Consider the following 144179-nt stretch of genomic DNA (forward strand, 5'->3'; position numbering starts at 1 on the left):
TTCTTTATGCAATTATGAACTGTATCAGTCTTGAAATAAAGATATAATAAGGCTAAAACAAAAGGAAACATTTGTAGGTGCGTGTCTAGAACTCTTTCTAGGAAAGAATGTGTTTTTTTAACGCCTCAGTGAATTTGTAAGTCAACCGTTGTGTCTTCTAATTGAAACTTGTTAATTATACAGAAAATTGCAAAATAAAACTCATATTCTGAAATGGCTACTTTATAAATGTGATTCATCATATAGGATATTAAAGAACTAGCTTTTGTCCGCGACTTCGTCCGCGTGGAATAGTTCACAAATAATGCTTTTTTTTAGAACAAATTTGGTTAGCATAAAAAACTTTATAGTGAGCCAACCTTAACATTTAGACATATGCTGTCGCGGACTTTTTTTTTAGATCTTTTAAAAGGGAACAATTCTGTCATACATTATTTTAGCGAAACTTCAATCGTTTCTGCAGCGCACGCAGCGGAAGTTCTCAAAAGGGAAAAAAACCCTGATTTTGAAACATTCTTCATTAGTGCTCCGCTTGTATTGGTCTTAGCGTGAAACATCACGCTAAGACCAATTCTCGATTCTCTCCATTTATCGAGGAAGGCTATAGGCTATATAACAATATAGCCTATAGCCTTCCTCGATAAATGTGCTATCTAACACTGAAATCATTTTTCAAATCAGACCAGTAGTTCCTGAGATTAGTGGGTTCAAACAAACAAATTCTTCAGCTTTAGTATAGGTTTGAAAAAATTGATGTTCGTTATTTTGGGCATATTAACTACTTTCTCACCTACTTCGGATACTTGCAGTTGCATGAATTGTCTGATGTTCATCAAAATCAAACAAATTAATACCAAAATTATTAACATAATACATTTAAACTCCACACAAATTACATCGTGCTATTATTTTGGATATCCAAACAATTAGAAAACAAATTGGCCAATTCTAATCATCCTATTCTAAAAATAGCTAAACTAGAGCAAACCAAAGTATTCTTTAAATGTATCCCACTAAAGATCAGACTAGGTTGCGAAGTGACACTTTAAAAAGGCACTTCGGAAAACGACACCGTTTGCGTATCATAACATTAATTTTAACGATTAAACCTACAACATTCTTCGTCGTTCGTTTTAGGGGAATACAAAAAAAAACCATTCAAATTTGGTCGCAGTAAAAATGCACGAAAAATTTCACTTTCAAGCAATAAAGGGAAGTGCGAGTGTGATACAACGTTATGCATACATTCGTAAAAGAAATCTTAGGGCCCCAGAACAAGAGAGGTTACGGGAGTTTTGTCATTAGTAAAATTATGAAGAGGTAATAAAAAACAATGCCTGGAAGAAGGTAAAGTAAGAAGAAGTAATAAAGATACTTATATCTAAACAACTATCTCCAATGTAGAGCAGTGAGTGAACTAAACAATGAATTACTATAATTTTGTTAAAATAATTACAAATCTTATGTATCATCGAATCCATCGATTGTTATTTCAATTCATTTAAATCATAATTTGCGGTAGGCAGCGGCTTGGCTCTGCCCCTGGCATTGCTGAAGTCAATGGGCGATGGTAACCACTCACCATCAGGTGGGCCGCATGCTCGTCTGCCTACAAAGGCAATAAAAAAAAATCTGCCCTAATCAACCAGACCAAATTTCGGTGACAAAAGTGAAAAGTAATTTGTAATTCGGTTTTTTCAACTTAAAAGACGAGCGGTTTTTGTTTGCAAGTTAAATAATATAACGGTATTCACGGATGTTGTAAGGTTCATATAATAATCATTAATTTAAGAAACATTGTACTTCTTTAGTTAATCGTTATAAAAAATTACTTTCCCTGAATTAATCATTAAAAATTGAATAAGTAAGGTATACAAATTATATTTGCATTCGAATTTTGTGCGATATTCAAAATCGCCCATTGTAAGGCCCAAATCCAAAGTGTAATTTTGTTTGTACAATTTGACATTAAGTGGTTTTACAAGAAATTACATCCTCCAATATGCTTCCGTTAAGATGCTTGTTGTTAAATTTATATTTTCAATTACCCCTTGCATACATTTTTTTTGATAGTATATCGTAATTGCTGTTTTTTTTATTACACCTGCTGAAGTTGTAATAATTGTTACATTTACAGGTTCACACCTTTTCTGCTATTCTTTAGTTTGGCAGTTTTTAGTATATATTTTGGTTATTTTTTGGAAACACTTGTCATATAATTTATTGAACATATCTTCAGGGAAGGATTGAAAGGTTATTCAGTTAACAAGCAAGCTATGATTTAAGTAATTTTTTTTAGATTCGGTTATTTAGAGAAAATTTTACATAAGGCATGAAAAAAACAAACTAATTGCTGTAGTTAATACAAGTGGTGGTAGGAACTGTTGTGAGTCCGCGCGGATAGGTACCACCACCCTGCCTATTTCGCTTCACGTTTCGGTTTGAAGGGTGGGGCAGCCGTTGTAACTATATTTGAGGCCTTAGAACTTATGTCTCAAGATGGGTGGCGCACTTACGTTGTAGATGTCTGTGGGCTCCAGTAACCACTTTACACCAGGTGAGCTGTGAGCTCGTCCATCACCTACCCAATAAAAAAAAAAGTGATGCAACAAAATCATTGCCGATCGCTATTCTGAATCCTTGTTTGAAAAAGGAATAATAATACAGCATCTTTATATTGCCTTTGTACGAGCACGCTGACCACTTGATAGTAAGCAATCGACGTCGCTGTTGGATATAAGCAATGTGAGGGGTACAGTAAAGCCGCTCCATACATTTGAGGTCTCTCCTCAAACTTCACATACAATATAATTATAATAACCAGGTATAAGTCACGCACCATCATTTGGCCCTAAGCTTTGAGTACTATGGGAACCAGAGATTGATATACACTAAGTACGCTTAATAAGCTCTGCCAATGTCAGTCCAAAGCCTGGATGAGAAAAGAGGAGGGCTGAGTTTGGAGTTCGACCTTTCCACCGTAAAACAGTCAACGCCAAATGTCTTGCGGTGGCTAATTATCCGAACCCAAATAAGGCTTCAATAGCCTCGAAGAACTGAATCAATTCCAAAAGCACTGCAGTGGAACGACGCGGGACCCCACCAAGTGTATTTTCCCAAGAAATCCTCATGAGGCCACGACCCTCAGCATTAAGCATGCATTTATCGACCACCATTTATCGACGCATGTACGATTAAATGTATTTTTTTTTATAGCTTAGATAGGTGGCCGAGCTCACAGCCCACCTGGTGTTAAGTGGTTACTGGAGCCCATGGACAATGTAAATGCGCCACCCACCTTGAGACATAAGTTCTAAGATCTCAGTATAGTTACAACGGCTGCCCCACCCTTCAAACAGAAAGGCATCACTGCTTCACAGCAGAAATAGGCAGGGTGGTGGTACCTACCCGCGCGGACTCACAAGCGGTCCTACCACCAGTAAAATGTATACTTAAATATAGAGATATTTATTTATAATAACACCCAGAAGAAGAAGCTGAAGCTGAGAAGTGCGCGTTTCGTTTGGAATGGTATGGACATGTGATGAGACGAAATGAAAATGAGGTTGGTAAGAGAATGTTAAAGTGGAAGGATATAGAGGAAGAGGTAGACCTAAGAAGAAATGGATGGATTGCGTGAAAGACGATATGGGTAAGAAGGGAGTGAGCGAAGAAATGGCATATAATAGAAGAGCATGGAGGAGAAAACATGTTGCGCCGACCCCAGGTGACTGGGAGAAGGGAGGATAATGGTGAAAACTCAGAAGAAGAATCAATAAATTTGTTCATCGCACAAAAATCGAGTCAGTCCACACTATCCACAGATAATATTTGAAAAATATAAACCACGAAATGCATGCTTAAAATGTTAACCCTCAAATGGCCAGGTTATTTATACCCCGATCTCCCTTCAAATCCGAGTGTACAGCTCCAAATGACCGAGTATAATGACGTAACTATTGTCCTCGCCCCGATGTTTGCGAAGCCTCATTTATTTTTATAACTCTACGGGATTTTTAACTGAAACGAATAAAAAAAGCGAACGACGACCTCAGCGACAAGTTACACCGTCGATGCGGTTGTTAAAAGTATTTCTGTTAAAAGCAATTGAAGACCGAGAATTTGAATGAACAAGCGCTGACATCAGTACATATTTCAAAAGAAATAATTAAAATCATTTAACGTTTATAAATTTATCGTGTTTGTAAAAAGGTAGAGAGGGAAGAGGTCGAACAAAGAAGATATTGATGGAGTGTGTGAATGAGGATATGAGAGAGAGAGGAGTGAGTGTTGAGATGACGGCTGATAGAAGAGAATGGAACAGAAGAATTCGCTGTGCCTACTCCATCTAGTGAGATAAGGTGTTAAAACCGCCTGGAAGCATCAAAGGCAAATCTATATATTAAAATATAAAGGAAAAACTTGGTATCCCTTTTTACGAAAATTGCGCGGACGGAAGATTATGAAATTATCTACACTTATAGGAGAAGGAGTGCAGAATGTTAATATCTTTTTAAATCATGCCTAAAAAATACATTAAATCAATAAAAAAAACATTACACACACTACATACCATGTATTTGACGCACACACGCATGCATACTATTTATTTATTGTCAAACTTTTGTTCTTGACGTCTGTTGTCAAATTGAGAATAGATTAAATATTGTTTGTCTTTATTAATATTTTTCTATAGTGTAGTCTTGGCGAAATTTGTGATTATAGAAGTATAATAGTATTTGAAAATAGAATTATAATAGTGTACAAACTTATAATTTCAATTAATTATAGTCGAATTTCGACTACCAGGCGACCACTAGTACGTATAATCACAGATTACTGAATGGTATAATTTTGTGTTGAATTTTGGCTTCTGAATTCTAAAAGGTCCTATAACTTTATTCATACTTTGACATTTTTTATAACACGTTTATTTTGTGTACGGTGTGTTAGACCGACGAACGTTGGTCGGAATTGATGTCTCGTGACGCGGTTCACGATACGAATGCGTCTCGGTCATTTTTTGTCGATGCGCTATGACTGACCCTGTCGGAATGGAAAGTGTTATTTACTTTTTTACGTACTCTTTGAGGGTGAATCTTGTGTCGTTCCGATTTCATATGCTCATGCTAAATGATTTGTAATTTATCTCGTAATTGAATTAAGTTATTTGATTCAGTAAAATAAATCAGTGGGCGGTTAAGGATCTATTGTATAACGGCTATTCTAACTTACCATGTCGGAAAGTTCCTTCACGGAAGAAATAGGTAAACTGGCGATAGCTCTCCGTGCGGACCGACTCTACACTTTACGCCTATACGATATAAATTTAGAGTCTTAGATTACTTCGAACCAATTTAGAAATCGACAATCGGTAAATATGATTGCACTCTCAACAACCTCATGACAAACATATAACAAATCTTACCTAATAAGAATTATCTGAAAGTAAAGGACAAAAGTGGGCCAACTTTATGTCAAAACTATTTGTACTTGAAAAACTATGCCTTATTTTTTCACGTTGTTTAGTTTATGTATCAGCATTTCTTTCACCCTGGCATTGTTTTACAAAAAAAATAATTACTTATTTGATAACATCCCAAAACTGAGTGTTATAGTTTTTAAATTCGCCAATAGGCAAAGGGCTTAGCCCGTACAGCCTTATAGTAAACCTATATGCTGCCAAACGAAAGAGTTGTCTGTGACTTGAAAACAAAATAATAAAAAATAGCCAATGGTTATAATTCACAGACTTTTTAGTTTATTTTTGTTCAATTCAATATTTATATATTGTAATAATAATTATTACTTAAAACCATGAATTATTTATTATTTTTAGATATTAATGTTTCAATTAGTAAAAATCTCAATGGCCTACCATTACTCTATTCTATATATATGATCAGAGAGTTTTGGCAGCAACCCGAGTGAAGCGTCACTTGAAGTTTTATTTTAATGTTTTTTTAATAGTTTATTGTAATGTATAACATATAAATTGGGTGTTGTTTTGTGTATTAAACGTCAATAACCGTTGTTCACGATTATTGAGGCATTGGAATAAAACTGGCTAACATAGCAGTGACTGTTTTTTTTTTTTCTCAAGATAAAAGGTTTGCGGAAATTCATGCTCACTCAATGTGCTATTCATCGAGTTGACGTCAAAATTCCCAAAAATCAATATAAAGAGATACACCGGCTTTTTATTGACATAAAAAAATATAACTACGACAGGCTAGGCTGTATAGGCTACGCTCTTTGCCTGCTTATTGGCGAATTTAAAAACAACAACAACAATATCGTTGCCAGCTTCCGGATTTTCATTTCATTTTATTATTATTATGAGGATATAATAATAATAAAATGTACGTAAGGGCTTATTTCTCGAAACATTAACCACAATTAACTTATTTAATACTGTAAATAATGATGAGAGCGATTATTGATTTCGAAGAAAACAATTAACAACTTAATTTTAGCTGCAGAAAAAAACAGATTTCTCTTAAACCTGGGTGAGAATATAAAAATCGTTTTCTGATTAAGAAACGATATTTTTTGTCTATCAAATTAAATTAAAAGCATCATCACTTTATCTTTATTTTTATCTTTATTTAAACTTTATCTTTATATTCGAGCGAGATGAGGACTGCTGGCATGACTTGGAGTGATGTCAAGGAGCAAGTGCAAGACAGGGTCAAGTGGAGACAACTTGTGACCTAAGACTACAACAACAACGTGTCCGACGTTTCGATACTCCACAGTATTCGTGGTCACGGACGGACCAGTCGACCGTACAAGAAGTTATGATTATACATTTGTATAAACGACTTGTTGATAACAAAACATTTTGGTGTATAATAAAGTATGATCTTTATTCCTTTTTTTTTTAATATTTTATTTCATCTAGCCCTAAATTAAGATTACGTCTATTATGGGAACCAGAGTGTGATAAACATGGAAAAATACGACAATGATGTATTATTATTATTAAAGCATGACTATAACAAGATTTACTGGTGGTAGGATCTCTTGTGAGTCCGCGCGGGTAGGTACCACCGCACTGCCTATTTCTGCCGTGAAGCAGTAATGCGTTTCGGTCTGAAGGGTAGGGCAGCCGTTGTAACTATACTGAAATCTTAGAACTTATATGTCAAGGTGGGTGGCGCATTTACGTTGTAGATGTTTATGGGCTCCAGTAACCACTTAACACCGGGTGGGCTGTGAGCTTGTCCATCCATCTAAGTAATCAATAAAAAAAGATCGAATTTAGGATCACAGGTTTATAACAACAGAGTGCAATATCATCATAAATTATAAATACAAATTTTGTACATACATACCTTAAATTTTTCCAAAGTCTAGCCAGAACAAGCTTGTTGAAAATCTTTATTAAATTTAAACCTGTTTAGCTAGACTGAGTGCCCTCTGCGAGCAGCCCAATTATGCTCTGAATGTTTGCTCTGATCTTCATACAGCTGCACCAGACGTGGACGGTCTCTGCTGCTCTGGATTACCAATTAGTTTTGTGCTAAATATAAACAAAACCTTTAAAATACAAATAGTTGTGCTTTCATTTTTTTATTTAAATACAGATTTATGTCTTTGTTTAATATGCTATCACTAAGGTATTATTCAGTCGAAAAAACAGTACAGTTTATTCTTTGTCAATCTTTTAATTTTCCCAATTTTGTCATTCTACCAAAAAAGATGTGTGGTATCGTGGAACACCGGATAGGAACGAAGTTCCTTATTATAAAAATATTAATTTTAAGTTCTATTCGAGGTATAAAGAAAATAATTTTCGGGTATACATTTTTTATTATGATTTTTTTATTGATAAAAAAAAAACTACTTTACAAAGTTATCAACTTGATTTTATTCAAAATAATTCATAAAAAATATATAATAATAATATACAAAGTAACAGCTATTTATATGAATAATAATAATAACCGTCATCACGTAAACTATATATTAGACACTGTATAGCCATCATAATAAGACTATACATAAATAATAAAAATCTTACGTTACGGACGTTTTTTCCCTGTTAGGGTGCCCCTCCGCATCGTTCCATAAGGAACTTCGTTCCAAAACTTCGTTCCAAAGAAAACCCCGATACAGGTTGTTTGTTTTTTAATTATTAGAAATAATATAATAATTGATCTTAAGGACTTACCCTACTTGTTTAATAGTCCGTTTTAAATTAATCTCTCATCATCAACACAGAAACGCCAGTGGCACATTGTTTGCATATGCAAAAGGGAGCTTCGAGTGTTTTTCCTATTGATTAACAGTCGAGCAACGGTACAGGCGTGATGGAAAAGGAAAGAAAATTTTATTTTATTATAAAATTTTCATTTTATTTCCCACAAATATTGAAATATCATTTGGTCGAAGTGCATCCTAGTTTTTATGTGTTTACGCCTAGCTAATGTTATGTAGGTGCGAGAAACCATAAAATACGTTCACTGTAACACATAATTAGATCGACATCACAGTACAAAGTATGCTTTTTTAAATTTATTTTTAGATACACATTGGCACGTAATCTTATATAAAGGCCTGGGCTTAAAAGGGCTCGCAATACGATTTACATATACGCTGATAGCTCAATTTTTCAATTTCGCTTATGTCATTAATTCATCGTGGAATTTCTTTGTAACCAAATCATTAAAAAAGCTTAAACGCTGACATAAGTGCATGATACAAGCATGCCATGTCTAATACCTATTATTTTTATTGTCCTTGTAGACAGACGAGCATACGGCCCACCTGATAGTGAGTGGTTACCGTCGCCCATGGACGTCAGCAATACCAGGGGCAGAACCAAGCTGCTGCTTACAAAATGATGCCTATTAGATCACAGACGCTTCAATTTTGTGACAATATCGGGAGCCAGCTTTACATAAGGACTGCTACAAGATTTTCAGTCACCTGGCAATATATTATTTATCAACGATACTATATCAATTGTGCTGATATTATTTTAAATGTTTCTTTTGTCTATCACTTCTATACCCGACTGTCCACAGATCAAAAGCGTAACAATATTTAGTTTAACCCTGTGTTTATTCAAATCCGCCGAAACTATTGGACAATAACAGCTTCGGTCTGTCAATTAGCCGCTTCGCCCTCAGGGGTCGACACACAGATATTTTGAGAGTAAACTTTGACAAGTTCTTAGATCGTTTTTTGAGTAAACACTGAACGTTTAGAAGGGACAGTCTCAGTACAAACAGTTTTATGTTTGTGCCGGGTGTAAGGGGAAGGTTTTCTAATACGGAGACCGGTGGTAGAGCTGCTGTTGGCTACCGTGATATCGAAAAATCTTAATCGAAATATGAAATCGTTTCGATGCTCTTAGAGTGTACGAAATGTATTAGAAACAAAAGCATTGATAGTGTACGGGGTCAATGACTACGATGTGGATTACGTATTGCAAATTGCTTAATGATGTTGAATCATCATCATCATCATCAACCTATAGCAGTGCACTGCTGTTGCCTCTCCAATTGTTCACGACTGAGCATGATCCTAGGCTTCTCTCATCCTACCAGCCACCCTGCACTGATCATGATTCCTAAGCCTGAGGGAGTCCTGCACTGCGTTTGCCAATTCAATATTTTTTTTATTTTTTATTGCTTAGATGGGTGGACGAGCTCACAGCCCACCTGGTGTTAAGTGGTTACTGGAGCCCATAGACATCCACAACGTAAATGCGCCACCCACCTTGAGATACAAGTTCTAAGGTCTCAAGTATAGTTACAACGGCTGCCCCACCCTTCAAACCGAAACGCATTACTGCTTCACGGCAGAAATAGGCAGGGTGGTGGTACCCACCCGCGCGGACTCACAAGAGGTCCTACCACCAGTAACGCTATGAGTAATATGCTCACGGTATATTAAGTATTAAGTGATTATATGACGCAAAACGTCGCCTTCGACTTTCATATCAGTGCTGTTTGGTGGACACGCAATGTAACTCAACAATTATGCGAAGATACTGTTAATACCGAGTATCTTTTTTTTTTATTGCTTAGATGGGTGCATGAGCTCACAGCCCACCTGGTGTTAAGTGGTTACTGGAGCCCATAGACATCTACAACGTAAATGCGCCACCCACCTTATCCGTACACCACACCACCGTATCTGAGTACAACTGGTAGTAGGACGTATTGTAAGCTCGCTTCGTTCTCTTGTCTCTAGGTCAGGGGCAACTTTCACGTTTTAGTGATTACGGGCACTGGTAACTATTCAATATCGGACGAACCGTGAGATAGTCCACTTCTTTACAGACTAAATTCAAAGATATTCAAGACGAGAATGCTAGAAAGATCTAAAGTACTAATTCAGAACCACCAAAGTTTGTACTGAAAGTTTTTCAATATTCCATCGCGCCGTCTATAGTTCATTACGATAAAAATAACATGCACTAAATCTCTGAGCCAATTTATTCTGACGCGCAATTAATATACAAAATCTATTATCATCTTAAGTAAGTATTATTTATAATTTATAGCGACCGTTAATGGCAATCAACAAGTTACCTACTATGTAATTTAATAAAACGCATAAAACTGACTAACGGAGAATATTTTCATTCTTACTTAATAAATTTTGTAAGTAATCCTTTACGTACGGTACAAGGTGTAGGAATAAAGCGATTATTTAAAATATAAACGAAATTAAAAATTTTATTCTTTCTATTTTTTTGTTAAATGGGAAGTGCATCAGAAACGTCATTCAAAAACAGCTTGAAAGTGAGCGATGGTTGATGCTAATGAACATAAGACAATGTTGACGCCGTAAAGCTAACATAAGGGCGTCAAACATAATACGATTCGAATAGCAGAATGTGCTCGAATGACTTCAATTATCGATTCGGCTGTTAATCAGAAAAAAAGTTTGCGACTTGGTTCATCTACGTAGCTTTTTTTCCGTATCGTGCCGCTTTCTCGAAATGGCGCTCTGATGCCAACTGTAGATACTTACTGTAAACTTGAGGTCCAGTTCGTCGTGGAGATTCACGTTCCTTACGCACCACGGTGCTCCGACGGCTATCCTGCAAAAACGGGATTGTATGACTTGAAGGGGTGTCAAGTTAGTGCGGGCTGCGTGAGCGAACACTACACTTGCATAGGTCATGACTGAACGTATGCAAGTTTTATAGAGTCACCTTATTACGATAGAACTATGTAGCAGTACGTCCAATCAGTAACAGTCAGTAACTTCCTCTAATTGACTTCATAATTCTTAAGCCGCATTTTATGTCGCGATTATTGTCCTGCCTATCTAATAAGATAGGTAAGACCAGTCATGTTGTGGTCGTTGGGGTCTGATAATCCGTTAAAATCATATGTTCTTCATCTTAGCGTATTTAGTTCTAAAGCTTAAACAATATTCTTGCTTGTGACTTAAGCCATATAACCCAAAACCAACTGCCGCCATGTTAATGAGCGTTCGCTTGTTGTTTCTGGATTTGATTGAAGTTCGAACACTGGACGGTACTGACAAAACAAAAAAGCACCTGTTCCTGACGAATAAGACTTTAATAAACTTTGTATGCTTCACTTTAATACTTTAACTTGCTCCTTGGTACTTATTTCGTACTGATTTTTTTGTGTTTAATCGTTGAGATTATAGTTTAATAATATTGTAAGTCGGTAAGTCAATATACTAAACGATCTGAATTGATGAAAATATATCCTACTTAATAATATATATATTCAAAACAAATTTGACTAATTACTCAAATTTATTTAAAATATACCACTATCTACATCTATCACTACATCTATGGTAAACCTAATATCTCTAGATCAGCAGCTACGCCGTGGCCTCGAAATGCTTAGCGGTAGGATGCGGCTTAGCTATGCCCCAGGCATTGCTGAAGTCCATGGGCGACGGTAACCACTTACCATCAGGTGGGCCGTACGCTCGTCTGCTTACAAGGGCAATAAATAAAATGCTCCGGTGAGTACTTAAGCATTTTTTAGGAGGAAGTGATCACTGACGGTTCGGCGGCTTTACCAGTTTCACTAGGACATCGGGGCGAGCTCGATCTCAGCCAGGATTTGGTAACCACTGTCCAAGTACTTCAAGGAGACCTAACAGCTCAAGGGCAGCTACCGAATGCATCAACTATCGGAACCGCAACCTGCTGAGAAAATCTCGCGAGAACTTCAGCTTGCTGACGTGTGGATTACGTTGAATATTACTAAACAACAGGCTGGTCAGAAGCTTATCCAGTCCTCGGGTGCTATGAAAATAAAACAAAGTGACTTAAATAAATAAAACAAGCTACTTTTGCTTGAGTCTTATTGAAGCCAAAGACCAATCGCTATGGAGAAATACCGCTGACTACTCTAACTACTGTTACTCTTCCACTAATTGGAGCCATACAATATTTTTGGAACGAAGTTCCTTATCGCGCGTTGTGAAAGGAGGCTAGACGGAAAAAATTCTTACGAAAAGTTGTCACGACACTTTTTAGATCCGTCATTCTGACCAATCAACGTATAGGCGCTTATCGCGTGACATTGCTCGTACCCGATTGGTCCGCGTAATGAGTACAGTTTCTCGAGATAGCGTTTCAACATTAGTAATTTAGTTCATAGTATTGTTTTTTCTTCTTCATAATGCCGTAATTTATTATTATAACTTTAAAAAAAAATTACAATTCCTTCACTAATTAATCGAAAGGAACTTCGTTCCATCCGGGTGTCCCTTGACACCTCTGAAGTTTTTTATTGCTTACATGGGTAGACGAGCTCACAGTCCACCTGGTGTTAAGCGGTTACTGGAGCCCATAGACATCTACAACGTAAATGCCCCACCTACCTTGAGATATATGTTCCAAGGTCTCAAGCATAGTTACAACGGCTTTCCCACCCTTCAAACCGAAATGCATTACTGCTTCACGGCAGAAATAGACAGGGTGGTGGTACCCACCCGCGCGGACTCACAAGAGATCCTACCAGTAATTACGCAAATTTGATTTTTATTACATTATGTTATTCCTTCACCGTGGAAGGAATCGTGAACATTTGTTGAGTACGTACTTCATTAGAAAAATTGGTACCCGCCTGGGATTCGAACAACGGTGCATCGCGCTTAACACGAATGCACCGGACGTCTTATCCTTTAGGCCACGACGACTTCAAAAAATAATTTAATAATTATTGCTTGATTTACTTTTTATGTCCATCAAAGACTATTATTTGTAAAAGTAAAGTGGAAGTGGCTTTTTCGTTTCTCACATTATTAAAATATAAGTTAATAGAAGCTTTCTAAAGCTCGGAGTTAAAATTCAAAGTGAACGATCGTTCATATTAAAGACTTTTGTAATTTCCTTCTTCGCTTATTATGTTCTCACGATGTGAGCCTCGTTAATATCAATTTCGAGACTTTTATCACTAATTGACAGATGGATATTGATCGCGAGGTTCCAAAGTATTAATTGTTTGGATACGTTGTTTGAATTTCAGTGGAGTTTTTGCTATCGGCTAAAACACTTCTAATATAGATTTTGAAGTTAGCTTTACAATTATTATTTTTTTATCCTCAGTTTCTTAGCTTTTGGAAATCATAAGCTTCAGATAGCATTCGTTTAAAACATCAACACTGTCACTACCTATTTATTACTATCATCAATATAAATTGATGGGAACATTATGTCACAGCCACTCCTGATTAATCACGCTACACTACCAATTTTATTAAAAATTTCTAATGACGCAATTATTAAGATATCTTATTATAATTCAACCTTAATATCAGATAACGCAAAATTATTATTATGATTAACTTTTTATATTTTTACCGAAAACGAACAGAATATGAAAAACTGACAAAATACAAATTTCAGTTGAAATGAGCAATGATATATTATGACGTGAAGCAAAAACTTTGTATCCCTTTTTACAAAAATTGCGCGGACGGAGGAGTATGAAATTTTCCACACTTATAGAGATTATAGAGAAGAAGTGCACAATGCTCATATTTTTTTTTTAAATAAGGCATAAAAGATACATTAAATCAATAAACAAAACATTACACACACTACATACCATGTATTTGACGCACACACGCATGCATACTATTTAATATTTATTGTCAAACTTTTGTTCTTGACGTCTGTGGTCAAATTGAGAATAGATTAAATATTGTTTGTCTTTAATAATATTTTTTTATAGAGTAGCCTTGGCGAAATTTGTGATTATAGAAGTATAAAATACAATCTTAATAGTGTACAAACTTACGATTCCAATTAATTATTATCGTATTTCGACTACTGCGGGACATCTAGTATAATATTATTATTTAATTGTGGTTAGAATTTTGAATTGCGAAACTTCCAATATTAATTAAAATATCATGATCGACTTTGTCTAAATAAGCTTGATCGAATTCAATTATGATATACGAGTATAACACTGACGTACAACATTAACAATCGATTCCAATGAGTTGCTCGCTCCGGGCATTTCAATATTGTAATAATTGTTATGTTATAATACTCATTGTAAAAATGAATATTTAAAAAAAATCTAATATTAAAAAAAATATCTTAAAAAAAAAAGAGGTGCCCGCTGAGTTTCTTGCCAATTCTTCTCAGGACGGAGGCTAGTTCTTGTGAATTGGCGGTAGTTCTTTTGACGTTCAACAAGTATGTACTTTCATTTATGTTGAATATTTTTTTTTTTATTTGGTTTGATTTGAATGTTCTTTGATATTGAGACGCTTTCATTCATCATCTGAAAGAATCTTTGATACATTCATGCTAACCGAAATTCAATACGTTCTTCAACACGTTCAAAAGTTCATCAATTAATTAACACGTATTAAGGACTGATAAAAATACAATCATATTTTTTTGGATCGACTTCCTGAGCTCTATGACAGGGGTAAAAAGACATGATTATTGTAATAATATAATTATTCGGTTATCTGTCAAAAATTCAAATTAATAATTTGACGCTTGAAAGGCAAACGTGACTAAGCGACAATAACTGCTTTGTACATAAATGATAGGCAATAACGATATTCGATGCGCAAAAAAAAATAATTTCTAGGTCTATTAAAATCATTTCAATCCTACAGCTACTAGCTAGATTATACTACAGCTAGATTCGTTAAAATAATATTTTTTTTCAGGTATATCAACTTTAAATTAGTCTACTGTAAAGTTCACGCATTGTCGCTTAGTCACGTTTGCCTTTCAAGCGTCTATATATTATTTTTTTTAAACTAGACTGACCACTTCAATTTGAATAGATACCAAAGTAATTTGTTATGGATAATATAGATATATGTTTAGTAGTACAATACTGACACAGTGCAAGTTTAATATAACGAACCTGAATCAAAGTTCTCGATTTAACAAGTTATCCCCTTGAATTGTCTATAACAGTCAATGTAAAATATACCTTTAAATTGCAAAGATATCTTGCGAACAACCTCTATACAACAAATTTTCAACCGTCAAAAAAAAATTGTAAGTACCTCTAATTAACGAATTTTGTCAACCTAAAATTTTTATATAACGCTCCCCCCAATATGACCCTTAATCCCATAGTATGTGAATCAGTCTCGACAGGTTTGAAAAAAATGATTACCGACCTGACTCTTTTTAAATAGAATAAAATTAATTAATAGGAAAATTAACAGAATTAATAGAAAATATATACAGAGTAATTTGATTAAAATGAAATGAAATGATTAAAATAAAAAATGGGCTCCAGTAACCACTTAACACCAGGTGGGCTGTGAGCTCATCCACCCATCTAAGCAATAAAAAAAATAAAAAAATGTGTTTTTATTAGCAGAAGCTGTTCGCTATAACAAGATGAGTACGTAATGTTGAGGTGAATAAAACTATTTTTTTTACCTCGTTATAACAATTTGTAGACTATAACCTAACCTTAATATAACAAATCTCAGCTTACTGAATTAGGTAATTGATATAATGATAATAATAATAAAGCCTTTTGATTTCCAGTAAATTTACATAACTTTAAATCTATGTATGTGCTAGTTTTTTTTTTTTAATTACTTTATTTTAATATAATCTCTTTATATAAAAATGAATTGCTGTTCGTTAGTCTCGCTAAAACTCGAGAACGGCTGGACCGATTTGGCTAATTTTGGTCTTGAATTATTTGTGGAAGTTCAGAGAAGGTTTAAGAGATGAATAAATATGAAAATGCTCGGAATTATATAAAAACAAACAATTTTGTTTTTCCTTTGATGTGTCCCCTGTCGGGCGTATTCCTTTTGTTTGTTTTAAGTTTATTTTATACAAAAGCTTAGTCTATTATTTATCGATTGAGGCACTACGAAGGATGCCGGGTCAGCTAGTTTTTAATATAGTTTTTATCACTTACTTATTATAATTAGTAATGCTTACTTAATATTATGTTTAATCAACCGGAATCCCAGATGGGGTGAAGGCCTCCGCCAGATTACTTGATATACGAATATTTACTGGTTCCCTTCCGATTTATTATATCGAGGTTGCACTGTATTAGATATATTTATATGACAAATCTATGTTGAGATAATTACGGTACGGTTTACAGTGTACGCTGCACGTACGCCTTACTACCTAATACACATCGTGAGATGATTGCATAGGGCGCGTTCATACCGGTCACTTTATTTTATTCTTGATTTACTTTAACAGTAATCATACACTTACTGGTACCTTTTTTTTACCATAGCGGGTAGATAACGGTATATGAGTACGACAAGTATTACTCAAAATAAACAAAACAAAACAAAATAGTTAAAAAGCTGTAGATTAATTGGTGAGAAAAAGTCATGAAGTTAAATGTGCAAAAGCAAATAAGATACGTGAATTTTCAAAGCAAATTTCCAAATGTTATTTGACCTGTTATGGTATATATAGTGATAAATAATAGAAGGTACGGTAGGAACCGAACGGAAGGAAGGTAGGTTAAATAATAGGTATATAAGCGAATGAGATGAATATAATATAGTTTGGACCAAGTCGTCAAATAGCTCTGGATACGTGAACCATGAAATCAGTGGAGGAGAAAAATAATGAAGAAAATCTTTTTTTCAGTATAATTTTGATTTAATTATTACCATATTTCATTTTGTAGAAACCAATACTATAGGCACGGATAAGACTGAACTCAGCATTGCGATGTTGAGTGATAAAACGAAGTAAAACCGTGCGAATAACATCTAGACAGTATTCTTCAAGACTCTTTAATCTCTTATGGATCTATATATATAAAAAAGAATTGCTGTTTGTTAGTCTCGCTAAAACTCGAGAAAGGCTGGACCGAATTGGCTAATTTTGATCTTAAATTATTTGTCGAAGTCCAGTGAAGGTTTAAAAGGTAAAGAAATTATAAAATATGAAAATGTTCGGAATTAAATAGAAATAACAGTTTCGTTTTTCCTTAGATGTGTCCCCCGTCGGACGGGTTCCTTTTGTTTGTTTTAAGTTTATTTTATACAAATACATCGATTGAGGCAGTACGAAGTCTGCCGGGTCAGCTAGTCAGGTATAAAAAACACCTATAACTCACAATAATTATGACCGTTAGTTTGAAATTAAAACTCAGTCTCCATTATTCAATCAAGTTCTGAATATTAATGTAACTCACTAAAATATATACAGGGTGTCCCAGAAATAATGGATAATCCTGAAACACCTTATAGTAGAGCTATTGGGGACACACAAAAAAAATATTCTCAGTTAGTACCCAAATTACGTATTTAAAAAAAAAAGTTGATATTTTCCATACTGCTGTGAGTTTCTGGAATATACAACAGTTACAAATAAATGAAATTCAGAGTCTTTTTGGTGTACATTTTAATCATGACATTTGGTATTTTTTCTTTATTTTTAATTTGGGTACTACCTAAGAATTTTTTTATTTTTATTTTGAGTGCCCATTGAGTCCCCTCTACTATGAAGTGTTTCAGGATTATCCATTCCTTCTGGGACACCCTTTATACACGAATATTCGTTGCACTACCAACTTAAATACCAGACATGTTCTCATTAAACATTCAGTACAAAATGCATGTGTAATAAAGGTAAAGTTGATTCACGTTTACATAGAAAATTACAATTCAAAGAATTTGAATCAATCATTACACTGAAAATTCGATTTAAATACTGAGAATTTAACCACCTTCTTGAAACTTTTATGTTATGAGATTTTTTTGTTGTTTGCTGTTTAATTCAATGTTAACGAAGCCTTCTTCTTCTACGTGGCTTCGCTCTTAACAAAGTGGTTGTATCACTGTGTAATATTTCCGGGAGCAGATTAGATACATCTTACGATGTTCCGTCATCTCTAGAAGGGAAGAGATATACTAACTCGGCTTGCATCCGTGTTGATAGATTTAGGAGTCGCCTGTAGCATTAAAAACCTCCTCCAAACTATTTAGGTGGATCTATCTTCTGCAAGTCTAGGCCAAAAGTTTAACATAGATCCTAAAATAATCTGGCCTCCTATACATCAGTGAATACGGTCCGCTTTTAACTACTACATATCTTTAATTACAGTATTTTACTCATCGTAATAATAGTACCTTCTCAATTACTTTCGTTATTTCCAACTCCTTCTTACATATACTTTGTGAATTTACATGTGAAGGATTGGAACCACGTTCATACCTGTGAGACACTACGGTATTATTGAGACTGGATGAGGGCATCGCAGAAGCGATCATAACGATGATGATGACACGTTCTTCATGGTTCACTTGGTGTAAAGTTGAGATAGATCCATAGACGCGTCCGAAGCGTAATGGATAAGGGACACAGTTTCAAATCAAATCAAATAATTTTTTATTCAACATAAATGAAAGTACTTACTTGCTGAAAGTCAAAAAGAACTACCACCAATTCACAAAAACAGCCTCCGTCCTGAGAAGAACTGGCAAGAAACTCAGCGGGCATGTCTTTTTTTTTAAATATTAGATTTTTTTTAATATTCATTTTTACAATGAGTATTATAACGTAACAATTATTGCAATATTGAAATGCCCGGAGCGAGCAACTCATTCCCACTTTGTGCAATCTTCTAGATAATAATTGTCTTTATAGTATGCTTTATTGCACAGAATATGTTCTTTAATGGTTTTCTTAGACCTATGTATATGTAGATTCTGAACATCTTGTGGGATTTTGTTGTACAGGCGCACAGACAAACACCCGAATGAATTTCGTATCTTATGTAACCTACTCATCGGCACAACAAGCTTGTGTTTGTTCCTAGTATTTCTATTATGTAAGTCAGACTTTTTAGGAAACTCCTCAATATGTTTACGAACATACATCAACTGGGATGGCATATGAGAACTTTAATTTCTTTAAATTTTCCCCTCTGGGATTCCCTTGAGTGCATGTTATAAAATATAGAACGTATAGCTTTTTTCTGCAGAGTAAATATCATTTCTACATCGGCCGCAGCCGCATAGTTTTCTTAAACCTATGTATATGTAGGTTTTGAACATCTTGTGGGATTTTGTTCACTTTATTCACGCTACGCAACATATTACTTTAATAACAACAAGTAACGTGTTGTATTGTTTTTTATTGTATTGTAAACTTGCCTTTATGGACTCGAGCGCAGCTGCACGATGCGCAGTGGCTACCGGTTTCCCCTCCCCTCCCCCCCGCAGCGCCCGAGCGAAACGGAATATTTTGTACGCCCTTTTTTATTAGACTGGAGTCTTGTATAAATTATATGGATATATAAAACAAAGTTTAAGGAAGGTTAAAAATATACAAGCTTAATGCTACTGTCAACGGGTTTAAGGTGTGATTTTCTCGCATATAAGTTGGTTATGGGAACACAAATAAACTAGATATACATAATATCTTTGCCAAAGGCTCTAATTCAGATAGATAATATGAACCCGCACCCAGTGGTCCGGTCGTCACCAACGAAGCAATTCAGATTGGAGGCGATAGTAGGAAGTGTAAAAAGGTTTTATTTCTAGTAATTTCATGTTTTAGATTCAAACTTTTTGAATGAATTTGGGCCACCTAGATCTACAACTGCCATTGCCACTGCGTTTTTTTTTTTTTCATTATGATTCGCTAGCGGCCATGTGTTACTCGACCTTTTAGCCAAACTTAGTTCTTTGACAAGCTGACTTTAACTTCACTATACTTTTCTAAGTACGCGAAAAACATATTAAGCGGATTTTCTAAGATCAATCCTACGAGTTTGTTTGATCTTATTAAAAGTTTCAATTTAAGAAAACTTTAGTGATTCTATATACAGTGCAAACGTGTCGAAACTTTAAATAAAAAGTAATTCTTGCTATATCAAATTACAATGTATTTAGCCACCATTGGCTGACTATACCCGACCTGAAAACACTAATTACGTAAACATATTTTTTTAAATGTGCAGTATATTTAATGATAAAACAATAATCTGTAAGGCGTTGCATGACATGTGTGTTTTGTATGTTTTAATAATAACTAGAGGTCCCGCAGTAGTCGAAATTCGACTATAATTAATTGGAATTGTAAGTTTGTACACTATTATGATTGTATTTTATTCTTCTATAAACACAATTTTTGCCAAGACTACACTATAAAAATATTAACAAAGACAAACAATATTTAATCTAATCTCAATTTGACAACAGACGTCAAGAACAAAAGTTTGACAATAAATAGTATGCATGCGTGTGTGCGTCAAATACATGGTATGTAGTGTGTGTAATGTTTTCTTTATTGATTTAATGTATCTTTTATGCATTATTTAAAAAAATATTAGCTTTGTGCACTTCTTCTCTATATTCTCGATAAGTGTTGAAATTTTCATAGTCCTCCGTTCGCGCAATTTTCGTAAAAAGGGATACAAAGTTTTTGCTTCACGTATTAATATATAGATAATATTATTTTCATATTTTCCTTAAACAAACTACCATAGCTCTCTATACACTACCTTTAATTGAGTGGTAAAGAATGCTTCAGAATGCCTCCTGTACTCACTGTGTATAAGGATAAATAAACTATTCAAATATAACCCAAAGCTGTAGATGGATGTAAAATACAAAATTACATTTATTTTATTTTCAAAACATACTAACTATAAGCTCTAATAATGAATAACAATGAAATTTACCGAACTAAACTCGAGCTATGTCGCCACGTGATATTTTCCATCCGATTATCTAATAAAACTACTCCCACAGAACTTACGATTTGATTTGAATAATGCACGACCCGCATAATATGGGTTTGTATCGCGAATCGTCATATTATAGCCGGTGCTAATTTTAAATGTAGGTGCGAGCGAGATGGCTAATGTGATCGGCTCTTCTCGAATCTAGATGGGATACAACACTCAGATTTCTGATAAACTAAAGCCGAATTCATTTCTCTAGTATCCATCGACATGTAATCTATACTAATATTATAAAGCTGAAGAGTTTGTTTGTTTGAACGCGCTAATCTCAGGAACTACTGGTCCGATTTGAAATTGAATTTGAATTCTTTCAGTCTCAGATAGCCTATTTATCGAGGAAGGCTATAGGCTATATAACATCACGCTAAGACCAATACAAGCGGAGCACTGATAAATAATGTTTCAAAATCGGGGTTTTTTCCCTTTTGAGAGCTTCCGCTGCGTGCGCTGCAGAAACGGTAAAAGTTTCGCTAAAATAATGTATGACAGAATTGTTCCCCTTTAAAAGATCTAAAAAAAGTCCGCGACAGCATATATCTATATGTTAAGGTTGGCTCACTATAACGTTTTTTATGCTAACCAAATTGGTTCTAAAATAAAGCTTTACTTGTGAACTATTCCACGCGGACGAAGTCGCCGGCAAAAGCTAGTTTTTAATAATTCTAGAGAGCACTAGTCTAATATTAAATTGTAATGTTTAGTTATAAATGAAGTAATGTCCCATCCAGTCTCTAATCGCTCGCTGATCTCGAACTCGTCCCGCGTCTCCCAACCCCCCTCTCCTTCCCGCCTCTCACTACACTCCGGTGCGTAAACGTGACCCCGCCGAATGAACTCTAACTGCGCAGAGTTTTGTTTTACATTTCATCTCGGTCAGCGTGTAATTATTCTGTTTTGGAATCATTAGCGTTTATTTTTAGGGACGAAATTGTGTACCGATTTAATATAAACGCGGTTTCGTGTGTGTTGTTAATAAATTCGCACTGTTTTGATATTCGTGGGAGTGAAGTGTGCGAGTTATATTTGTATTGGCGAAACAAGAATTAGATAAATTCTCATTAATGTCGAAGCGTATCTATGCTCTTTACAAAATAGCTTTGTTACTTTTGGTACATGAATCATATATTATGCACTTCAGTGTTGAGCTGTTGCAATTTGCGAACTTGAGCAACTACATAGGTACATATTTTGTGCTTTTAATATGAACCACTTAAAGCACGATCGAAATATGGCTTTAGAAAAAACGTTTTTTTTTTAACACTGCTAGTTGTGAAGATACAATACGGTAGGCTTTACTTTACGTTATCCTGTGAAACAATTACGTGATAGATACTCGCAAGAGTTCATAGCTTGCAAGCTTAGTACAGCATGATACAATAGCTTCGAATGAAGATTATTACGTTGGTCTATGATTTGTCATCAGTTCCATAAATTACAAGAGATTCAAATAAAAACTTTACATAGCCTCGGATGCGCTAACGTCACATATGTCAAAAGTAAAATATGTCAACAAATGATGTAGCCGGCAAGATTTTTGTAAACAATGTATCAACAGTACACATACATAAAAAACATAAAAACACATGAAACATATTAGAATGCGAATCAGAAAAATATTTATCAGTATATTTTCTTAAAAAAAATTTCAAAACCAAAATTCAGGGACTGCTAATTAATAAGTTTATTCAGCTTAAAGACAAGAAAATTATTTGCAACTATTTATAAAAATATATGAATGGTGACTCAAACATAAATTGACCTTATTTATCATAGTCAACATGGAACAAATTTTTATGATTGAAGTGTATGTGAAAAAAATTATATTAAAAGTTGAACCACCTGAAAAAGATGAATATGAACTAAAAATGGAGGAAGAGCAACGTAGAAAAGAAGCAGAAGCCTTAGCAGCTGCAGAGGCCGCTAAAAAAGGCAAAAAGGGTGGCAAGACAGCTGGTAAGAAAGGTAAAAAAGGAAAGAAAGGCAAAAAAGGTAAGGAACCACCCATGCCTTCAGAAGAAGAAATGAAGTTTATGCAAACCTGTACATTACAAATGAACTGTCTACCAGTGTTTGACTTTTACGTTGCTCACGATAATTTTATAGCACCAGAACCTCCAGGCCCTCCTCCCAAAAAAGGTAAAAAACCACCGAAGCCAAAAAAGCCGAAAAAGGGTAAGGGTAAAGTTGTTCCAAAAAAGATTGTCCTACCTTCTGAACCATTACCTCAACCTCCATTTTTCGGAGTAGGAAATTCAGTCATGTTCCTTTCGAGACCTTCTAAATTAGAAGAAGTGTTAAGAAAAACTCCAATTTACATCACTGTTTGGAACAGGGATCAGGAAATGAACTGCGTTGGTTTTTGCGTAGTTGAATGGCATGAATCCTATTTTGAAGCTCTTCAAAAAGCTGGTGAACTGAATCCTGTGAACATGGACCAAGCCGAATACCGTGACACGACAAAACAGTTGATGGTCACTAATACGGTTGAAATGAAAAAACCTCTGCAATGCGAAGAAGATTTGAAAGCGTCAGGTGAAATCGAATTTTACATAAGGCTAACATGCCTTGGCAATAGAGTGGTCAGTTATTTCGTATCTTTGCCAGAAATGGAACGACTGCCTGGTCGAAAATATTTGAACGATGATTTGAAACTAAAAGATCTAGAAGTTGTCCGTCATTGGGCAGGAACTACAATAGATGCTGTGCCACCTGTTGCATACTTTTTCGGAGCTCCTGACATAACAAGAGAACCAATAAGACCGGTAGAAGAACCAAAAATATATGAAGATTTCGTAGCTCCATTCACTGCAAGTGAATTGGCTATATTAGCTATGGGATTTCCTAAAGGACCTTGCGGTGGAACCAATTGTCCAAAACGGATGGATTTTAGAGGTAGTCAGCACCAGTTCATCCCTGGAGAAACTTTAAAGGGCAAGTATACACATGGACAATTTGTCAATAAGCGAGATGTTCATGGACCATGTGGAAGATTGGATTGTCCTTTAGCGAAGAAAGTCAGAGCTTTTCTATGTTCCGAAGGAAGTTACAAGCCTTGCAAGAAGCCGTGTTGTAAAGATTACTATTAAAACTACTAGAACTACAACAGAACATTACCGATTTCATTGTTGTCAATTAAAAAAAAACTCATTATAGTATAATCTAAATATATATACATGTCCAAATTAATATCCCTTGGGAAGAGTATATAGTCTTATTACCTGTTATTTCAATGTTCATATAGCCTTAGACAATAGTGTATGTACACGTTTTGTTACCATTCGCAGGCTTTGTTCATACTTTTAAAATTCAGAAGGTCACCTGGTGCATTTTTATTAGCATACATATATACATATAGCTGCCTCTAGTATCCCATACACTACCTCATTAAAAAATGTTATATCTTCCTAATAAAACCAGTTCTTTTGCATGTCCTTAAAAATTAAAATGTTCATTTCAAACAACATAAAACGCGTTAGTTTTAATTATTTATTTGTTGCCTTGAAAATATCTTACTCTAAATTTTGCACAAAGAAATGAGTCATTCCTGGAGCTTTCTCTTTTAGCTTCACACCTACAACTTACAGGGTCAAATGTTTTGAAACAATTAAAGGTATGGTGATATCATCTTTAGTAATTTAACGTGTACATTTTTACGATATGCGATTACTTGAAAAAGAATAATTTGATACAATTACACAATGAGGTTACAATTCCCAAAAACACATTTTTTTAAAATCCAATTTACTGTGATTTAGGTAAGTGGTCGCATTCACGTTATCTTAACGGTAACGACAACATACCAGATATATACATCGTGAACCCAGCTATGTAATAAAACAAATAGCCACAGCACCATGGGCTCTTAAGTTTCATTCCTGGTTAAAGTCAGTATCTTCAGTATCAGTATCGTCAGTATTTATAGTATTTTTAAAGATATTTGCTAGTCAGCATCTGTATTTAATTTTTCTCGTACGTATATATCTGCTACTGATCCCGAGATCCCGAGAAGTTACATCCAGCGGCTTTGTTTTATTTTCCCACATTCATGTACTTTCACAGATACTAAACAGAATCGCGACAAACAGAAGAAACACTAAATAGACAAAATCACAGATACTAAACAGAATCACGACAAACAGAAGAAACACTAAATAGGCAAAATAAAACAAATCAACTTCACTCCTCGCGTTCCCGCCAAAAAGTCCTTATCATAAAGATTCTAAATTATTCGATAAAATATTAAACTATAGATAAAGTATAAAATAGTAAACCTAATTTTATTATTAAAAAACGTTGTTTCTCGTCCACTGAGTTCTTTGACCTGTTTATTCGTTAAAGAAACAGAAATAAACTTCTACAATATTTATGTTACGGTCGTCAAGCATTATCTAGCCTTACATCTTCTTGTTTAAAATGAATTAAATATGCAAATCTCGGATATGTGATTTAATATTTCAAAATTATAATTACTTTACACAGTAAGCAGATGCTTAATCGCGGTTTTGTGATCAAACTCGTGTTTAATTTTATTAATTTTAACATGCGACTGCAAATTATGTTCTAGTCTTTTTTTTTGGAGAAAAGCCTATGTCATTGGCGGGCTTCGAAACTATTGGCCTGTTAAAAAATTGGCGTGGAAGAAGGCAATAGATATATACATTTGGACTATTTTTATTCGTGTGACAGTTTTAGGTTTTGGCTTCAATGTTTTTTGCGAATACGCTTTTGCATATGGGATTAGTAGGAAGGCTACGTTAAAAATTAGATTCATATTCACGGTCGTCGACCAAACAGTATCAGATAAGGGTTGAGGTACCACTTTCCTCTGATTAATATCCGATTTTTTTTTTATTGCTTAGATGGGTGGACGAGCTCATAGCCTGGTGTTAAGTGGTTACTGGAGCCCAAACGTAAATACGCCACCCACCTGAGATATAAGTTCTAAAGTCTCAGTATAGTTACAACGACTGCCTCACCCTTCAAACCGAAACGCATTACTGCTTCACGGCAGAAATAGGCAGGGCGGTGGTACCTATCCGTGCGGACTCTCAAGAAGACCTACCACCAGTAAGAAATTAAGATCCTCTTCAAATGATCTTCAATTATACAATTCGAAAGTGGATGCAATAAACAAAATATTCATACGAACAATAAAAGTTGCTGGGATACATGAAATCCTAAATTCCAAGTAAAGATAATCTCTTTGTGACGTTCAATTAAAAATCTTACCAGTTTACGTGCGCATGTAAAACTTGAACTTGTGTAGCTGTGTTACCTTACCGTTGGTCAAATAAGGGTGCTTTTGCCTTGACTGTGAATTGTGAACTGTACCACTAATACATTTTGACATTTGCAATTTAGCGTCACGGTTTTTGAACATGAATAAAAATCGCAATTAGGTCGCGGAATGTATTTAATGTGTTTTTGTAAAGCCATTGTTAAGCTTGAGGTTACAGCCGAGCGGTAACATTGTGGAATACGATATTAATAAAAGTTACAGTGGAGTTGTGGTTTAAATTTGAACTTTAAATTGACAATCATTTGGTTGTTCGTTATGATACTTACATCATTTGAGTTAAATTCTCTCGTCAATTTTTCGAAGAATTTTCTTTTGTTTTTACTTAGCACTCAGTTTTTTTTTTGTCGAAAACAATTATTAATATTTAAACATAAAACAAATCTAAGCTTTTCGGTGACAGTGATTATGGTCGAATTTCGATCGATGGACAAACAATGTTTATGAAAACGGAAAGCATGCAAATATTAAGATTAAGCGACGCGTATTTTGGTATTTATTTTTCGAATCATATACCTATTTTTACAAAACGAATGTTTCTTTTTGTATTAAAAAGAAAATAACGAGAATCGGTAGTAATTGATACTGGGCATACACTGAAATATCTAGATGGAGAGAGCTATGTTAGGTATTTCTCTAAGGGACAAAATCCGGAACGAAGAAATTCGACGGACAACCAAAGTCGACGACATAGCTCTCAAAGCTAGCAGGCTGAAGTGGCAATGGGCCGGTCACATCTGTCGAGCCAGCGACGCCAGGTGGGGGAGGAAAGTCCTCGAATGGAGGCCACGGATGGGTACAAGGAGCGTGGGGCGTCCTCCAACCAGGTGGACTGACGACTTAGTGCGCACGGCGGGAAGTCGTTGGATGCGGAAGGCGGAGGACCGCATTATGTGGAAAGCATTGGGGAAGGCCTATGTCCAGCTGTGGGCAGATAAAGGCTGATGATGATGATGATGATGATGATGATGATGATGATGATGATGATACACTGAAATATCGGCCGCTCGTATTTATTTATTCTAATTTACAAATATACTTCATCTGTGTTGTCCTTAACATATTATCATTAATTTAACATACTCAAAGATTTTTCGCATGGACGCCAACGATGAATACATATGCCCATTCTGGGCTGAGCCATTGCTCGCCCACCTATCCTGGTGAAACTGGAAAGACCTCAGGGACACCAGTAAAACCTCATTCACAAAAAAGAAGCGGGTAGCCATTATAAAACACAGCATATTTGACACATGTCATATTTGATCCCCTCATCTCCTTTTTATCATCGCACCTCCCGCCATCGGAGCAGAGTTCATCGACAGTGCGTTTGCAAAGATCTTTTTTGCCACGTACCATCCGGCTTTGGAATGAACTCCCCTCCACGGTGTTTTCCGAGCGCTGTGACATGTCCTTCTTCAAACGAGGCTTGCGGAGAGTACTATAAGGTAGGCAGCGGCTTGGCTCTGCTCCCGGCATTGCTGACGTCCATGAGCGACGGTGACCACTTACCATCAGGTGGGCCGTATGCTCGTCTGCCCACAAAGGCAATAAAAAATTTACTCATATGTCATATATTGTAACTAGTATACTTAAAACCTTAGAGCTTATATCTCAAGGTGGGTGGAGCATTTACGTTGTAGATGTCTATAGGCTCCAGTAACCACTTAACACCAGGTGGGCTGTGAGCTCGTCCATCCATCTTAGCAGTAAAAAAAAACATGCTTGAATGTTGCTAACGACAATTTCATGATAAATTAGTATAATATATACAAGTTCCGAAAAACAACATTCGGGCCGTCGGTCTATCTATTTCACCAGCTCTGTGGAAGATTTTTCTTTTGTCATTACCAGCAGGCGAATCTTATCTCCATAACTACTCACAATCACTAGCTTTAGTGTTTATTGGCCTAGCTATATCGGTCCTGAGTTGAATTCCTAGTAAACAAGAATTGATTCCACGAAAAACTTTAAGCTTATTCTTAAAAGCTCGAAACGCCTTGAGGATAACACAAAGCAATCTACTGTTCGAAGCCTTCGTCTGAAGAAAAGCTTTCAATGTCGGTAAATACTAAGAAACATTTAAACTTAGGCATTATTTTATAAGACAATTATATTACATGATTTTTACATTCAGCGTTGCTGTAATTTTTAGACCTGCAAGATCGCCCGTGTGCGGTTGGTCATGGGTTCAATTTCCACTTCAGAGAAGTATGTTGCAGCAATGCATGCGATGAGCAAAGTTTTTCCCACAATTTTTTATTTATTTGTTTCTACTGTAATGAAGTGAGAAACAGTAATATGTATCTATGAAGTAATTTTATGATCTTGATTTCAGGGAAAATATTATAAATATAATGAAATACGTACTCAATAAATGTTCACGATTGACTTCCACGGTGAAGGAATAGCATCTATACTTAATATTATAAAGAGGAAAGATTTGTTTGTTTGTTTGTTTCGAATAGGCTCCGAAACTACTGGACCGATTTGATAAATTCTTTTTCCATTAGAAGCCGACATTGTCCCTGATGAACATAGGCTACTTTTTTTTAATTTTTTTTATTAAATTTTTTTGGTTTCATGTGTGTTTTAATGTTTCCGAAGCGAAGCGAGGGCGGGTCGCTAGTTGTGTAATAAAAATCAAACCAGCAAAATTATAATTTGCGTAATTACTGGTGGTAGGGCCTCTTGTGAGTCCGCAGTGGTAGGTACCACCACCCCGCCTATTTCTGCCGTGAAGCAGTAATGCGTTTCGGTTTGAAGGGTGGGGCAGCCGTTGTAACTATACTTGAGACTCTAAAACTTATATCTCAAGGTAGGTGGCGCATTTACATCGTAGATGTCTATAGGCTCCAGTAACCACTTAACACCAGGTGGGCTGTGAGCTCGTCCACTCATCTTAGCAAAAAAAAAAAAACTCACAAGAGGTCCAACCACCAGTAATTACGCAAATTATAATTTTTGCTGGTTTATTTTTTATTACACGTTGTTATTCCTTCACTGTTGAAATCAATCAAGAACATTTGTCAAGTACGTATTTCATTAGAAAAATTGGTACTTGCCAGCGGGATTCGAGCACCGGTGCATCGCTGGATACGAATGCACTGGACGTCTTATCCTTTAGCCCACGACAAAATCACGTATCTCAGTCATCCAGTGAAATATCTATTTTTTACGTATTATAATTGATTAAAGACTCAGGTTATGAAATACATAGAGACTCCTAAAATATACAACAATAACAAAAATCTACTTATTTCGTCTCCACGTTTTTATGTTCATAAGGTCTGAAGCGGCCAGTCGAACTATCCACATCACTTGTTTCTCAAACTCAATAAGCTACAACTCCCCAATCAAACTGTCTGTCCGATGATGTGATTTCACAAAACCGTAGCTTGTACGTAATTTATACGTCCAATGGAGACTCTGAGTCATCACCGGCTACAATGGAGCGGTCACGCTACAGCTCTGATCGGGTGTGAGGTGCGATTAGTAACATCATGATTCATCATCGTTGAGAATTATCGATTGATAATGCTATGATAATGAGGAACTTACTGTTCACGGATACCTGTTTTATTTCTTTACTAGCGACCCGCCCTTGCTTCGCTTCGGAAACATTAAATTTTATTATTGATAGCTGAGTCCTGCGATGTTACTCGCAGTTATTGTCGTACCACGGGTGACGCCGCGGGGCAAAGCCAGTCTAAAAAAAGTAGCCTAAGTTACTCTTTAGATCATCAGCTATCTATCACTGAAAGCCTCGTTGAAATCGGTCTAGCCGTTCCAGAGATTAGCAGGAACAAACAGACAGAGAGACAAAAAAAAAAAAAATGTTGTATGTACCGTATATATAAGTATATTCATATGCATGTAGTAAAAGACGGTTATTTCAATGTTACAAACAGACACTCCAATTTTATTTATATGTATAGATTAGCAAACTAGCATTCGGACCACCTACTTGTAATCAGGCACCGTGGCTCGTGGAGATCAGTGATTAAACCAAGATGTTAAGTAGTTACTGCAGTCCACATACTCACAAATGTGAAGTGTGTTCTAATAGCACCTACCCTACTTACCTTCGGAACTTTCATCTTCTTAATGCCCTTATTCTATGTTTTGTAAAAACGGCGCAGCATGTCTTCATGCTGGGATTCAGCTTGAGTTTTACGATCTGTGGCCTGGCTGACATCAAACCTCATTGTTATATCTCCAGAAGTAAATCCATCGCAACGTGCCATAGGGAGAGATATTTTCTGTTTCTTTCACTTCATTTATTTTCTTCTTGTTCGGTTATTGGTTCCTATTGTTTGTAGATTATTATTATAAACATTTATAATAAAATTTGATTTGATTGAATTGCAAGTGTGATTCCTAATCAATAGTCATCTTAAACAAATCATGCTGGTATTTTCTTCACTTTTCGTGAAATGCTTGCGACTTTGACTTCGTGCCTCAAGGTGAGTGATGACATTCACGTTGTGAAGTTCATGGACTCCAGTGACCGCTTGATGACAAAAACCAGGGAGCCTAATCTAAACGTATTTCTGCCTTCGTTTTCGGAACATACACAGTCTTCAAACTTTTGACTACTTGTGACAAGTGATGATTCATAAATTTGAACTTTATTCCCAGTGCATTAAACAAACAAACAAACATTCCATTTGTACTCGAGGCATCTGTTCAAAACTTGTCTAAATACTTTCTAATGTGACCGCCCGACATTATATATTTGATTTGTAACTCAAACATTTTAGGAGGCTATTTAATTAGTGCACATGTTACACTGTAGGTATAATTAGCCATTGTTAGTTTATACTATACGTCGGCACTGTAGCTTTACTGGTGGTAGGACCTCTTGTGAGTCCGCACGGTTAGGTACCACCACCCTGCCTATTTATGCGGTGAAGCAGTAATGCGTTTCGGTTTGAAGGGCGGGGCAGCCGTTGTAACTATACTTGAGACCTTAAAACTTTATATCTCAAGGTGGCTGGCGCATTTACGTCGAAGAAGTCTATGGGCTCTAGTAACCACTGAACACCAGGGCTGTGAGCTCGTCCATCCATCTGTGTCTATCAACGATTCCTCCAATGCGTGCGAAACGTATCTGGCATATTGTGACCATCAGTACGCTATGTTGTTACCACCCGCCCAATTCTATGCATGAGTCATTGTTTACATTCTCTTATTTTTGCATCAGTCGCGTGTTACAGCATCCAGTCAACAACATGTTTGGAAAGTGTGTCGATGCGTCACCAACGACCTGACAAACTTGAACTAGACTCGCTTCGGAAATCGGTCACGATTCCGAAATATTCATGGGGCGTGGTCAACCTGCGATGCTCCGTTGTTGTCATGCAAAAATTGCAGAATTTTTAATACGCTTTTATTAGCTTCAGACGTGTGTATGTTAGTATGTAACGGAATCTTTGAACATGATTTTGACCCCCTTCAAAACGTCGGATTGACTCGAAATTCGGCATACACTTATTAAGGACTGATGACGATTAAATATTTAAAAAAAAAGTAAAAAAATTAAATTCAACAAAAAATGAAAAATAGATAATAGTTTTAAAAAAATACGCTTTTATAGAAAATCCAACTAAAAAATCGAAAATAAATTTTAATAAATTGGAATTAAAAATAGTGTAAGAAAACATGATTTTATCGTAAAAAAGCGTGAGGTGCTTTTCAGGATATTATCAAAATAGCCCTTCTACTCATATCTGTTCATAAAATATTTATAACTACTGATACCATGCACCCCACGCTTTTTTTACAATAAAATCATTTTTTCTTACACTATTTTTAATTCAAATATTTTAGTTGGATTTTCTATGAAAGCGTTTTTTTTTGTTTTTATATATGTACTATGTATTATTTATTTTTAAAGAGATTAACTTTCCGAGAATCGTCATCCAACATTATAATTTCTAAAATTACGTAGTTTGTATTAATTCTCGATTATATCTTTCGTTTTAGTGTTGAAAATCTTATCATGTAACAATTGATTTTTGTTCGAGAGGACATAATTACATGCTTAATATAATTTAAAATGTAAAGACAATGACCTCCTCACCAGTTTTTTCTTTATTTTTTTTATTGCTTAGATATATGGACGAGCTCACAGCCCACCTGGTGTTAAGTGGTTACTGGTGCCCATAGACATCTGCAACGTAAATGCGCCATCCACCTCGAGATATAAATTCTAAGGTCTCAGTATAGTTACAACGGCTATCCCACTCTTCGAACCGAAACGCATTACTGCTTCATGGTGGAAATAGGCGGACCTACCCATGCGGACTCCCAAGAGGTGCTACTACCAGTGATTACGCAAATTATAATTTTGCGGGTTTGATTTTTATTACAAGATTTTATTCCTTCACCGTGGAAGTCAGTCGTGAACATTTGTTGAGTACGTATTTCATTAGAAAAATCGGTACCCGCCTGCGGGATTCGAGCACTGGTGCATCGCTACATACGAATGCACCGGATGTCTTATCCTTTAAGCCACGACGACTTCAGTAGTAGTCTCTCTTCTTATCTTCTGTAAATCTTATTCCAAATCACGTCTGTAATGCTTAGGCTGGTACGGCTATCCTGCTTTCATCTGCCGGAAGGGTTTGAAGTGAGAATATTAAGGAGAGTTTGGATAAAAACCTATGTCGCGCTTACGACATTTTTAAGATAAGCTTGCTCATACAAGTTCCGATTAACAACATTCAGACTGTAGGTCTACCGACGATAAATGTCCGCTCTGTGGAAGATCTATTCTTTGTCAATCCCCAAGTCTTTAAACTCTAATATCGATTTAATATACCTCCCTAGCCAGAAATAATGAAAAGAAGAACTAAAGTTTGTTATACGTGCCTAGAATAAGTACTAGTGACGTCAAACTCCTATAGTATCCAATAATATTTTATGTGATTGTTAGTAAATATTTATTTATTATAAAAAAAAAAAACAATATGACAGTACAGAAACTCCTCTCAAACAAAACATTACAAAGCAACATAATGAAAACATACTTCAATTAAGGAAGGATTAAAACAAAAGCACGAAATTTATTAAAAGTCGAATATAATTTTACAATTTATGTCAATTAATTACGAAGATCGGGGGGTACGTGTAAAAACCGCAATGACGTACATACATACAGGAGCAAAGTTAAATTTTGTATACATTAAAAGGTTTCATTTTGAGTTAATTGTACGAAATATTCCCAATTTAATTATAGAATGTCCGGAGTGACCCTTTGTAATGAAACTTATGTAATATTAATTTCGTGTTATTTGTATGGAAAATGTAAATTATTATTTGGACTGATGAAAATGGCTTTGATTTGTTGCTATGAGTGTGTCGCATTTTTATTATTACTAGAGGTCCCACAGTAGTCGAAATTCGACTATAATTAATTGGAATTGTAAGTTTGTACACTATTATGATTGTATTTTCAACGCCAAGACTACACTATAGAAAAATATTAATAATGACAAACAATATTTAATCTATTCTCAATTTGACCACAGACGTCAAGAACTAAAGTTTGACAATAAATAGTATGCATGAGTGTGTGCATCAAATACATGGTATGTAGTGTGTGTAATGTTTTCATTATTGATTTATTGTATCTTTTATGCATTATTTTAAAAAAAAATTGCATTGTGTACTGCTTCTCTATGTTCTTTATAAGTGTGGAAAATTTCATACTCTTCCGTTAGCGCAATTTTCGTAAAAAGGGATACAAAGTTTTTGCTTCACGTATTAATATATAGATTTGAGATGGGCAGTTTTACTCGAGGAGCTTTTTTTATGTTTGCGAGATTACTGGTGGCCCGCAGGCTTTTAAAGTTTTATCAGGGCAGGTGGGCGAGCAAGGGATCAGCCAGGAAACTCGAGGACCGCTTTGTGTTAAGTCCTGAATATAAATAAAGCAACTACGAGAATGGAGAAATTGGTGGGCTTTTTGGTCACCAGGCTTTACTCATATAGGTGGCACACAAAAAAAAACAGAGTTCATCTTTCAGATACTCGTATACATGAGTCGAAATAATCGTTCAATAATCAGAAGATCCTATCATCCGAGTTAACCTTTTATTAAGAACTCATACAAGGCTTCAGAAAAGTCTACAGAAGTAAGCAGCGACTTGGCTGTGCAAAGCGATCACTAACAAACATTTTTGCACGATAATTTCTTTAAGGCAGTTTAATCAAAATAATTTGGGATACAAATCACAGTACGGCGAACATAACGTGAATTTTGGTAGGCACTGGTTTGGCTTTGCTCCTGGCATTGCTGACGTTAATCACTCATAATCAGGTGGGACGTATACTCTTCTGCTCACAAAGGCAATAAAAAAAATATTGGCATATGAAAAGATCGAGTTTGTCAGTATAGAAAATGTTAATAACATTTTCCAGAAGAATTTCCAAGAAAAATGTTTTAATACTATTTATTATTCCTAGAGGTCCCGCAGTAGTCGAAATTCGACTATAATTAATTGGAATTGTATAATAAATTGGTACACTATTATGATTGTATTTTATACTTCTATAATCACAAATTTCGCTAAGGCTATACTATAAAAAAATATTAATAAAGACAAACAATATTTAATCTATTCTCAATTTCACCACAGACTTCAAGAACTACAAAAGTTTGACAATAAATAGTATGCATGCGTGTGTGCGTCAAATACATGGTATGTAGTGTGTGTAATATTTTCTTTATTGATTTAATGTATCTTTTACGGATTATTTAAAAAATATATTAGCATTGTGCACTTCTTCTCTATATTCTCTATAAGTGTGGAAAATTTCATACTCCTCCGTCCGCGCAATTTTCGTAAAAAGGGATACAAAGTTTTTGCTTCACGTATTAATATTATTATTATTATACTACTGATAATAGTTTTTCCATACATTCATCTTCAAACGAACTATTTGGGTTTACTATTAAAATGAGATATTAAACGCGTAACCGTTTCATCTCTTTGAAACATTTCAATTCATTGCCGGCAAATAAAATACATTGTATTTTATTAAAAATCTCGTAAAAATATGACCCAATAGATCATTCTATTTAAAACCGAAACTATTAACGGCTGTTATAACTCAAAAACATATAAAAGAATACAAACATTAAGTTCTAAGGTATAAAGAATATTTTTCTGTGCATCACTTTAGTTCTTTTTTCTTATAGATACATAAATAGTTATAACGAAAGCAACAGTTGTATTATTGTCATATTTAAAATTTTTAAGTCATCGAACAATAGTGTTGCTAGTTTATGACAAGTAAATCAAACGTATCGTAAATTTAGTTTGACTCTCTCAGTATTCATATTTTATGGTACTGTTTATGACCGGGGTTTTTTGTTGGTATGAGTTGCGAATTTCTTTTTTTTAATACCAAATCCATGATTAGAGACAGAATAGAATAGTTCTAGTCTAATCTTATTGAGTGAACACTCTCTGTGGCAGAGAGAGGAATGGTGGTGCTATCTATCCGTGGGGGCTCTGAAAACGGCCTACCACCAGTATTTTTTTACTGGTGGTAGGACCTCTTGTGAGTCCGCGCAGGTAGGTACCCCCACCCTGCCTATTTCTGCCGTGAAGCAGTAATGCGTTTCGGCTTGAAGGGTGGGGCAGCCGTTGTCACTATACTTGAGACCTTAGAACTTATATCTCAAGGTGGGCTCCAGTAACCGCTTCACATCAAGTGGGCTGTGAAGCTCGTCCACCCATCTAAGCAATAAAAAATAAAATAAAACCTTAAATGTTATAAGCAATCCACTAGCACTATACAATTCATTTGGTACTTTTATGAAAATTATTAACACGTTAAACGCTTTTTAACCCATTTTTTTTTCTACCTATGCTGATAGCCTCTAGAGTCTATTTTAGCTTCTCCTTGATGTTTAGGTGAGCTCACGGGGCTCAAACCGGGAGTGTTGCTAACACTGACACTAGCAAGAGCAGTGCTTCGCAGAATCTACCACCGGATCGGAAACGCGACCCACTGAGAAGATCCGGCGAGAAACTCAGTGGGATGTGTCTATGGGTTAATTTACTCGTCGGGTCCTTTGTCGCAAGTGACGGGTTCGCCGAGGACGGTGACAGGTGCTTGAGTTACCTAGAAGCACCGTTAATGGATCTGGAGAATCTGTGATGACGTATTTAGGGACGATCCACCGGTGGCGCTACCGTACTATACCAATCGGGCGAAGCAAAAATCAGGGAATCAGTAATTTTTATCAACTTGAGATTTTCATTCTAAAATTTATTAAATCCGATAATTTGCACAGAAGATAAATATTAACGACTTTTACCGTCTAATTTTTAAGGTTGATAACAAAAAAATTAAGTGCTCCGTAATAAATTTTAAATATGCTGATTAATAATTTAAAAATACATAATGTGCTCAAAGTTAAGTTAAGTAAGGAATTAATAAATTTGAAAACTGTTTTATAAAAGAATTTAATATACATATTAAGAAAGAAATATAAAATGTATTATTCAAATCAAATCTAAAATTGGTTGTTATGTATTTTTTTTATTGCTTAGTTGTGTGGACGAGCTCACAGCCCACCTGATGTTAAGTGGTTACTGGAGCCCATAACCATCTAAAACGTAAATGCGCCACACACCTTGAGATATAAGTGATATTGAAGTTGATAAAACACATAATCTCATCGTTTACATTAACGTACGATATTGTAATGAAATGTTTTTTGAATTCTATTCCTTTGTCGTGAGAGAGTGTTTGACGATCGGGATGTGAGTCATCTGCGCTGGCGCATGCTATATACAGGGTGTTCGAAAAAAATTTGAAATTCGATAAGTATCCTAATCAGCACACACTCCTATGCTATGACTTTAATCTTTCATTATAGCGTGTGTCGTGAGATCTTCTGTCTGTCTATACTGATTGATTAAAAAAAACACATCTGGCACTCGGGGACTGCCACGGTAGAGCTATTGCATAGCATTATTTATCAACTTATGCAATTATAATTAGACAATAATAATTTAACATTAAAACAATAATAAAATAAGACTACTCTATATTTATAAACATTAACAAAAGCAAAACATTGACTGTCCCTTTCACACTCATAAGCTAGACCGCGCGAGAAAGAGATGGGCAGACTTTTCATGATGCGCATGCAGTGCGACGTCACGCCGCGCGCTTATTCACAAGCAAGCGCAACGTGTGAATGTGTTGAATGCGAGCTACATGGTAGGCGGAGTAGGGGGTGTGAGGTTTTATTTTCGTTACGGAATTTCTTGATTCGGACGCCGCACTCAGCTTAAAAAAAGTAAGCAGATAGATATCCGGGAAGAACCCGTTTAACTGGACACAAGAGCGAATGAAAGTTTTATTGCAAATTCACGTTTGTTGTGACAACCGATTTAATCAGAGATGTGTGCTTAGTCTAGACTGTGAATGTCTCTGTCAATGCATCGGTGAATTAGTTTGAGAGGAGGTCGTAAAGTCCTGTGATTGAATTCGACTCGCTTATTAAAGGTTTTTTTTTGTAAGAGATAAACAAAATGATGCACTAACAATACCGGATAGGTTGTTTATGTATTTTTGTAAACATTTTAGGTTGTGTGAGTTAATTTGTTGTGTATGTGTTTATGTGTTGTGTATGTATTACCAAGGCTTAGGTTTTATAACGCATTAAAAAATCTAAGTAATAATTAATTGTATGAAATTTACTGGTGGTAGGACCTCTTATGAGTCCGCACGGGTAGGTATCACCACCCTGCCTATTTCTGCCGTGAAGCAGCAATGTTTTTCGGTTTGAAGGATAGGGCAGCCCTTGTAACCATACTGAGACCTAAGAAATTATATGTCAAGGTGGGTGGCGCATTTACGATGTATATGTCTATGGGCTACGGTAACCACTTACCGCCAGGTGGGCCGTGAGCTCGTCCATCCATCTAAGCAATAAAATAAAAAGCTTCAATTGGTGGTCTAGCTCACGACCCACCTGATGTTAACTGGTAATATCATTAAATTCGATAGATCTTTAAATTACACATAGCGGATCGTACTTATGAGTTTGTTTTTGTTTTGTTAGCGTACTATTACAGGTATATAGAATAACGTGCTCAATTGAAAAAAAATGTTGCTATTGTACTTGAAAAGAAAAAGGCAAAATCAATACTTTACTTCTCAATTATCTTGTTCATTTATCAATTAGATTATTTATCTTAATCGATAATGTTTCATAGCAATGAAACCGGTGTGTTGAAATTTAATTTTGGTCATTTGGTCTAATTTCGGTGGCTGAATTTGCTCATGAACATTAACAGATAAACATATCAGCCCCTAAGTACCTACCAAGAACGAAGAAATATAAACCGTTTATAAGAAAGCCCGCTCGTTCGAATTTAGGTGCTTACTCTCCCTTAAACAGAATCCTTTGGGACTACAATAATGTCCACGGTAGCGTGGTCTCCGTCAATGTTCCTTCGGAGTTGTCCGATTGCGCTGAACTTATTTTAAGTGAAATAGATGTGTTTTCTGATTGTCTCACTACTTACAGGAAAAATCTGTCGCGGATCATCTCCCAATTAAATTAATCTTAAGCAATGAATGAAATGTATTCAAATCTTAGCTGTATATTTTTTTTATTTTTGATGTTAATGCACTGTCGATTGCACCTATAATTGAGGTGACATCTGCCATGAACTTTTGTCAATTTGTCAATGTTTTGTATTGATGATCACTTTGTTGGTGCAACTGAATAAATAAATAAATAAATAAATAAATAAAATAAATAAACAGTGCCAATGCATTGGAGAGCTCCTGTGAAATTTTTATGGAGCGTCTTTCGTGTCACATAGAAAGTTTCCGAAAAAAATTTATCTATTATCAACATTTATTTTATTTTGAAAGATGAACACATGAAAATTCTTCATATTGTAATATAAATATGTATACATTTTTATACAATTTAACTTACACTGTCAACACTGTCAAATTATTAAATATCAGAAAAAAATATAAAAAAAAAACTCATTCAGAAATAAAGAGGTTAAATTAAGGAGCGTACAAAACGCAACAGCCCGTATATTATCTGATGCAACAGATAAAGTGCGTACACACTAGAGGTATTTTTTTTCGAATGGTGCCTACCCGTACCACCGTTCTACTTCGGCATGACTCACCGCCGGTGAGATGGAACAGGAAACAGTGGCGTTGCTCTTAGAATTACAAATGTTGTATTCAAATTTGATATTCGATTGGACAGTGAAAACAATAAGTATAATAGGTCTTATGATTCTATGTCAATATTATTTGCCACGTACCATCCGGCCATGGAATGAGCTCCCCTCCACGGTATTTTCCGAGCGCTATGACACGTCCTTCTTCAAACGAGGCTTGTGGAGAGTATTAAGCGGTAGGCAGCGGCTTGGCTCTGCCTCTGGCATTACTGAAGTCCATGGGCGACGCTAAGCACTCACCATCAGGTTGGCCGTATGCTAGTCTGCCTACAAAGGCAATAAAAAAAAGTAACTATATTTAACTTTTAATTTTTTTTAATAAATTTACAACAAGCTTACAACATTTTTGGTGAATGCGTTTTCTGTAATATGACGTCATAATCTATTAGGATGATATATTGACATTTTTCGGGACGGGAATGAGTATTGGCAAATAAATTTATGACGAAGAATTTATTGCTCTATTTTGATCATAATCGAGCAAGTCTTTTGTGAACACTCATACATTGTTTTATACTACAAATGTTTACCCAAAACTACATACTGTATCTGTATTGTAACTATACTGAGACCTTAGAATTTATATCTCAAGGTAGGTGGCGGCATTTACGTTCTAGATATTTCTGGGCACCGATAACCACTTAACACCAGGTGGGTCGTGAGCTCGTAAATCCACATAAGCATAAATAAATAAAAACTATTTTTAAACGCAACTCAGCGTTTCCCACTAATATGTATAGTAGATTCAAAAAATTAAAATTATTCACACCACTCCACAGTTTTTCCTCTCGATCTGTTGACCGAACCCTAGACGACGTCTTCAAACAGTTTTGGTTTTTTGTCTATTTAACACCGAAATATTTAACTACTAAACGTTTTTAAAAAAAATAACGACAATTAGTAGCTTATGAACTTTGATCGCCGACAGAATTAATTGTACTACTACTAATACTACTACTACTGCGTTGGTGCTGTGACCCTGAAGTGGCTCTTGGCCTCCGACAATAAGCTTTGCCATTCATTCCGGCGCTGCGCAATACCTTGCCAGTCCGAAACTTGGAGCTCACGTAAATTTCCTACCATAGCGTCAGACCAGCGGTACTTGGCCTCCCTACATGGCGGCGTCCGTCCGGTACACCCGCGTACACCCGTTTCACAGCCCTATCCTGCTCCATAAGCACTACATACCCGATCCATCCGAGCCTCTCTGCCTTCATCTCCCCCAGAATATTTGGCTCACCAAAAAGCCTCTCCACATCCTTGTTTTTCCGGACGTGCCAAGCAAGAACCATCATCTTTCTGAACTGGTCCTAGTAAATTTTTTTCCCCAAAACTTCTCGTGACGGAGCGAAAGGTGCTGAGAAAAATAATAGGAATTAATTGTACCGTTAATAAAATTGTCAACAGATTCATAGTTATAAACATTGTTGTTCTACACATTCTCACTACGATTTTAAGATTTTATGAGTGTGCCCGTGGCGTTATTGCTAATGCCTTAACCACACGAGTGGACTGTACCGGTAAGTCGAAATCTGAAAAAGATCGGATCAGATATATAGGAATAATATTTGTGGCGCGAATAGTAGTTTCTTCGTGAAATTAGTTTGGGTGAATCTACCAATGGAACATCGTTTCAAGAGACCGTAAAAAAGATCAAGATTATCTTTCAATATTTGTATACATAATAAGCTACATAAAATCTAACATTATTTAAACTAGATGATGACCGAGTTTTCCTGGTTTTTTTTCTTGATAACGCCATCTTGTTGTGTCTTTTAAGCGGTTAGTTGCCCTCAATTAAGAAAAATAGTATTATTATTCGCCAATAGATGTCGGGAAGAGTTGATTATTGAAAACACGAATAAAACAAAATTTTCTGAAAATAAATCGTAGCTAGATCAATTTATCGCCCCCGAAATCCCCTGTATACTAAATTTTATGAAAATCGTTGGAGCCGTTTCCGAGACTCAGATTGTATTCTATCTATATATTAATACGTAAAGCAAAAACTTGGTATCCCTTTTTACGAAAATTGCGCGCACGGAGGAGTATGAAATTTTCCACACTTATAGAGAAAATAGAGAAGAAGTGCACACGGCTAATATTTTTTTTAAATAATGCATAAAAGATACATTAAATCAATAAAGAAAACATTACACACACTACATACCATCTATTTAACGCACACACGTATGCATACTATTTATTGTCAAACTTTTGTTCTTGACGTCTGTTGTCAAATTGAGAATAGATTAAATATTGTTTGTAGTCTTGACGAAATTTGTGATTATAGAAGTATAAAATACAATCATAATAGTGTACAAACTTATTATACAATTCCAATTAATTATAGTCGAATTTCTTATAGTCGACTACTGCGGGACCTCTAGTATATATTAATATACAAGAATTGCTAGTATATTAATATATACTATATCGTATAAGATAAAGTGGTTTTTTTTTTAATTATTTGCCCTTATAGGCAGATGGGCATACGGACCGCCTGATGGTGAGTGGTTACCGTCGCCCATGGACGTCAGCAATGCCAAAAGCAGAGCCAGCCTGCTGCCTACCGTAAGGTATTCTCCACATACCTATTATGTACGTTCCATAGTGTCTTGAGAAACTGCTTAAGGTAGTCTCGTGTGAAGTGCATTTTATCTCGTATAGCTCATCGACAATGGTAGGTGGCGTATTTAAGTCTATGGGCTCCAGTAACCACTGAACACCAGGTGGGCTCTGAGCTTACACCAAGATACGGACGAGTGATTTATTTTCAACATTATTGAAATTTAAACATTTACGAATAAAAAATTAATAGTTCGTGATGGCATCTGTGTAGTTTTCTAAATGTCTGAATTACACGAAAATAACATAGATGTGGTTAAAGCTAGTCTTAATTAATTTTGTAGAGGAATATTAACAGGATTTTACGCTTATACAAGCATCCACTTTTTTCGTTACCCAACGCCAGGTCAAGAATTTAAATCCATTTTTCCGAAGCATTGCAATCTAGAATGTTCTGAAGACAATTTTCTAACCGTTCCATGCTCGGGTCAAAACTCATTTACGGACACAAAACCGATACTAACCCGTCGAATGGTAAATTCAATCAGCCAAGTTAAACTACACAGTTCAGAGTCAGGCATTCAGTTGATTAGTTCTGGTATAGTTTAAATGTTCTCTGTCTGTGCACATTGGAATCGAAGTGATGACCTCTATTTTCAACGGATAGATGAGCTCACGAAGCATCAGGGGATGAAATCTTGAGTCTGAAGTGAGTTGGATGGTCGCATTTAAACGGGCATTTACCACTTATAATTTGGGATAAAGTTCTAAGCAATACCAGCAATAATTTTCGTAGAAGATATAGTCATGGAGTATTAAATTATCGTCGTTGGTACACCAAAATATTAAGCAAAACTGTGCAATTGGATTTCGTAAAAGCGTCTGTAAAATGTTTTACATTCCAGACTTTAAACAAGCGTTTTCTTGTTTTCAATTTGAGCTCTTATAGACTACATCGCAAAGAAAACCACTAGACCGATTATGAAGAAGCCAATTGTGAAAATAAAAGTATTTCATTGAGAGCAACTGCAATGCTATGAAACTGTATTTCCCTACAAATACACGTACAGGTCTGGAAATAACATAAGCTTAACTTCAAATTTAATCAACCAAGTGGAACTCTAGTGTGGGGACTTGTTGATTAGTTCCAGCAAGTTCCTGTAGCGGTCTGCATATTGGAATGGACGGGCTGTCGCTTAATTTAAAATCGAAGTGCTGCTGATGCATTGGGTTTCATTTTTTGCCTTAACTAGGCCCCCAGAATGATAAAATGAAATTGCTGGGTTGTTAATCAAACTTTTCCTTGACCACCTGTTTCTGCGAAGTGTCCCTTTCATATAGCTAGCTATTCGAATTACCACTTTGATCGTATGTAGCTGCTTCTGAGCTGTTCACGCTCACGATGGCTACACTTTGCGAAAAATTGCGAGGACTGCCTATTTCTGCCGTGAATAATGCGTTTCGGTTTGAAGGGTGGGGCAGCCGTTGTGACTACATTGATAACTTAGAACTTGTGTCTCATGGTGGGTGGCGCATTTACGTTGTAGATCTCTAGGATGGACTCCAGTAACCACTTAACACTAGGTGGGCTGTGAGCTCGTCCACCCATCTAAGTAACACAAAAAAAGGGGGTGGTGGAGATTTAGTAAGGAATATAAATTTCAGGAAGGATCTTAATATTACGAATAGATTGAGGTAATCGAGTTCTCATACCCGCATCCCGCGATGAATGTCCGGACATCGTATTTATCAGTATGGTATCCTAAAAATTGTACTAGAAATGCCTATATTAAGTTTGAAAATGTTATTAGTAACGATAATACAAATTACATTAAAATCAGCTAGTTTTATGTCAAAGATAACGGCAGAGTGAGATGACGAAAGATATGTTACAAATAAGTTGAAATTAACCAACTGTTTGTTCATGATAATAATGTAGATTGTGAGTAACACTAAACATTCTGGGTTAATTCACAAATTTTAAGCGAATGTAATTAATTTTTTTCTACTATCATTAACCTCTCTGAGCATAATGAAAAGGACGATTATATTAGACGTCTGAATGATATGAATGGTAAATATTGAATAACAAAGGATAATAAAACATTATTTTATCAATGGTGTTGGGTGTTGAAATAGGAGAGACTAAGTTAGTTGTCAATCCAGATTCTGCAGGATAATCGTCGGAGCACCATGGTTCCTGAGGAACGTGGATCTCCTTGATGACCTGGAGCTCGACTCTATCAGTAAGTATCTACAGTCGGCATCATTGCGCCATTTTGAGAAGGCGGCACGATATGAGAACTCTGAGTGAACCGTGAGTTTGAGTCACCCGGTTTGAGTCACCTATACACGTTATAGGGTGAAGCTGAAATCAAGGCTATCAGCATAGGTAGGATAAAAAAAAAGTTAGTTGTACTGGATTTTTATAAAATCGACAGGGATATTCCGTATGCTTTTTTCATCAAATAACTACAATTCAGCAACTGCATTAACTCTATGTATAACGTGTACTAGATACGTATTATACAGCTGGCTTCCGTAACTTGGACCATCACTAAAACACAGATAAAGGTGGGAGCCGACAAGTTTTTTAATAAAAAAAAAACTCCTTTGTGCCACCATAACAGGCACGCTTTATGGCAACCGTATCAATAGTTTCGTAATTTCTGTAAGCACTTCATAAAGTTCGGTCTTTGTTTCAAAAGTTTATTGACATTTATGAATGATTCATTTCAGGTCATCGTACTACATAAAAGGGTTTTAATTGTTACATATCGAGTGATGTTTATAGATAACGTTAAGTGTTCGTTTTATGTGTGATCTGCGTAGTTCATTAAGATAATGGATTTGTGGATTTATTCTTTTACTTCAAAACGCACTTTCATCACTGGAATCAATGTTATGGCTTTTTTTTTTGTCAGGAGGAAATCGCCAGACTTACGCCCTCCCCTGGAGATGGAGGGCGGAGCACGTCGAAGTCGAACTGACTCCTGTCGCTCAACAACCCACGTCCGAACCTCGCATGAGACAGAACTCATGAAAAGGCAAAGGGGAGAAAGTGAAGCGCTTAGTGCGGAGCACATCTTTCCCATCACCCTCCCCCTCGGGACGCCAGACTGGCGGTCGTCGGCGCCACGCCCACCAGCCCTCTCGGTCGGCAGGCTATCCGGAACCCTCCTAGATGACGGTTAGAATGGGTTACCCCACGGAATACCCCGCTAGGGTGGGGCAGCCACTGTACAACTGAGACTTAGACCTCATGACTTTTGGTGGGTGGCCGCATTTACATTGTTACTGTCTATTGGAGCCTTAGTGTTAGGTAACTTCAGGACTATAACTGGGGTACGTTTGGCAATCTCGAACTGTAAAAAAAAATGTTGAGAGAATCGGGTGCGCCAGATTTTTTTCATAGCCTGCCTCTTCATTGTTTTCTGTCAGAGAAAAGTGACAAAATAATCTGAATTCATTATTCATGTCAAAGAATCTATATCGCACAAACTTTACTAACAAATTGCTTGTAAAAAACTAAACTAATTATCTTCAAATTATAAATTCAAAAATGATTCATTACCGTCCTTATGTGTAATTATTTTATGAATCATAATAGGCTATTGTAAGCTTCCTAGTTTTCACAAGCAATTAGCATACATTATCTATCCATTAGCGAGGCAAGAGACATAAATTACGATATAGGCACGTCCCGAAATTATAGTTTTTAAATGCGTTGCTTTAGTTGAAATTTGTGTAAATCTTTTTAGTTGCGTTCATGATTACCATCAACATTTTAATTTTTAATTTTTAGTGTTATTACCTTTATTATGCAATATTAAGTAAGCTGAATAAACATTAATAATATATTTACTATACAATAAAAGGCTAATTTTATTTAGATAGTGTTAGGAGAGCAATGATCAAGCCCTAACGGTAATAAAATATCGTACAATAAGTTGATATCAATATAAATTTAATTCTTGTGAAAAGCGCGAATTGAAAGCGTTTGCTAATTTTAAGCGCTAGTTCGCTGAGATAGGCTACCTCTTTCTACCATTGCTAAGCTGGCTATTTCTTCGTGCGTTTAAAGAGTAGGATGATAGTCCCTCTGTTAAATAATTGGGATATCCTATTAGTACTTCCGGGGCTCATTGAGGTTACAAAGCGAATCCCATTATCCATTATCTAATCTATAGTCTAGATAATAATAATATCGGCCATTTTAATCTTTAGCTCGTCCTTAAACAAACCTCGTCTATGAATAATATTAACCGTAATATAAAAATGAAAATACAGGTCTTTGAATACGACACCGTAACAAATTTTCATTTCTTATGTTCCCGTAACATAATATAGTTTATTCTGATATCTGTTATAATTGACAACAAAGCAAATATCGATCCCCTATCAAAGATCACAATACAAGCTTATGGCGCAGAGGCGAATCTGGAAAAAGTCGAATCATTGTAACACCTGCGATCCAAAACGAATATATCATTCATCGATTAACTTTGAATATCATTAAGGAACCTTCAAAAATAAACACCTTAATCACTAAGCAATATGAGCTATTATCCATTAGTAAGTTTCGATTGAATTAGTATTCATTTTCATACGAAATAGCGTCTTATGCGTAAATATTAAAAGTGGTTATTGGTTAATGGATTCTTTTTTCGGTAAGGGGTTGAATTCGGAAACTAATGACTAAATTGAGTGTGGTCCTTTTGTAGGTATATATAATGCAAAAACACGTGTGAGTTTTGTGTGAGTTGCATATTTTTTTGTCGATTTTTTTTTGTATTTTTATTTAAATGTCAACTTTTTTGTTATATAGATGAATTTTTTTTTTTTTGTAGCTTAGATGTGTGGACGAGCTCACAGCCCACCTGGTGTTAAGTGGTTACTGGATCCCATAGACATCTACGACGTAAATGCGCCACACACCTTGAGATATAGTTCTAAGGTCTCAGTATAGTCACAACGGCTGCCCCACCCTTCAAACCGAAACGCATTACTGCTTCACGGCAGAAATAGGCGGGGCGGTGGTACATACCCGTGCGGACTCACAAGAGGTCCTACCACCAGTAATTACGCAAATTATAATTTTGCGGATTTTATTTTTATGCACGATGTTATTCCTACACCGTGGAAGTCTATCGTGAACATTTGTTAAGTACGTATTTCATTAGAAAAATTGGTACCCGCCTGCGGGATTCGAACACCGTTGCATCACTCGATACGAATGCACCGGACGTCTTATCCTTTAGGCCACGACGACTGATATTTAAAAGAATAATTTGGTTAGATAGCTATGTGATAGTATTGTGGAAGCTTCTGTCATTAAATAATTTCTATTCTAAATGCCGATTACAAAATTCTATTATCTACATACAAAAGAGAAAATCACGTACTTTCTGAAAATCGTAAACTTACAAAGTATATCTAATCTGTTGCAAAATATATCGTAAAGCCGACGTTTTAAAATCAACACATTATTTTACATGCGGGTAAATATGATTCATTCAAACAAAAGGGACCTTGTAAATATGGTACCTATGTATAATATTATGAATAGTGGTCGACACCCGTATTCTAAGACGTTACCTCGAAATTATATCCACCTCGACTCGAGCGAGTATTTATTTTACACAAGTATTCTAATTTCTAATAAATAATGTACTGAAATCGCCTCGAGTCTCCGAGTCTCCGCTATATCAGCTTCTCCTTGACGTGTAGGTGAGCTCACCGGGCTCAAACCGGGTGTGTTGCTAACACTGGCCCTAGCAGCAGCAGTGCTTCACAGAATTTACCACCGGATCGGAAACCAGACCCATTGAGAATATCCGGCGAGAAACTCACTGGGTTATGTCTATGGGTTTTTTTTTAATAAATAAATATATATTTACTAACAATTACGCCACGTTAACTGGTCCCGTGTTAAGTTCGTAAAGAACTTGTATTACAGGTACCAGATAACGGAAATAAATGTAAGATTTTATTATACACATACATATATTTAATATACATCCATAACCCTGGAAAAGACATTTATATTTATCATACAAATATCTTCCCTTGGCGGGATTCGAACCCGCGACCCCTTGTGCAGTGACCATGTCACTTACCACTACACCAGACGGCCGTTAAACCTCTTTCGAGTTACAATCATCACGTGCTTTACGATTTACAACGAAACCATTATGAGTAGTTCCAAGGAAGTAATTAGTGTTAATTACTTATACATTTATACCTTAATCTACATTTTACAACGTTGTTTAATCTACTGATGCACCGCCATTGTTCTTATGAACGCGAGCCGATATCGTCACTTCTGTTTCTGGCGCGATGGAATGATATATTCCAGCTTGAAGAATGTGAGCATAGTCATATAATAGAATCTGAAGTTCGACCTCATGTCTCGAGTTGGACGGTGTCAATAACGCTTTAGCCAAAATCTTCTCTCTCATGTACGAATTATGTTTCTTTTTAATCGTAACGTCATAGGAGATTTCTTGGTTACAAAATCTTAGCGGCAATATCAGAAGATATGGATATGGTTCTTTAGTCTTCATTCTTTTCTTTTGTCGTATAACTCTTTGAAGTCGTCGTGGCCTAAAAGATAAGACGTTTTTCTAATGAATTTCTAATGACAATATCTCTAATGAAATACGTACTCAACAAATGTTCACGATTGACTTCCACGGTGAAGGAATAACATCCTGTAATAAAATTCAAACCCGCAAAATTATAATTTGCGTAATTACTGGTGGTAGGACCTCTTGTGAGTCCGCACGGATAGGTACCACCACCACGCCTATTTATGCGGTGAAGCCGTAATGAGTTTCGGTTAGAAGGGTGGGGCAGCCTTCGTAACTATACTGAGACTTTAGAACTTTTATCTCAAGGTGGGTGGCGCATTTACGTCGTAGATGTCTATGGGCTCCAGTAACCACTTATCACTAGGTAGGCTGTGAGCTCGTCCACCCATCTAAGCAATAAAAAAATAAATAATAATAAATAAATTAAAAAAACTCTTGTCAGAGAGGTTGTAGTCGTCATTCAGTATCATTTAGTCAGCTCTATGGAGTCATTTCCTGGCCGGGGGACATGTCCAAAAATCATAGTATGCGCCCATCCACGAGCGAAGAAAGACGCTGCTTAATGCCGAGTTCTTGAAGAAGGGAGATATTGGTGCGAAGTTCGGTCCATGAAATACCAAGCATTTGTCTCCACCACCACATCTCCAGAGCTACTTGCTTATCAACTGGGTTGGGTTTGCAATTCTAAAACTTGATAAATTGACATGTCGTAAATGTACACTTTTTTGTAGACCCACGACCATACCACCCATCTGGTGGTAAGTTTTGAAAATAATAATTATACTGGTGGTAGGACCTCTTGTGAGTCCGCGCGGGTGGGTACCACCACCCTGCCTATTTCTGCCGTGAAGCAGTAATGCGTTTCGGTTTGAAGGGTGGGGCAGCCGTTGTAACTATACTTGAGACCTTAGAACTTATATCTCAAGGTGGGTGGCGCATTTACGTAGTAGATGTCTATGAGCTCCAGTAACCACTTAACACCAGGTGGGCTGAGAGCTCGTCCACACACCTAAGCAATAAAAAAAAAACTTTTGGTGGTAGTCACTTTATAATTGGGCTCTAGCAATGCCAAATCGCTGCCCAGTGGCGAGTGCTCTCTTCCACTACGCAGAGAGAGCATCCACTATCTTCATTCCAAATCTGAATGGTACGTGACAAAAAGTATTCCAAATGATAGTCGAGGCCGTCAGCGCAAAAGTGGCCTAACCCAGAATTTCAAAATCAGGCTTATATTATGTATATTTCAGTTTATTTAAAATATAATAAATTTTGATAAAAAACTGGCCTATCAATAGTTTCACCCATAGATAACAGATGGCTTTGTAAACGTTATTTTTGCGCGTATTGTTTTTTTTACCTACTCAAATTCAAATTCAGGAAAACTTAAACCTCATTGCTCCATAATAACTATGGTAAGCTTAGGCCACTTTTGCGCTGACGGCCTCATTTATAACTTGGCTCCGTTGGAGGACGATGCAATAGTAAAAAGAATTTGAGGGAGTCATCTCAAATATTTCCTCAGAGCACTTCATCACGGAACGTATTGTACGTAATAAAACACTGAAAGAACCGTAGTACAGGTCTGCCATTATGAATACCCCATCAATATTATTATTACATCCTCATTAAATCTCACTAATTGTGCCTTTTAAATCCTAATAATAACTTTGTATAAAGTTGAACAACTGTACGGATGTCTTCCTAAAAAGCCAAAATAGACAATGTTATTACTCCGAACAATTTACATATCGGATTTCTATTTACAGGTATAAACATTACTGCTCAGTGCTTATTCAGCAGGCGTCATATTTCTGCAGCGCCGCTGTGACGTGCTAATGCAACTTTGGAAGGCGTCTTGGTAAACAATAGTACGGTACTGGTCGAAAGAAAAGCGCTTGAAGCATAACATTGTTATAAAGACGGAATTCACATGAATATCTATACTATCTATACTAATATTATAAAGAGGAAAGATTTGTTTGTTTGTTTGTTTCGAATAGGCTCCGAAACTACTGGACCGATTTGAAAAATTCTTTTTCCATTAGAAGCCGACATTGTCCCTGATGAACATAGGCTACTTTTTTTTATTTTTTTTTTTGGTTTCATGTGTGTTTTAATGTTTCCGAAGCGAAGCGAGGGCGGGTCGCTAGTTGTTTATAAAAATAGAATCATTAACAGAGATTACTGCGGCTCAGTCAAACAAGTAAAAGCAATGAAAACCATAAAATCTAAATAGAACATTCAAACACAACCGATAAAGATGGGTAGATTGCCTAAAACTACATGTTAGTGATAATACGCCCGATTTTTGTGTCCGTATCTGTAATTGACGGTCCGATACGTATTACATCCTAAGCCCGTTTGGGTGTCCGAGCTAGTTCCGAGCTAGTACATGCGGTGTTAGACCGTCATGAAAGTTCAAATATAATATATTTAAATATTTAAACGAAAAAACATATGATAATTTATTTTGAAGGTTTATATTTATATTTTCCACTCGCCTGTACACAAGTCACCCGGCAAGCGAATGTAACGGAAAGCGCAGTATCAGTCACGTTGTATTTGGCTGCAATATTCATTAAGCGGGCTCACTGCAGCCATTAATTCGCGCCAACACTGATGCGCGCCATTGTACCGGCGATGATGTTGCATTATTGTTTCGTAACGTTTAGGGCTGTGTTTCGATGTGTCGGTATGTCTGCGTTGAGTTAGGGCTGTCGATTTATACTGGATCCGTATTTTGATTCAGAAATTCCGATTTCACAATACATACTCATATCGAACCAAGCAAACTATAACTATAAAGACGTCGGAAATAATACAATTACTATAATAATTTCTTTCTAATTTTATTAACTTAAATAATGACTTGCTTTTTGTTAATTAAAGTTGTTTTATTTCTTCTTTTTGTTCGCTATGAGTAAGTTTTTGTATATTTACGCGACTTTGAAACACAAAAAGATATTATATAATAATACAGAACGCAATAGTAATTCGTGAAAGTATCCATAATAGTGTTGACTATATCTACGACTTAAGTAAACCGAGGAATTGGTTTTGGGAAACATATAATTCGTAGTAAGCAATACAGCTCTATTCTATCAGCGACAGCGAGTGAAGTTTTATTTTTTTTTATTTTTTTATTGCCCTTGTAGGCAGACGAGCATACGGCCCACCTGATGGTGAGTGGTTACCGTCGCCCATGGACTTCAGCAATGTCGGGGGTAGAGCCAAGCCGCTGCTTACCGCTTAATACTCTCCACAAGCCTCGTTTGAAGAAGGGAAAGGAAAGGGAAGGGTTTGTGTAAGGGAAATTTTCAAGTTTCGCACAAGCTGTCATCTAAGACCCACAACTGAACTATTACAGTCGACCTACAACTTATACAGCGCAATGATAAATAATTAAACAGTGAAAACACATTCAACAAGGCTACAGGAAAATATTGATATATTCGTAAGGACGTCTTACATATCCTATCCTTCGCCGTGACAGACAAACATGCAAACACAGACATTTATTTATTCAATGAGCCAATTTGTTAAGGAAATCGACTCGTGACTGATGGGATGTATGAATGCGCTTGACACACATCATGTATACACTACATTCGTAAGCAATCGTATTCACTGTGTTCGTACGCGTGTCTATTTATTGTGTTAATAACGTGACACAGAAACTTCTAGAGCGATCTGATCTAGTTAAAGAAATTACAGGGTGTTGTAATCTTATATTTTATCTTATACCTTTAAACGAGCAATTCTTGTATATTAATGTATACCTATATAATCTGAATCTCGGAAATGGCTCCAACGATTTTCATAAAATTTAGTATAGGGGATTTCGGGGGCGGTAAATCAATCTAGCTACGGTTTATTTTCAGAAAATGTTGTTTTATTTGTGTTTTCAATAATCAACTCTTCTCGACATCTATTGGCGAATAATAATACTATTTTTCTTAATTGAGGGCAACTAACCGCTTTAAAAACAAACAAGATGGAGTTACCAAAAAAAAAAAACGAGCAAGGCTCGGTCATCATCTATAAATATTATTTTAGTTAATTTTACATCTATTGTCCGACAAACTGTTGTGCTTTCCAATAATTTTTTTCCCCTTCAAAGCTGATAGTCTTGAGAAGCTATTTCAGCGTAACCTTAGCTAGTAGGTGAGCTCACGGAGCTCAAGCCGAAGTGATGCTAACGCTGACCCTGCAATCACTGACCTAATGCAAGAGCAGTGCTTCGCAGAATCTACCGCCGGATCGGAAACGCGCCCCAACTGAGAAAATCTGACGAGAATGGGTAAGGTGGCATTGGCATTTGATGTCTATAACCAATTCATATAGGGTAGGCGGAAAGGTTGTCGAACTCTAAACAAAAAAAAGACGTAGAGTCTTTTTTATTATAATTAAATTGTTAGTGTTTTAAGTCTCTTTGTTTAGATTTTCTAATTGACTATTCGGACGAATGTGCTCGCGGTGCAGCCGATGTACATTTTCCGGAGTAAATAGGCCTGACTACGTGAAATGCCGCCATTGCCCTGAAAGCTCATGTCTAAGCTTCCATTGTATAGTACAACGACTATTGTACCTTTCAAAATGAAACTCATTGCTGTTTCACGGCAGAAACAGGCGTGATGAGGCCTTGCCTATTTTCGGATTTAATTAATAGTTTTCTCATATGAGCAATCTTGGTAATTACTCGCAGACCTTGTTATTATTATTACCATGCACATAATTTCTGACGTTAAATAATCTGTGGACGATCAATTGAAACTACATATTTTATTAACATCGTAAAATGGGTATTTAAAAGAATAAGCTTTATGCAAATTTCCGATCGTTAAATCATAATTTCCGAAAGCATTCCAAAAGCGCTCGTTGTTCGAGAGTTCAACTTTGCAACCCTGCATTCACCGGGCATGATTAATTACATCTATGTAGCCGCGACTCCCGGGAAAAACTATACGATGAACGCTGCGTACTGCGGCTTCATTTTAATTTTGAACAAAGAACTTTGCTTCTTTGAAGTCAACTGAATAATTCTTTTATGAAGTACTTAATTCAAAGTGAAACGGCTCGTATCTTATCTGTTGTGGTAGCTTCTGGCGTGTTGTATGCGAGCACGGGTGGGTAGTACTATCCAGTAAGTTCGTTTGGATTCGCAGGGCATTCACTCATTATTTAAAAAACGTATTCATTTTATTTTAATGAGGGATTACTAGTAGCCCAGATGCCTTCCCAGTTCTAACAGGACAGGCGGGCGAGCAAAGGCTTAGCTAGGAGGGATGCGATTTGCTAACAGGCGTTTTCTATGACGCAGTTGATAGAAAGGCTGGAGGACGGGTAGATGAGCCTACGAGCTCAATCTGAGATAATTTGCTAACAGTAGCCCTAGCTGGTAGTAGGACCTCTTGTGACTTAATAGTGGTAGGACCTCTTATGCATCCGCACGGGTAGGTACCACCACCCTGCCTATTTCTGCCATGACGCAGTAATGCGTTTCAGTTTGAAGGGTGGGGCAGACGTTGTTACTATACTTGAGACCTTAGAACTCATACTCACTTCTCACTGAGCAGATTCCCTGGGGAAACTCGGTAGGTTGTGTCCATAGGTTGCACGTCGAGAGAGAGAGAGCTTAAAGCACCAAGAGTGAATCCAGAGGATCCAACCCGATATATCATCGTGCAACAGTGAAAGATAACTGTCTGATAAAGACAGCGTATCGAAGACTATCATGGCTCCGTTTGATAAGCAAATGTATTTGAGACCTGGATAGGTTTAGCTTTTTTATACACGATTTTTTTTATATTAGGTGATTTTATTCCTTCGTGAACTAAATATGTATTTCGTAAATTTGAAGATCAGCACATTCGCATGGTTCGTAAAGAATGCATTTTATCCTTTAAGTCGCGACAACAGTTTTCGAACAATCCATTGTTACTTATAATCCACTATCAAACCTAAAAGCCACAGATACATTGCCCAACTGTAATGCTGAAAAACAAAACTGATATTTCCACTGAACACTGCGAAGTTTAATTTAAATTTACATTATCGGTTACGCCTTTTGTGTGTCGGTTTTTTCAATTTATATCACTTAATTAAGCGAGGTATTTTATCAGTGAATAAATGAGTTTGAAAATACTTTTAACGGAATTAAAATAGTATCTTTATGGTCATTAATAATGAGTTTATTTTTGGCTAGACTAAACAATAGACATATTAACTAACGTGCAAAGTCGTCGTGGCCTAATGGATAAGACGTCCGGTGCATTCGTGTTGAGCGATGCACCGGTGTTCAAATCTCGGGCGGGTACCAATTTTTCTAATGAAATACGTACTAAGCAAATGTTCACGATTGATTGCCACGGTGAAGGAATAACATCGTGTAATAAAAATGAAATCCGAAAAATTATAATTTGCGTAATTACTGGTAGCAGGACCTCTTGTGAGTCCACGCGGGTGGGTACCGCCACCCCGCCTATTTCTACCGTGAAGGAGTAATGCGTTTCGGTTTGAAGGGTGGGGCAGCCGTTGTAACCATACCGAGACCTTAGAAGTTATATCTCGAGGTGGGTGGCGCATATACGTTGTGGATGTCTATGGGCTCCAGTAACCACTTAACGCCCGGTAGGCTGTGAGCTCGTCCACCCATCTAAGTAATAAAAAAAAAACCCAATTTGGAATATGAGGTCGAAGTGTGGTGATAGCCATCATAGAATACAAGATATTTAACAGGTGTCCGAATCTTGTCAACGATATTTTCAAGATAAACTTGCAAATATACAAAGCCTGAACTAATCTACTGACCCTTTTCAGCCGCTTGCTGGAAAAAATCTCTTTGTTGTTATTCCCAAAAATGTCTCAACTGCGCCAAATAAAGGCTTTTCTACTTTTCAAATTGGAACTTACGTTAGTTTCGTGGCAAGATAGTTAGGATGGCGGTACCTAACCGTCCGTTCGGCTGAACCACCCCAAACATTTTTTTCTTTTGTCTAAATTTTTTTTTCTTTTATTGCTTAGATGGGTGGACGAGTTCACAGCTCACCTGGTGCTAAGTGGTTACTGGAGCCCATAAGCATCTACGACGAAAATGTGCCACCAACCTTGAGATATCAGTTCTAAAGTCTCAAGTATAGTTACAACGGCGGCCCCGCCCTTCAAACCGAAACGCATTTTTGCTTCACGGCAGAAATGGGCAGGGCGGTGGTACCTACCCGCGCGGACTCACAAGAGGTCCTACAACCAGTAAAATTATGACATTCTGAGCCAACAAGCTTTTAGGTTCTTTGCACTTAGTCTTTTTTTCAGTTCTCGTGATTCGTAGGTATAATTACAACTAATTTTACGGTTTTTATATACAGCGACAACACCACCTCAATTGTTTGTCCAACACAAAAACTGTAAAGTCTGAAAGCTGAAGATTAAGCCCCAAAAGTCGTTTCAATTACGTTATTTAATTTGTTTTTAAGCGAACGAAGTCTACACTCTATGTCGTGGACATCTGTAACTAGAATGGCCTATTACCCTGAGTATCCTCTTAAATCTCATTTCAATCAACCAATACATGTAAATGGTTTTAGAGAGCTCCCTCCTGCCCCAACCTGAGTTACTAGTGTCTGTTTCGAATTTGAATAAATAACAAAACAAAAAAAAAAGACCTGCAAATTCGTAGATTGAGAAAAAGCCCGCACCTCACTTCACACATTATTAATACCGCAAATTTGAATATGTCAATATACCGGTGAGTTGAATTTGCATTCATATTTTAATTCAAATCGTTCACCTTACGAATTACACTCACGTTCAATCAGATGTGACTTCGAGGGTGAAATATCGTATTATTTTAATGAGACAGGGAAGACGCCAAATTGTGGTTCGTTAAGGCACGGTTGACTGTTTGTATCTGTTTTTTTTAGTAAAAACGAAAAAATTGGAACTATGGCGTCACCACCAAGCAGACACCGATGGAGAAGATCTTTACGCAGAAATCGCATTGGATTGGTCACAGATTGAGAAAGCCCGATACCTACTTATCAAAAAGAGCACTGACCTGGAAAATGTCTGGCAAAAGGAGAGAACAACTTGGCGTCGCTCGGTGGAGCAGGAGCTAGGTGTCCTGAGCATGACGTAGGAGGAGCTAGAACAGATTGCCCAAGACTAATGTAAATGGAAGGATTTGATTCGAGCCCTAAACCCCAGCAGAGGGTAATAGGAAAGAATGATGACGATATAAGACCATTAATTAAGTTAAGAAGGACCCTTAAGTGGTGTACCAAAATATTGTCAAGCAGCTTGAATTGGCGGAGATTCGAAGACGCGTCAAATCTGTTTCCTTCAAATGCCATATAACAATCATGACCAGTCTCTTACGAGTGAAACGAATGAGAAGAAAGAGTGAGTACTATAGAAGAAGAAGAAGAAAAAATTGGTGAGAAAGAGTGGTATATGAACAATATAGTTTATAACAATATCTTGGCTAGTCCAGCTTGAAAAGAAACCATTAGATCTGGATGAATAATAATTAAGCTATTAAAGATACAAACGGAGGTATCGAGAAGAAAAGACCTTCCGCTGAGCTAGTGCAGTTGCCCGGTAGACAGACGATTCGGATTTTTTGTTTTTCGGAAATAAGGTTTACTGGTGATGCGGAAGTCTTTTTAGTTTAACCAAAACTATGGGCAAGCACGGGCTCAGCTAGGAGGGAAGATCCAAATGATTCCTCAGAATATCTTTTAAAATGTCTTTTCCACAATTCACGCATCTTATATATATATATATATATTTTCTATGAAATCTTAGCTGTTGCTACACATATTTGAGTGCGTAATCTTGTTTGTCAGATTACCGCCACCTCGACAAAGCGGCACGACACGAGAACCCTCTCATCGTGGCCGCCGGTAACTACATTCCCGATCCTGCGGACAGAATGGAAAGCAGTCGACGTCGCCCAAAACACATCATCTCGGATCTTCCCGATCCACTAACCGTGCTTTTAGGTACCTCAAGCACAGGTCATCGTTCTCGTCGAGCCCTTCGTCACAAGCGACGGGTTAATTAACCCACAGACACAGCCCACTGTGTTTCTCGCCGGATCTTCTCAGTGGGTCGCGGTTCCGATACTGCGAAGCACGGCTCTTGCTAGGGTTCGTGTTAGCAACGTCACCAGGTTTGAGACCCGTGAGCTCACCTGCTAGTTAAGGTTACGCTGAAATAGCCTCTAAGGCTATCAGCTTAGGCAGGGAAAAAAAACAGATTACCTTCAAGCTTGAATGATTTAGATAGACTGTAATAATGTTTTTTTTTTTCTGTATTTTACAAACCACTCAAACATAAAACCTTTCTCTATCTAATACTCGATAAACATGTTTTAAGCTGTTAAAGAAACTGCTAAAAAGAAGGCACCGTTGAAGAGATACGTGTGAGCGGCCATCTGGATTCCATCACCTGAACAACTTAAAAATATATCTTCGCAAGTACATACGGTAACAAAAATGAAAACCGTTAAATATGGAACACTGAATGAAACGTTAAGCGATATGTGTCAATGTCAATGTCGAGCGTTCTTAAATCATGGCCATCTGGAATGCTTCACGTAAACAACTTCAAAATTATCTTTGCAACTGACGAGATGAATGATACGATGGAAAGTAGTGATAGTTATCGATACAAAACTGCGTCAATGTTAAAGTTGCTATAGGGTTTTGTGATTAAAACCTTAAAGTGCCCTTTAAGCCTCGCTTGAGCGATACTTCATTCTCATGACCCATTTTAAGTCTTAACTATGGAAGATTCCCTGTAGAAAAATATCCAGCTCACCTGATTAATCGGATAGTGGCTTTACCACCCCTAAAACCGGAGCGCATCACTGCTCTGCGGTACAAATAAGCAAAACTAAAGTTAAACTAATGTAAGAAGGTATGTAAACCCATACATAAGCCCGTTGAGTATGTCGCCGGATCTTCTCAACGAGTCTCAACTCCGATCCAGTTGCAGATTCATTCACGAAGCAGCTGCTCTTGAGTTGTTAGGTCTTCTTTGGAGAGGCTCGAGCAGTTGTTAGCAAACCCCACCTCTTCTTGTTAAGCCTTTGCTCGCCCGCCTGTCTTGGTGAAACCGGAAAGACCATCGGGCTACCAGTAATCCTTCCTACCAAAAAAAAAATGTAAGATTTCTTCATCAATAATAATAACCACCAATATTGTTAAAAATCAAACATTATGCTGAACCTTAACTTAGAGTGGTAAGAATTAGTAAAAATCCAAGCTCCGACAGTAATTTCGGATTGGGGAACAAATGAGGTGTTAACAAAAAAAATGTAACTTGAGTCAAAATAAATTTTGTTCTGTGTACAATTTTGTGAGCAAATAAATAGAAGATGAAAATGAAAATAAAACCTTACGGTTTTGCGAAGCGTGGATTTTTTAAAACTTCTCTACAAATTTAACTACATAAAACTTTATTCTAGATCGGTTACGTGTACCGGACACGGTGGGATCGTGCACAGGTTCCCGGTCGTGCGCGGTGTTCCACAGGGGTCTGTGCTCGGCCCCCTTTTGTGGAATATCGGATATGACTGGGTACTGAGGGGTGCCCTCCTCCCGGGCCTAAGCGTAATCTGTTACGCAGACGACACGCTGGTCAGGAGATTGGGCCTGGACGTGGCGCTCAGTAAATCCGAGGCCCTGTGGTTCCACAGGCCCCGGAGAGTGCCACCTGTCGATGCCCATATCATGGTTGGAGGCGTCCGTATCGAGGTCGGGGTGCAGTTGAAGTACCTCGGCCTCATTCTGGACAGTCGTTGGACCTTCCGTGCTCACTTTCAGAACCTGGTTCCTCGTTTGTTGGGGGTGGCCGGCGCGTTAAGCCGGCTTCTGCCCAACGTGGGGGGGCCTGACCTGGTGACGCGCCGTCTCTATATGGGGGTGGTGCGATCAATGGCCCTATACGGGGCGCCCGTGTGGGGCCAGTCCCTGGCCGTGGGGGTAGCGAAGCTGCTGCAACGGCCGCAACGCACCATCGCGGTCAGGGTCATCCGTGGCTATCGCACCATCTCCTTCGAGGCGGCGTGTGTACTGGCTGGGACGCCGCCTTGGGTCCTGGAGGCGGAGGCGCTCGCCGCTGACTATCAGTGGCGGGCTGACCTTCGTGCCTGGGGCGTGGCACGTCCCAGCCCCAGTGTGGTCAGAGCGCGGAGGGCCCAATCTCGGCGGTCCGTGCTGGAGTCATGGTCCAGACGGCTGGCCGATCCTTCGGCTGGTCGTAGGACCGTCGAGGCGATTCGCCCGATTCTTGTGAACTGGGTGAATCGTGACAGAGGACGCCTCACTTTCCGGCTCACGCAGGTGCTCACTGGGCATGGTTGCTTCGGTGAGTTCCTGCACCGGATCGGAGCCGAGCCGACGGCAGAGTGCCACCATTGTGGTTGCGACTTGGACACGGCGGAGCACACGCTCGTCGCCTGCCCCGCATGGGAGGGGTGGCGCCGTGTCCTCGTCGCAAAAATAGGAAACGACTTGTCGTTGCCGAGTGTTGTGGCATCGATGCTCGATGACGACGAGTCGTGGAAGGCGATGCTCGACTTCTGCGAGTGCACCATCTCGCAGAAGGAGGCGGCGGGGCGCGTTAGAGACGCGCAAGCCCGCCGCCGTCGAGCGGGGGCCAGGGAGGCGGATCTCGCCCAAGCCCTGGCCCTCTAATTATGTCGGTTGGGGGACCGGCGAGGGGGACCTAAGAAGACGTCGTGCAAGCTGCTCTGCACGCGTTTTACGCAAGAGCATCCGGGTGATGGAAGGCCGGCTATCCTCGACCCACGCTGGTTCTGACCCAGCGGGGTATTCCGTAGGATAGCTCACTCTAACCGGCGCCATCTAGGCGGGCTCCGGATAGCCTGCCAACCGAGAGGGCTGGTGGTCGTGGCGCCGACGACCGCCAGTCCGGCGTCCCGAGGGGGAGGGTGATGGGAGAGATGTGCTCCGCACTAAACACTTCACTTTCCCCCCTTTGCCTTGTCATGAGTTCTGTCTCATGCGAGGTTTGGACGTTGGTTGTTGAGCGACAGGAGGTTTTAGTCAGTTCGACTCTGACATACCCCGCCCAGTATCCCCAGAAAAGGGCGGAAGTCCGGCGATTTCCTCCAGACCAAAAAAAAAAAAAATGTGTATAATAATATGTATTCTTCATATAGCATTTCATTATGTACGTAATTGCTGGTGAACTGTTCTGAATCGGCTTGAAGGATAAGATAGTCGTTGCACGAAACAATAGAGATTTTGAACTCATGTTTAATGGCCTTTGGCGACCACTTAACCCCAAGAGGGTCGTAACATCGATCAAATATCTACCGCCTGCCTTACAATAATAAAATAAAAAAAATTAAATTATATCTGTTAGTTTTATTTAATTACTTCTGTTAGATTTGTCTACATTTCTGTTGGCGAAATGAGAGATCCTGTATGACTTAAAAAAATAAAATAACTTAATGTTTATTATTTTACGTCTTATAATAAATCTAACTTAATTATAATATGTATTGACTTTTCTTAATTAGTCTATTTAAAAAAACCCTGCAAAGATTAACTTCAGTAAAATCAAAATTAAATTCAGAAAACGAAATTCGGTACAGGTGCGATACCTCGAAAAAATATCTGCATCATCTGTCTTTGTGCATGTAAAAACGATTTTCGAAAAAAAAAAGAAGTGTTAACAACATTTTAAAAAGTCACACGGCTAAAAAACACACACAGATTAATGCACGGTCAATTTCTCGATACAAAGAATAATCTGCATACAATTTAATATATCGATATTTGATTCAAATATATCTGCCAATGAAAGAGACACAGAATTAAGCGAACAAAATGAAAGGGACAAAAATAATCTTGGCTGCAAAACAAATTGACATTATGCAAATCAAATAAACATATTTTCATTTGAATATCGGATTTTGTTGAATAATTCCGTCTGGATGAGAATTCGGAAGTATGTATGTTCACACATTGTTATTACAGAAACAGGTGGCCTTTAGATATTTCGTCAATTTAAGAGGCGCCCTTAAAATAAAGTGATGTGAATTACGAGTATTATCCGATATTTTAAGAAGGGAATATTGTTGACGTTGACTTAAGCACGTCATTACGGATCCTCCCGATCCATTAACAGTGCTTTTAGGTGCCGCATCCACCGGTCACCGTTCTCGCCGAACCCGTCGCTTGCGACAAAGGGCTCGACGAGTAAATTAGCCCATAGACACAGCCCACTGAGTTTCTCGGCGGATCTTCTCAGTGGGTCGCGTTTCCGATCCGGTGGTAAATTCTGCGAAGCACTGCTCTTGCTAGGGTCAGTGTTAGCATCACTCCGGTTTGAGCCCCATGAGTTCACCTACACGTCAAGGAGAAGCTGAAATAGCCTCTCAAGGCATAGATAGGAAAAAATAAATAAAAAGAGGGAGTATTGATCACTAGTTGTGCTCCAACAAGCAACACCGATGAATTTACTTTCGGTAAAACTACATTAAAAACTGGTAATAAGCATTTTAAATACCACCTAGAATAAAATATATTTTTTATTTAATTTTTACTTCTTTATAACTGAACAGATTGCATGTCATGAGGAGAATTTGGATTTGTGTTATTTGTAGAATAAAATTGGATGGATGGCTTTTTCAATTCAACCCCTGTTAACAAAAAGAGTGCTGAGTGAAACAAGGCAATTTTTAGGCAGCGGCTCGGTTCTGCACCTGGCATTCCTGAAGTCCACGGGCGACGGTAACCACTCACCATCAGGTGAGCCATGTGCTGGTCTGCCTACAAGGGCAATAAAAAAAATTAAAATAAAAACAGTTGCGCCTGACATTATTTAATAAATCTACTAAGTATATATAAATACGTGAAGCAAAAACTTTGCACCACTTTTTACGAAAATTGCGCGGACGGAGGAGTATGAAATTTCCCACACTTATAAGAGATTATAGAGAAGGAGTGCAGAATGTTAATATTTTTATAAACTATGCATAAAAAATACATTAAATCAATAAGAAAAAACATTACACACATTACCATGTCTGTGGTCAAATTGAGAATAGATTAAATATTGTTTGTCTTTATTAATATTTGTCTAAAGTGTAGTCGCGAAATCTGTGATTAGGAAATAGTCCTTGACAATACTCGTAAAATCATGATAGTATACAAGTTACAATTTCAATTAATTATAGTCGAATTTCGACTACCGGGGTACTGATTACTATAGTAAATCCGTGGTTCGTGAGGAACGTTGATCTACACGACGACTTAGGCCTCGAATATATCCAGAAATACATGAAGTCAGCGTTGGAACGGTACTTCGATAAGGCTATGCGTCATGATAATCGCCTTATCGTAGCCGCCGCTGACTACTCCCCGAATCCTGATCATGCAGGAGTCAGTTACCGTCGACGCCCTAGACACGTCCTTACGGATCCATCAGATCCAATAATCTTTGCATTAGACGCCTTCAGCTTCTAACACTAGGAGCAGGCTGAGGAACCCCGGTAACCGTACTCGTCGAACTCGACAAAGAGTTCGCCGTGCAACCTAACCCATGAATCAGCTCGCTGAGTTTCTCGCCGGATTTTCTCAGCGGGTCGCGATTCCGATCCGGCAGTAGATTCATTCGCGAAGCAGCTGCTCTCGAGCTGTTAGGTCTCCTTCAGAGGCGCTCGGGCAGCTGTTAGCAAATCCCACCCCTCCTGGCTGAGCCTTTGCTCGCCCACCTGTCCTGGTGAAACTGGAAAGGCCTCCGGGCCACCAGTAATCCTTCAATCATAAAAAAAAAACTATAGTAAATACAATGCTTCAACAATTCAAACCGTAATACAGAATATCAACAAAGAACAATTTCTACACAATATCCGAGCAACTTTACTTCATTTTCCTCAGACGATAATCGTTTTCGAAGAATAAAAACTCGTCGAGATATAAACAGAAACGGCAGTTACATCAGCTGAGCGCGCCGGAAACTACTCGCATTTTTGTGCGGTTAGTTTCATTCTCTTTAGATCCAATTTGCATGTGAGTAATAAAAATAAAAGTACTCGAAAAATCTTACCGTCAATCAGAAAACAAATCCATATTAATTCATTAATTTACTAATGAATTAAAGAAACACAGAAAATCAAATAGACATAGACTTAGTACATAATAATATGCATTGCCTAAATCACGGTTGATTAGTAGTCGAACCGTATTAAAGCAATCCAAACTCAATCCAAGAGGTTACTGGTGGTAGGACCTCTTGTGAATCCGCGCGGGTAGGTACCACCACCCGGCCTATTTCCGCCGTGAAGCAGTAATGCGTTTCGGTTTGAAGGGTGGGGCAGCCGTTGTAACTATAGTTGAGACCTTAGAACTTATATCTCAAGGTGGGTGGCGCATTTACGTTGTAGATGTCTGTGGGCTTCAGTAACCACTTAACACCGGGTGGGCTGTGAGCTCGTCCACCTATCTAAGCAAAACAAAACTACATAGTTCTGACTGGAAGGAATCAATTGGAACTTTCGGTAAAAGTATTATTGAAAATTCAATTTACGTGAGAATCAAATTGAATTATAGTAGCATCTTTATATTAATACGTGAATCAAAAACTTTGTATCCCTTTTTACGAAAATTGCGTGGACGGAGGAGTATGAAATTTTCCACACTTATAGAGAATATAGACAAGAAGTGCTATTTTTTTTTTATTATGCATAAAAGATACATTAATTTAAATCAATAAAGAAAACATTACACACACTACATACCATGTATTTGACGCACACACGCATGCATAGGTACTATTTATTGTCAAACTTTTGTTTATGACGTCTGTGGTCAAATTGAGAATAGATTAAATATTGTTTGTCTCTATTAATATTTTTTTATAGTGTAGCTTTGGCGAAATTTGTGATTATAGAAGTATAAAATACAATAATAATAGTGTACAAACTTAAAATTCCAATTAATTATAGTCGAATTTCGACTACTGCAGGACTTCTAGTTATACATAGTTGCGTCATATTGTGCGTGATAATTTGCAATAAACTAATTAATTAAACACAAAAGATACAGTTGGAACGGGCTTTTTTCTCCGAAACACGCTCGCGGAATCTAACTTCGCCGAAGTTCATCGTAATATATATTTTTTCTTTTTAAACACGCCCAAGTTTGTTGTTGTTTATTGTTTTGATACTCACCTTTGCCTTTCAAAATACATAATACATTAAGCTTTACGGTTAACAGTCTTGTGAAAATCTTTCTAGTTTTAGTCGAATTAAATTGAAAACATTGTCATTAAAGGCGTGCTCGTGAATCCATGCGCAGTGCTTAATTACTAGAATAATAATTCGGGTAATTTTTTAATGATTTACATATGTTCCGTTGTGAGCTTCGCAAGTGCACCATTTGCTTACACGGCCTTACACACAATAACTCTCTCCAGGTCCTCCAAAACGGGATCCGACAGGGGTCGGAAGTTCGCAACGCCGTGGTATATGAAGAATGTTGATCTTCACGATGACTTCAAGATAGAATCAATACGTATTTTTAAAAAGCATCAGAAGGCTACTATTATAAAGCGGCAAGACACGATAACACTTTTAAAGTGGCCGCCGCTAATTACATATCTGACCCAGTCGACGAAGCAATGCAAAGTCAACGTCACCCAAAACATATCTTATCAAATCCTCCGAATCCGCTTTCAGTGCTTCTAGGCTCTTTAAGCACCGGTCATCGTCCTCGTCAACCCTCGAGAGTTCAACGAGTGAACTAGTCCATAGACAAAATCCACTGAGTTTCTCGCCGGATCTTCTCAGTGGGCCGCGTTCCCGATCCGGCGGTAGACTCAGCGAAGCACTGTTCTTTCTAGGGCCAATGTTAGCAATTTTCTCAGGTTGATCCCGTAAGCTCACTCACCTACCGGTTCGTGAGTAGTAGGAATACCGTCTTAGTCTACCAGAGATTAGGTAGGAAAAAAAAAGAATAATTGGGAAACAATTGCGAATGGAAAAATGAATCAAAACCTCTTTTTTTTTATTGCTTAGATGGGTGGACGAGCTCACAGGCCACCTGGTGTTAAGTGATTACTGGAGCCTATAGACATCTACAAGGCAAATGCGCCACCCACCTTGAGACATAAGTTCTAAGGTCTCAAGTATAGTTACAACGGCTGCCCTACCCTTCAAACCGAAACGCATTACTGCTTCACGGTAGAAATAGGCAGGGTGGTGGTACTTACCCGGGTGGGCTCACAAGAGGACCTACCACCACTTACACCACCAGTACAGTTACTCTTGGTCTAATCTAGTACCTATGAAATTTGGTGACCATTACCGTTTTCTTTATGCATTCGCGTATTAACGATGTATTTCATTAGCATCGGTAGCATTCAAGTTGTGGTGTTTATGGGCTCCGATAACCACTTAACACCAGATGGGTCACGAGCTAGTTCAGCGATTAATAAAAGAAAAAAAATTTAACAACATATGGTTATCGAAAATAATTCCCTAAAATTACTCATAGTCCTCAACAGCTTGTAAAAAAACAAAAGCACTCAGGCAATTCACTTCTAATTACCATGATTTACGATACATTTTGGAATGTCACCACATATACACTTCAGCTCTTTTAACGTCTGCATAATATCATAAAGGGCACCCATAATGCAGGTGTCTTGCTAACAAAAGGGTTAGGATTTGACCCTTGATACGTCAATAGACCTGTGAAAAAATATCGCTTATACAAGCTGTTTGTTTCGATAAAATAACAGGGCACGTTTAAAATGATCTTAGAATTTTGAACATTCTTTTACTGAATATTTCACTTGTTGTTCCTATTTTGTATTACGTAGGCGCTTGACATTCATATGAATGGATAAAATAGATGATTAATTATTATTTTTATTGCTTAGATGGGTGGACGAGCTCACAGCCCACCTGGTGTTAAGTGGTTACTGGAGCCCATAGACATCTACAATGTAAATGCGCCACCCACCTTGAGATATAAGTTCGAAGGTCTCAAGTATAGTTACGACGGCTGCACCACACTTCAAACCGAAATGCGTTACTGCTTCACGGCAGAGATAAGCAGGGTGGTGGTGGTGGTGATACCTACCCGCGCGGACTCTCAAGAGGTCCTACCACCAGTAAATTTATGGCATATATTTGATTTCATTTTATTATTTTCTATGTTTCGAATTTTTTATTATTTCTGTTAGCTGTTATATACTAAAATAGACTAACTTTAAACTATGATAGAAAAATAATCAAAGAAATGTAAAACCTCCAAAGATACTAACTACTAAGAAACTACAAAGGCTACTCAGAAACGCGTGATGTGCCCAAAAGACCTTATAAATTAAACAAAGGCTAATGATGCTCAATAATGGCGTATAGAGCAATTGGAGACGAATCATCACCTAGATCTCTGAGGGTCATTGGAGTGTGGGATTAGCTCAGAGTTGTAACAAGCATTTTCAAATAGCCAGAATAATATTCTCCTCGGCTTTTTCGAGACATAGACATTATTCAACCTAATTAAATCTTTTTTTAATTGTTTAGATGGGCGGACAAGCTCACAACCCACCTGGTGTTTTTTTTTTATTGCCCTTGTAGGCAAACGAGCCACCTGATGGTGAGTTTTTACCGTCGCCCATGGACTTCAGCAATGCCAGGGCAGAGCCAAGCCGCTGCCTACCGCCTTAAGTGATTACTGGAGCCCATAGACATCTACAATGTAAATGCGCCACCCACCTTGAGATAAGAGTACTAAGGTCTCGGTATAGTTACAACGGTTACCCCACCCTTCAAACCGAAACGCATCACTGCTTCACGGCAAAAATAGACAGGGTGGTGGTATCTACCCGTGTGGACTCACAAGAAGTGGTAGTACCAATCGCGTGTATAAAAAAGCTCGAGTTGAGACCGTATATTTCAATTTTAATACAACAAAGTCTAAAGCTCCATAAAATCCCTTTTCTTAAATTACCATCGTGCAATTTGTAAATGTTGTCATAAAAAAAACATGTTTATGACCAACATGACTGTGCAATTTTAATATCAAAGTAAACAAGACACAAGTGCTCTGCTATGTGGCAATGTAGTGTGCATGTGTCATAAGTACATTCAATTCCCACACTAAAGCACCAAATGTATCTATCTGCTTTTCGACTATTTTTTGAATGTAAATTGTGTTTTGGTGTGCAATAAAGTGTATTCTCTCTCTCTCTCTAAAATACCACAAGTTCAATTGGTTCTCCAATAAACATAATACAGATATAACATAACGGATTCGATTACTTTTTCCTTAAAAAGCATAAAGGTCCGACTTCACTTATCGAGAGTATCGCCATCGCGCCAAAAAGGCGGTGCAAAAAGGTAAATATCGGCGGTCTTTAACACCGTAGTAGCAGATTTATCGTTTTGCTTTTTCTCTTATTATTAAGTTTTTTTTTTATTGCCTTTGTAGGCAGCGGGCATACGGCCCACCTGATGGTGAGTGGTTACCGTCGCCCATGGACTTCAGCAATGCCAGGGCCAGAGCCAAGCCGCTGCCTACCAAAATATTAAATAGTCTATTAAATAGTCTTCAAACGCGCGTGGTCCATCTATACATACCTAGTCAGGTCATAAATTTTACACCTTTCTCACAAAAATGTACCTCTGTTAAGCCCCAATAAGAAACTCCCAACCATACCATGAGCGAGTATGGAAAATGACCTCGTTGGACACGCGGAATACGGTTGCTCGCTTCTTCACTACTGTGTGCGTACACCTTATCATTTTGTTTGTTGTAGCTCTCTTCTACGGTAAAAAATTTTTCATCCGAAAAAAGAACTTCCCGATATTTTTTTCCCGCGTACCGCTTCAACAAAGCGCGGCATCTCTTCAGTCTCAGGTCCATTAGACGAGCATTCAAACGATGTCCTGTTTTTCTTCGATATGCCCGAAGCCCTAAGTCTTCATTTAACACCCTTTTCACCGTGGTTCTGCTTAACCCCATCTGAAGGGCCAACAGTTTCTGCTTACGTTTAGGATTTCTTTGAATTCGCACCTTCCCAGCTTTTATCACTGCTGGAGTCCTAACAGACCGAGGGCGACCACTTCTTGACCTGTCATCTACACTAGAGTCTTCATTGTATCGTTTGATGGTACGATAAATGAATCTTTTGGTTATATTCAAATGTTTCAGTATGTTAAAAATTTGAATTGGCGCGTAACCGCAACGATGCAACGCAATAACTGCAACACTGTCTTCTTTAAGCGTCCACTCCATATTTAAAAATGAGTAAAATTCTAAAAGGATACATTTTTATTTTCATGAACAATTCGAAATAGAAAAGTTTTTACTGTGTGACAATACTTATGACCTGACTAGTTACTTAGAAAAAGTGGGCTGAAATCTTGAAACAAAAATCAGACGTTTGCGAATTACAATAAGGTATTTTAGATGAGTCATATCAGACACATAGTAATAAAAAAACACGTGTGGCCCGCGGGGACTGCCGCGGTAAAGCTATTGCATAGCATTTTTATCAACTTATGCAATTATAATTAGATAATAATAATTTAATATTAAAACAATAATAAAATAAGACTACGCTATATTTATAAACATTAACAAAAGCAAAGCATTAACTGTCTCCTTCACATTTATAAGCTAGACGGCGCGAGAGAGAGATGGGCAGACTTTTCATGATGCGCATGCAATGCGACGTCACGCCGCCCGCTTGTTCACAAACGCTACACAAGCGCAACGTGTGAATGTGTCGAACACGAGCTACACGGTAGTAGAATGGCGCGTGTTAGGTTTTATTTTCGTTACGGAATTACTTGATTCGGTCTCCACGCTCAAAGCCCGCGATCAAAGCTATGCAATAGCTTAAAAGTAAAACATGGCTATTGTAAGCCCGCGCGGATAGATACCACCGTTCTGCTATTTCTGACACGAAGCAGACATTCCTCACCTGTGACTATTTAAAAGCGGGAAGACCCTGATCTTCGTTTACTTATCGACGCAATGAAATATGTGTTGCACTACTGGAAATACACATAACACACATATAAGAAAAAATAGGTACAGATTTCAAAATACCAAACAACTTCAACAAAGCTCTCGGAATCAGAAATGCATTCGCGCACTGTAATCAAATTCCCTGACGATAACAACAATGAGTTTATCACAACAATAATTATTTTAGTATTTTCTTCGATTTTCAAGAGTAGTAAGCATAATTACTACTAACTACTTTTATGCGTTTTTTATTGTCACTATTACGATTAATAATTATTTTTATGTACGGACATTGCTTCGGTGTGACAGAAGGCCAGTCGAGCTCGACTTGGGGCCGATAACCCGCTGAAATCGAGGAGTCATTGTCATCAATCAGAGGTTGTTAATGTATGAAACGTCTGCAGTCTGTGGTATTATACACGACCTTATGATTTTAGGTCGGACAAAATTGCGTAGTAATCTATCATTATTACGATTGTATGAGATACGAAATCTTTGTCTTCAAAGTGTTTGGTATGATCGTGGATGGTTACCGTCGGTCATAGATGTCAATTTTTTTTTATTGCTTAGTTTGGTGGACGAGCTCACAGCCCACCTGGTGTTAAGTGGTTACCGGAGCCCATAGACATATACAATGTAAATGCGCCACCCACCTTGAGATATAAGTTCTAAGATCACAGTATAGTTACAGCGGCTACCCCACCCTTCAAACCGAAACGCATTATTGCTTCATGGCAGAAATAGGCAGGGCGGTGGTACCTACTCGTGCGGATACACAAGAGGTCCTACCACCAGTAACCAGTAATGCCAGTAGTATAACGTAGCCGCCGCCTACCGCTTATCTGCCGCTGCCTACCCTCGTATTTTCATTATTATTAATAATGGTAATATTCTTCTTATTCTTGTTTCAATCCACAGACGTCCACTGTCCACAGACATAGGCTTCCCCCAAGCTTCGCCATAACGATCGGTACTGCGCGGCCTGCAGACTGGATAGGGGACATTGCTCTTAGAATGGATGATCTCTGGGGCCGAAAACTTCTCGAATCAATTAGAGATTATATTATTATGTCTATCACTAGCGTAAAGGAATCCTGGTTATACAGCCGTTATAATAATATAATACCTATACATTTTAGTCTTCAACTCTATCTTGGGGTGGATGCGGTATTCACTTTGTTACGTATATGAGACCCTTTTATCATTTAATATAGACAGACCATTAGCTTGTAGATCCGTCTTGTAGAGAGAGATGGGCAGACTTTTCATGATACGCATGCATTGCGACGTAGCGCCGCGCGCTTATTCACAAACACTACACAAGCTCAACGTGTGAATGTGTTGAACGCGAGTTACATGATAGGCGGAGTGGTGGGGTGTTAGGTTTTATTTTCGTTACGGAATTTCTTGATCCGGCTGCCGCGCTCAGAGCCCGTGATAAAAGCAATGCAATAGCTTAAAAATCCAATGTATTCAACTTTTATTTTCGATGAGAATCGTAAAGTTGTCGTTGAACAAAAAAAAAACGACAAAACTTTAATTGTTGTGTAATAATATTTAATTTGAAAACGTATTGATGCGAACACAACAAAGACTCAGACAAGTTTTATAACGTTTTAATCGCTTCGACGATCGCAATCTACATGCGGACAGACAGGTCGACCTTAATTTGAAAATAATAACGTCTGGCTGTGGGGGATTCGTCGCACAAAGATCGTTTACCGATACCGTAAACTAAAGGCGCAGTCATATTGGTCAATTAATTGCGACTTTTTTTGCGTAGGTCTACGAGCCTACCTGATATTATGAAGCCTCTGGTCCTATAGATATCAGAGCGCAAATGCTGTCACCCAAACAGAAATATGGAGTCGAAGTTTCAATTGTATACTATAAGCTTGCGAAACGAAATGGATAGTTGAATGTTTTGGGAGTTTAATCGCTAGATCATCGTCCTATATTTTGTGATGGCGTGGAGTGATGTATAGAGGAGTATCAAACCTATCACGTAACTTCAATAGCCCTTTTTTAACTTCAAATATGATACTCACTGGGACCGATCTACCGACCGACACTACAAACCAGCTTCGACATCGACAAAACACCTTTTTTTAGTTGCCCTTGTAGGCAGACGGGTTGTTACCGTCGCCCATGGACTTCTGCAAAGTCAGGGGTAAAGACAAGCCGCTGCCTACCGTTAAGTACTCTCCACAAGCCTCGTTTGAAGAAGGATATGTCATAGCGCTCCGGAAACACCGTGGAGGGGAGCTCATTCCAAAGCCGGATGGTACGTGGCAAAAAATTTCTCTGGAAACGCACTGTGGATAACGCAATGGCTCCAGGTAATTTGGATGAACTGTACTTCGGTAGTGGGCTGTGCGATGGTAAAAACGAGATGATGGGATCATCTCAATTTCTCAATTCCTCAGATCACTCCCCATGGAACATACGGTACAAAATACAGAGGGAACCGAAGTTCCAAACAATCCGTGAGATCCTGAGAATCTGATCGCCATATTCTTCGCCAGTCAAGTCATCTAGTTTGGCTATGTTGACTGCTGCCTTATTACATCTTAACACTTCAATGCCTGCAAAAACATGTATAAAATATTATAAGTAAATGTATTTGAACTCAAAAACTTAATTGCTTTTCAACTGATCGCAACGCATGTTATGCAAAAATAATTGCAGCTAAAAATGTATAAATAGCTATAATTCATCGCAACGCATGTTTATTTTTCAGCTAAAAATCTAGAAATAGATCAACATGCTACCGGTCCGGGGTCCCTAATTGATTTTTTTTTAAAAATGTCGTTCCAACATAGCTTATGGATTGATATTTTTAGATGTATAGTTTTTTAATTGGGAGCTTTACTATTGTATTATCGTCACAGAAAAAAAATATGTACTATTGGCTGATGTATTAGCTGATGAAGCGCTAAAGCTTTTGTATTAAGCAATTTTAAAGCGCTTCTGGCTAAACTGTATTCTCATTTCATTGTAGTGATGACTACAAGTCGCAACAAAAAATCTGTCCAATACGAACGCAGCTTACCTTATATCCGATACCGAGAATCGAGCGATTTGCGGCTTTTTAAAATGGCCATCACAAAATCAAAACATTAACCACAATCAATGTTTGATTTCACGTGGAACGTTCTTGTTATTGTTACGCTTTTTGTTATTGTGGCGAATGTTTTGTTCGATCTTTTTTTTTTTATTGCTTAGATGGTTGGACGAGCTCACAGCCCATCTAAGGAGTAAAGTGGTAACTGGAGCCCATAGACATCTACAACGTAAATGCGCCACCCATCTTGAGATATAAGTTCTAAGATCTCAGTATAGTTACAACGGCTACCCCACCCTTCAAACCGAAACGCATTACTGCTTCACGGCAGAAATAGGCAGGGTGGTGGTACCTACCCGCGCGGACACACAAGAGGTCCTACCACCAGTATCAAATAATTACGTCTTTATCAGTGTGTTATTTTCTATATTGTATATGTATTTCGGTTTAAAACAATGATTTTGCTTTAAGGAGTTACAGGAATGATAAGCAAGATGTCTTTTTACAAGATTTACCAGTTTACAATTACTAAATGCCATAGTTACCAAAAACACGAATGCCACTCACTGTCCACTCCGAGATATGAGGTTACGGTGTGTTATTTGGTACTTAAATTAATCCTTTTTATTGGTAAGATCGATGGACGTTCTCACTGCCCACCTAGTTAAGTGGCTACCGGAGCCCATAGATATCTACCACGTGACACAACGTCAATTCCGCCGCCCATCATGATAAATGATTTCTAAGATCTCAGTTTTTACACTACAACGGTTGCTCTACCCTTCAAACTGAAACGCATTACAGCTTCACGGCGGAAATGGGCAGGGTGGTGGCACCTACCCGTGCGGACTCACAAGACGTCCTACCACCAGTAATTAGGCTTAAATCAATTAGACACATTTTGTTTTTAGAGTTACAGACGACCACGCAAGCTTACATTTACAAGATTTATCGGATTACAGTTCCAAGAGTCCTTAGTTATAATACAATACACATGCCACTGTGCACTTCGAGACATGATTAAGGTATTATGTACTTTGGCAGTATCTAATGAATATTTACTCAAATTAATGAGTTTTGGAGTTCAATAAATAGAATAAGATTAGTTTATTGTTGTAGCCGTTCGTAAATATCCTTTATATAAGCATTAATCTAAAGGTTGATTCTTGACCACATGATTTGACCCATAGATCAATCACGCGCTGCTCGATAGATCCAAATCCTGAACCAATTTGAAGTCGTCGTAGCCTACAGGATAAGACGTCCGGTGCATTCTGGTTGTGCGATTCAACGGTGTTCGAATCTCAGGCGGGTACCAATTTTTCTAATGAAATACGTACTCAACAAAATGTTCACGATTGACTTCCACGGTGAAGGAATAGTATCTTGTAATAAAAATCAAACCCGCAAAATTATAATTTGTGTAATCACTGGTGGTAGGACTTCTTGTGAGTCCGCACGGGTAGGTACCACCACCCTGCTTAATTCTGCGGTGAAGCAGTAATGCGTTTCGGTTTGAAGAATGGGGCAGCCGCTGTAACTTTACTTGAGACCTTAGAACATGTTGATATACATAGGTGGGTGGCGCATTTACGTCGTAGATGTCTATGGGTTCCAGTAACCATTTAACACCAGGGCTGTGAGCTCGTCCACACATGTAAGCAATAAAAAAAAAAAAAAAAAACCGGCGTCTTAATAATATTTTATTGAAATAAATATTCGAATACATATTAAGAAGTTAACTTGATTTATCAATCAAAATAATAGGTGGCTTGTTCTGTCGAGTTGCATACGAGTTTTAGCGTTTGTTGACCAAGGTAATAACGTCTTATTACTTTGTTTATAGCAAAATTACAGTTGCGCAAAAGTGATGAAACAAACGAACGAACTTGCACGCTGAATGCAAACAATAAGTGCCCAATAAACATAAACAATAGAAGCTCCGGGGTGTCTGAGGAGCGCACTTAGTGTTCCTGTGCATACTTCGCTTACACTATGCTAAATAGCTCACCGAGTTTCTCGGCGGATCTTCTCAGTGGGTCGCGATTCCGATTCGGTTGTATTCTTTTTTTTGACGTGACAGCGTCTTATAAATCGATGGAGCTGGCTGCACGCACGAAAATACATGACTCATGCGGCCTTACCTCGCTCTGAGGCGTTCTATTTAAGGCTTGAAGTGCAAGCGAGAGCGCGCAACGAGCGATAAAGGGGCACAATCGGCCTCCGCGTTCGGCAGCGTTCGACATCTGTCTCTCTCCTACTTAAGTGAGCGATGCATCCGCGTGGACAGCTGCTATACAATAATACATTTACATGTTTTCGTCAAGTATGAAGTTCAGTGAAAAGTGAATGTGGTGTCAATTGTCCATACAAACTATCTATCAAACAACTAAAAATCAAATTTTCTTTTGAAAAATGAAACCATTCCATCAGTATTTTCTTATGACGTTGTCACGTTCAACTATCGTCAGTAAACCGACTTTACAGACAACCGATTTTTTTTATGATTAAAAGATTAGTGGTGGCCCGGAGGCCTTTCCAGTTTCACCAGAACAGGTGGGCGCGCAAAGGCTCAGCCAGGAGGGGTGGGATTTGCTAACAACTGCCCGAGCGCCTCTGAAGGAGACCTAACAACTCAAGAGCAACTGCTTCGCGAATGAATCTACTACCAGATCGGAATCGCGACCCGCTGAGAAGATCCGGTGAGAAATTCAGCGAGCTGATGTATGGGTTAGGGGATAGATTCTGCAACGCATTGATCTTGTTAGGGCTAGTGTTAGCAAGCTCTCTCAAGTTGAGCCTGTGAGCTCACGTACCCGTCCGGGCGTAGCTGGAATAGCCTCTTAGACTACCAGCGAATAGGTGGGAACATATATATACATATATGCTAAAGATGTACATACAGGGTGTTCTTTGTTGGGGCTCCCATTAGACTAGATCAGACTCCTTAGTTCGATCGCAATAATTGTTTTGTTTATTTTTTCCGAGAAAAGTAATACATTCCATTTTAAAGCAAGCTGAGTCTTTGACTTTCATTTGCGTAGTCTGACCAATTTATAAAACTGTTTTAATTTTTATGTTTAAAAAAGTTGTCAAACAAGTATGAGCCTTACGAGATAGCTCCATTATTGCCGAACTAAAGACGAAAGCATAATTTTATTTGTTCATTATGCCTGCTTAAATGTCATTACTAGTATAACTATATAAATAGGCAAGATCGATAACAAAGCTTGTAGTAACAAAATGAATTACAGCATAGAGTACGTCAGCTATGGCCAAATCTTAAATGGCATTGCTCTAATTGAACTTTATTCGCGTTCCCGTGACACTTAGACTGAAATTAACACCTCGGTCTTTGTCGTCATAGCTGCTAATAAATTAAATCTACGTATATTATTGATAACAATTATATAAATAAAAAAGTATTAGAGTTTAGGCGTAGTGGCCTAAAAGCTAAGACTTATAATGTGCTTGTATCGGCGAATTTCTTGTCATTGAAATCCCTCAGATACGTAAGTACCAAATTTTCATAAAAAAATACATACCGTACCGAAAAAATTGGTAATTATTAGAATAGGAAGAAGTACCAGAAAAAAAAGGATCGCATTTCAATAGTTGTGGCAGTCATGCCTTCCAATTTGGAGTTTAGGACAGTGGATATTATAATATTACCTATATTATTAAAACTCCGATTTTTTCTGAAGACGTGTGACGAGGCTTACGATGATAAACCTCATCATGAAGCAGCAAGTAGCCTGTGAGTCTGCCCACTTATAGTCATGGACCTACATAAATAATAGCTTCACTAAAATTATTACAGCAAAATATTTACTTAATAAAACAATTCAATGTAATTTTAGTGGTGGTAGGACCTCTTGTGAGTCCGCACGAGTAGGTACCACCACCCTGCCTATTTCTGCCGTGAAGCAGTAATGCGTTTCGGTTTGAAGGGTGGGGCAGCCGTTAGTATACTTGAGACTTTAGAACTTATATTTCAAGGTGGATGGCGCATTTACGGTGTATATGTCTATGGGATCCATTATCCAACTAACACCAGGTGGGCTGTGAGCTCGTCCAACCCTCCAACCAATAAAAAAAAAATTTAAATTTTCTAGTTGACTTCCGTGAGCTAACAAATTAAATATCTGTCTCGTAGTTACCTTGTTATTACAGACGTCTGCTCAGCAGGTGGTGTTCTAGAACATTTACCTCAAGCATTACCTTGAATTCAATTTGTTCATTTCAAGATTTCAAATCGTATCCACTTCTACGAGGAATTTCTCAATAACACTAACCTTCTAACTTTATTAACACTTGAAAGTGATGTTTTAAATCTACCGTTAATTCTATAAGATTTTACTTAAATTGTATATCGGTTTGTTGATTTGTTTGTATGTATTCTACGCATTATTTTCACATCTATCAGACGGTTTTCTGAGATTTCTTTTTAATTAAATATATATATTATATTTTCAATGGTCCCAAAATATCGACATTTCTCTCAAACGTACAACCATTGACGCAAAGACAAACAATAGATGCAAATTGATATATTAGTTTGAAATGAGATTCAGTAGTTTCTATTTAGATACTAATTTTCTATAGATGTAATTATAGCTATCATACAGCGAAAGTTTTTCGACAAATTCTTGAATCGCACTAATTAAATTTACAAGATAAGTTTCCATTTAAGCAATTCCAAATAATTACATTTGTGTGGTCAGTCTAGCAAGCAATTTCATTCGCTCAGTGGTAGATCTTCCCTTTGTTTGATTTTACTGAAACCTCATTACGAATAAAGCGTGGTTATTCACTTTATAGAAGTTATTTATAATTTACCCTTTTTAAACAGGAATGAAACTAAATCATTTTTTTCCTAGCGCTTATCTACATAACAAGAAATCACTCGCATTTGTTTCCACAAATTCAAAACTATTTCTAATCACTCTGAGCTCATAGTTTCATACTTGTTAGTACAGAGGTCACGCAAGCTAAAAAGTAAATTAGATATGCATTAGCTAGTAACAAAATAAGGTTTCATAAATTTATAAACAATTCGAACAGTCTTCGAGGAAAGCAAGCGAGCTCTACGTAGAGTCATAGTGTGAGTCACGGGTCGTGTAGAGTCTTTGACCGTTGGACGTTTTATTGTAGCTAAGTTTTATTGTTACAATGTCTTAATGTATAATGGATCTTAAGTATTTGAGCTATTAAATTTATTATATTGTTTTGTATGGATTTTAACTTTTAAGTGATTTATTCAATTAGACTTCTTCTTTTGACTCTTGTTATCATCATCAACATCATCAGATTTCTTTTTCTAACCCTTGTCATCATCATTTTTATCGTCTATAACCCTACAAACAGATCTCTTATCCTGCGTTCTTCAGTTTATTTTTCAATACAATACTTTTAATATTACATATGTTTGTATGTTTGAATATTTTTTACTGAATCATTGCCCACTGAGTTTCTCGCCGGATCTTCTCAGTGGGTCGCGTTTCCGATCTGGTGGTAGATTCTGCGAAGCACTGCTCTTGCTAGGGTCAGTGTTAGCAACTCTCCGGTTGAGCCCCGCGAGCTCACCTACAAACGTTAGGGCTAAGCTGAAATAGCCTCTCAAGGCTATCAGCACAGGTAGCGAAAAAAAAAACTGAATCACGTACAAAAATGACTAAATGGGTTTGGATAAAGATTCGCACAAAAGTATCTAAGTAAGATTAACTTATAAATTTTTCTTATGTTAAATAACAAAACTCGGGCAACGTGGCGTATCATTTTATAGTAAATACGAAGGTGTTTTTGATTATTCATGATAATATGTAAAAGCGAATTTAGTAATCCACGGTTTAGAATGGACTAGAAAAGTGACACAAGCAAACTTATCAAAACGCAAAAAAAAAATATACATTTTTCATTCGTTATAAATTACTAATCAAATAGGGGGGCAGGTCTGCACTGTCAATAAAGTAAGTGGTATTGTCAAATTTTTCAACTGTTCTACTTTTGCTTATTTTTTTAAGCAAGCTCTACTTGCTCTTGTGTCTGTATGCAAGCGCTACTAGAGCACACTACAAAAGCTGTTACAAGAGCTACTATTCTCAGGAAATCTTAGTAGCACCATTTTGTTAGTCAAATTAAACTAGAATCATATTATATGGTATAAAGAGGTTAAAGAACTTTTAAACAACGCTAATCAGTACTGCGAAGTTCATATTAATACATTATAGGCTTTAATCTCAACACACTGCTAAAATGTCATGCAAACGCTCTTTGGCAGTCAACACTAAAAGATAGGTGTAAAAGATTCTCAAGGGTCGGACTGTTGGATAAATATCTTCCCAACTTCTCAAGCTGTAAGATAAGATGGAAATATGTGCTGACTCGACTTTGTGATAGAAAGGTTAGTAGAAGTGTGTTGATATGATTATCTTCGAAGTCCTCTTTTCGTCACCGTTCACTGTTAGCCTAAGGGGCTGTTCTAGCTTTGCGTGGACGAATAGGTGAGAATTTTGACTTGAACTCAGTTAAACATTATATTTATAAAGATTAATAGCATGTACCTATATATTGTTTGAACGCAATTGAGTATGGACACTCAGACGTAGTCGAATCACAAGACAATTCCTTTTTAACACGGTCTATTATTGACTTGTATGTATAAATGTATATTTGTTAATATATTTTAGAATAATTGAACGTAATTTTTATCGACTTCAAGATGTCCAATTAATTTTATAATTTACAAGCGTCAACGGCCGGTGTCAATTTAAAAAAAGTTGAAATTAATCGTTGCTTTTTAAGCGGGTATTTTTAGTTTTTAAGCTACATCTATTATTTCTACTTAGCAGCAGACAGTAGTTTGAGTGTATTTATCTAGGGGTTGATTTAAGCAACATTTTTCAACACTACAGGAGAACCATTTAAAGTTTAAAATTTTGAAAAGAATATCGTAACAAAAAACACTTCTTTAGCTATTTGAATAGAGCAAGCATAATTGAAGTTCAATTAAAAACCTCGAACTGTTGATGCTGATACCAAACAAAACGGACCTTTAATTACAAATTCCTTTAACCCGTCGATATGCTGGTCGTTCACTCCATCACCTATTTCGCGTATCTCGCGAATAAAATACAAAAAAATGATAAGCTAATATAGTTGAGAATAAATACTAAGATATCGTCATTATTCTCACTAGTCTCTCTCAGAATTTTATGTCTAATACATACTTTTTTATCATTATTTGAATTTGAATTCGAAAGCACTTAATTTCGGCTAATTAAAAGGTGCCTTAAAAACCAATAAATTTCTAAATTAATCGGAAGTAATAAAACATTTGTTTATTCATACATAAAATCTAATTTAAAATTAACACGATTCTAGAACGTTTACGACTTTAAAATTTTCCCTTGAGCGTTAAGTAAGGTAACTTGATGAAACCAACATACGTTTGCACCTATAAAAATACACTTTTCATACGATTTTTCACGAATAACAATGAACTTGACGGCAAATTTATATTTGTATTCCGATCAAAAAATTTGAAACTCCCCAACGTTCTATCAAAGTAGTAAAATTTTGAAGTGTTCGAATTTTAAAAGCTAATTTCGTTCGATCCTGTTTTGACGTTAACGCCTATTTCATCATTTTATTATCAAACACCCCATTTTGTTTTCGGAAATGAATTTGTCAGCAAAAGGCGATAAAATATATTTATTTTGAAATGTAACACGCTTATTTTCATTTTATTATGGCTCAATAATTTAAAGGCAATTTTTATTATTAATGGACAAAATTAACGAGATTCTTGATAATAAGTTATGCATATTTATATAATTACTATACAATTAAATCACAGACAAAGGTAAAAGATGGGTAGATAAAAATAAACAGTCATAGACACATCGTTGCACGAAAACATAGGACAAAACTTATCACACATAATAGACTACTTTGTGACAAAAACTTTTCCGACTTCATTAATTTCCTTGTGCATTAAAAGCGTTGGCTTAATAATGCAGAAGTCTTTGTGGGGCTATAAAATCAGCGATACATTATTTTTTTTATAAATTAAGTATATCTATATATTAATACGTGAAGCAAAAACTTTGTACCCTTTTTTACGAAAATTGCGCGAACGGAGGAGTATGAAATTTTCCACACTTATAGAGAATATAGAGAAGGAGTGCACAATGCTAATATTTTTTTTAAATAATGCATAAAAGATACTTTAAATCAATAAAGAAAACATTACACACACTACCATGTATCTGACACAACACATACATAAAAATATACTCTTTGCTTACTGAAACTTTTGTTATTGTTTAAAATTTGTGGTCGAATTGAAAATAGATTAATATTGTTTGTCCTTAATATTATTGATCTATAGTGCAGTTTTGACGAATACTGTGATTATATTATCGGATTATAATAGTGTTTGACAATAGAACCATAATAAAGTTTAAACTTATAATTTCAATTAATTATAGTCGAATTTCGACTACTGCGGGGCCACTAGTATATTATTATTTGTTCATCCCATAGAACCAACCCTCTATGTTTCTCGGCGGATCATCTAAGTGGATTCCAATCCGAGGTAGTTTCAGCGAAGCATTGTTCTTGTTAGAGCTGGTGATAGTAACTATACTTGAGACCTTAGAACTTATATCTCAAGATGGGTGGCGCATTTACGTTGTGGATGTTTATGGGCTCCAGTAACAACTTAACACCAGGTGGGCTGTGAGCTCGTCCATCCATCTAAGCAATAAAAAAAAAAAAGTCAGGTTGAGCTCCATGTGCTCAACCCAACTGCGTGTGGTTGAAATAGCCCCATAGGCTACTAACGATTAGGTAAGAAAAAAATCTCTCTCTTATTATTATTATTTACGTTAAGAGATAAGAAACAACACAGAATTTGTAATACTTAAAAACTAAATACTTAAGTTACCATTGAACATTATATCTAAGACTGCCAAGCGATTTAAGTGATATTATGAACTTTGTATCTTGTCTGTTTGTTTGTTTTAATCACATTTCATAATAATACCTATCATAACCTATAGCCTAGTCTATTCGTTTTGAGATTTTCTGTCACTGAATCTATTTAACGTCCGGGCAATAAGGAAAACTTCTAAATTATTTTCAGATAATGTAATAACAAATTTCATGGCCCGGTCTCACTCTAGCGACAGGATTAAGATAAGAGGATTCGTGGCCATTTTCAGTAAACATAACATTTGAAGGATACAGACATGATTAAATACATGAGATTTAAGCTTTTCAAATAAATAACATTTCACATTGTGATTCTGATGTTTTGAATGTGAAATATGAAAGTGGCTAAATATTGTCAAATTTAATCTGATGATTGGTGACAAACCAATTTTCGCTTTTTATAAGCATTTTTAATCAGATTCGTTGGTATGAGATCCGTTAAAATAACTTTTTGTTATGCTAGAATTAATACATAGGTAAAAAAAAACCTTTATTGACTTTTGACACCAAACCTAACTATACTCTATGTGATATTCCATTACGTAGATCATGATTACTCGATAGAACCAAATCATTCTTTCCTGTTTTCGTAATAATATGTTAAAGTTAAAAAACATAACATAACTAAACGAATAAGTAAATGTATTTTCATTAAATCACTCATCATAATTCAGTGACTGTTTGAGTCATAATAGTGGAATCTTATCGCCGTACGTAGGGTTGCCACAAATGAACGAGAAAATGATTTAAAAAAAAAGAAAACTTTAATCCAAAATCCACATAAAACAGAAGAAGACAATCTTCGTTTTCATGTTCATTGATGCAAAATGATAAGGTGACATTCCTTAATATTATATAGAACAATTAAAAAAAAAGTATTATTTTGTTGATGGCTCTGAGAGTCTATCTCCTTGATTGCAGTGACATACTAAAGTCAGTCGGGGTTGGCATACATATATTATTAAAGCTATTATCACAGCTAATTCATTTTGGCTTCCATACTACATTTTTCTGTATAAACATTACTCCTTTGTCTTTTTGTGCATCCTTGGCAGAGAGACGACTTAGAAGAATGTGTGTCTGTAGAATGAAAAAAATAAACATAACATGAACTTTTACTGTGAATTCGTTACAGTTTTACAATATTTATCTAAAGGTTGAACATTTAAGACGTAATAAACAAACTCACTGCTTAATACTCAAGTGTAGCTTCCATACCCGATCCTGTAAACCGAATGGTTAATAGTCGACGTCGCCCAAAACACGTCATTACGGATCCTCCCGATCCATTAACGGTGCTTTTAGGTACCACAAGCACTGGTCACCGTCCTCGCCGAACCCGTCGCTTGCGACGAAGACTCGACGAGCGAATTAACCCATAGACACAGCCCACTCAGTTTCTCACCGGATCTTCTCAGTGGGTCGCGTTTCCGATCCGGTGGTAGATTCCGCGAAGCACTGCTCTTGCTAGGGCCAGTGTTAGCAACACTTTCGGTTTGAGCCCCGCGAGCTCACCTTTAAGTTAGGGTGAAGCTGAAATAGCCTCTCAAGGCTATCAGCATAGGTAGGAATAAAAAAAATGGGTCAGCAATAAAATTAACTGAATTACTCGACCGAACAATTTTAAACGAAAACCTAAACATTGGTGTACGTAATCTACTTAGTAATAGTACTTGGGCATTTGCTAGCATGCAAAAGGAAATACGAGTACAGCCATCACCGTTTGTTTTATAGTTTAATTTCCTTGATAATCTTAGTCGGGGCGTGTTCGCATTAGCTTTTTACGATGCCAATAAAACATAAAACTTATTCAATTTGCATGCATGCGTTAAGTTTGATTAAATTTTCGTATGTAATGTTTTCGGCTTGGTTGTTCCATAAGCTGCAATGTCTCGTGTCGTTTGTATGATAAATAAGACTTCTGTGCTTGAATGTACCCAGTGAACTATGTTGGTTAATAAAAAAAAGAAGATAAGATCTTTAAATTAAAAACTCGGATTGTTTCTGACGAATCCGATAGGTGAGTCATGTGTTATAAACTTATTGTTACATTTAAAGTAATATTTGTTGTTCATTGAATCAAACAATAAAACTAAATATATTAAGGAAATAAAAATAAGTATACCAGTCCCGCTGGTATATATGATTATTCTTCATGGTTGTTTTTCGAATGTAGATTTACAGCCAAATCCACGGGCCATGTGAATTAAGCGTTCCGTTTTGGAAGGCGGAACAGCACTTGGATGAACGAAATTCAGGCTTCGAATTTTGTGGTTCGTGGGCAGTGAAATATTTCCGCCTGTATATCATAGTAATTAAAGATACTAGTTCTCTGACCGTCCCAGTGAGCCAGCAATGAAAAACGTATTCCCACCGAAGATTACTATCACAATTGGCTCCAACGATTCATCAATTTTCATGTCTTTATTAACAATACTATTCCGATTCCCAACGTTGAGGAGGATACACAAAAGGCTTACCACCACAATTAGCTGTCATTATACGTCAAACTTACAAAGGACTATTGCGAGGCTACACGAGAGAGCGCGTATCTTAAGGCGAAGTTTGACTTTACCGGATTTTTGTTTTGCACGTCACATCATTGGAACAGGCAAGAAATGCGGAAGGAGGGCCAAAGGCAGAAGCCCAATGCACTGGTCGAACTAGATACGCTTTACTTTCAACACTTCAGTCCGCGACGCCATCCACGCAGTCGAGGGTAGGCTGGGCTAATCAAGGAGAGAAATTATTGAAGGATACCACGACCTTAATCATTGAGGATTGTCGTCGCCAGAAGGAGGGCCATATCGCGTTCATGGTAAAATGGTAAATTGTAAGTTTTAACTATTATTTAATTTTTTATTTCCCTTGTAGGCAGACAAGCATATGGCCCACCTGATGGTGAGTGGTTACCGTCGCCCATGGACTTCAGCAATGGGCGAGCAAAGCCGCTGCCTACCTATTAATTATTAGCCGCTGTCTATTAATGTGGAAGGCTTTAGAGGAAGAGGTAGACCTAAAAATGGATGGATTGCATGCAAGACGATATGTGTAAGAGGGGAGTGAGCGAAGAAATGGTATATGATAGAGGAGTATCGAAGGAGAAAACATGTTGCGTCGACCTCAGGTGACTGGGCGATCGGCTGAAGAATTATGAGTACAAAATTGTAATATCCTTAAAAACCAAAAATAAAATATCGATAAATGAACCTGACTATAATGTACTACTGGATTGAGGTTCGTTTCCTAGATGGAGCCCGTGTCTTTGCTAAACGTATTTTTTTGGCATTCACAACACAGAAAAAACAAGCATAGCTCGGTTAGTGTTATGACTACTAATGAGTCATTGTCAGTTACTTTCAGAACATTTTACATGCTGCGAAGAGTATCAAATTTGGCCAGTAATATTGGTTGGTGTCCGAAAGAAACTAAAAAACTCATTCCTACTAAAACTCACATGTACGTGGAAAAATTGTAAATTTGGAGGGAGCCATTTACTTTTTATTTAATTGAAGTTTATTAAAAATAACACCAAGTAACGTAACAGTATTCTATAACAACCTGTGACGTAACATTACACTTTGACAAGAATGTTCCAAATCACAATTTTAGTGTTAAATACCAGTCTCGCAAAAATATAATAGTATCATTTTCCACTCATTTTATATAAAATGGACAGTTTTTTTTTTTTTTTTTTTTTTTGGTCAGGAGGAAATCGCCGGACTTCCGCCCTCCACTAGGGGATAGAGGGCGGAGCATGTCAGAGTCGAACTGACTAAAACCTCCTGTCGCTCAACAACCAACGTCCAAACCTCGCATGAGACAGAACTCATGAAGAGGCAAAGGGGGGAAAGTGAAGCGTTTAGTGCGGAGCACATCTCTCCCATCACCCTCCCCCTCGGGACGCCGGACTGGCGGTCGTCGGCGCCACGACCACCAGCCCTCTCGGTCGGCAGGCTATCCGAAGCCCGCCTAGATGGCGCCGGTTAGAGTGAGCTATCCTACGGAATACCCCGCTGGACCAGAACCAGCGTGGGTCGAGGATAGCCGGCCTTCCATCACCCGGATGCTCTTGCGTAAAACGCGTGCAGAGCAGCTTGCACGTCGTCTTCTTAGGCCCCCCTCGCCGGTCCCCAGACCGACATGTGAGGGGGGACCCGAAACACTTAGAGGGCCAGGGCTTGGGCGAGATCCGCCTCCCTGGCCCCCGCTCGACGGCGGCGGGATTGTGCGTCTCTCACGCGCCCCGCCGCCTCCTTCTGCGAGATGGTGCACTCGCAGAAGTCGAGCATCGCCTTCCACGACTCGTCGTCGCCGAGCATCGATGCCACAACACTCGGCAACGACAAGTCGTTTCCTACTTTTGCGACGAGGACACGGCGCCACCCCTCCCATGCGGGGCAGGCGACGAGCGTATGCTCTGCCGTGTCCAAGTCGCAATCACAATGGTGGCACTCTGCCGTCGGCTCGGCTCTGATCCGGTGCAGGAACTCACCGAAGCAACCATGCCCAGTGAGCACCTGCGTGAGCCGGAAAGTGAGGCGTCCTCTGTCACGATTCACCCAATCCACAAGGACCGGGCGAATCGCCTCGACGGTCCTACGACCGGCCGAAGGATCAGCCAGCCGCCTGGACCATGACTCCAGCACGGACCGCCGAGATTGGGCCCTCTGCGCTCTGACCACACTGTGGCTGGGACGCGCCACGCCCCGGGCGCGAAGGTCAGCCCGCCACTGATAGTCAGCGGCGAGCGCCTCCGCTTCCAGAGCCCAAGGCGGCGTCCCAGCCAGTACACACGCCGCCTCAAAGGAGATGGTGCGATAACCACGGATGACCCTGACCGCGATGGTGCGTTGCGGCCGTTGCAGCAGCTTCGCCACCCCCGCGGCCAGGGACTGGCCCCACACAGGCGCCCCGTATAGGGCCATTGATCGCACCACCCCCGTATAGAGACGGCGCGTCACCTGGTCAGGCCCCCCGACGTTGGGCAGAAGCCGGCTTAACGCGCCGGCCACCCCCAACAAACGAGGGACCAGGTGCTGAAAGTGAGCACGGAAGGTCCAACGACTGTCCAGAATGAGGCCGAGGTACTTCAACTGCACCCCGACCCCAATCCGGACGCCTCCAACCACGATATGGGCATCGACAGGTGGCACTCTCCGGGGCCTGTGGAACCACATGGCCTCGGATTTACTGAGTGCCACGTCGAGGCCCAATCTCCTGATTTTGCCGACGACATGCGCCACCCCAGCGGTAGCAAGACGGGCAGACTCAGCAAAACTCCCCCCCCGGGCCACGACCAACGTGTCGTCTGCGTAACAGATTACGCTTAGGCCCGGGAGGAGGGCACCCCTCAGTACCCAGTCATACCCGATATTCCACAAAAGGGGGCCGAGCACCGACCCCTGTGGAACACCGCGCACGACCGGGAACCGGTGCACGATCCCACCGTGTCCGGTACACGTGACCGATCTGTCCTCCAAGTAGGAACCCACCAGCCGGCGAAGGTAGGGGGGCACTCCGTGCCGTTCCAGCGCCCCCCCTATCACGGACCAGGGCAGGGTGTTAAACGCATTGGCGATGTCGAGAGACACCGCCAAAGCCACCCCACCCCTGGAGACGGCCTCCTCCGAGAGGGCCCGCACGCGAAGGATCGCGTCTACCGTTGAGCGGCCCTCTCGGAAGCCATACTGCTCCGCCGACAGATTGGGTCCCACCCTGACCAGATGCTGGATGATGCGGGCTGCCAGAATGCGTTCCAGCAGCTTGCCCACCTCATCCAGCAACACGATGGGACGGTACCCGGCGGCACTATCCGCCGGGCGCCCCTCCTTTCTCAACAGCACGAGTCTGCCCGTCCTCCACGATGAAGGAAACCGTCCCGACTCGAGGCAGGAGTTGTAAAGCCTCAAGAGTCGGTCCCCCAGGGCACCAAGAGCCAAGGCCCAAACCCGGCCATGGACGCCATCCGGACCGGGTGCAGTGTCCTTCGCGCACATTTTGCGCACGGCCACACGGAGCTCCGCCCCCGTTATATGGGGCACCTCGGCAGGGACTTCGCCGTCGTATTCCGGCGGCGAGTCCATAGCGGGAGCGACAAATCCCTCCCGCTCCTGCGGGAACAGCGTCGAGACGATGTCCCGCAGCTGCTGAGGCTGGAGACGCTCCGTGATCGGGGGGGCCCATGGGCGCATTTTATTGCGCACCATATGATAGGGCCGCCCCCACGGATCCTCATCCAGCGTCTCCAGGAGACCCTCCATGTGTTGATCCTTGGCTCTTCTGATGGCCAGCTGCAGTGCCCTCTGCGCGACGCGAAATACGGCGTGCAGCCGGGCCTCTGCCGCCGCGAACGCAACTGGATCGTTGCGCCGCGGCAGGCGGCGGCGGCGATGCCTGGCGCACTCGCGCCTCGCCCGAACGCACTCCACGCGGAGTTGCGCAATTTCGGGCGACCACCAGTACGCCTGGCGATTAGGAAGTCGAGGGCCGATCCGGGGCATCGACACATCACAGATGCGACGCATCGTGTCCCGAAACCACCCTGCCTCGCCCTCGACCTAGACCTGGTGTGGACGCATGGGCGCCCACGCCGCCACTGTAGAGGCTTCCATCAGGAGCTCCTTATTCAGGCGCTTCAGTGCCCACTTGGGGATTGACCGGGACGCACCACGGGGGTGATCCCCGAGGGCGTCCGCGACTGCGGAGCGGGCGGAGAGATCAAACCGAATATATCGGTGATCTGACAACGTCTCCGCCCCCTCCAAAACCCTCCAGTCGCGGATACGGCGCGCGATGGCCGGGCTCGCGAACGTAACGTCCACAATAGACTCGCCCTGCCACCGCACGCACGTCGCAACCGACCCTCTATTCAACAAACAGAGGCCGGCCGCGTTCGCCCACCTCTCCAGTAGCCTACCACGAGCGTCCGAGCGGGGGGAGCCCCATGCGATAGACTTCGCATTGAGGTCCCCCGCGAGAATCACTGGACGAGGAGCGAGGCGGCGAGCAATCGCCCCGATCCCGCCCAGGAAATGCCCGAACTCGACGGTAGGCCTGTTCGGAGAGAAGTACGCCCCGATCACGACGGTCCCTTCCAGCAGCACCGCGACGAACCCTTGACCCCTGGTCACCATCGCCAGGGGGGGGATCGCCGCGTCTCTTCTTATGACTATGGCCGCCAGGCCGCCGTCGTCCCCAAACCAGCAATCATTTGCTGGGGGAACGAAGTACGGCTCGGCGACCACAGCCACATCTATGGACCACTCCGCCATGCTCTGAGACAGCATGTCCTGAGCTCTGGCGGAGTGGTTCAGGTTTCCTTGGAGGAAGCGATAGGTGCGGTCCATTACTGTTGGACCACATCCATCGCCCCCTCCCCTTCACCACTGCCCCCGCCCTCCGGCACCAGCGCCGCAGCGGGGATTACAGTGTTGGCCAGTGCTCCTCTGGCCAACCTTCTCTTTTGCCGGCGCTTCGATTTTCGGCGCCGGTTGCGTTCGGTATTATTACCGGACGGGAAACACGCCTTGCCTCCCGCCCGGTGGCTTGCCCTGCGTCCGGCTGCAGCGCACAGAGCGCAATGCGGGGCGGCCGTGCAGGACGCAGCTTTATGGCCCGGCTGGCCGCAGCGGAAACACAAACCGCTGCGGTCAACCGAGCTGGTGCACCTAGCGAGTCCGTGCCCCGTGCTGAAGCACCGGAGGCATCGCCAGGCACGTGGTTCTTGGAGACGCACGTGGGCCGCTATCCAGCCCACGCGCAGTCTCCCCGGATCCCCCGTCGATCTTCCCGGTGGAGGAGTGGCCAAGGAAGTGGCCGCCTCCACAGGGCAGCGCGCCCAAGCTGACCTGGCCCCGGAGTACCCTGAGCGAAGTTCGCCCACGGTCACGCTCTCTGGGGCACATCTCCCCTGGGCCGCTATCGCAGCTACCACCTCCTCCTTGGTGGCGCAGTCGTCCAGGCCGGTGATCCTAATCTCGGCCATCCTCACCGGCCTGTGCACGCGCACCTCTTCCTCCGGCAACGCCACGCGGAGCGTCGCCACTAGTTTGTCCGCGATGCCAGAACTATCGGCACCGGGACACTCCAATAGCTTCGCCCCATTGGCTGTGTGCCGGAAGCGGAGGCCCTCCTCTGCCCCGATTTCTTCCAAGCTTACGGCCGCGCGCGCCCGGGCCATAACCTCATTATACGTGAGGCCCTTTTCGATGGCGGCCGGCAGCAACGTCACTACAACGGCAGCCGACCCCGCTGCGCGCGGCTTCTTCTTCTTGTTATTGGTCTTGCTAGCGGCCGGTGCTCGACCCTCGCGGGGAGCAACCACGGCCGCCAGCGCTGTGTTTCGGGTAACAGCAGTCGGCGCTCGACCCCCTTGGGGAGCTGCCAGAGCTGCTGTCTGTCGCAATCTTTTGGTGCCCCGCTTCACCACTTCCGTCCAGCCCTCGTCCATGCTTGACGGGGGGGGAGGAAGGACACGGGGCTGAGGTTGGAATCGCGGGGCGGGATTCTGGGCGCCCGCACCTCTGTTATGCTGATTCCGGCTTCCACGTCGTGCCACCCTCGCGGATGGGGTAGAAGTGGAGGTCGGCTGGGTGGCCTGGTCCCGCGGGGCGGTCGCGGCTGTTGGTACAGGGACGCAATCTCTGGAACCAATCGACGAGCGGAGCATCTCCTCAAGGCCAGCCAAGTGTTTGCCGACCTCAACCGCCACCGCCCGCGAGATGCAGGCCATCATTTCCTGTCTGCTTGGGAGGGAGTGATCCACTCCCCCCATTTCAGCAGCCATGTTATAAGGCCTCTGCGACCCTGCAGCACGTGGGGGCGAAAGAGGCGGCTCCGAAGACCTGGGCCGTGGCAGCGCCGGCCACTCGTCTACCATTCTCGCCAGCGGCGAGCGGATGTCCTCAGTCCTTAACCTTCCTGCCTGTATGGATGCAGGGGCGGCCGATATCCGGGAAGGCGGCGCAGGCCTTAACTCAACCCTCCGAGGGGGGCGAGGGAGCGCGGGAGTAGGCACGCGCGGAACAGGGGCCACAGAAGTGGGCGCTGGCATGAGCGCCGCCACACTCATCCCAGCCCGCGAAGGCGCGCTGGTGTCCATCTTCCTCACGGGTGGCTCAGAGCGTGCCGGCGCAGGCATCGGCGACAAGGGAGTCCCCTCTCGCAAGGCTGGGGAGTCCCCCAGAATGCGACTCTCCCTGGAGTCAAGCTGCGCTACGAGTTTGGACATGGTAGGGATCAGCTTCGTCCTAACCATAGCGGCTCCCTCCCGGAGCCTCTTCCGGTAGCTGCTGCCTGGCTCGGCGCCCTTGGCAGCCACGGTCGACAGCAACTTAGCCAGATTGACCAGGGCATGGTCGAGGTCGCGGAATGCCTCGTCCCCGCTAGCCAGGGACGCGGCCGACGTCGACATCGACTCCACCGACGTCGCCGGTGACACTGCGCCCCTCCTCCTCACTGGTGCCCACTGGGGTGCGGGCATCGTGTCTTTCGACGCGGCAGGCCCCAAAATCACCGGAGCCACCTCCTCGACGGCCATGGTCTTTTCCGGCACCTCGGTGCTGGAGGATGACGCACCGCCGTCGTCGGAAGCTGCTACGGGGATCTTCCTTCGGCCTCTCTTTTTCCCCGCCGATGGTTTGGTGGGGTTCATCGCAACCGATTCGCTGGCGAGCGCAGAGCGCATCGAGCCGGCGATCAGGGAGCGCATCGGTTCGACGGGAATTCCGCTGCCCGTCGCACAGCCTCCTTCATCTTGGCAATTGTTGCCCCCCCCAGAATACGTGGGGCAGCGTGCTTCCACCGAGGTGGAAGCACGGAGGGATTCTCCGCCCGACTCGCAGGCGGTACCCTCCTGGGGTACTAACTTTTCACAATTGGCCATCATCATTTGATCCTTTTTTATTAACCAGGGGTTTGGTCCCCTGGGATCTACGACACCCTCGGGACTGGAAACCCTCCAGCCATACATCCCATCGCCGGGTGTCGAGCTTGAGATTGGGGCATTTTTGAAGAGGTTTGCGTCCTCGCAGCTCCGACCAGTAAAGGCAGGAGCCCCCGTTCCCCATGACTGGGGTTTACGGTTTGGCCGACGGTGGCCGAGGCCTGTCCGTCGCCCACAACGCGGTGTGGAGCCACGCCGGCGAGCCGGTACCTCCCATATCTGGAAGGCTTTCCCCTGTAACCGAAGCCGGGGACATGGCAACCCGCAGCCGGAAGACACAAAAGTGCCGCCGGCTCATCAGGCTCCCGAGAGCCAACCCCTCATCCCCTGAATCCCTCCCTTTGCCAGTGCAAAGGGCGTGGGGAGAGAGTCCCTCGCTCTCTCTCAAGGAGCACCCGTCAATACGGAAGCAGCCAAGGAGAGCTGGGCGCAGTTCTCTTGGTCGCGGCGTCCCACACAGATTCCTCTGCACGCGATTTTAGGGACGCACGCTTAAGCCCCACCGCCACGACAAGGCGGAACTACATTCGGTGGGGAAAATGGACAGTTAGCACAATATTCTATTGGTGAGAATTAAGAATATTAAATGAAAATATTAATTGCGAGATTAAGCCATAATATTAGTTTAAATTATTTAATTTCTCGTTTGTTTGGTTCATCTCAATTTTATGTTGTTAATTTACTGCTATTTTACTTCCTTTCGTTAGCAGTCTAATCAGGAGGCTCATCTTCTTTCATTCTTTACTGGTGGTAGGGTGGTAGGTTCTTTCATTTTTGAGAGTCCGCGCGAGTAGGTACCACCACCTTGATTATTTCTGCCGTGAAGCAGTAATGCGTTTCGGTTTGAAGAGTGGGGCAGCCGTTGTAACTATACCTGAGACCTTAGAACTTATGTCTCAAGGTGGGTGGCGCATTTACGTTGTAGATGTCTATGGGCTCCAGTAACCACTTAACACCAGGTGGACTGTGAGCTCGTCCACCCATCTAAGCAATAAAAAAAAACCCAACAAGATATCATTATTTTTGAAAATAAGTTTTCTTTTGTTTAAAAGCACCTTCTCCTTAACACAGCCACTGTTCTCGAATTTGAATGAGACTTCAGCGCTCATACAACCGCCGCAATTACACGGAACTTTGATTCGTCTCTTAATATACGTGGATACAATTCACATATTTCATTGTGATGAAAGTTAGACTTATTATTATATTTTACTAAACAGACAAGCTGAGTCCGCACGGGTAGGTGCCACCATCCTGCCTATTTCTGCCGTGAAGCAGTAATGCGTTTCGGTTTGAAGGGTGGGGCAGCCGTCGTTACTATACTTGAGACCTTAGAACTTGTATCTCAAAGTGGGTGGCCCATTTACGTTGTGGGTGTCTATGGGCTCCAGTAACCACTTAACATCAGGTGGGCTGTGAGCTCGTCCACCCATCTAAGCAATAAAATAAAAATAAAAAAACAAGCATAGATTTATCCGCACAGTTTAAAATTGCTTGAAGATTTGACGCCCGCACTTATATTGCATACATCTAGTGCAACAAAAAATTAATGCAATTGAGAATTTAAGTTGTCGTCTCAAGATTAGCTGCGATTTGATGCACTTAATTTTTGTCTCATAGGAACTCCCATAGCGACTTACCACCAATAGGCTAGAAGGCTTATGATCTTTCAGTCGCTAATTAATAAGTTCAATCGCTATTCCGTTGGTAAGGCATATTTCTGCTTCTACCTATCTTTTTATTTTTCTCAGATTTGAAAGGTTTTTTCCTACCTATGCTGATAGCCTTCAGAGACTATTTCGGCTTCTCCTTGACGTGTAGGTGAGCTCACGGGGCTCAAACCGGGAGTGTTGCTAACCCTGGCCCTAGCAAGAGCAGTGCTTCGCAGAATTTACCAGCGGATCGGAAACGCGACCCATTGAAAAGATCCAAGCAAGCGCAAGCGACGGATTCGACGAGAACGGTGACCAGATATGAAAGTAGCCGAATTGTAACTTAGACCTCATGCTTAAAGGTGGGTGGGTGACCGCATTCACTTTGTGATACAGCTTTCTGGCTGCTTTCCATAACTACTCTACATCAGATAGGCCATCCATCATCAGATGGTTCATCGATCTATGCAATAAAAAAAACCACAAAACTTTACGTATACAAAAGTACGATTATCTAAAATAACAATGAATCCTTGTTCCGCTTAGAGGCATCTGTAATGACATAGTGTTTAGAGGCGGAAATCGTGCACCGGAGATGTCATTAATTAATTTCCGTGTAATAATCATAGTTAAAATCTCGTTTCTGTACCCGCCTCGTGGATAACCCTATTGTATTTTACGGGTGTAGAGAGAACGGAATGAGCAAGGAACGAAGATCGAGTTTTAGTGAGTTTTTTGTCAAAATATTCAGAATATCGCCGAAATTACTGCTAACGGAATGCTGAACTTTGAGACTAGATTAAAGAACTGTATTGTCATTTTGATAGTCATGGCAGCCTAATTACGCCTATTTAACTTTGCGACAGAAATAGGCAGAATACAAATATTGAGATACATATAAATAAATAATAGTTTAAAAAAACTAACAAAATATGCTTTTATAGAAAATCTAACGAAAAAATTTAAAATAAATTTTAATAAATTTTAATTAAAAATAATGTAAGAAAAAAATGATGCTTTGATGCTTGATGGGGTGCTTTTTAGGATATTATCAAAATAGCCCTTCTACTCATATCTGATCATAAAATATTTAAACTACTGATACCATGCACGCCACGCTTTTTTTTACAATAAAATAATTTTTTCTTACACTATTTTTAATTCAAATTTACTAAAATTTATTTTCTTTTTTTTTGTTGGATTTTCTATAAAAGCGTATTTTGTTAGTTTTTTAAAACTATTATTTATTTAACATTTTTTAGTTGAATTTAAATTTTTAAAATATATTTTTTCAAATGTTTTTAATATTGATTTGTCATCATCGGTCCTTAATAAGTGTACTAAATTTCGAGTTAATCCAACGTTTTGAAGGGGGTCAAAATCACGCTGTGTTCAAAGATTCCGCTACATACTAACATACATACCTCTGAAGCTAATAAAAGCGTATTAAAAAGAAATATAAGATTACAGTGCTGTACCGATAATCATTACGTAGGCAATAAATAAATACTTCACAAGTTCCCGATTCTTGTCTCTTCCAAAATAAAGCAACATCTTTGGTCGTGCCACGCGGGCTTCGTATCATGTCTAATCGTAATAAATTAATTAAAAACAAAAATACAAATCGGAATATTGAATAAACTACAGTTTTGATATGCGGCCATACTTCACTAAGAACCTGTTATTAAGCTTGACGGTTCTGCGGGTTTGATTTAACTAATAGAGCTTAATTGCTGTGTAGTTGATGCGTAAACAACTTGTTTATGGTGGCTGTGACGTTAGAGATGTACTTTTTCATGTTGTTAATAAATTAATAAGCTTGTAATGAGGATTAAATTGATTCACTAACAGCTGGCTTTGAATTACCAAACAAACGTAGTATAATCCTGTACCTGGAAAGCTAGAGCTGAATTTTTAAATTAATTCGAATGGTTTATCGGTTTTCGCGAGTAGTATAATATAACGTCATATAATAAAAATTACTTTTACTGTTTAATATCATGTTTGTTAAATTAATTTTATCGTTTTCAATGCTTTCGAATGCTTTCCGATTTTCGTAATTACGAGCAATGGTGGTGTTCAGCAATGCCAGGGGCAGAGCCAAGCCGCTGCCTACCGTAATGTTCCTCATTGAAATTCGAATATTGCACTACCGTTTAATTTTCTGTAAAATATTGATATTCACGTTCTTAGCATTTAAGAACTTACCATCGCACCCCCACTACCGGAGCAGAATTCATCCATGCTATCTAGAACAACTGCGTTCATCCACAGTGCGTTACCTTAGGTGTTTACCTTAGGGTTTTTACCTTACCTTATGGTTATCTTAGGCTTAGGTTTTTTTACCCTACATAATCGTTGGTAGCCTAAGGTTGCTGCTCTTACGGACTGATAGGTGAGCTCGCAGTCTCAACTTGAGAGAGTTTGCTGGCACTGACCATATGTGTCTACGGGTTAGTTCGCACTTAGAACTTTTTGTTGTAATAGACGAGTTCGACGAGGATGGTGATTGGTGGTTAAAGAGCCTAAGAAAACCGAGAGAAAACCGTAGATATAGATATGTAATTAGCAGTGGCCACGATGAGTGGGTTATGGTGTCGCGCCGCTCTATGAAAGTAGTGTTCTAACGCCAACCTACGTATCGGTTCTGGAATAAAGTCGTTGTGAACATCAAAGCTTGGGAATGAAGGATGTTTCCCGAGCTCTATGACATGTTCTTCTTCAAACGATTTCTTAAAAAATGTTATTGTTATATGTCATCTATATTTTTATTGTTACTCGAGTTTTAACTGACTTACAGATTGACGTTAAAGGCATTGTTTGTTCACCCACTTTGTCGTATTTAAATAATAACTTGGATAGTTTTATAGAATTTATTAAACGTAACTTTTTAGAGACAAACAATTTGTATAAAATTTGCAGCAGTAATGGAGGGAAAAATGCAATGACACAGATTATACCTATAACATAGATTACCCAACTCAACATACCGCCCCCCCAAAAACGAAGTTTTTGAGAAACACAGTAAATCATAGCAAAATTGTAAGTTTTCATTCTGATAAGCTCCAAGAGTTTAACCAAACAAATTACTAGAATTTACAATATCAAACATAAATCAGATTTTAAAATACATATCAGAAAGTACAAAACAACCTATAATAAATAGGTGAATTTTATGAACATTAGGTCATTCTTAATGTATCATTAACTTTACATGAATAAATATCTATTTTTTAAACATCCTTCTTTACCAATCCTTTAACCATTATTGCCAATTAATTGTTAACTATTTGTATTAAATATATTTATAGATTCACTTAAAATTAATTTAGTAAAAAACAAAACAATAAAGTTTATAAAGTAACCAAATTTTAAGTTAAATGAAAGTTATTCATTAATTGGCAATTTACACAGTCTACTAATGGATCTCTTAATCAATTTACCACAACATTTTAAGCTGTAAACTCTACAGATGTTATCAGAGCCAGGATATTTTTCAACTATGCGACCTAAGGCCCATTTGCCTGGAGGAAGGTGATCTTCCTTAATCAGAACCACTTCTCCAATTTTAAATTCCTCCTTTATAGTTAACCATTTAGGTCTTTGTTGTAAACGTGTGAGATATTCCGTCTTCCATTTATGCCAAAAGTTTTGAAGTATCCTCTGAGTATGTTGCCATCTAGACAGTCTGTTTACATTCACTTGGCTAAGATCTGGTTCAGGTATATTGATTGGAGCTTCTCCAATGAGGAAGTGTCCAGGAGTAAGTACATTTAAATTGTCAATATCATTATGATCTATTGGACATAGTGGCCGTGAGTTTAAGCAGGCTTCAATCTGGCACAGTGTGGTGGACATCTCTTCAAAGGTAAGTGTTCTATCAAGAATTCTTCTTAAGTGATATTTTATAGATTTCACCCCAGCTTCCCATAAACCTCCAAAATTTGGGCTATAAGGTGGGTTAAAGTGCCAATGGGTTCCATCTTCAGCTAAAATGTTTATTAAATCTTCAGGTATACTTAATTTTGCTTCTTGCCACATTTTAGCTAATTCTTTACTGGCTCCTACAAAGTTTGTACCTTGATCACTCCAAATGTGGGAGCATCGACCTCTTCTGGCAACAAATCTTCTAAAACATCCTAAAAATGACTCGGTGCTTAAATCTCCAACCAGTTCCAAGTGGATTGCTTTAGTTGACATGCATATAAATATACATATGTATCCCTTAGTGCATTTCATGCCTCTTCCTCTGGAAACCAGAATCTGTAGTGGGCCTGCAAAATCTACTCCTGAGTGTAGGAATGGACGAGTGGGTGTTACTCGTGCTGCAGGTAAGTCTCCCATGAGTTGGTGTCGGACCTTAGCCTTCTGCTTTGCACATATTAAACATTTATGTATTGTAGCTGATATTAATGATTTTACTCTGATGATCCAGAATCTTGATCTAACAAAATTCATTGTGAGTTGGAGTCCTCCATGAAGTGTCTTCAAGTGTGCATCACTAACTATCAATGTTGCAATGGGGTTCTTATGACTTATGATCATAGGATATTTAGCGTCATTTTCCATTTCCGCATTTCGTAATCGACCGCCTACTCTGAGAAGACCTTTCTTGTCTAGATAAGGATTGAGATTCTTCAGTACACTTCTATTACTTACTCCAGTCCCTTGTAGCAAATCGTGGATTTCATGTTCAAAATCATTATGTTGTGCTAACCGCACACATGTTTCAAGAGCCTCTGTTAACTCCAGTGGGCTGAAGCACTTTGTACTAATGTTATCGCTACTTCGTTTAAAATTCAAGAATTTTTTGCAGTACACAATAGTTCTTTGTAGTTCCATCAAGTTGTTAAAGTTTTCAAATTGATTGTGTATATAATTTCCTTCATTATGATTATTGTCTATTTTTATGTTTGTATTGATAATTGTTCTTCTCAACTCTAGGTCAGTAGAAATATTATCTCCACGAGACATCAATATTTCTTCATGGGTGAGCCATTTAGGGCCGTTCCACCATAAACTAAATTCTTTGAGATCTGAAAGAAGCATTCCTCTTGATGCTATGTCTGCAGGGTTGTCTTGAGACTGTACATGATACCATGCATTTCCAATATTGTCAAGCACTGTTACTACACGATTTCTCACAAATGTTTGCCATCTCGTCGGGTCTCCAGTAAGCCATGATAGTACTATGGTAGAATCTGTCCAAGCAAAGATTTGTTTCCTTGGTATCCGTGTAGCACGACTGATGTGTTTCAAGAGCTTTGATAATAACACCGCACCGCACAGTTCCAAACGGGGCAGTGAGACTGGTTTAACAGGTGCGACTCTAGTCTTCGCTGCTATCAGCATAGTTTTATATTCATTATTGTAAGTTTTGACTCTCAGGTAAGCAACTGCTCCATATGCAATTGTTGATGCATCACAAAATCCATGTATTGACACATCTTCTATGACACCACTAGTAATAAGTAACCAGCGTGGTATTTTAATTTCCTTTAAATAATTTAAGTTGTTTCTCATCTCTAACCAATCTCTTTTAGTTTCAGAGTCCACTTCTTCATCCCAGGTAAGTCTTTTCAACCATAGTCTTTGTATTATTAGTTTTCCAGGTAACAAGGCAGGTGCTATCCAACCAAGTGGATCAAATAAGCGTTGTATCTCAGCAAGTATACTTCTCTTAGTGATGGTAAGTGGCACTTCTGGCAAATTAAGATTATACTGTAGCACATCATCTCCTATATTCCATGATAACCCCAATGTTCTAACAGTTCCTCCCAGGTTCATATCCACATTTATCAATGTACTTCTTTCTGTAGGTGAAATATTTTTCATAAATTCAATACTGTTAGAAGACCATTTTTGTAATTTGAAACCGCCACGATTCAAAATGTCACTAACATTTCTTGCTGATTCAATGGCTTCACTTACTGTATCGTTACCAGATAATAAGTCATCCATCCAGAAGTCTTCCTTAATTATTTGAGTTGCTTCAGGGAAATCTTTGCCTTCATCTTCTGCAACTTGTTGTAGAGTTCTTACAGCAAGGAACGGAGCCGAAGCAGTTCCAAATGTTACCCGAAGCAATCTGTAATCTTTGACTTTAAGATTTGGATCAATTCTCCACAAGATTCGTTGGTAATCTGCATCCTGTTTGGTAACCAATATCTGCCGATACATTTTCTCAATATCTGCTATGAAACAAACTCGTTTTAGTCTCCATCTCATAACCAATGATCTCATGTCTTCTTGCAATTGTGGGCCAACTAGTAACTCATCATTAATGGAAACATTATTAGATCCCATTGAGGAGGCATTGAACACAGTTCTTACTTTGGTAGTCTCACTTGTATCTTTTACAACTGCATGATGAGGAAGGTAGACAGAGGGTTTCCCTAATTCTTCTTCTGGTACTTCTTCCATATGATTCAATTCAATATATTCTTGCATCACTTTAGTGTATTCTGTCCTTAACTTCATGTCTCTCTGTAATCTTCTCTCTAGTTGTGTTAATCTTCTTAGTGCTATATCCCTGGTATTACCTTCTGTACTTAGTATGACATCTGATTTAAAAGGTAATTTCACAATGTATCTTCCTTCATTGTCTCTCCTAACATTTTCATAATAAATGTTCTCACAGAGTTCCTCTTCTTGTGTAAGTTTTCTTTGATTATCACAGTCTAACTCCCATAGTGTGTGTAACAGTTCATCAAAATCCATGTGGTGGTGCATAACTGTTATTTTCCTTTCTTCAATGTCATTGTGTATCTTTCCAAAGAGAATCCATCCAAAACTTGTATGTTGTGCGCATGGTGAGCCAGGAGGACCTCGAATAACTTCATTTTTCAGAATGGCTGCATATACTTCTACACCTAGAAGCATATCAACTCTCCCTGGTTGATTAAAGGTGGGATCTGCCAGCTTGAGACCTTTCAAATGTGACCAGGTGAGTGTGGAGTCGGCAATAGTTGTGGACGGTAAGTATGTTGTTAAACGTGAAGGCATCACATATGCTTCTACGTTGAGCTTGAAATTGCATTTGTATCTAGATAATATTTCAAGCTGGACTGCCAGATTTACTTCCGTTTGTGTAGATCCAACTCCCGTGATTGTCCCCTTAGTGGGTGTTCCTTTGACTTTCAAAAGTTGTGCTGCTCTTTCACTAATAAAATTAGCCTGTGACCCTTGATCTATTAAGGCGCGCAATACTGTATAATGTCCTGTACTATTCTTAACAGTTATCAATGCTGTGGCCAGCAATGCTGTGGACCTCTTTGTCGCCATATGCGACAGTATAGCAACGTCTGCATCATTATCCTCTATAGGGCCTGGTTGAATGTTTGTGTCTTCAACTTGTTTATAGTTTGTCTCTAATCCATTGATTGTTTTGTGTAGTAACGAATGGTGTCGCTTACCACAGATTCTGCATGATATTCTGAGTCGACATTTAAACACTGGGTGTCCTGGTAGTAAGCAATTATAGCATAAATTCTTGTTCTTCACAAAACCAATTCGTTCATCTGGTAACAGTTTAATAAATTCTTCACAATGACAAAGGGTATGATTTTCTTTACATTTAATACAGATCTTTTCTGTTGTGGAAATTTGGAATGTTTTTTGTTTATAAGATTTCAATTCTTTTGTTTGAGGTGTGTATGTTACTAATTCCATTGTTCTAAATTTACAATCTAGAAAGTTTTTCATTTCTTGCCAAGTAGGTAGGTCTTCACTATTTCTATGGAAACTATACTCTTCCCATGCTTTATGTGTTTCAGGATCCAGTCGTTGCACAATTATGTAGATGATAATTAAATCCCATGACTCAACAGGTAAGTTAAGGTTTTGTAGGCTGCTCAGGCATTCAGTTGTGGTATCTAATAATCTTTTTAGTTGAATGGCATTAGGTGTGTTTATTTTTGGTTGTTGAAACAATCTTCTTAAAAGTGAATTAACAATAAGTTTCTTATTACCATATCTCTGTTTTAAAATGTCCCATGCCTGTTCATAATTGCTTTCTGTTGGACGGTTAAATTTGAGGATTGGGTTCTTTAGGTTGATGAGGGGCTATTTAAAAACACAACTGCTTCATTATAATTATATTGCAGATAGCTTTAACACTTTTACACCATTATACAATTTTTATCTTTATATTTTTTATAAAACTATTACATGTTTTTCATGCCGTGTCTAGATGAGAAGTTACTGACATTTTCTTACGAGAATACAATGATCTGTTTTTTAAAACATTTAAAATAATTCCAATATTCGAAATCTAATCAAGTGTCAAGTGTTGCCTGCCATTACATTTAATATACAAACTCCAACACACCCCCTCAACACTTGCACACATTTTTCTCCGTCTATAATTTAATACCAAAAAAGAATAACGCTAACCTGACCTTCATAAATGAATTACTTTCCATACATACCTTAAAACCTCACAAACACTTACATTCCGTTACTTCTACTTAATCCCTCAATTCAACAACAACTATTCATTCAACCTTTCAAACTTAATACTATCTTTAATGTCGCTACCTTTAATCCTTTCTTACTTCTCCAACTCCAATTCGATCAAAAATGTACTTTCATTCAACCACACAACCATTCAACCTTAACTTCCCTCTTGACTCATTATATAAAACATTGACTATAATAGTCTTTAACTCCTTCTCGACTCCCTACATAAACTCTTCAAGTTTATTTAAAACTTAACGCCTTCTCAACCTCTTTAATAACCTTAAACGCCTTCTCAACCTCTTTAATAACCTTAAACGCCTTCTCAACCTCTTTAATAACCTTAAACTCCTTCTCGACTCTAACCTTAAACTCCTTCTCGACTCTAACCTTAAACTCCTTCTCGACTCTAACCTTAAACTCCTTCTAGACTCTAACCTTTAACTCCTTCTCGACTCTAACCTTTAACTCCTTCTCGACTCTAACCTTTAACTCCTTCTCGACTCTAACCTTTAACTCCTTCTCGACTCTAACCTTTAACTCCTTCTCGAATCTTTTACCTTTAACTCCTACTCGAATCTTTTACCTTTAATTCCTACTCGACTCTTTTACCTTTAACTCCTACTCGACTCTTTTAACCTTTCAACTCCTTTATCTCCACTCACAAACGACAACATAACATAACAAATAACCTCAGATAGCTTTATTCAACACTCGAACTCACATAACACATACATAACTTTTCATTACCATAACCTTTCATTATCTTAATATCTTTCACTTATTAAATTTTCTCACTTTTTTTTACATAATAACCATTCAATCATTTTAATATAAAAACTAAAACCAAAATAATAAAGTAAAATTCCTAACATCTATTATAACAAAAAAAAAACAACAATAAAACAAAACTATAAAAGAGACACAAAAGGATATTAAAAAACGACTGTAAATATTTTTGTATCAATAATGTGTAGTTTTTCCACGGCTAGACTATCTATTTTATTTATAGTATAATTAATAAACAATTATATTTTTATGATCACCCCCTTAATTGTTTGTCTCTGTTGAAAAAGAGCACCCCCTTAATTTTGAATTCATTGAAAACACCCCCTTACTTTATGAATTATCCTTGTCTCTTTTTAGTTATACCTCTTGTTGTATATAGCATTTAAATTTCCCTATCAATCTTATAAACTAACCCATTTCTCCCGAAACACAAGTTCACTTTTTTTAAAATGAATACACTTAAAGTCTCAAAGTTTTCCATGATCAGATTTTCATTTGTTAATCTGAAATCATTTGTTCCACTTTCATTTGTTTCTCTATATTTCGCCTTTTAACAACATCTCGAACTATACGCCATTTCTACTTTATTACACTCCATTACTATTATTTCCTCTAATATCACCTTCTCGAACTCCACTAATTCTCCATTTCTTCCTATTTCACCTTCTCGAACTTCATTAACTCCATATCTTCCTCTAGCACCTGCTCGAACTTCGTCAACTTCGTCTTCACGATTATCTTTATTCGTTACTTATGTTAGTGTTCTCCCTTTCATTACCTTATCTCATGCTCTTATAATAATTTTCTGTTTTGAATGGTTTTATTTTCATTAAATTCATTACATATTGGTTGCTAAGAAAAATTTTTACAAACAGTTTCGTTTCCATGGTGATGTTGTAGGCGTAGGTGATGTTTTAATCAGCAAACTATAATAAATATTACCTTATAAATTCTGGTCTGGTGGTCTTCTGTTCCGCTGCGGTCTTCCAGTTCTTGTATTTTCTAAAACTTGTTCATTAATTCCCTCAGTATTTTCACTGTCAAGAAATTCTTCTCTTTCATCCATAACATCATTACTTCTTAAAGTCTCCACCAGATTTTCATTTGTTAATGGGCTATCATTTGTTCCATTTTCATTTGTTTCATTTGCATTTGTTCCTCTGTCATTTGTTTCACCTTCAATTGTTTCATCTTCATTTGTTTCACTAAATATATCTGTTTCTTCAATATTTATGATTCTTCCTCTTTCTACTCGATTTTCATTTCTTCCTCTATTATTTTGCCTTATAACAACATCTTCTCGAACTTCATTAACTCCATTACTAATAATTCCTCTAAAATCACCTTCTCGAACTTCTCTGACTTCATCATCTGCACGATTATTTTCATTTGTGTTATTTCTATTAGTGTTCTCCCTTTCATCACCCCAAAGCCCATTAATTACTTCATTATCTTCTAAGTATCCACCTAGAATTCCTTGTTCTCCCTCATTAATTCTTACATCCCTTGCTCGTATAATTTTTTGTTCATCTTCAACCCAAATTTTATAACCGTTTCTTACGTAGCCAACCAGAATACCCTTTTTACAACGATCATCAAGCTTTTTTAGTCCAGAATTTATTTTAAAATATGTAGTTGAGCCAAATCTTCGAATATTTGAAACATCTGGTTTTATTCCAAACCACAATTCCGCAGGAGTTTTATTTTTTCCTTTTGTTGGACATCGGTTTAATAAGAAGCTAGCTGTTAGTAATGCTTCTCCCCAGAGATATTTGGGTACAGCTCCATCCAAAAGCAAGGCTCTCGTTTTCTCCATAAGAGTACGGTTCAGTCGCTCTGCTTTACCGTTCAATTGCGGTGTGTATGGAATAGTTAAGTCCAGGACTATTCCTTTATTTTGACACCACGATATTAGACTATTGTTTGAATATTCAGTCCCATTATCACACCTAATCTTTTTTACTTTCAATCTAAAATGATTCTCCGCCAAAAATATAAATTGTTTTATTTTATCAAACACATCATTTTTGGACGATAAAAGGTAAACCGCGGAAAAATGAGTAAAATCATCCAGAAAGGTGACAAAATATTAATGGTTGTCCCAAGTGGGTAATTCAATTGGGCCGCAAAGATCGGTATGAACAATCTCTAAAGGAGATTTCGCTGCTATCCTTTCTTTTCCAAACGGATGTCTACACATTTTAGCCCTAACACAAATCTCACAAAAATTGTCCGAAAAATCTCCCTTAATTTTCATCCCCTTTAAAAATTTTGAAAAACGTTGTACTCCAGCAGCGTGACCAAAACGACGGTGCCATAAATCGCAGCTTTCAGTTATATGCACTTCTTTCTTAAACTGAGCTCTTATCTGAACTTCATATAAGCCAATTTTATTTTTAATTCCGGTTAAAATAACCTTTCCTAATTTTTTAATAGTAACTTTATCATTTTCGAAAATTGCAGTGGCTCCATTGTCTGTTAAACAGCTCACTGAAATTAGGTTTCTAGATATTCCTGGTACATAAAGAACATTCTCGAATTTCCCGAAATCTGTATTAATATATCCGACCGCTGTTGCAACTAAATTTTCTTTATTTGCGCATTTAATTTCTACTTCTATGTCTTCTGTAAAATTTATGAATTCTTTACTTGAAAACATATGTGACGATGCTCCAGAATCAAATATAGCATTTATTTTAATAAATTTTGAATTACCACTTACCGAATTATATGTTCTACAAAATTGCTTTATATGCCCTTTCTTACTACACCTGGTACATATTTTGTTTCTATAGCACTCATCCGTACTATGTCCCGACTTGCCGCAGAGGTCGCATTTTTTATTTTTACAGAATCTTGCTATGTGCCCTGGTTTGTTGCAGATGAAACATCTCTTTTCGTTTCCTTTTAAAATTTCTCGGGATTCTATGATAGAGTCTTCTTTGGTGAATTCCAATTCATTTTTAATTCTTCGGGTCAATTCGTCTAAATTTTTCTTTTCTACGTCTATATTGTTCCAAATTGATTTGAAAGTATTAAATTTTTCCGGTAATAAATTTAAAATTTTGTGCATAAATGTTTGTTCTGAAATTTTGTTCTCTTTACTAGTGATTTCAAACTGTATGTTTTGTAATTTATTTATATCTTCTAATATGTTTCCTGAATATTGCATCTCGAAAAAATTCATTACGTGTTTTATATCTTGTCCTTGTATATTATAATCATACATAAAATCTAATTTTTCAAAAATTTCTATAATTGTTTCCAAATTAATTACATAATGTAAATATTTTTCTTCAATATAACTAAATATTATAAATTTCCCCTTATTTTCCAATTTTTCCTCATTTTTACCGTCTATTTTTATACCCTTTGTATCCAGCAATAATTTAATTAGCATTCTCCAAGCTTTATAATTATCCTTATTTGTGAAAGGTTTTATCTTTATTGAATCCATGTTTGGTTGCTATGAATATTCGTATATAAACAGTTTGGTTTCCACGGTAATATTGTCGTCTTTTAAACAGCAAAGTATAATAAATATTACCTTTTAAATTTGTTCTGGGCCCATAACCTGTTGGACGGTTAATTTGAAGGGATTGGGTTCTTTAGGTGATGAGGGGCTATTTAAAAACACAACTGTTTCATTATAATTATATTGCAGATTGCTTGAACACTTTTAAACCATTATACAATTTTTATCTTTATATTTTTTATAAAACTATTACATGTTTTTCATGCCGTGTCTAGATGAGAAGTTACTGACATTTTCTTACGAGAATACAATGATCTGTTTTTTAAAACATTTAAAATAATTCCAATATTCGAAATCTAATCAAGTGTCAAGTGTTGCCTGCCATTACATTTAATATACAAACTCCAACACTTTCAGTCACCGATATGTGTTTGAGTAGAGAAGCCGCTTCATCAGCAACACTTGCCTTTAAGTAATGTAATTTTTGAACTTTAGATAATGTGATATTGTGATGAACAAGTGAAGTAAATATGTCGTTGTAGGTCGGCCAATCATCATAATGTCCAGTAAACGTAGGTAATTGTATATGGGGTAATTTTATATTCAAATCTTGTTGTTTAATTGGTGTGGGGGTACCTGCAGTTTGTACGAAATTGGACAAAGTATCCTTTAAATCTGATGTTGTATCCATATATAACTCTTCAATATTGCTATACACATTTTCTTTGAAATATAATATATCCGATCTTTTTTCTTTGGTGAGGGACTTCACAAGAGTGTCGTGTGTTTCTTTAAATATTTGCCAGTAATCTTCGATGGTATTCAACCTCGTTTCTACGTACCCCTTCGTCATACGTGTCTTCGGACATTTTTTAATGTTTGTCGTGCATTTTAATATCAGATCCGCTTTTTCCTCCAGAATATTGATAAGTTCTGTGATTTTGCTCATATTGCCGAGGTCAAGTCAATTTGAATACACTCGAGTTTGTTGCAAATCCGGTTCGATAAGGACCAAAATATGTTTGTTCACCCACTTTGTCGTATTTAAATAATAACTTGGATAGTTTTATAGAATTTATTAAACGTAACTTTTTAGAGACAAACAATTTGTATAAAATTTGCAGCAGTAATGGAGGGAAAAATGCAATGACACAGATTATACCTATAACATAGATTACCCAACTCAACAGGCATTGTTTAGTGTGTGGTAAATCGTGTAGGGAATTCGATTTTTGCAAATCTGCTTTTAATTTTCTCAAATATATTTTGCTACACCTGGTAGGTTTCTCACGTTTAAAACGTCAGCTTTCGACTATCGTAAAAATCGTGAATCGATCGTAAAAAAATCGCAACATCATCTCGAAAAATTCATCGATCGATCACAATGGGACATTACCTTTTTATTGCCTCTAATGAATAAACTTTCAAAAAAACTATCAATCCACACACGGCACTAACAGTCTATTAAATAATAAAAAAGTTTAAAGTAACATAAAAATTTGTAAGCCTTGCCTTTGTTGTTATTATTTCGTTTTCTCTCTTTTGTGACCGGTACGTGTGGGGTGAAAAAGGATGCGTCATTAACTGTGAACTTGCCCTCTTTTTGAACACTAATCTTTGACACGGTTAACCGATATACGTTACAAATAATATAAACCAATTTCGGCTTTACGAACTATAGTAACAGAGTCTAAATTAGCATCAAGTATATGCTACGAGTACTTGACGTTTTAGATGAAGTTGATCCTAATCGGAATCATAGTTGAACCAAAGCATGACCAATTTGTAAAATGTGGTTGTTTTGTATCAAAACTTTTGAGTTACATTGTGGTCGATTTTTTTTTCTTTATGTTTAAATTGTCACAGCCCTTATTACGGTACCCCTAATGTATGAGCCCTACGATAATATTACATTAAACAGTAAAAATGATACTTTTGATTTCATGTCCCAAAATATTAGCTTCTAACACAACAGTACAGAACGAACTCACAATTTGAAATTCGCAACTGATCTTAAGACATGAAATCGAAGTTTTAGCAATAGTAGCACTCACACGATTGAATGCCAACCTAACCTAAACATCAGCCCGCTGAGTTTAGCACTGGATCTACTCAGCGGGTTGCGCTTCCGATCCGTTAATAGATTCATTCGCGAAGCAGCTACTCTTGAGTTGTTAGGTCTCCTTTGGAGGCGCTCGGGTGGCTGTTAGCAAATCCCACTCCTCCTGGCTGAGCCCTTGCTCGCCCACCTGCCTTGGTAAAACTGGAAAGGCCTCTGTGCTACCAGTAATCTCCCAAAAAAAAGATTGATTGCATGACTGCTTTTGAAATCGACAGTATCTATTCACGTTACCACCAGAAATAATAGATATGGTTTAAAAATACCAAAAAAACAAAAACGCTCTTAAATAGTAATTCGAACTATCAATTAATTGCCGTACAGTTAATACTGTTGAAACTGGTAAAGCTATTAGAGCTAAGTTATAAAACTGCATATTGTATTATCATCGGTCTTGGCGCGTGTGCAAATTTCAAAGTTAACTAACGTTTTGAAGTCGATCGATTGTCGTTTCGAGTCGACAATCAATCATTATTTTACATAAAACAAAAATATTTTTTTTATTGCCTAGATAGATGGACGAGCTCACAGCCCACCTGGTGTTAAGTGATTACCCGTAGACATCTACAACGTAAATGCCGCCACCCGCTTCGAGATATGAGTTCCAAGGTCACAGTATAGTTACAACGGCTGCCCCACCCTTCAAACCGAAACGCTACTGCTTCACGACAAAAATAGGCACGGTGGTGGTACCTACCCGTGCGGACTCACAATCCTCACGATCCCACCACCAGTAAAAGCCAAGCTAATACCAAACTAATATAAAAGTGTGTTTAAAACTAATCATTACGCGTTTGATCACCATACATAACACACATGTAATTATATTAAATGGTAAACAATCATGTTCGTCCCCAACTTAGTACACGTCAAAACCAATCAGCCGACAAGTATCAATCAGGGGAAATTTGCAAACAAATCACAATATTCATGACACTCTCATTCAGTAGCTGATAATACGCATGCAAACTGATAATTAACACATTAACATCCGAATAAAGCCAACAAAAGTTGTGTCCCGGGCAACGTGATTCAGTTAACGTGCACTACGACTGCGGAGGGATAATGTATGTACGGTCGATGAGGGTGCGATAGTTCAACATTAAAAACACTTTTGGTAGCAAGTTGTGAAGCTATTGCTGGTAATAGCAGCAATGGTAGGCAGCGAATTCGCTCTGCCCCTGGTATTGCTGAAGTCCATGGGCGACGGTAACCACTCACTATCAGGTAGGTTGTACGCTCGTCTGCATACAACGAAAAAAAAAAACAACTCCCACAAAAAAGAGTACCTATGTAATCAATGTACCCATAGACAGAATGCATTGAGTTCCTCGCTGATCTCGATCTACTCAATGGGTCGCGATTCCGATCCGGTGGTAGCTTCAGCAAAGCATTGCTCTTGATAGGGCTGGTGTTAGCAAATTCTTTCAGCTTGAGCCCCTGAGCTCACCTACCTGACCAGTCATAGTTAGAATAGCCTAGTGTTAGCATATACTTTCAGGTTGAGCCCGTCAGCTCACCTACCCGTCCGGTCATAGCTGGAATAGCCTCCTAGCCGAACAGCAAATGGGTAAGGAGAAAATGCGGTCTTCGCTCCACGGTTAGCATCGCCAAATAACAAACAAACAAACAAACATAATTTTCATTTTACAAAAAAATTAAATATATAACCGCATTCGTTCCAAGTTTTGTAAGTTACGTGAACCGTGCGCTTTATTCGTTCGCATAGCTTTTACCAACCCACTCGCGTCTGAAGTGGTCTGATTACCCTATTTATTCTATCAAGTTGGTAATTGTTTATTGAATGAGCCCCACCGAGGCCCGCCATTAGGCATATTGTTCCTTTGTTTAACTATTGTACGAGATTCGTGTGTGAGATGGGATGGTTAGAACATTGTTTGGTTATGTTGGTACCTATGCGTGACGGAAATACAATTCTGTCCTATAGATATGGACTCGGTTTTCTGAGAGTATGCGTGGTGATACTCCTTTTTTTTTGCTAGGTGGGTGGACAAGCTCACGGCCTACCTGGTTTTAAGTGGGCACCGGAGCCCATAGACATCAACAACGTAAATATGCTGCCACCCACCCTGAAACATGAGTTCTAAGTCTCAGTTTTTACTGTACAACGGCTGCTCCACCCTTGAAACCGAAACTCATAACTGTCTTGCGGTAGAAACGGTAGGCATCAGCTTGGCTCTGCCCCTGGTATTGCTGAGGTCTATAGGCGACGGTAACCACTCACCATTAGGCCGTATGATTGTCTGCATACAGGGGCAATACAAAAAAATAAAATAGACAGGGTACTAACCTGCCGGTACAGACTAACAATATACCCTACCACCAGTAAAATTTGATAGGCTGACGACTTGTAGGACAGGATATCATGAGGCAATCAACAATTTTGAAATGGAGAAGTTTCTATTATGATCCAGTAAAATCACAATTTCAAGTTTCAAGGCATCTTGTATTCACTTGTTAAAAATATGACACAATCAAATTACGTATAGTTTTATATATATGCGAATGTACTGTTTTTGTGTAGCGTACCGAGAAGTTAATTTTTTTCGATCTTATAAAAAGGCCCGCTCGCTTATTTTATGTCTAAGAATAGCTTTAAAAACTAACTTCCATGCGAAATTCCACCTTTACGATTCGACGCGCCAATAAAAAGTAAAATGTCATCATTACGAGGAAAGTATAATGAATAAATAAAAAAATCTATAAAAAAACAACATTCCCACGACATCAAATCAATAAAAACACTTTGACACTGTAATGACGTAGGCAACCGCGGATAATAACACAGCACCAATATTTACAAGGTCAAAACCTCCGCAAAAAAGTGGGGTGGAAAAAAAAGCCGACGGAAACCGAAATTGAATGATTTCAGGGTAAAATAAAAACATTATTTATTGCAGATGGGTCCTTTAGAGTATTTTGGGCGTAACGGTAAAGCCAAATTTAAATAAAAAAATATCTTAAAATTGAATTTGGGCAAACAGTAAATAGAATAAACGGTAGGTATGTTAAGTTGATTAATGTAATAAAAACAAAACAATTTGTATTGATAATTAAAATATTAAACGACGAAATCTAGACCATGTTTTTTCGTTTAAAATGATCTTAGCCTTTTGTTTCGAAGTTTCATCTATACTCTAGTTAGTTAATTAATAAAATTTTGTATTGAATGCTATATTCTTGGTCAAAGATACCACAATAGAATAGGATCATCGACGAGCTATATAATTATAATATAATATGTATGTATAGGTGTTATCCAAGTTTCATATATTTTTAAATTGCCCCTGTAGGCAAACCAGCATACGGCCCACTTGATGGTGAGTGGTTACCATCGCCCATGGACTTCAGCAATGCCAGGGGCAGAGTCGCCGTTAAGTACTCTCCACAAGCCACTTTTGAAGAAGGACAGGTCATAGCGCTCGGGAAACACCGCGGAGGGGAGCTCATTCCAAATGGATAGTAAGTGGCAAAAAATACCTTTGGAAGCGAGCGCACTGTGGATGAACGTAGTAGCTCCATGTAGTATGGGGGAACGCAGTATCTAATAGGGGTATTTCACATATTAAGGTCACATAGAATCGGGTTTTACAAACGGATATATAATTAAAAACCCTTTTTTTTTCTACTACCTTTACTAGAAAAGGTAGTAGAAAAATAGTGTTTTTTAACCTCGAGGGGTTATTCTAGATTCACCGAACTTAGTAGGTGAGCTCACGGCTCTCAAACTGGGAGTGTTGCTAACACTGGCCCTAGCAAGAGCCGTGCTTCACAGAATTTTCCACCGGATCGGAAACGCGACCCACTGAGAAGATCCGACGAGAAACTTAGTGGGCTCAAAAAAAAAACACTACATACCAATTCATTGAATAAAAAAATTGCTTGACGTTCATTGTTATAGTCAGAAAGGTGCCACACTTATTTCAACTTTGCGACCCTAATGAACCCATATTTTTTTGTATCCGTTTTTATAAAAACTTGTTTGACCCACAACGTCTCATGAAAGCGTTAGACCGTGTATTTTAATGACAACATGATTATAATCTTTTTTTTTATGACAAAATCAGCCTTTGATAAATTGTTTTTATTTGGACTATCGTAGCGCGTATTGTACGTAAATTTGGATCCGTATAAAATTTGATGTGAGCGTGTATAATAAAAAATTGTTTTAAATTTTTGTTTAAAAGGGTTTTATAACATTTAAAAATATAAAGTATAAAAGGCTTTATGAGAATATTACTTTAAAAACCACTTTACAAAAAATAGGTTGCTATCAGTGGTGGTTTGTGTCGTAGGCACTCAGGCGGTTAGGGCTCCAGAGTAAGATTAATATAAGAATGGCTGCTTACTGTATCATACACTTAACCAAGTTACACAAAAACGATATTTTAAGGTTATGTAAATTACTCTTACTAAGTAATTCGTAAGTTTAGTTTACCTTACCTTTATTATCTTATTACCTTTATTACCGAATCGCGAAAACAGAATATGGTGTACAACTTTTATTAGCCATCAGCAGGTAGTGGCTTTGTCAAACCCCAGACATTGCTGATCCCACCTGTCCTGGTGAAGCTGGAAAGACCTCCGGGCCACCAGTAATCTCTCAATCATAAAATAATAAAAAAACATTGCTGATGCCCATGAGCGGCGGTGACTACCCACCGTCAGGTGGGACATAGGCTGGTCTGCTTCCGGAGGCAATAAAAACAAAGGAAAAAAATCAAAACATTGTTCAAAAATCATAACAAATTTGAGTAAGTTGGTCTTCATAAAAAATTTAAAATTTTAAATATAAAAATGTTGAATAAGATTCCCTTTAATGTGTACATTTACTCAAAAAAAAAGGGTACTTGCGAGATTTGAACCCCGGTATATTACGAATTATCAATCGATACGAATGCATCGGCCATCTATTAGGCCAAACGATCGTAGATCTTTTTTGCCACGTACCATCCGGCTTTGAAATGAACTCCCCTCCACGGTGTTTTCCGAGCGCTATGACATGTCCTTCTTCAAACGAGGCTTGCGGAGAGTACTTTATGGTAGGCAGCGGCTTGGCTCTGCCCCTGGCATTGCTGACGTCCATGAGCGACGGTGATCACTTACCATCAGGTGGGCCGTATACTAGTCTGACTACAAAGGCAATAAAAAAAAAATTTAAACAAACCAACTTTAGATTTATGCATAAATAAAACACGGAAGTGTTTACAAACTAGAACAAGTGCGCAACAGTAACCAACTGTTAATCTCCCTGATGATAAATGGCGGTCCTTTGCTCTACATCGAACTTTCTATATACAGCGGGTTGCTTTATCATCAGTTTTTTTTTTTATTGCTTAAATGCTTGGACGAGCTCACAGCGCACCTAGTTTTAACTGTTAAGTGGTTACTGGAGCCCATAGACATATACAACGTAAATCCGCCACCAACCTTGAGATATAAATTCTAAGGTCTCAAGTATAGTTATATTTACTGGTGGTAGGACCTCTTGTGAGTCCGCGCGGTTAGGTACCACCGCTCTGCCTATTTCTGCCGTGAAGCAGTAATGCGTTTCGGTTTGAAGGGTGGGGCAGCCGTTGTAACTATGCTTGAGACCTTAGAACTTATATCTCAAGGTGGGTGGGGCATTTACGTTGTAGATGTCCATGGGCTCCGGTAACCACTTAACATCAGGTGGGCTGTGAACTCGTCCACCCATCCAATCAATAAAAAAAAAATATATGTTTTGATTATTTTTTATTGACTTTGTAGGCGCGCATACGGCCTAGCTGATGGTAAGTGTTTACCGTCAGAAATTCCAGGGCACAACCAAGTCGCTGAGTCCAATTGAGTACTCACCGCAAGCAGTGATCATTTACTATCACATAGGCCGCATGTTCGTCTACAAAGACATTGAAAAAAAAAACATCTCATGAACACAAACTTTATATTAATTCGACCAATATGCCACGGGTCTCTCTACTCTTTTTTTTTTTTTTTTTTTTTTTCCCTACCTATGCTGATAGCCTTGAGAGGCTATTTCAGCTTCACCCTAACGTTTGTAGGTGAGCTCGCGGGGCTCAACCGGAGAGTTGCTAACACTGACCCTAGCAAGAGCAGTGCTTCGCAGAATCTACCACCGGATCGGAAACGCGACCCACTGAGAAGATCCGGCGAGAAACTCAGTGGGCTGTGTCTATGGGTTAGTTCGCTCGTCGAGCCCTTCGTCGCAAGCGACGGGTTCGACGAGGACGGTGACCGGTGCTTGTGGTGCCTAAGAGCACCGTTAATGGATCAGGAGGATCCGTAATGACGTGCTTTGGGCGACGTCGACGGTTTACCATTCGGTCTACTGGGTCGGGTATGTAATTTCCAGCGGCTACGATGAGAGGGTTCTCATGTCGTGCCGCCTTCTCAAAATGGCGCAGCGATGCCGACTGTAGATACTTACTGACAGAGTCAAGCTCCAGGTCATCGTGGAGATCCACGTTCCTCAGGAACCATGGTGCTCCGACGGCTATCCTGCAGAATCGGGATTGAATAACCTGAAGGGGCTTCAAGTTGGTGCGGGCTGCGTGAGCGAACACTACGCTTGCATACGTCATAACGGGGCGTATGCAAGTTTTGTAGAGAGTTACCTTATTACGGAGGGACAGTTTGCTTCGCTTGCAAAGCATAGGGTAGAGACGTCCTAATATGAAGGCGGCACGGTCGCGTACCGTTTTAATATGGGGACGGAATGTCATCCCTCTGTCGAGGGTGACGCCTAGGTATTTGACCTGCGAGGCCCACGGTATGGGCTGGCCAAAGAGAGTGACGGGGCTAACGGCGGAGGTGTTTGCGCGCCTATTAGGGAGTGGGATGCTCGAAGTGGTATTCGGAGGGCGACCCCTTTTGAAGAGCACCGCTGTGCTTTTCGTGGGGTTGATGTCGATGCGCCACTTCCGGAACCACTGTCCCATGGTGGCTACTGCGATCTGGAGTCGCCGATGGAGCAGCGACATCTTCCTACACGAGTAGTAGATAGCCGTGTCATCGGCGAAGAGCGCTAGATGGGTCTCCGGAGACCGGGGTATATCGTTGATATACAAACTAAATAGTAACGGGGAGAGTGCGGAGCCTTGCGGGACTCCGGCAGTCAGTTGACGGGGACGAGAACGAGTTCCCTCTACTCGATATCGAAACGAACGGTTCGACAAGAAGTCTCGTATGATGAGCACAAGTCTGTCTGGCACTCCCATGTTGTACAGTTTGTAAATTAAACCGTTGTGCCAGACTTTGTCGAACGCCTTCGCGATGTCGAAGAAGAGGGCGCCGGTCGGGATTTGTTTACGCCTATTTAGTCCTATCAGGATGTGCTCCGTGAGGCGGTGCACTTGTTGTACGCACGAGTGTTTAGAGCGGAATCCGAACTGTTCGTCTATGAGAATTTTGTTCGCGGTAACAAAATCCCAGAGGCGTTTCCTAAGGAGCCGTTCGTAAATTTTTCCTATCGTCGGGAGGAGACTAATCGGACGGTAACTAGATGTTTCGTTTGTCGGTTTGCCCGGCTTATGTATACCGATAACGTCCGCTTCTTTCCACACCGCGGGAAAGATGCAGTGCGTCATAGCGGCATTTAAAATGGTAGCCAACATTGCTATCAGTTGGACTGGCAAGAGTTTTAGCGCGCGGTTGCGAATGCCGTCGGAGCCGGATGCCTTCCTAGGTTGGAGATTGTGGATCGCGTCTCTAACTTCGTCAGTGGTAATGGGGGGTAACGCGTCCGAGGGCGGCAGGGAAGCTCTGCGCTCGACCTCCCTGTCGACTAACTCGGTGTGTTCGGGGTCCGCGTGTTGAGTGCTGGTGGTGCACTGCTCTTGCAGTGCATCGGCCAGCAGCTCAGCCTTGTCATCGTCATCGAATGCCGGTGGTTGGCCTGAAGGGCGTACGAGGGGAGGCATAGTAGCGGTAGTTTCGGATTTGAGAGTCCTAGCTAGTCGCCAGTATGCTTGGTGGGAGGGCGCGAGTTGTTCTAAATAACTATGCCAATTATCGTTACGCGCGTCGCTTAGGCGGGAGTGGACTTCGCGTTGTAGACGACGCATCCGAATCCGGTTTGAATGCGTGGGAAGCCGATCGTAGGCCCGGATTGCCGCGTTCCTAACTCTTAAGAGATTCCTAAGTTCGGAGGATAGTCTGATGCGGTGGAAGCTGTCCTCCACATCGACTTCTTTTGAAGATCTAATGATCGCGGAAGAGATGTGATCGGTAATGATGTTTATGGATTCGACGGTGTCCTCGGGGGATAGATTCGAATCCAGGCCGTAAGGGAGGATTGGCGGAGCGGCTTCGGCTAGGCACGTGCCCAGCTTATTCCAATCCACCATGGTCCTCGTAACAGTGACTGGGTTGTGAGGGCGACCGAGCTGCATAAGGACAGGTCGGTGGTCTGAGTCGAGCTCTGACAGTGCTTCGATGGAACGTAAGCGCAGAGTTACGTTCCTAAGCAATGCCAGGTCTATAGTGCTCGGACGGAGCGCGATGTTATACGGATAACATGTTGGAGTTGGGGGACCGACTACTTCAAAAGTGAGGTCGTCTATAAACGCGTCGAGACGCCTACCGTTAACGTTCGTACGATGGCAGTTCCACCTAGTGTGGTGGCAATTTAAATCGCCTGCCAGGATGACGGAGTCTCCCATGCCGAACAGTGACTCGATGTCACTGCTCAGGAGGGGCTTGTCCGGGGGAAGATAAACGGATGCGATGACGATCGGCTGGTGTCCCGTCAGCGAGATACGGCACACTGACGCCTCGATATGTAAGAGCGAGGGAGTATCGAGAGGGACAACGTGCAGGGCCCGCCTATAGTAAATGGCAGTCCCGCCTTTGGAGGCGGTGAGTCTGTCATTCCTAACCATGACGTAATTCGCGACTTTCGGGTCACGACGCGAGGGCTTCAGACAGGTCTCCTGCACTAACAAAATATCTACAAGATTGTCGCGGAGGAATTCGAAAATTTGATCGCGTTGCCGCGCGAGTCCGTTAGCATTGTAGAATGCTAACGTAAGGGAATACGGTTTTTCTCTACCTTTTTGCGCCATTGATTACCGGTAAAGAATTATTATAACGTGCGAGACACGGACTCGTAGACGTCCATGTGATCGAAAGCGGCCGCGAGCCGCTGTTCGGGGGTTACCGACCTACGGATAGCATCTGCGAACGATCGCAGACGGTCAAAGTTTACCGCGGTGACGAAGTCGCGCACGAGCGCGAAGTCGTTGACGACTGAGGGTTGCGGGGGGCGGTACGCGGGCGCGGGGCGAGGTGCGAGCAGGGGCTGAGGCGCGTGACGTGTCGCAGGCGGGAGCTGGGGTACGTTTTGTGTTCCCTCCTTCGTATACGGCAGCGGTTTTTTCCACGCCGAGACGGTGGGAACCGCAGCCGGTACGAAGGCTGGTTTCGGCACTGAAGGCGCCGAAGTCTTTGGGTCGACGGTTCGGGGGGCTGGGTGGTTCGGGCGTTTACGCGGAGCCCTAGGACATCCGCGGTAGTTTGCCGGGTGCCCTTGCTTAAGGCATAGGACACAGCTTGGGGGTTCCGTCGCGGTTTCCCTAACACGCGAACATTCTGTGGTTGCGTGATCGCCGAGGCATTTCACGCAGCGGGGGCGCGCGTGGCAATTACGCGCTGAGTGGCCATAGAGCTGGCACCTGTGGCACTGCCCGGGAGTACCACGTTTATGGGGGGCTTCGATGGTGACCCCGGAGAGTTCTACTCTTAGAGACTGATGTAGACCACTGGTAGTAGGTAGATTACTGGTGGTAGGATCTCTTGTGAGTCCGTGCGGCTAGCTACCACCACCCTGCCTATTTCTGCCGTGAAGCAGTAATGCGTTTCGGTTTGAAGGGTGGGGCAGCCGTTGTAACTATACCTGAGACCTTAGAACTTATGTCTCAAGGTGGGTGGCGCATTTACGTTGCAGATGTCTATGGGCTCGAGTAACCACTTAACACCAGTTGGTCTGTGAGCTCGTCCACCCATCTAAGCAATAATAAAAAATATTAAAAAATTGTTTGAGATGATTCTATCATACCATCGAACCGCCCGCCACTGGAGCAGAGCTTATCCATACTACCTGGAGCCACCGCGTTCATCCACAGTGCGTTTCCGGAGATGTTTTTTGGCACGTACCATCCGGCTTTGGAATGAGCTCCCCTCCACAGTACTTCCCGAGCGCCAAGACATGTACTTTTTCAAACGAGGCTTCTGGAGAGTACTTAACGATAAACAGGCCGTGCGAAAGACAATTCCAAGATTTCACGACGCAATTCGGGTTAAAACCAAGCTCTCCATAAATTTGTCGCTTATAAATGTAGTATTTATAAAAAAAAACTATTTTAAGGTCTAGTTGTCTAGTAAATAAATATACAGATCACAAAAAAATGACAACTAACAATTTTTTATTTTTTATTCTAGGACTACCTGTGTGTTTAATGGTCGTGACTTAACAAACATCGTAGAGATTATGTGCGTAACTGTATTAAACTGCTTACGAGTACTTAGTATCGATTGTTGGGTATTGAAAAAATAATACATGCATACATTTTATGCATGTATATAAAATATGTATTTTTACGAAAGTTCAATGACCTTTGTACTTTTTTATTTTATTGCTTTGATGGCATTAAGTGGTTATTGGAACCCATAGACATCTACAACGTAAATGCGCCACCCACCTTGAGATATAAGTTCTAAGGTCTTAAGTATAGTTACAACAGCCGCCCCACCCTTCAAACCGAAACGCGTTACTGATTCACGGGAGAAATAGGCAGGGTGGTGGTACCTACACGTGCGGACTCATAAGAGGTCCTGCCACCAGTGCTTTTGACAGTTTTGTTGGAAAAATTATTTGTAGCTTCTAAATGAAAAGAAAGAGCATGAAACTTCTTCCTGTTCTAAAATATCAGATCGATTTTACATTGTCATATTTTATACCAATGATTCTCGATCGATCGATCGATCTTTTTTGTCGCAGCACGTTTTCATTGAATTCAAATTTGACAGCAAACAAAGAAAAGTTTAGTTCAAATTTCGATTAATCACCATTTATTAATCAAAATACTTTTAATGAGAAATGTATAGGTAAGTCTGAAATTCGAAGGGACTCTTTTAAAAGTAGACGGCAAATTGTAAACCAAAGTGTCGCGACACGGCGGCTCAGAATAACTGTTCTTTAAATATGAAATTACTCGTCCTTACTGATTTATTAAAGCAGAGTCCTACCAACAGGCTACAAAGCTACCTTTCACGTTGTATAAACATTGACTCAATAATATCATAAAATATGAACTGTTTATTTAGTGAAATTAAACAAAAAAATACGTACAGTAGTATTTACAGCAACAATACCTTATTTACAAAAAAAAAAACTTTTCAAGCCAAAAAACCAACATCACGTGGTGTTCCCAGGCGGTCACCCATCCAAGTACTGACCACGCCCGATGTTGCTTGACTTCGGTGATCGGACGAGAACCGGTGTTTTCAACGTGGTATGGACGTTGGCGATTGATATATTCAAATTATTGTTGTTAATGTAATCATTCTCATAGTTCGTCTTTGTGTATTTTATAGCCAATAACGACGTCATATTATTACGTGTAAAAATTATAGGAATACTATTCACATAACAGTAATTTTTATTATAACGTACATATTACGGGATGACTGAAGATACATATTATTATTATTTTTTCACTACCCAGTCGTTGGTAACCCAAGGTTACATATCCCCATACAATCTGCTCACGGACCGATATTCTCAAAATTAGATGTGTCTCGAATTTATGCTTTCCAAATGAGGAAATATTTGCTACCATCACGGTAGGACGTTATGATCGAGAAGGTTAATTAACAGTAGCACGAGCAGTTTCTAGAATGACTTTTGTAAAATTAAATTTAAGAGCCAAACATATATCTCAATCTGAGGGTTCATCTTGTGGTGCCGTCCACGGGCTCCGATAGTCGCAAAACACCAATTTTTTTTTAGACCACGAATACAGGCTCATGTACCCAACAGAAACATTTCTGCCCCGGATCCACAACGCCCATCGTAGAAAATTACCTAATATTTCCGAACACTGTCAATTTGGCACGTTAAGTACATAATACTATACACAAATAAAGCCTTTGACTGCATTCAGTAATGCCAGAGTACACATACAGGCCGAAACGCGTATTAAGCTCGCACACAAATATTCGGACAAAGGTAATATCGCAAACACAATTGTTACCTTATACAGAAATAAGTCGAAGGAACAGCGTATGTAGTATCTGAATATATACTACACAGTATTATGATAAACAGTATTTCTAGCATCAATTTCCTTAAAAATACAAAGAAATATAGAAGACTGCACGTGTTTTATTAATGAAATAACTAGGAAAATATTAAATTGATTTGTACATAGGCTTCGATTATTTATATTATATTAATACATGACGCAAAAACAATGTACATAATTCTTTTCACGAAAATTGCGCGGACGGAGGAGTATGAAATTTCCCACACTTATAGAAACTATAGAGAAGGAATGCAGAATTGTAATATTTTTTTTTAATTAGGGTAAAGCCGAGATAGATGCCCCACTTTTTGAAATAGTCATGTAATTTTGAAAATATTAATTTTATACGAATAATTTCTATTAGCGTAGTTAGCTCAATCCTTTATGTTTAATTAGTATAAATTTTTTTTTACCTATCAAATACAGATTTTGCAGAAATTCGTTTTTCGTAGAACCTTTTTTTGGAGGATAGATGCCTACCTGTATGGATAGTTGCCCCACCAAGAAAATACTGAGTAGGATAGATGCCTGCAGTGCAGGATAGATGCCCTTTATACCGTGTAAACGAAAAAACCAATCCAAATATTAAGAAGTTCTATTCCTAACAGAGCAATTGTCTCCAAGAAACATGGGTCATAATAATAAAAAAATATTTTGTATTTTTTAAGTCTTTGAATGTTTATAATTAAAAGATAATTCTCATACACACAAATGATCATAATTAAAATTTTAAAGCGTTAAGGTAAGCGCTCAACTACAAATTTTTTAGTTTCAACATGCATTATCCTATTTTTTTATTAAATTAAATTTTACAAATATTTATTCAACAAAAATATAAATTCTTAATTGTTTATAAAATATTCACATTAAGTGTCAATGTGTACATTGCAAAATCATTTTTTTTTATATTAAATTAACACAATAAATATATCTTTATTATTTTGTCATATTGAAGTTTAACTGGATAGTGCTTTAAATTTTCCACATCTTCTACATCATTTCTGAAAAACACGTTTCATGTAGCGAGTTCTGAAACATTAAACATTGAATCCAGTCGGATTGCGACTTCGTATTTTTATAGTTTTCAAAACATTCAATGCAGATATATTTACATGCGTTTTAGGTTTATCCCTTAGATTTCTTTAGGGGCAAATCTATTGTTTTATTTCCTTTCATTTTATAGTTAAGTGGATTGTCTTCATATTCGCTGCTTGAACTGTAAATCATTTGTTTGTGTTTTATGTTTTTGTGGCATATTTCAGCTATATTCTGAAATGGCAGAGTATGGAGGGATAGATGCCCCTAAAGGCACCTATACCCCAAAAAATCAGGGCAACTATCCTTTGTGATAAGGATAGATACCCAAATTTTTTGTAAATAAATTATAAACATAATAGCATTTATTTACACCTGGATGCAGACTCCATGAACCAATATATTCACGTAGTAAAAAATATAATGGAATTTTACACTAATTATAAAGTTATACCACGCTAAATATTAACCTTTAAATCTTTGACGTGTTCGTGAAATTCCGCGCGGAGAAAATTACATGCACGAGGAAAACACTTCGTCACCACGCGATTGTCAAATGGTACATAAGGTATAGGCTGACTGTGGTTCCTACTTATTCAATTAATTTTTTGTCATGAGTGCGGGAAGTTAGGTTTTTAGAACATGAGGCATCTATCCCGCTGCGGCATCTATCCAGGTTTTACCCTAAGCATAAAAAGTACATTAAATCAATAAGAAAAAAAACATTACGCACACTACCATGAATTTGACACACACACGCCTAAATATTCTTTTGTTTATTGTCAAAATTTTGTTGTTGTTTAAAGTCTAAAGTTTAATTATTAAAGTTTAATTAAATAAATATAATAGTGCTTCACAACAGAATCTTAATAATATACTTATAAATTTATAATTAAATTCATTATAGTCGAATTTCGACTACTGCGGGACCACTAGTTACAGCTATAACTTAATAAATTTTTTTTAATCAACTCAGCAATAATTATAAATATAACTAAGATTGTTCCTGACGGTACCAGACCGCAGATTAACATTTGTCGGCGCATCGCACGCTCGATTGAAATCTACCTTGCACAGAATTAGGCCTGCCGTATTCTAATTCGATGTTTGATTTTCAACTAAACATCGACATGAAAATGATAATATTGGTTCCGTAAATACGTATTAGGGACGTAGCTGCATCACTTACCCGTTTTCCCAAAGAGGCAGCCATTAAGTCTATTCGAAATAGAGCCTACTGTTTTAAGAGGCAGCAAAACTCAGTTGAGAATCTTCTAACTGTCGTCCCTTAAGAATGCAGAGAGGTTTTGGAACGAAGTTCCTTATGGGACGATGCGGAGGGGTACCCTAACCGGGAAAAAACGTCCGTAACGTAAGATTTTTATTAGTAATGCACACAGTGTACGAATTAACTTTATAATAACTTACAAAAAATAACAATTTTTTTATCATATATTTTGTATAAATCATAGTGAATAAAATAAAGTTGATAGTTTTTATTTTATTTTTATCAATAAAAATATCATAATAAAAAATGTATACCCGAATAATTATTTTCTTTATACCTCGAATAGAACTTAAAATAAAAAATTTTATATTAGGGAACTTCGTTCCTATCCGGTGACCCACGACACCACACATCTTTTTAATTGTAGATGTTGTAGAAGTGATTTTTATTAGAATTTACGGAAGAGGACTTTGATAGTAAGGACGAACGCTGCTCTATTTTTATACAACTTGGGCTGAGGACCTTCGAATTGGACATTGGTTATCATAACAAGGTAGCAGCATTTTGTGATTTTCATGAGCTCTGTTAACCACATAATACTCATTCTTAAATATCTCGTCTCCTCTAAGCCTTCTATTTTGAATAATAATAAACATTTATTACAAACATAAATTGAACGAGGCTTGGAAAGGGTTACCGGCTCAGCAATGCCTAACAGTACCGAGACAATCAGTACTGGGGCGCTGATCTTCCGCCGGCACCTGCGGTGGGACGTGCACACCAGCATCAGACCGACCAATCATTATCTGAGCTTAGAATAACAACAACAACAACAATAAAAACAATGAAATACATATTATTATATTAAATTATAAAAATATATATATAATTACAATGCACAATTACAGTACGGTAAATACTAGTTGTTTTTTTGTTCCATTTTGAAGGTGATTAGATAATACCATTGTCTGTTAATAGGAACTAGTGATCCCGCAGTTGTCGAAATTCGACTATAATTAATTTGAATTGTAAGTTTGTACACTATTATTATTGTATTTTATACTTCTATAATCACAAATTTCGCCAAGACTACACTATAAAAAATATTAACAAAGACAAACAATATTTAATCTATTCTCAATTTGACAACAGACGTCAAGAATAAAAGCTTGTCCATAAATAGTATGCATGCGTGTGTGCGTCAAATACATGATGTGTAGTGTGTGCAATGTTTTCTTTATTGATTTAATGTATGTTTTATGCATTATTTAAAAAAAATATTAGCATTGTGCACTTCCTCTCTATATTCTCTATAAGTGTGGAAAATTTCATACTCCTCCGTCGGCACAATTTTCGTAAAAAGGGTTACAAAGTTTTTGCTTCACGTATTAATATAAAGATCACATTTGACGCGAATACTAAATTCTAAAAGCTGCGCTCGTCTCATCGGCTGCTTTATCCGCAAAGCCCTAGATCGTTATCGCATACAAGGATTATTGTTTACAAAGCCCACGGCTAGATGGCTTGCATTAGTTAAGTCAATACAATCTGAGTCTGCGATTGAATCCGCTTACAATCGCCCCTAACGTTAGTGATGAACGTAAACACGCCACGAAGTGATACTATAGGCGGTATTTTTAAATGTTAATAGAAATAGAATCGTATGTGTTCTGATTTAATAAAAAAAACCCCACATCTGTGTATCACTGTGTACTGGTGGTTGGACCTCTTGAGAGTCCGCACGGGTAGGTACCACCACCCTGTTTATTTCTGCCGTGAAGCAGTAATGCGTTTCGGTTTGAAGGGTGGGGCATATTATACTATACCTGAGACCTTAGAACTTATGTCTCAAGGTGGGTGGCGCATTTACGTTACAGATGTCTACGGGCTCGAGTAACCACTTAACACCAGGTGGGCTGTGAGCTCGTCCACACATATAAGCAATAAAAAAAAAACAATTTGTAATTGTGGAAACATTATCAAACTTTGTATATTTGTTTATTTGTACCATAATTTCAATGACAATTATCTATCACTGACAATGCTAACCGCTATTATCAGCTTAGAAATGGAATTCTAATTGAAACTACTTCGTGATGACGGACGACTGAAAAACAGTACAGTTTTACGAAACATCGGTCACCGTCCTCGCCGAACCCGTTGCTTGCGACGAAGGGCTCGACGAGTAAATTAACCCATAGACGCAGCCCACTAAGTTTCTCGCCGGATCTTCTCAGTGGGTCGCGTTTCCGATACGGTGGTAGATTCTGCGAAGCACTGCTCTTGCTAGGGCCAGTGTTAACAACACTCCCGGTTTGAGAGCCGTGAGCTCACCTACTTGTTCGGTGAATCTTGAATAACCCTGGAGGCTACTAGAATAGGTAGGAAAAGAAAGGAAATAATATCGAGGAGTAAAAGGCTGTTTGGCTTATACGACATTCCACTTAACACGCGACATTTATCTTTGTAATTAAAGATGCGTTTTATTCTGTACTAGCTGACCCGGCACACTTCGTAGTGCCTCAATCGATAAACAAAAAACCTAAGCTTTTGTATAAAATAAACTTATTATAAAACAAACAAAAGGAATCCGTCCGACGGGGGACACATCAAAGTAAAAACAAAATTGTTATTTTTATTTAATTCCGAGGATTTAAACCTTCTCTGGACTTCCACAAATAATTCAAGACCAAAATTAGCCAAATCGGTCCAGCCGTTCTCGAGTTTTAGCGAGACTAACGAACAGCAATTCATTTTTATATATTATTATATAGATTACTGTCAACAGTTCGATGTTTTTCATTGAACTTCAATTATGTTTAATTCGAGCAAATAGCTGAAGAAGTTTATTTTCATGATTTTTTTCGAAATTTTAAGCTTTACATGGCTCTCCTGTAAAGTTGAAAAAATATTACTTAAGCCACCCGTCGATATAATTACTGTAAAAAGCACGAGATTAAATCGTAAAAGTAATTCGAATTATGTCTACGACGTGCAAAACTTCGTTTTAATAAATCTATATATAAATACGTGAAGCAAAAACTTTGTATCCCTTATTACGAAAATTGCGCGGACGGAGGAGTATGAAATTTTCCACACTTATAGAGAATATAGGGAAGAAGTGCACAATGCTAATATTTTTTTAAAATAATGCATAAAAGATACATTAAATCAATAAAGAAAACCTTACACACACTACATACCATGTATTTGACGCACTCACGCATGCATACTATTTATTGTCAAACTTTTGTTTGTTAATTATAGTCGAATTTCGACTACTGCGGGACCTCTAGTACTAATAAATATTCTCAATACAACATAATAAAAAAAATACTACATAAATACAAACGTCAATATGATTCATATGTCTCATAATCGGAGGGGGGAGAATATCTACAAGTCATGAGATATAATGCTTTAACTTAGATATATCTCGCGAACACATTTATAACCGTGCAAATAACGAAATGCTTTTTATTTGTTTGGGGTTGTAAATATTATTTTTTAAGATATTTTTTTCGAGCACTTACTTTCTTATATTTTGTTTTTGTTTAACATATTTTTATTTAAAAACTAGCTCACCCGGCAGACTTCGCAGTGCCTCAATCGATAAATAAAAGACCTAAACTTTTTTATAAAGTAAACTTAAAACAAACAAAAGAAATCGGTCCGACGGGGGACACATCAAAGGAAAAACAAAATTGTTATTTTTATTTAACTCCGATCATTTTTATATTTATCTACCTTTTAAACCTCTGAGCTTCCACAAATAATTCAAGACTAAAATTAGCCAAATCGGTTCTTTTTTTTTTTTTTTTTTTTTTTTTTATTGCTTAGATGTGTGGACGAGCTCACAGCCCACCTGGTGTTAAGTGGTTACTGGAGCCCATAGACACCTACAACGTAAATGCGCCACACACCTTGAGATATAGTTCTAAGGTCTCAGTATAGTCACAACGGCTGCCCCACCCTTCAAACCGAAACGCATTACTGCTTCACGGCAGAAATAGGCGGGGCGGTGGTACCTACCCGTGCGGACTCACAAGAGGTCCTACCACCAGTAATTACGCAAATTATAATTTTGCGGGTTTGATTTTTATTGCACGATGTTATTCCTTCACCGTGGAAGTCAATCGTGAACATTTGCTGAGTACGTATTCATTACGTATTTCAGCCGTTCTCAAGTTTTAGCGAGACTAACGAACAGCAATTCATTTTTATATATAAAGATAATGGCACTATTATTCGTGGGGATGTTACAAACGGATAGCTTGTTTATTCAACAACAGCGAGAGAGCTTTTAAAGTTTGTCTGCTACGTGACGCATACTTCGTAACATCAATGTTGATGTTAGAATTTGTAATTAGTTTATAAAATCATTATACTAATGTCCAATAAAACAAATTATACAATAATATGAAAAATAAATGCAAAGGGTGTATACAAGCGGCGAATAATTTAAGTTAAAGATTGAAAAAGCATCTGCGCGGTTAAACATTTCACACATGAAATAACAAGGAAGTATTTAGTATGGGCAAGAACTCACTAAAGAGCAGTGACTTTACGCCTAGACCCGTGACGCCCAGGCGATACGATTTAAGGGGCGGCAAATTTTCTGAAATGAAACAATTTCAGAGACCAATAAAAGTAAAGACAGTCCCCTTTAAAAATGAGTTCAGATTAATATTTATAAAAAAAATATAAGATTATTTAAAATTTAAAAATAAAAATATTGGATCAAAATTAATAAAATATATGCCTTAAGGGTAGCGCGATAAACATGGTCTAAGGCGGCATCAAGCCTAAATCCGTCACTGCAAGGGAGTCGAGAGTAGCGGAGAAGGTGGGTGCACGACGACGATGCGACGGCATAACAGAGCGCCACACGGTTTGCCGCCACAGCATGGTTCAATTTTACTGCCAGCACGCATCAATGGATGTATTTCAAAATATGATGTATGTACACTTTACTTTAAAAAAACTGCATCAAACTCAAATAAAACAGCAAGTGTGAATGGGTGTGTAAAAAAATTAAAGATCTCAAAGGAAAAATCCTCAAACAAAACATTCGAGTGTGACGTCAAAAACAATAATTCTTCATTACTATTGTTCTAGAGGGTGATTGTTGTTCGTTCACTACATTACAACGCAACTATACAGTGCTATAAAATTAATATTCGTACTAGAAAATTAAATAGTATCTCTCAATTAAAGGTAGTTCAACATTAGCTGAAAATTCAATATACACAACATATGTATACACAACTTCGCTGAATCTGCTCGCGCTCCATCTACCATGCTCTAATGATACCATAGTCAGAAACATTCCATCAATTACTTAGCAGCAATAACTACGCGAAGCTTCAGCTCCAATAAAATGCCGGATATTTTAATCGTATCAAAAACACACATTCAACAAATATCTAATCATTTTTGTTACATCGTATTGTTTTGGTTTCAGTTTTTTCATTACTTAGAGTAGGTAGCGAATGAGCTAACGGGACTTCTGGAGCCCAAAGACATCAAGTAAATACTGTTTCGCGGCAGAAATAGGCAGGGTGATGGTACCTACCCGTGCGAGTACAGAAGACGCCTCACTAGCAATATACCATTCTAATCAACTAGTACTAAGTACTAGAAAGAGTTAGGACATGTCCCGTGTCACCTAAATGTTTATTCATATTATTATTATTATTTTTTTATTGCTTAGATGAGTGGACGAGCTCACAGCCCACCTGGTGTTAAGTGGTTACTGGAGCCCATAGACATCTACAACGTAAATGCGCCACCCATCTTGAGATATAAGTTCTAAGGTCTCAATTATAGTTACAACGGCTGCCCCACCCTTCAAACCGAAACGCATTACTGCTTCACGGCAGAAATAGGCAGGGTGGTGGTACCTACCCGTGCGGACTCACAAGAGGTCCTACCACCAGTAAAATTTATCCATTCCTATTCCTATTTCTGTTGCAAAGCGATCATGCGTTCAGTTATTAAAGGTTAAAGCACCAATACATTTGAAGTTTTAATCTCATATCTCAGAATGTGATATTAACGTAACGCTATCACTAAATGATAAAAAGAGATAGCACATATTCTTAATTTTTAAACAATCACTTTTTCTTAAAGATTTAAAGTATTTTTACTTGTAATTTCACCATATTTTAGCAAACGTATTTTAGGACAAGTGCTTCAATGTGCAACACGCATGTGGGTATGTGAACGCGCAGGTGTGCATTCGAGGGGCAGCTATAGTTTTTGTGGCCGCCACTATAAGCGTTAAACGTAATACGTCGCTATTTAGATTGATAATAAGTGAAAATGTTTATTTAAAAAATAGCTTAAAACGAGGCACTACAGAGACTGTTTTTTTTCCGTTCCAATTCAAATCAAATGAAATCAAAAAAGTTTTATTCAACATAAATGAAAGTACATACTTGTTGAACGTCAAAAAGAACTACCGCCAATTCACAAGAACTAGCCTCCGTCCTGAGAAGAATTGGCAAGAAACTCAGCGGGCATGTATTTTTTTTTTTTTAATATTAGATTTTTTTTTTATATTAGATTTTTTTAAATATTCATTTTTACAATACGTAATTATAACATAACAATTATTACAGTATTGAAATGCCCGGAGCGAGCAACTCATTCCCACTTTGTGCAATCTTCTAGATAATCATTGACTTTATAGTAAGCTTTATTGCACAGATGTTCTTTAATAGTTTTCTTAAACCTACGTATATGTAGGTTCTGAACATCTTGCGGGATTTTGTTGTACAGGCGCACAGACAAACACCCGAATGAATTTCGTATCTTATATAACCTACTCATCGGCACAACAAGCTTGTGTTTGTTCCTAGTATTTCTATTACGTATGTCCGACATTTTAGGAAACTCCTCAATATGTTCACGAACATACATCAAATTTTCAAAGATACCCACATAAAATTCCCACATACCCCACCTGCCGGAGTCCGGATCCGGCGATTTTCTCCTGAAAAAATTACAGAGAATGCAAACAGTCAACTTTGCGATGAAGCGATTACTTGAAATTGGAGGATTAAAAATAATGGAAAATATATAGAATTATTTCTTCTATAGCTTAGTCTACTCTGGCCTAGACCGGAATGGACCGGAATGCAAATATCCATAGCACCAGTAGTTAGGAAATTACCTTCTACGGAGAAGTTGTAACTAAAACATGAGACCTTAGAACTTATATCTCAGGGTGGGTGGCGCATTTACGTTGTAGATGTCTATGGGCTCCAGTAACCACTTAACACCAGGTGGGCTGTGAGCTCGTCCACTCATATAAGCAATAAAAAAAAAAAAAGTAGTAACGTAGCGTTGTCACTCACATTACTGAGCTGTGGTAACTGCTCACCATCAGATTCCCATTCGTTTTCGAAGGCAATTAAATCTGAAAACAAAATCATACCACAACTATCGGATTTTAATTGTTATGTATTGTTATTAGAAATTCACGCCAATGCCGAGATTCTCGATGGTAAAAATCTTAGAATTTGGTGGAAATTGGACTGACTATTGGTATTCTATTGGGACCTGCAAATCCAGCGGCGAATAATTGCCTAAAATAAGTTGGGTCTTCAACTCTGTATGTCGGAGTAAGTACGTAAATGCAATTCCCAAAAATGAAAATCGTGTATTTATTTATTCTGTGATAGTGGATATAATAATAGAAACTGATATTAATATTATTACATACATACTTACTTAACTATTATTACTTACTTAACTATTATTACATACAAACTCTTAAATTTATTTAACTAAAAGATTACTAAATAAACTATATATTTATACCAAACTAAAAATAAAACTAGATAATGTAAAAAATCGACCCCTAATGAAAATGAACATAAGTTTACAAAACAAAATATCCAGTGCAAATGTAGCATGCAAATAATTACGCCATATTTATTTTTCATTTTAAATCCTATCTATAGATCTAGATCGGTTTATCTTTCAATTGTTCAGGCCATATACGTATGCGAGGGTAAAAAAAAACACAAAATAAATTTGTTTTAGTCTGAATCGAACCGCGTTTTACTTTTGTTTCCTTCGATTAGAAATGTACTTTTAGGTAAGATAGACGTACATTCTTTGCATTGCATTGCATTCTTGATGAAAGGCGATTGCATGCAGCAGAGATGCGATGTGGCGATCGATGTGTGGAGTAACGAGAATGGATAGAATACGGAATGAATATGTTAAAGGAAGTCTGAAAGTGGCACCTGTCACAGAGAAGCTGAGAAGTGTGCATTTGGGATGGTATGGACATGTGATGAGACGAAATGAAAATGAGGTTGGTAAGAGAATGTTAACTATGAATCTAGAAGGATATAGAGGAAGAGGTAGACCTAAGAAGAAATGGATGGATTACGTGAAAGACAATACGGGTAAGAGGGGAGTGAGCGAAGAAATCGTATATGATAGAAGAGTATGGAAGGAGAAAATATGTTGCGCCGACCCCAGGTGACTGGGAGAAGGGCAGGATAATGATGATGAGACTTACATTCTTTGTTAAATGTTTTCAGATCGTAAATATCGTAAAAATCCTAATATCGTACAAATAGGTAGTATAACAAGCCACTGCTTACTACTGAAGGCTCATTTTAATCCTCCAAGAAGGACTTAGCGTAGGTCGTAGCGTTCACGAAGTATCGATAGTATAATTCTGAAATTGAGGTATTTTGTTAATATCATTATTAAGACTTCTTATGAGGAATTTGTAAAATATCTGTGCATAGACGATAATTTTTGGTAATTTAATTGTAGAAGCTATTCGCGAATGTGTATTAAGTATGTAAGACAAGAATGCCCGTCAATTTAAAGTCAAATCTAGAACATTCAAATCAAAGAGTATTGTCACGCCACAATTTTTTAACGGATTGGATTCTCCTCACTCTAGCTTTGTCCTGACTATTTTCTGTGAACACAGTGTACAAAACAAATAGGAGTACAATGGTACTTTTTTTTACCTACTTAACCTGATAGCCTTGAGAGGCTATTTCAGCGTAACCTTAACTATTAGGTGAGCTCACGGGGCTCAAACCGGAGTGATGTACCACTGACCCTAGCAAGAGCAGTGCTTCGCAGAATCTACCACCAGAAACGCGACCCACTGAGAAGATCCGGCGAGAAACTCAGTGGGCTGTGTCTATGGGAAATAGTAATAAAACGTTGTGAAAGAATTACTATTCAAGCACATGACAGTTTTAAAAGTCTACCAAAATAAATTTTCCCGCGAAAAATGTCAGAAAAAGAAAACAAAAAAGAAATGCGTCAATAAATACATTAAATCTTATTAGACCGTCTGTTCGATAAATCCTCTGAGTTTTATGTCCATTCATCACGAATAGTGAAGCGTCACTACACACGAATGCACTTAGAAACGTAACTACCCACCATTGTGGCCTACGCGGAGGAAGCTATTTAGAGCGATCGAAAAATTATCGCTTTTTTTTTATTTTTTATTTCCGTATAGGCAGACGAGCATACGGCCCACCTGATGGTGAGTGGTTACTGTCGCTCATGGACGTCAGCAATGCCTGGGGCAGAGCCAAGCCGCTGCCTACCGTTTAATACTCTCCACAAGCCTCGTTTGAAGAAGGACATGTCATAGCGCTCGGGAAACACCGTGGAGGGGAGCTCATTCCATAGCCGGATGGTACGTGGCAAAAAAGAGCTTCAAAAATAGCTTCAAAAATGTCAGTGCTAATACTTCAATCTTTATCAGTTACGTTTAGAATTACCTTATTTAGGGTTTCGCGGTGTTAACCATTTAAATATTAATAATTCAATGGACTAGTATTCATATGGACTCAATCAATTCAACACAACTTTTGACAGCTTTGATTACTGGTGGTAGGACCTCTTGTGAGTCCGCGCGGTTGGGTACCACCACCTTGCCTATTTCTGCCGTGAAGCAGTAATGCGTTTCGGTTTAAAGGATGGGGCGGCCGTTGTAACTACACTTGAGACCTTAGAACTTATATCTCAAGGTGGGTGGCGCATTTACGTTTTGGATGTCTATGGGCTCCAGTAACCACTTAACATCAGGTGGGCTGTAAGCTCGTCCACACATCTAAGCAATAAAAAAAACTCAAATGCTCATCAAAAACGCAAATATCTGCGAACTGCAAAAACATTGCGGAGATTTTCCCAAATCATAATTGTCAAATGCAAAACAAGCTGATAAAAGACTAAATCGACTATCATAAAGTATTTAAATATAATATATAGATATTAAATATAGTATTGATTAAAAATAGCTTCGCAAAGCGTAGCTTGGTGTATGCCGGCATACATTGTAGTCGAACATCGCCATATGTGCAAGACAGTGGAGTACGCCCACCGGTCAAATTTGATTTACGCTCAAATTACGTGTCATAACCTGTGCATATTAACGCACTCAATTTTTCGAGCCACAGCCTAAAAATACGTTTTTATTTTTATTTCTAATTAATTTTAACATTTATCAGTTTTATGAGTTAATAATTAAATGATATACTGAAAATATTAAAATATTTAATTATTTAAAATTTTGCACGGATGGAATCGCGAAACGCAATTTTTCAAAGTTTATAAAAAAAATTCTATATATTCCAAGTCATAGTTTATACTATTTCAATTATTTTATTTAAATTGTTATCATTATTCTATCCAATCCAAAATACCATATAAACTTGATTTAATTTGCTGCTTCTTCCAAAATTATATTTTAATTATCATAATTTTTTTACTTTACTTAAAACAACACATTTGATTTTTTTAGAATGGATCATGAAAAAGTTTTATGCCAATTTTTTTTTTTTCGTCTACTATTATTTTTAGTCTGCGACCGAAAGGCCTCAATTTAGCATAGTGAGAAGTCGTGACACTCAACCCCACGCACCTTTATATCGTTGTATCGATAATGCATTAATTTGAATATTCGCGGTGTCAGATGTCAAATGGTTTGTAATTTTCTATTTGTGAAGTGCATTCACGTGATTTCAAACGGAAGTAATAAAGAAATGTGTCTGTTTGAATTTGTAGTCAATTGTGGTGATAATATTTGAGGTTTTATTTTTTTATTAGGGATTCTCGGATTTTTTTTCTTTTTTTATTGCATACTTGGTTGGTGGGCTCAGAGCCCACCTGGTGTTAAGTGGTTAATGGAGCCCATAGACATCTACAACGTAAATGCCGCCGCCTATCTTGAAATATGAGTACTAAAGTCTCATTATAGTATGGTTATCTATTAAATTTCAAACATAGTATTTTAGCATTTGTAAAATATCTCTGGTTCCCACAGTACAAAGAATCTTAGATTGTGGCCAGATGATCGTGTTTTATTAATAATTATTTATTTATTACTCTTTATCTATTATTTTCTAGTGCCGAATAAGACCAGTATTAGTAAGAAAAAAATTATACATAATTACCATATTGAAATCAAATAAGCCACAGGGTTGCTAATGCTTTTGGCAAAATGTAAAACAGGCGAAAGTTGAAGACGCCGCGACCGTAATAACAGCTGGAGACAACAAAGCTTTGAGCCATAAAATCAATTAGCGTGCGTCATGCCAAAGTGATTTCCTTCGTGCAAAATCTAATTCGTAAAGTCCATCCAGAAATTCGATACAATCCATCAAAATCGACTTCCTCACTCCTGTTATATCATATGAATATGTACTGTTACTATGCATTTATCATGTCTACTCACCCCTGCACAGAGTACAGTCATGATGACTCGTCCTATAACATTTGGTATCTATCCATCGGTATTAAGCTGAGATGGAGAGGCCTGAATCACTCGTGGTACAATGAGAGCAAAAAATCAAATAATAAATAAATAAATAATTGTGAGTCTGCACGGGTAGGTAGCCGTAATACGTTTTGGTTTGAAGGGTGGGGCAGCCGTTGTAACTACATATACTTGAGACCTTAGAACTTATATCTCAAGGTGGGTGCCGCATTTACGTTGTAGATGTCTATGGGCTCCAGTAACCACCTAACACCAGGTGAGCTGTGTTAGCGACAATCAGGCATCTGTCAAATAACTTGTGTTCTGTAATGACTACCGCCACAGATAAATAAATAAATAAATAAATATTTACTAACAATCACGCCACGTTAACTGGTCCCGTGCTAAGTTCGTAAAGAACTTGTGTTACAGGTACCATATAACGGAAATAAATATCATATTTTTATTATACACATACATATATTTAATATACACCCATAACCCTGGAAATACATTTATATTTATCATACAAATATCTTCCCTTGGCGGGATTCGAACCCGCGACCCCCTTGTGTAGTGACCATGTCACTTACCACTACACCAGACGGCCGTACTATTTGTTTTAATCTAATATAATAATTTAGTTTTGGTATTAAGCAACAAATCCAGTTATGGCGATAACTGCCTAGCATTTAAACTGTATGAGCATTAAATTTTTATTAAAACAAGCTTGCTCGTATTCGTGATCTTTTACGACTTTGTTAACAAATGTAATGCACCATATTACTATTCTATTATTGAGTTCCCAGTACCGGTCTTCGTAAGTACTAGCTAGTATACATTTTCCGTCAAGCATGATCTTTTTTGCCATAGGATAAAATTAACATTTGTGATGATTTCAAATGAAGTCGAAAATATTAATTAATTGAGCAAAGTTGATCAAAATAAAGTCACTTTATTGAGGAATGTGATAGGCCTAGTCAATCAAAACTACATGAAAAAGGAGTAGAAGGAAGGTTGATCCGTTTTAAATACGATTACCGGTCAAGTCTAATTTTTATTTTTCCTTAAAAAATATTTTCCAAAGCAACAACATTCAGTTTAACAATATTTGCTATGTGTATGTGCATTACTATAATTCTCATGTTGTATTTGTTATTTTAGTTATGTGTTATTTGTTCTACACACACTCATTACTTTTTATTATTATTCTCGTTATCCCCTCGCAGGTCTGCTGGAAGAGATTTCTTAAAGAAATAAGCAGTGCCTTTGTACATAATTTTCCTATTACTCTATATTATGTCTTCTTTTCTGTGTGTACATAAATAAATAAATAAAAAAAAATAAAAAAATTCACAATAGCTCTATCACTATACCCACATCCTTTATTATCGTTCGCCATTTACAATGATTTCACATTTTGAAAGTTCAAACATTTTAACTCAACGCCGAACAACCGAAGGGTGAAATATGGAGGGTTATACTCATCGCAAATGCTATTTGCGGATTTAAAATTTCCTTTTTTTCGTTCACTAGTTTTAGAGTTAAGTGGTCTGTTATGCAACGAGAATAGAAAGAGCCGTCTGTTGCTTGACGGTAGACCTGAGCGCGGGTCACTTTGAATTTGGCGATAATATATGTAACACATGTAAGCTTTGATAAGCTTAAGGCGATTTTCAATTTATATGAAGCTTAATTTATTATTTTGGCACAAAATAATATGTTATTGCCGTCAATAAATTTATAAAGAATATTAGAAATTGTCAGGGCCAAGGTAAGACCAATTTAGTTTTAAAGAAATTTACAGACATTAAATCCATGAAAGCACTTCGAACTGAACTTGACATTTGAAAGTTTTTATATCCTCAACGTAAGCGGAGTAATTTTTTGCTCTCGTGCGACATGTTTAAATTAATTACATCGTATATTCATAGATTTTTAATAGTAAAGACTAGATTCAGATAGGTGTTACCTAAGACCAGGATAGTAAATTTCATTTCCTTAAATAAAAAAAAATATATATTGGCCTTACCACGTGTTCAGATAAGATATTCAGATAAGATTATATATAAGTTTTTCCATATGAATAATAAATATTCCTAGTTTAAATAACACTTTGTCTTTTTCGGTCTTACTTTAAACTGACTTTTCCCGTAGGAAAATTATTTACGTAACAACTTAAAAAAAGCACATTCGTATTAAAATAAGCTTATTTTCATATAAAAACGAACAGGTGAGCTCATTACAGATTACTCATGCTAATTTGGCATACAACGCCATCTGTCGGTAAGCGGAACGTCGATTACGATCTATCATTCAATCATTCGGTCCGTGAACTACGCAATCCGCACTTTTAGGGTTGAATGTAATTATGAATTATTTTGGTTAATTAAGTATGGAGTATGGACAAGTTAGGTCTTTTGTACATTTATTAATGAGCATAATCTTTTTAGGTTGAAGTTACATATGAAGTTTTAATTGAAACTAGAGGTCCCGCAGTAGTCGAAATTCGACTATAATTAATTGGAATTGTAAGTTTGTACACTATTATGATTGTATTTTATACTTTTATAAATAAATTTTGCCAATACTACACTATAAAAATATTTACAAAGACAAACAATATTAAAATTTAATTTCAATTTGACAACAGACGTCAAGAACAAAAGTTTGACAATAAATAGTATGCATGCGTGTGTGCTTCAAATACATGGTATGTAGTGTGTGTAATGTTTTCTTTATTGATTTAATGTATCTTTTATGCATTATTTAAAAAAAATATTAGCATTGTGAATTTCTTCTCTATATTCTCTATAAGTGTGAAAAATTTCATATTCCTCCGTCCGCGCAATTTTCGTAAAAAGGGATCAAAGTTTTTGCTTCACGTATTAATATATAGATGATTTGTTTTGTTTTGAAGGTATATCCTAATAACGGAAAAACCACGGTGTTTAACGTAGACGAGCTATGTCACTAAGCCGTAGTTTTAATTCTGGACCGGGGATAGAGCATTTTAGCTCCTACGAGTAGATAGAAGCACCGGGCGCCCCCTTACCCGGGACTCGACAGGCCCCTGCAGAAGCCGGGCAAGGTCCTTCGCTTCCCACATCGCATACTCCACCTTCCATGCCGACGAACCGAAGATCACATCCTCCTCCTCCAGATTTCGTCTTCGGTTCTTCGGCGGCTCCAGAGCTTCCGGATTTATTTCATGAAGCAGTAATGCATATCAGCTTGAAGACGGGGGAAACCGTGATACTGAAAATTGAGGCTTAGAACTTACGTCTCTGGATGGGTGTAACCAATCAGATGGTCCGTGAGCTCGTCCACATATCTAAGCAATAAAAAAACGTTACATTCAATCTTTTTTTATTAAATACGTACCTGCCACGTATTTAGAACCACTTGACGCTGAAGGAATAGATTCGTGTCAAGTCACTATGGCTGACTACTCATACCGTTAAACTACATGGGTAGGAATGATCTGTCAGTTTCTGCCAGGAAGCAGTAATGTTCCAGTTTAAAGGGAGGGTTTTTTCCTATCTATGCTGATAGCCTTGAGATTATTTCAGCTTCTCACTAGCGTGTAGGTGAGCTCTCGGTGCTCAAATCGGAAGTGTTGCTAACACTGGCCCTAGTAAGAGCAGTGCTTCGCAGAATCTACCATCAGATCGGGCTCGCGATCCACTGTGAAGATCCGGCGAGAAACTCAGTGGGCTAGGGTGGGTACTGACGTCGTACAATATCAGATTCCTATAACCCTTTAAGATGAGTTAAGCCATGGTTTAGATTGTCCTCTTCTTCTTCTTTGTCTCCACCTTATCTTACTAGGTGGGGTCGGCTCAGCATGTTTTTCTGTCCACTTTATCTGTCAATAAGAACTATTATAAAAAAAAAAGGTTTGTTAGACAAAAGGCCAAACAAAATATAGGCATGCTTAATAGCAATGAAACCTCAATCAATTTCCCCCAATACCAAAAAATCATATATTAATCAAACGTAAATCTTTTTCCGAGAAATACCAGCGGTAATTTGATTTGGACATATTGCGAAGTCATCACGCCAACCATTTTTCTTCTGCGTTCGTACTCCCCGAAAATTCACTTACAACGAATTAAGGGCTCAACTTTGACGTGTTTATAAGTCTCACTCACACGTATGCTTAACAAGCACTGTGTGAGAGAGAAGACATGAAAATCACTCTTGTAGAATTAGCACTGATAGTAGTGAGACTAATTTAGTAATGATGAGAGTGATAAGGCGAAATAAATTGATTATTCGTATAATCATATTTTTAGAAGATTTTTATTTATGTTTATTATTAATAATATACTTAAAATATTTTAAATTAATATATTAAAGTAAAGATAAAATCAAACATGATAAAAATGAAAAAATATTAATTGAGATTATTTATGCAGAATGACACACATGTTAGATGTAAAGATTTTTTTATTGCCCTTCTGGATCGACGACAATACCCACCTGATGGGAAATGGTCACGGTCACCCATGCGTCTCAGCAATGCCAGGAGAGGCAGAGCCAAGTCGCTGCCTTTGCCCCTGCCGCTTAAGTTATTATTTGTAAAGTGATAGGTCTTGAAATGACGGGTAAAGTGGATAGAAGTCGATCCAGAGGTCGGGACCAAAAAAGACGGGGTGACCAAGTATCCGAGCACCTGGACACGAGACTCAGCGACGCACTTCACTGTGCCACTGACCGACAAGTGGCTACAAATCACCAGAAAAGATCCCAGGCGGGCGCATCACGATGCTCAACAATGAGCGATCGATTGTAAAAGTTGGAGGAGTGTTGAAATTTTTTGAATCTAAAATTTTACGAAAACCAAGCCTCGTATCCGTCTCTCCTTTAAATTTTTAGGTGGATGGCTCTAATTGGGGTTTGAATAAATTGTGACGGAGAAGCTAACCGAGGAGAGAGTATTGATACTTAGGACATTCTTAATGTAACGTAGGAGTTAGTGACTATAGCCGCGTATTCATAACCAGTAGGATATCAGTATTTGAAAATAGTCATTAGGTATGAAGCAACTTGGCCTTCGTCTTAGCTTTTTAGACGTCTCTTTGCATTCGCCTTATGATCAGGTAGACCGTAGATTCGTCAGAAAAGTATTATCTATTTATGGCCAAAAAAATGCCACCCAAATACTTAACAATAAGGCAATTAAACGAATCCATTTGAACCGACAATTAGGCACGGTACACAAGACCACACAAATGTAACCATATTTTAGAGTAAGCTTCGACTAAGCGATACGGAACATATTTTTTTAACAATTTTTTTTTCTTAAAGAGTAAACGTGATTACTGCCCACATTATAATGAGTGGTCTCCGATGACTATGGATATCAGCAATATCGGGCACTTATGAGCGGCTACCAACTACTTAGGGGTCTTTTTTGAAGAAACACAAATTCCAGCCCTCAGAAAGCACCGTATATTCATTCTAGAGTCATTAGTTCATAGAGTCCTTTATATGGGAATTCTAGAGCTGTTTTTCCCCAGCTGGTTCCCCTGGTAGCCTTAGGGGCTATTCCTGCTACGCCCTTGCGGGTATGGAAGCTCACGGCTCGACCTGACAGAATCAGCTAACGCTAGCTCTAGCAAGAACCCTCCCAAAATTTAAGAGTTTCAAAATAACATGCGTATTACGTATAATAAGGCTTATTTTTGGTACATCTATTGTATTTATAAAGAAAAAAATATTGTGTCGTAAAATGCAACATTAAAATGTCATATATGAGTCAATATTGGTGGTAGGGCATATTGGAAACCGACACAGGTAGACCACCATCCAGCCTCGTTCTGCCATGAAGTAGTAATACGTTTCGATTTGAAAGGTGGGGCAGCCGTTGTACTACAAAACCGAGACGTTGTTGATGTCTATGGGCTCAGGTGACTACTTAACATCAGACCTGGATATCGTCCAACCATCTAAGCAACAAAAAAGAGCTGTGACAGAACAAATTAAGAAAGCATATTTTATAAAAACTTTTCTTCAGTTTTAAATCCTCTTACAATGTCCCCAATAGCAACGTAAGTATGATTTTTACGGTAAGTTTCATATTGGTACAATTTACTCAGTGGCAGATAACTTCAAAACTGTCCAACGTCCTTTGCTATGAAGTTGTAAAATCTGTTCCACGCACAATGACCGCTCGTAAATTTCAATATCGACTCTCGACTGTGCTTTCATCGTTGAATTCGCTAACATTGTTGCCTCACGGACACTCTATAATGGTAGCAAAAACAATATTTTTTTATAATTTGGATTTGAACTAAAAGTTATAAATCGAAATAATTCGTCGCACTTCAGATAAACAAACAAAAAGTTGGTAATACATAGAATTTTTCTTTTCCACAGAAATATCGGCCCCAAAATTTTAATAATTATGCTAATTAGTTCATTTGGCATTTCATCTATTGCAAGTATGGATGTCTTTGATAGAACACTAATTGATCTCTGAGTTTCTTCTTCGTCGCTTTCTTCATTACTGAAGGTCCTTACGGTCGTGTCCTTGCAATATGACCGTGCTCTGTCTCGTGAGTTGTTTCCACTTCGTCCGGTCCTCAACTTCTCTTAGGGTTCACCAGTTAGGGTGGTTATTTGGTCACACCAGACTCTTTACTTCCACCTTGCCTGTCACAATCACGTTGTCTAAGTTATCCGGCTGTCCGAAGTAGTAGATGTGTACGGCACGGCTAATTTTAGCCGGTTACCGTAGTTCAAAGATATCGCAACATGAATGCCACTATCCGTCAATGACTTTGAGAAAAACCCTGTATGTCCACCTATTTGTATTTGGGATATCTATTACACCATAGATCAGAGTATTCCAGAAATATTTAAAAAAATTACATCCACTATTATGTAGATCTTCGACGGAACCAATTACTGAAACCAGATATTTGTCTTCCAAAACATTACGATATCGAGTTACTTCAGTATTTTTTTAAAAATGCCTTTTTTTTCCTACCTATGCTGATAGCCTTCAGAGGCTATTTCAGCTACACCCTAACGTGTGTAGGTGAGCTCACGGGGCTCAAACCGGAGAGTTGCTAACACTGACCCTAGCAAGAGCAGTGCTTCGCAGAATCTACCACCGGATCGGAAACGCGACCCACTGAGAAGATCCGGCGAGAAACTCAGTGGGCTTAAAAAATGCCTAATCTCAGCGACCATTGTAGACGCAACAAAGGTCGCACACGTCCAATGTTAGCTCGGAGCGACGTTTTCATATTAACGTACTAAAATTAAATCCTGATATACGACCTTATAAATTACACGCGACATGATTCGTCACCCATTGTACCAGAATGCATTACTGTAATTGCATTCTTGAAACTTATTTTTGACAGCAAATTGTGAAAAGGTTTGTTAAAGGAACGAATAGAGGGAAGGAAATGGATGCTACTTCTTGTCCTTTTCTGGGCAAGTAGGATCACTATCTATTTTTGATATCGCTTTCAGTTATAATATATAATACCTCTCTTACTTCGCTACGTCATTTCGTATCGGGCCACTAACGGTGCTCTTAAGTACCCCAAGCACCGGTCATCGTTCTCATCGAACCCGTCGCTTGCAACGAAGGGCTCAGCGAGTAAATTAACCTACAGACACAATCCACTGAGTTTCTCGCCGGATCGTCTCAGTGGATCGCGTTTCCGATCCGATGGTAAATTCTGCGAAGCACTGCTCTTGCTAGGGTTAGTGTTAGCAACGTCGTCAGGTTTGAGCCCCGTGAGCTCACCTACTTGTTAAGGTTACGCTGAAATGGTCTCTCCAAACTATCAGCTTCGATAGGAAAAAGAAATAATCTTACTTCGGAATGATAGACCTGGAATTGACAAAGTTTGATAGAAATAAGTGGGCTATTTGACTCATTTGATAATTTTTTTACTGGTACCACCACTCGGCCTATTTCGATCGTGAAGCAGTAATGCGTTTCGGTTTAAAGGGTAGAGATACAGATAGCTACAGAAGAGATACAGACTCACGTCTCTTTCACGTTGAACTCACGTCTCAGCGTGTGTGGCGGTATTTACGTTGCTGATGTCTACGGGCTCCGGTAATCACTTAACACCAGGAGAGCTAAGCAGCGTGAGCTCGTCCACACAACTAAATAAAGACCGTGCAGAAGAAAGCTAATAGTAATAAGTGTCAATCTCACAGATGGTTTGGAATCTCTGGCTCTAAGAATCATTATGGTTCTTTCTATGTTATGTACTTTATACTGTGTATCGCAGAAGTCCATATAACGCTTTGAAAGTCTGAAAGAAATTCATAAATACTGCGTTTCCAGACATCATTATCATCACGTACCATTCCGTTCCGTAATGAGCTTCTCTTAAGATATATCTCAGATCCTATCTCAGAATTTCTTCTTCAAACTAGGCGTGATTGTTTAGTATTGATGGCCATGAGCGTCAATGATCGCTAGCGGTGCTAATACATATATTTAAGCCAATAAAATCATTAAACAAAAGATAGTCTCAATCTCGCTCTTATTACCGACATTTTACACACTTTACAGTTTCACCGAACGCCCAAAGTTCGTTCAAATTTAATTACGTCATAAGAGTGTGGATAGGAGCCGCGAAAACTGTGAATAATCAACAATTTAAATGAGTAGGTACATGGTAACGCACTTGTATGCTATTACCATAAAGTTTCGTTTTAATATCTCTAACACATGTTCGGTTGCACAGCAATTGAATAAAATCTAAATAATTATTTCAAGTAACAGGGCACGTGTGTTGTTCTTTTCAATTTAAATTTATGACTACACGTTTGGAAGTAAATGAACTTCTGTCTATAACTACAGTGGAAGGTAGATTTATAGCTCTCCACTAAAACAGCAGAAGTAAGAAAAAAGACAAGTAATCTTTAATCATAAAAAGTTTGATTGTGGCTTATTTCTTAGATTTTTTTTATGGTTGGAGGATTACTGGTGGCCCGGGGCCTTTCCAGTTTCACCAGGACAGGTGGGTGAGCAAAGGCTTTTTTTTTTGCTTAATGGGTGGACGAGCTCACAGCCCACCTGGTGTTAAGTGGTTACTGGAGCCCATGGGCATCTACAACGTAAATGCACCACTCACCTTGAGATATAAGTTCTAAGACCTCAGTATAGTTACAACGGCTGCCCTACCCTTTAAACCAGCCAGAAGTCGTGGGATTTTCTAACAGCTGCTCGAGCGCTCCCGAAAGAGACCTAACAACTCAAGAGCAACTGCTTCGCGAATGAATCTACTACCGGATCGGAATCGCGACCCGCTGATAGAACGCCCGACGAGAAACTCAGCGGGCTGATGCATGGTTAAGTCTTAGACTCTTCGAGACACTTCAGTACTGGTGGTAGGACCTCTTGTGAGTCCGCGCGGGTGAGTACCACCACCCT

The 144179-nt window shown here is 38.5% G+C and overlaps 2 protein-coding genes and 1 non-coding gene across 3 annotated transcripts; all 3 read right to left on the reverse strand.

The window, feature by feature from the left end:
• Positions 1 to 24706: 24706 nt before the first annotated feature.
• LOC119628746 (serine/arginine repetitive matrix protein 1-like) lies at positions 24707 to 91691 on the reverse strand. The gene is made up of 2 exons (XM_038012188.1): positions 90059 to 91691; positions 24707 to 24768 (listed from the first exon to the last, which is right to left on the reverse strand). Exons 1-2 carry the CDS (start codon positions 91689 to 91691, stop codon positions 24707 to 24709), a joined length of 1695 nt encoding a protein of 564 aa, XP_037868116.1.
• A 5273-nt stretch (positions 91692 to 96964) lies between these two features.
• Positions 96965 to 100861, reverse strand: LOC119628721 (uncharacterized). The gene has a single exon (XM_038012042.2). The coding sequence runs from the start codon at positions 100859 to 100861 to the stop codon at positions 96965 to 96967; it is 3897 nt and encodes a 1298-aa protein (XP_037867970.2).
• Positions 100862 to 119846: 18985 nt separating this feature from the next.
• Positions 119847 to 119965, reverse strand: LOC119628777 (5S ribosomal RNA). The gene has a single exon (XR_005244918.1). It is a non-coding gene; the product is annotated as a 5S ribosomal RNA (ribosomal RNA).
• Positions 119966 to 144179: the final 24214 nt, after the last annotated feature.

The sequence above is a fragment of the Bombyx mori genome, chromosome 7 (assembly GCF_030269925.1).
Source record: "Bombyx mori chromosome 7, ASM3026992v2".
NCBI lineage: Eukaryota > Metazoa > Arthropoda > Insecta > Lepidoptera > Bombycidae > Bombyx > Bombyx mori.

Excerpts from the sequence above, each read along its gene's own strand:
- LOC119628746 (XM_038012188.1), bottom strand. The coding sequence starts at position 91,691 with ATGCGCTCCCTGATCGCCGGCTCGATGCGCTCTGCGCTCGCCAGCGAA. Across the intron at positions 24,769-90,058 it reads GAAGCTATTGGAGTGTCCCG|GTGTGAAGCTAAAAGAGAAA; the intron begins GTGCCGATAGTT and ends TGTAAGTTGTAG.
- LOC119628721 (XM_038012042.2), bottom strand. The coding sequence starts at position 100,861 with ATGGCGACAAAGAGGTCCACAGCATTGCTGGCCACAGCATTGATAACT.